General features: G+C 41.1%; 2 protein-coding genes and 1 pseudogene across 6 annotated transcripts; all 3 read left to right on the top strand.

Annotated features, from left to right (window-relative positions):
* Nucleotides 1–1,846: 1,846 nt before the first annotated feature.
* On the top strand, nt 1,847–68,432 carry TOPAZ1 (testis and ovary specific TOPAZ 1). The gene is made up of 21 exons (XM_090049059.1): nt 1,847–1,905; nt 3,358–3,443; nt 4,558–7,048; nt 12,224–12,291; nt 14,488–14,618; nt 15,927–15,985; nt 28,805–28,920; nt 31,578–31,663; nt 32,530–32,664; nt 39,792–39,855; nt 43,074–43,225; nt 43,448–43,540; nt 43,885–44,000; nt 46,868–46,934; nt 52,353–52,527; nt 54,828–54,928; nt 57,081–57,246; nt 58,133–58,297; nt 59,689–59,892; nt 61,161–61,344; nt 68,143–68,432. The coding sequence occupies exons 3-21, from the start codon at nt 4,572–4,574 to the stop codon at nt 68,354–68,356; spliced, it is 4,773 nt and encodes a 1,590-aa protein (XP_089905185.1). The 5' UTR covers nt 1,847–1,905; nt 3,358–3,443; nt 4,558–4,571; the 3' UTR covers nt 68,357–68,432.
* On the top strand, nt 18,116–18,245 carry LOC149864656 (U2 spliceosomal RNA; annotated as a pseudogene).
* Nucleotides 68,433–75,654: 7,222 nt separating the features above from the next.
* TCAIM (T cell activation inhibitor, mitochondrial) lies at nt 75,655–105,813 on the top strand. 5 transcript variants are annotated; one of them, XR_016442210.1, is made up of 12 exons: nt 75,757–75,898; nt 79,921–79,994; nt 84,690–84,825; nt 85,922–86,069; nt 88,280–88,532; nt 93,050–93,172; nt 96,067–96,164; nt 99,004–99,095; nt 100,613–100,845; nt 101,915–102,046; nt 102,585–102,696; nt 104,959–105,093. XR_016442210.1 is itself a non-coding variant. In XM_090046451.1 (11 exons), the coding sequence occupies exons 2-11, from the start codon at nt 79,966–79,968 to the stop codon at nt 105,182–105,184; spliced, it is 1,470 nt and encodes a 489-aa protein (XP_089902577.1). In that variant the 5' UTR covers nt 75,655–75,737; nt 79,921–79,965; the 3' UTR covers nt 105,185–105,813. The 5 variants fall into 5 exon arrangements, 4 of the variants coding, with proteins under 4 accessions (XP_089902577.1, XP_089902575.1, XP_089902578.1 ...); XM_090046451.1 differs by lacking the exons at nt 75,757–75,898; nt 102,585–102,696 and adding an exon at nt 75,655–75,737 and having other exon boundaries at nt 104,959–105,813; XM_090046449.1 differs by lacking the exon at nt 102,585–102,696 and having other exon boundaries at nt 104,959–105,813.
* Nucleotides 105,814–144,179: the final 38,366 nt, after the last annotated feature.

Here is a 144,179-nt window from a genome sequence, read left to right on the forward strand (position 1 = left end):
CAATCAGGCTAAAGAGCAATGACGTATTTAATATGTCTTCATTACAGATTTCTATCTCTACTACTTTTTGCTATTCCTCTCTTCCTGGGTTTTGTTATGTATTTTACAGGCCCCTGTTACACATCTGGTCCAGAAAAGATTGAGGCTTGCTTTCCAAACATATCAATAGTGAATGTTTTCACAAATATGAGGCTTGAAGAATGCTGCAAGTGTGGAACATTATATTGCTAACCCTGCTTATTGAATCCTAGTCCAAGTACTTGGAGCATCATAAACTCATTAAAAATAAATTGAGATAATTTATACTCCCTGTCTTGATAGGTTTTTATCAGCCTAGGGACTCTTTCTGCAGTATCTTTTACCTACATAAATGCATTCAACCAAGAAAGTCACAGCTAATTGAAGATTGTCCATAGTACAATTTGCTTTTCCACATTTGTGTTTTCCCTATTAATTGACTGCTTACGCTGAATATCCATTCAACATTTTCTCTGCCTTATTTGGATTATCTCCATTTCATAGGTGGAAAAGTCAGTCACAGCAAAATTAAGTGGTTTGGCTGAGGTCAAAAAATAAGTCAGTATTGGCTCCTTAAGATTTCAAGCTCATTGACACTCTTACATCCTTAGCATTATTTTTAGAAACTTATAAAAAAGGATTTACATGTAATTCACAGGTTCCAAGCTAGAGGACCTTAAACATGAATGCCATCACATAGTGCCCTAGATGTTAAGCAAGCCATTTCCCCTCTCAAAGATCCAAGAAGAGAGTGGGACCATTAAGCTTGCTCAGGTATGTGTAACCTTGGTGCTACTGCTATATTTTGCATTAAAATGTTAAGCCTTGTTACACTGATATTTTAATATTCATGGCATATTAGTAACGGTAAATTTCTTTAGTGTGTTTTTTTTAGAATGTTTTTCTGTACACTAGTTTTTGCAGGGTTGGTGCAATTCTAACACATTGGAGCATGCTCTTGCAACTCATCTTTTGTGTATGTTGCAGTTAACAGATGAGGGACCACTACATTTGAAAAGCAAAGGTGTCGCTGGCTACATTTCTTGCTGGATAACCACTTTCCACACCTTCAGTTTGCTAATTTCATCTGTTGAGGTTCCCAACAATATCCACACAACTTAGAGGAAAGAAACCAAATCCTTCCCTCATTTACTTCCCTCGATACCCCCTTTGAACCCAGATTGATTCCAGACAAAAATACAAATGCAAACTGAAGCACTGCATGCAATAAGGCATTTATGGCACATGGATGCCCCATTTCCTCAACCCAGGACTTTCCTCTGAGGAAAGCAATTTGAATTTCTAAAAAAAAAAGGGAAAAAAAGCACACAGCTTAGTGTTTTGCAACTTTTTGAACACTGGCTAAATGGTTCAACCATTACTGAAGCCACTAGTGGCTCGCTAGTGCTATAGGGCAGGGCCCAACTTCTTGCATGAAATTCCAATCCTCCCCCTAGCATGTGTCAGCTTGATTAAAAAATGCTCGCTTTGTGCGGGTGAGATAGTGCTGCTGCCCCCGGCCTTTATGCACTTGAACTCCTTGCTTCAAGCAAAGCAAAACGTGGGCAACACACCGCCCCCGAAAGAAGGCCGGAGCCTGTCAGGAGCCTAAAGTTTCGACTAGAAGACTTTGCCTAGCGTCCTCACAGCCTGGAGGAGCAGGTCTCGCTCAGGAAAAGCCGGCGGGAGACGCTCCGAAAGGAGAGCGGCCTAGCCTGAAACCCGCGCGCGCCGACCCAGGCGGCCATTTGACAACTCGGCCCCGTCCGCACCCCACCCTGCCCTGCGCCTGCGCAGTGGCTGCCGGCGGCCATGACCAGCCGCCCAGCTTGCCTGAGCGCGTGACAGGCCAGGCGCGAGGCGAGGCGCGACACGCAGGCGGGCGGGGTAGGCGCGAGGCCCCGTGGGGCTAGCCATGCCGCAGCTCCGGTCCGGCCGCGGATTGGCGGTCTCGCCCCCCGGGGGCGGCAGCCACAGGCTCCGGAGCAGACGGGGAAGGCGAGGCCGCGGGGCGGGGGACGCTGCCGGGGGCAGGGGAGAGGTGGCCGAGTTGCCCGCGGGTAAGGGCTGGGCGAGGGCGCCAGGGCGGAGGCGTCAGCTGCTTCCCTCGGTAGAGGCGCTGGCAGGTGGCCCCGGAGCAGTCCAGAGCACGGAGGCGGAAAGCGGAGACTCCTCGCGGGGCCTGGCGGAGCAAGTGGCAGGGGTGGAAGAGCAGGCAGGCAGCCTCCCGGTCAGCGGGGGCGCCGAGCGCAGGGTAGGAGGCAGGAGGGAAAAGGATGGAGACGCTTTGACTCTGGGGCAGCGAGTCCTGGCCTTTGAGGGAAAGCACAGGGGCCCGAATGAAAGAAGTGGAGGCGCCGTGGGGGACGTAGGGAAAAGCAGGCAGCGCTCATTTTCAGAGCAAGGAGTGCAGGTGCCGAAAGAGCCAGGGAGCCCAGTCCAAGAGGACAGACATGCGTTGGTGGAATTGGGGTCTGGGGGAGCAGCAGAGAGCCCTAGAAAGAGGGGCAGGTGCTCTTTGTCTGAGCCAGGACCCCAGGAGAAAGAACGATGTCCTGGGGAGAGGGGTGAAAGCTTTTTGGCAGAAGTAGGCTTGTCCGGGCCTCTAGATAAAGAAGGCAAAGAAGGCAATCTGGGAAAGCAAGACAGGCTGATTGTGGAACCAAAGTTACAGAAACCAAAGAAAAGGGGTAGGTATTCCTTAGGGATGTGGCAGCCACTAGGTGCTCAAGAACTAGCAAGCTCAAGAAAGAGAGAGAAGCATTCATTAGAATTGGAGTCCCAAAGCTTAGGCCTTCAAGGAGCAGTAAGTAACTTGGGGGAAGTGGGTGAGCACTTCTGCTCTGTTTTGAAGTTAGAGCTGCAGAGCATGGGCCTCCAGGAAAGTACAGAGAGCCCAAAGAGGAGGAGTAAGCACTCCATGGTAGTACCAACAATGATAGTCCCTTATGAGGGAGCTGGGAATACAATAAAGAGAGGCAAATTATCTGCCACAAACCTACAACCAATAAACTTAAGCCTTCAGGGAGGAGAGAGAACTGTAGGGAAAAGAGCCAGGAGCTCCTCTGTGAAATTGTGGCAATCAGGATCCCAGAATGAAGCAGAAATTTTAGAGAAAGCAAGTAAAAATTTCTCTGAGGGAGGAAGACTCTCAGAAAACAGGAAGAAGAGTTCCTCAACAGAAAAATGGGTAACTGAATATGTAGAGGAGAGGTTGATGCCAAGCAGGGTTTCTCTTACCGGGACTACTCAAGGGAACAGACAAGGGAAGCTGGATAAGCAACAGGCTTCAGGGCAAGAAGTTATTTCTGCACCCACAAATGATCTGTTCATTAACAGAGTAGAGGATGATGGTGAAAGACAGACAGATGGCAATGAAGAGACTGTGGTTTCATCTGAATTAAAATTAAAGATAAGGAAACCTAGTAAGAGAACTTATTCAGTATCCCTTGTGCATTGTCATTGTATTTGTTTGCATCTAAGACATATTACATTGGTCTAAATTTTCTGATCTTACTGCTTTTTTAGGTAACATTGAATGTACTATCTTAAAAGCAACAGAAACAAAATGCACTTGAATCTGTTGTTGGCATGTTAACGGGGCATTGTCTTGAATTGGTGAAATGAGGGACATTTTAAAAAAAATAAGCTAAGCATAAATAGTCCATAAAGATGCAAAATCTAATGTTTGTCTGAGAGAGGAACTAATTTTGCCTTTAAAAACCATTCATTAAGGAATTATTTTTCAGTGAAGGAGAACTTGGGTCAGGTCTTTGCCTATCAGTGCAAGGCTGCAATCTAGGAGCATTATTATTGCTTCTGATTTCTTTGTGGTAATACAGTAGTTTGTTAGAAACCCCTATATTTGAAGTCTTTTATATGGGTTACACAGTTATTAGGGTCGGGACAACTGAAAATTTGAACCTTATTTTGAAAACAAATATTACACAAGAAAGTTTTAGTTTTCTTGCAAGGTTTTATTGATTCATTTTGAAATTTTCACAGAAATATTTGGTTTAATCAATATGATAAATGATAATATATAGTGCATAAAATACAGTAATCTCATTGTAGAGAAGCCCTGATTTATTGCATTTTTTATACTCCTATAACAGATATAATATGTTGTTAAACAGTATTTGTTTTCTTGCATCCACTAGGAAGAGCAAAAGTTTTTACCTAAAATGTAAACATTTTTACATTTGCTTAAAAAATCTTGTCAGTTAGGTATGTTTGAGGCAACTGTCAGTGCATTCAAATGCTTTATCTTATGACACATTATTGCAGCTTTATTAAGATTTTTATAAAATGCATATAGTAAGCCTGTTAATATTGCTGGTTATTTTCTGTATGTGGGAACACTGGCAAAATGTTACATCATAACTACACTCTAGCTCTACACAAAGTTTTATTTGTTTGTGGGTGGCCTTGGAAGAATCATGTTTGCAATTTTTTTTTTGAACAAGACCATATATTTTTTTTTCTTAAATCAATTGTTGTATTGGTGTATAAAATTGACAATGATTATTTTTTAATTAGCAAAGAAAAAAGGAATGGACCTTAACGAAGTTCCAGATGCACAAGTTGAAAAGCAGCTAGAGACTGCTCAGAATACAGCAAAAGAATCCAGTGTAAGGACATCATCACTAGTAGCTTACTCTGAATCTTTTCAACTACCTCAGTCAGATGGGACTCAAAGCAAGAGAACAGCATCCCGTTGTGTAGCAAGCGGTTCTGCAGTAGATTGTAATAGAACAAAAAATAAAATCACCAAGATCAAGTGTTTACAGAGATTGACTGTACAAACAGCTGAAAATAAACTGACAAGCAAATCAATAGAATGTAAAGATGAGTGCAGAGAAGCCTTGAAACAACATAACAGTTTGCTGTCAATAGCAGAAAAGAATCCAGTTGTGGCACTACATGACTGCCGTTACCTTAATACTTTTGTAAAGTCTTCAGTTGATGGAAGCAACAACAGTTATAAAATTGATAGTGGATTCTTGCACGCACTACACGGTAAAACTGTTTGTCCTGGCAGTGTTACTGGACAGAGTGGTATGAATGCAGCGCAAGCTGAGAGATGGTGTGCACGGGGGATTATATCATTTGATGAAGAAGGAACATGCCAAAACAGAGAGAAGTGTTTTTCATGCTCTCTAAACAGAAATAAGTGCTTCAGGGAAAGCAAATGGAATATTGGTGAAAAGCCCAGGAAAAAGATGAAGCTTTTTGAGAGAACAGAAAAATTAGCAACCCAGAATGTTCTCCCAGGCAGGGTCAACAGTGAGTGTGAATTACATACAGAAAATAAAACTCTTGCAACGGTTTCTTTGGCAGTTTTAGGGGAATTAAATAGCAATAAAATTTGTTTATCATCTTCATGTGATCTAATATCAAATGCCCATGTGGAAAATAATACTAAAAAAGCACTAAATAGTCTGCCTAAACCAGTCAGTAGAAAAATGTGTGTGAAACCTGGTGCCATAGAAGATAGCTTTGAGAAGAATCTTCAGCTCCCTGAAGCTGCACAGAGAGAAAAGTCTTTCTTTAATGCAGAAAGTATGGCACCACAAGATCATTCTAACTTGAAAAGTCCTGGAGTGATTAGATTGGTCAGTGACATTTCTAATTGCTGCAGTGATTCAGGCAGTTGCCAGAAAAAATTGTTGAATGAAAAACTGTTTAAAAAACCTGAGAAATTGCAAGCATTCAGCTGTCAAAGAGCAATACCAATGACTGGCAAAAATGTTTGGCCTCGTGAATCATGTGCTAGGACTTCTGTATGGTTTCCTAAAAAAGATAAATCCATCATAGAAAAAAAAAATTCCTTAACTTCTTTCCAGGGCTGTTCACATCAAAACACCAAAACTTTGAGAGGTATGGATGTAACTGATAACTCCAAGCAATTAGATCTGCATATGTCCATGACAGAAATTAACAAACAAAATGCGTGTAAAATAACAGATTCTAATACAGAATGTTTAGCTTCTGTTGCAGTACTAGAATCATCTCTCTCAGATATTAATGGAGCTTTGAGGGTCACAAAAGATGAAAACCTGGAGTTGTCATTAGACAAAGGTAGAAGTTCCATGACTTTTAACTCTGGCAGTGTGCAGGAAGGCAAGATAACCTTAAATTTGTCAGGAAAACAAAAACAAGATAAAAATAAAGGTGCTTTAAAAGCAAAAAATGTAGCCATGACTTCCCAAGATAGTATGTGTGCTGATAATGTAGGCAAAATGATCTGTAACCCTGAGATGCCTGTTACAAAACAAACTCAGGAATTTCCAGGCTTAGTGAGAATGTTAAGCACAGGAAATCTGTCAAATTTCAAAATTCCTTTACTGAGAAATAAAACTGAATCCAGGAAAGTGGATTATATTAGATCGTTTGAAAGAGAAACATACAGTCCACTGGAACTTCTTGACAATTCTGCTGCTACACCAGTAAGGCAGAACAGGAGCAAGGAGAATTCCCCTCTAGTATATTCTGACTTTTTTCTGGCCACTGCAAAGGAAAAAGCTTACCAAATCACCAATAAAGACCTTGGAAATGATGATTCAGAAAGACTTTCAGATGAAAAAAAAAGACTTGCTGAACATGTTTCTGCATGTCCATGGGACTTTCCTGAGAGAGAGTTAATGTCACTTACTTCTGAGGATACTTTTGGTACTGAATTTAGAGAGAAAAGTAATGAGGCTGATCACTCCAGCAAAATAGTTAAACATTCTACTTCATCTGAAGTATTTGTCAATGATGAAAAAAAATTGAAAGAGAAGCCTACACAGAGTTCATCTACAAACTTTCCAGATGTTCTTAAAGCATATGAAGATGACATTCTTGTGATAGATGTAATTCAGGATGACCCTGACCTTTTTGGAACTACTAATGAAGGGGAGTTTGAACTGGACTGTGAAACTGAAAAGCATGGTAATACTCTCACCCCAGTGGAAAAGCAGAATTTTACTCCCAAATTCCATAATCTTCAAGAAAATAAGGACTCAAACAATTATCATGAGTATGCAAGGTCAGTCTTTTTTGTTTTCAATTTAAATTCTGTGTGTAAAATGAGTACTTTCAAACATCAACATAGTTTAGTCACAGTGTTTCAGGTTTCCTTAAAAACTGTTTTCATGACATTATATAAGGTGAAAGTGGGCTTTAGACATGGCAATGCTCAGAAGCCAAATACATCAGCATGTGGTTACTGCATGAGAAACAGAATGTAATGCTGATTTTAAAGAAAGGGTGCTTAAACTTTGTGTAGAAGGCAGATTGGGAGGTGGAGGCGTGGGCTGCTTATTGACCCCCAGGTTAGACCTTGCACACTGACAATTGGGGCCATGTCATCCAACCCCTCAAGTCAAAAAATTTAGCAGTGGGGGAGTAGTAGCGGCATTAATTGCAACGGGGCTCCCAGAGCAATTAACACTGCCATTGTTCTGTCTCCACATTTCTAGACTGTGCTTGGAGCACCACTGCTGTAAACAAAACTAGAACTGAGCTGGTCAAACAATTAGCTAGGCCAAGCAGGAACAACAAAAAAAGGCTGATCTTTACAAATAAGACATTAGAGTAATAGTAGTAATGATTAATATATGAATTGTCATGTATATGCATGCTACCAAGATAGCTTTTAGTTGTTAAATTATTCTGAAACAGTTCTCTTCATTGTTTTGTGTGCAAGTGACCTTGATTTCTCAAAATACTAAAGAATACATTTATCTTGCTCAACTGAATAATTTAAAAAACTAGAATTTGGCTATGTGTTTACTAGTTTGCTGCATGATTCTATTTTACACTAATATGTAGAATAGTCAACATTTTGTACTATTCTTGCATTGTTTTTGATCATTGTTCATAGTAAATTATGGCAGAGGAGAAATAATTAACAAACATCTATAAATGACTGCCAGCCATTTGTGTAGTATGATCTGTCCATATCAAAGCCTTTAGAGAATTTAAACTTCCACAAACTATTTATTTTTTTTTCTCTTTATTGTTGCAAGTCTTAATACAAAATGGTCACTTAAAAAACCAGCTTTGGATTGAAGTTGAGAGTCTAGGATGTACTTTAAAGATGGGAATGCCTCCCTGTGTTTTAATATTCTCTCTGTGCATATTCTTATGGAAATCGTCACTAAGATCCCTCCAATGTACACTTTGCAGGTATTCAAAATAGTGTTTGTATTCTCCATTGGGCTTTTTGAGCATGTCTGCTTCTTAGTGGGACTTCTTTATGTCCGTGGGGTTCGTGGTTTGGTAATATTTTGCCTGGAGAGGAATTATTCTCTCTCAAATATCTACTTGTGGCACCAAAATAAGGCTTAATTCACAGTGTCTTGTACATATCTGTGGTCTGCTTTCTCCATATATACTGAGGAATGATAATGTTGACATCAATGGGCCATTGCTTAATACAGTGATTAAATAAATTTCAGGGCCTCTGTTTTAGGCTCTTTAGACCCACGCAAAGACATCACTGCATCCGTTATATTTGACTCACATATTTGAGAATTTTTTTTAATAACCATGATGGCTGGAGACTGGTTTTTAAATTAATAAGACTCTAAAGGGTAGGGTAATAGTTCTAATGAAGTATTAGTACAGTCTGAGTAACTTCCACCTTTTCTGAGCCCTGACTCATTCTGTATTATATTCTATAATGTTCACCTGTGTTGCAAAACTTAATTTGTTCAGAAGAAAAGTTTGCAATTATAAATAGAAAAGAAAAATAGATTCTCAACATTAGAAAAACCTTCATTTTTTGAGAGGAAGTTTAAGAAATAATAGAAAAGTTCTGGAGATCTGAAACAAACATGTCATACATGGTCCCTTTACAGCTAAAAAATCTTTTAAATATTGACCTTGAATGTTGATGCAATACAGAGAGAGAGTTACTATAGTGACAAGCATTAATCGGCAGGACTGATAAAAACAATTGCAGTCACTTACAAAAGCAGGAGAAGATGGTTCTGCTGCTCAAGCCACCTGGACTAGAAAAACTGAGTTCAGGAATGGCCAGAAATACTGGGCTTTTTCTACCTTTGCCATATTTGCTTTCCTGTAAGACTTAACTGCAACTTAATTAGGATTCACAAAATCTCCATAAAGTGGATAAATAACAGGTCCATTTTATCGATACTGAAACTGAGGCTTAGAAGTAAAACTATTAAGTGATTAAATGTGAGATACTTGCATTTAGTTGAATTCAGACTTTTTTTCTTCCTGAGAAACTGAATTTATCAGTTTTCAATTAAATAAAAAGAAAATATAAGGTTCCCTAATTCCTTAGAAGCTTCCCATGGTTTGCCAGAGGTTATTTGTCTGCTTGTGATGTTCTTGCATTTTGTATTAGATGTGAAGTGTATATAGTGTGATTGACAACTGACAAAAACTTTTTCTTGTTAAAGAATGTTTCCTAAAAACAGAAGGCAAAGATATAGTTTTAGATGGATCTCTGACTATCAATATCCTGAATATATTTGTTCAATTAGCATTAAAAAGCTATATTGATACAATATGAGGTTTTGTTGGGGAGGGTCTGTGTTTTCATTTTCTTTTTCTTTTTTTTTCTTAATACTTGTTAGCTGGAAGCTGTGCCTTTTGTTTGTCCAAGCACATGTGATTGTCCTGGCTTTCAGGTTATATTCACATCTCAAGGAAATTAAAGTGAAATATTGTTGCATTGTGGCAGTCAAAAGGTGCTTTCCTGTATTTTACCTATTCTATTCTGGGCCATGCTTAAGGTTTTAATTTTTATTCTCTTGTTTAGTGTGTTTTGATAATTATGTCTATACTTGTGTTCTCACTGTAATTTATATTTAGAAAGCTATTTTTCACTTCTAATATGGAACATGAGAGTCAGAATTGAGATTGTAGTGATATTTAAATTTCTGATCGTTTATATTCTGTAAACTGTCCCTCTACCCCTTTCCAGCTGGAAGGGACCTCAGGAGCTCCTCTAATCCAGTCTCCTGCTAAAAGCAGGAACATCCCTATCCAAACCATCCCATACCAGCCTGTTTAACATATTCTAGAGCTCATAAAACAAAATAGTGGTAGTTTAGCATTTGGTGGCTGACATTGCAATTAGCTGTTGCTGTTAAGTGCTCGCTTTTAATGTCATTTAATATTTTTTTAATTATGATTTTCAAGCCAGGAGAGGACAGAGTTGTGAAGCATCTTCACTTAGAACATTAATTCTCCAAATTAGGAAATGTTTTACTGGGCACTTATGATTGTATTTTGGTGAAGTTCATTAGGGACTGCCTATTTTCTACCATTTTGTTGCTATAGAAAAAGAATTTCTTTGCTGCCAAAATCCTGAAGGGCTGTTGGCTTAGTGATATTTAAAAGTGATTTTAGAGCAAACCATTGATGTAGAGAAATGTGTTGTTACAATTGCTATCGTGTGCTAATTCATTTTCTCTTGGTTTCTTCAGAGAGAAATTATTGATACCATGTAATATAGTTGCTACAATCCAGTAGATCTGGTATCTTTGCACAGGGCTGCTTTAACCTACATGAATCTTTTTTTCCTTTTTTTGTGGCTATGAAGGTAAAAATCAAGGAAAGTGAACCCCGTAATTTTTCATTAGCTAACATAACATTAGCTGTTTGCACAATGTGTGTCAGATTGCTTCCAGCCACTGTCTTTTGCAGGGTCTCTGGGCTCCCCGTCCTTCTTCCAGCTTTCACTTCCTGCCCCAAGGCACAATGGTATTCTGCCTGTGGTGCTGGGGGAGCTCAAGGTGCCCACACAGTGTGGTGCAGTAGGAGAGCCTGTGCCCTGGGAGCTGAATGTGTCAGTGTGTCATGCAGCATAGAGTACCCATGTGGGTGGTATAGTTCACAGTACATGGCGCTCCTGTTAAGTGGGACATGCTCTATGTGGTTACTGCCATGCTGTATGTGATTATCATAGTTGTCCTAAATTTCAGGTTTCAAGGTTAGTAAAGATATGCTATTTCCAGTCCTCTATAAATGTGTTTATATATGGACCCATTTTTAAGGCTCAGTGCTATGAGTCAATTTCTCAGTTGAATGCAGTAATAAACCTAGTTTTCTGTGTAAATCTTTATATAATTTCCAAGATTTCTCTGGGACTTTGCAGTACACTTTTTAAAAAGTTTTTCATAACATACTTAGGACCATTTTTGGCCTAAAAATTGAAAAGTGTTTCAGTATCTCGAAATAAAATAATGCTTGATAATAGAGGTAGTGTATAACAGGGTGGCAGATTTTGGATATGTTTGTTTGTTTTACAGAGCAGTCATGCTTGCTTTGTAGCCTTTTTTGCATTTCACATAAACAATAGAGCAGTAATGTATAGGTGGGTAAGGGGTCCTTATATCAGAAATCTTCTATCGCCTTTTATCAGACAGCTCTTCAATGGTTTCTGTGAATTACAAACATCCCAGAGATTTTTAGCTTTCCATGAATTCTTGTCAAGCTGTTGAGAATTTATATCTGAACAAGTGTTTTTGCGTAAATCAAATTTCATATTTTGAGAAACCTTTTACTTCTTGCTAAACTTGCCCATTATTCCATTCCTTGTTTCCCACTCTGATTAGTAGCTCTTTGCTGATGTACCTAATGTTGCCTGGTATTCTGGGCAAATTCTTCTGTTGCCTTTTAAAGCTGCCTGCATCCTGAGCAGTTCCCCAGATAACACTTTTACTTGTTCATGGTTTCTAAAAAATAGAATTTTAACTGTAACACTTTTAAAGTAACTGAAATGATAACAATTAATGCAAACAGTAATTATTTACAGGACTTTGGAATGTATCTAGATGGAAGGTGCTATGTGAATGTAAAATTATTATTTTATTTAAAAATTGGTGTATTTGGGTTCACTAATTCAGTATGTCCAAATCTTGGTTATTTTTTTCTATCATTGTGAGCTAGTATGACATTTGATGTTGGTGATTCCCTCTTCCAGTATTTTAAGCTAAGATACGGTGAAGGGATGAATCAGAATTGGAGTACTGACAATATAAATGTCTTGGCTAGCAAAACTATTAAAGGACATATGTCTGGTAGTATATGGAATTTTCAAGAAGAGCCCAGTGAAAGATGAAAACAAGTATTTCGTTCATGGGTAAAAGCAATGAACAAATAAGTTTTAATTTCATGTAGCTAGAATGGATTACTTTGCATTTGTACTAGAATTCTTAAATCTGCTTTTTGTTTAAAACAGAGACAGTCCCATTCAAGAATCTGGAACATTGCAACCTATTGCAGATTCTTGTGATTCCTTGGTAACAGGTAAGAATGGAATTCTAGAATTCACAGATAAGGGAAGAGAGAGTAGCATATTTATTTTTCATCTGCCTTAAAGTCTCAGAGCAAATTACAATGAACAAGCAACCAGATTTCCTAAACAACACCTCAAAACTTGAACTCCTAATTCCCCCAGTTACACTTCTTTGCTTAAGCCCCCCCAAAAGCAAACACTCTAGCAGATCCCAGCTGTGCTTCCTAACATCCATTTTCATTTAGATATAGCATACTTCTTTCTCCTTCTCCCATACCCTGCCCACCCTTTTCCACTACCCAGTTTCACTCCCTGGGGAGATCCTTCCTCCAGTGTCCTTTCTAAGCCCGTCACTCCTCACCTGTGGACCCTCCCAAAATGCACGTACTGCATTTTCTCAAATATAAGACAAGGTTTTTTCCCCCCTGTTGGCATGGCGGAAAAAGTTACTGTCTCTTACATTCACATACAAGGGTACCTCATTAAAGTGCTTGTTGTATTTGGTATAGAGATACATACTAAAAGGACTCGCCATCTTGTAATAGTAACGTCGGTTTCTTTATCATCTTTGTATAGCAACCCAGCCAAAGGATATAAATCTTCTTACTAGCAGATAAACATAGGAGGAGACAAAACTATTCTGAAATTCCTTGAGAGACTGCGTGTTTGATCTCTCTTGGTTTGTTTCTTGTTTCCATCAGCAGGAAGAGTTAGAATAGCTGACCAGACTATACTTCTGTGAATTTCTTCCCTTCCTTTCGGTCAATTAATTTCCTTAAGGAAAACTGATTTAGCAGTGTGCTTTTGAATGTTTTTCTTCTAAGAGCACTCAATTAGCTTACTCATTCTGATCTGTGCCTTGCAGGAAATGTATAGTGGAAAATAACTAACAGTTTCTGGACTTCCAACCTGTTCAAGAGAAACTTGGAGCTGAACAAAAGCGTCTTGCCGACATCAGCTGAATAACACTTAGATTCATATTCAGTCCATGGTTTTCATTGGTTCCAAAAGCCATTGTTAACCCAGCAGTCTGATTTGTGTTGGTTTTTCTTATATTCTTGGACAGCCTTCTCTAAAATGGGGAATTTCTTCACCACTGATCTGTGCTGTTTTCAGTTATGTTGACACTATGACCTACATAGGGCAGGGATCTGCAACATACTACCCATGGAGCCATTTGATCCAGCCCACAGACATGAGGTGGGGGCAGTCGTTTCTGTGGCAGTCAATTTTCCATGGCACTGTGGGGAGAAGCAGTGGTAGTGGCAGTTTTCCTCATGCTGCCCTGGGGAAAAATGCTGGTGGTAGCTGGGTCTGACCTGAACTGGGTCATTCCGTCTCATGGCCAAAAAGGGTTACTGACTGCTGGTGTTGAGTGAAAGGAGGACTAGATGCTTTTGTGAGTGTTTGTGTATGCATAGGGCATTTGTAATACCTTTGTCTGTGCTTTCTGTTGTATACTATGATTATGGGTTCTTACCTGGGTGGCTCCAGAGAGTCCATAGGAAGGATGACTTACTGGGTGACAAACAACACAAAGCATTTTCTGTGATCTGAGGTGTTAGGTCTCTTTCTTTTTTTTGGTCTTTCAAGGAAGGACTTTTGAAGATGGTCATCATGCAGGTGTGGCTAATGTAGAGTTCAAAGTGCTTGGCTTGTTGGCCAAATTAGACTGTAAGGTCACTTGTTCATCCCTTCTGTCAGTTACAAAGAGAACTTCATTCCCCGAAGTATTAATATCTCATTAAGCCTGATGTTGTATTAAGAGAGCTTCAACCTATTCAGAACTGTGGTATACAAACTTTTACAATCTTGCATGCTACAACAAGTCAAACTCTTTCTCATGAATAGAGACTTTACTTTTAAATTTATAGTGAATGTTTTTGGCCCCATTTTAATAATGTAACTTTAACCTTACTGATTTCTGTTTGGAATATTGCTTTCATAAATCTACTGCCCTGCTCCACAGGGATTTTATAGCACATTGTGCATGGTTAGAATTTTAATTACATTCCCTATACAATATTTACTTTGTAGGAACTCTTCACACCTTCATGTTGTAATGATTTTATATTGTAAGTTTCAGTTACAACAATCCCTAGTGCTTGTTTAATTTTATTGCCATAAAAGTCCTTGTAATAGTGAGGAAAATGTTAGCTTCTTCATACTTTAGTGAGGGAGACTTTACCATGTTGGTTTTTTTTTAGCTAATGAAATTAATAAACATGATTCTTCAAGAGGAAGCAGCCCTTTGGGAGGTGTAACAGAGGAGTCTTCTGAGGATGGGCAACTTACTGAATCAGATGAACACACAAAGGGTTCCAATGTGGATGAGAAGGTATAAAAGCAAGTATATTCTACTCTGTCATTGTACAATAAATACACAGGCCAGATGAGAATTATATTTGACAATTGTTTTTCTGCTTTTGTTACTTGACGCTTGGATTTCAAAGCTTAACTCTAATTGGATATTACCATATCAATTCCTGTAATATTACTCTCTTTCCAGTACTATAAATTACGTTCTTCTAATAAATATTTACAAATACAAATAATTACGAAGTTATTTTTAATTACAAATACTGTTAAGGTTAGTCTGTATATACTGTACATAACAAAAACTGGAAACCCAAAGATATGAAAAGTTAAGGCACCAAAGGCCCTTTGCTGCTTCAGAAATGAATGCCGGGGAGGAGAGTTGTCTAAGACTAGTAATGAAAGACAAATGTCTGCTTTAAAGACTTCTGCACAGTTTCATGGGTTGGAAGAGGATATGTCTGGCTAGTTGGACAAGAGGGATGTAGCATAAGTCTATTCATTTCTGGCAGCTAAGAGACTTTTAAGCTAATCCCCTATCCAAAAATACCATTCTTACTTTCTTTTGACTAGAACTAGGATTTTAGGGCCTTGCTATACATTTTAGTTACCCTTTTTGATATGGGAAGGAGGTCACCCCTTCAATGAGAAGTTTGCTAAGAGGAGACACTCTTGTGTGTTCACTTTTCATTCAATGGCCCAGGAATCCAGAGGGGTAGAATAGATTGTAAAATTAATTTAGTTGAAATTTGGTAGATATTCAGTGTACATAATTAATGTGCAAGTACTGTGGTTCCTTGATAAGTTGGAGTTGGAAGCAGGGTAAACATAGCTTCACCTACAAAATATAGAGAATGGGATTACAGCTTCTAGTATCTGAACAGCATACACTTCCATTCTTGTTACTTTCTATGGGAAAGAGACAAACCACAAAGGAAAACCAGATGTACAAGGAAAATGGTAAAATGTGCCATGGATAATCTGAACAGTGTATTTTTCCTCTAACTTTTTAATACAGTAATCTTGTAATGCAATAGTTAAAAAGAAAAAAAAAAAAAGACAACTTTCCATAGTTAAAAGTTAGTTATTAGTACACAGTTTAAATAAATAGTAAAGTACCGCCTTTAAATAGTTAAGTAAAAACAGTAGATACTATAATGTAAGTTATATTTTTATAGTAAAAGCTGACAGCATGTGCTCTAACCATTTCACTTATTTTTTAAGTTTTTATGTGGATATAAAATGTATATAGCATTCCCAGTTCTCTAGGAATGTTTAATGAACAGTTGAGTAATTGACGTATATTCAAATTATAATTCTTATTTTACAGTACAGATTTTCAGGCAAATCTTCTGTAAAAGAAGAAAAAGACAGCATTTATGAGAAAAGGTATGTGTGGCAATATTCCTTTGCACAATTTCCACTAATTCTTATTAAAGAAGTAAAATGAAAGACATTTTTTATCCAAATTCATTAGCCTTCTTACTAATTTTTTTCCTGCTTGTAGTCATGATTGTGTTTTAAAAAAAAAAAAACAACTGGAACTATTTATTATGTTTACAGAGCTAAACATATTGGAGCTATATGGTTATACTGTTATATGCAGATAGACTAGTGTATGTAATTTTTGTCTGCTGGCAGTTGATTAGCTTAGTCTCATTTTAGACTGGTTTTTGATTTATCTATTCAAACATCTCAAAATGTGAGATGCATTCTAGCATACAAGGATCTTACATAAGGTGTCAGATGATTAAGGGGTATCCAGTATATTTATATTAGGTCTTCTGCAGAACTAATATTGTGAGCAAAATGAAAATCATCTACTAGTAAGTTAAATTATGATTATATTTTGTAGATTATAGGAGTCTAAAAACTATGCAAGTGTGTATAATAACTGAATTTACTGTAATATAAACAAGGAAGACTTAATTACCTCTCTCTTTCCTAACTGTACTTTTATTATGAAAACATATTTGCACTAGAACTCTTAAAGGTGTCCTGTAGTTTTAACATTAATATTAAAAAATGAGATGGGTCCAAGTGCTTTGTAAGAAAAGATTGCAAATTCAGGGGAAACAGAAAGGCAATATAAGAAATTCTCCAACTGAAGCTGGGGCTCTTTTTTCAAATCAAGTAGCAGTCTAATTTCTCCAAAAGCAGAAGCAGACTAAAAGCTACTTTTAGAACTTAAATGACATTATACAAATCACCAGAAGGTTCATAATCAGTTAACTACAGTTAGAATGAATACTAACAGCAGTTAGTGAAAGGGCTGGAGTGCAAATCTGAATGTTTCTACTGTGTCAGCAGTTCTGTTAGTACTAGGTGCTTTGGTGCTCTGTTTTTAATGCGAGTTAAAGTATAAATATTAGAATACTGTTGTTATTTGTATTGGTCTCATTCAGTGTTTTCCACAGAATTTTTTTTCTAATGTGCAAACAAATGTGTGTGTGTTACATTTACAGTATATTATGAGCAGGCTGCAATAAAAATTCCTTTGCCTAATGAATCAACTTCTACAGAATCTATTTTTTTTAAATTAAGTATCTAGCTTTTTGGCTTGCAGATGTGAATGAATGTTAAGCCATACAGTGATAGTTGCGTCTCTTACAGCTCAGTATTTTCACTGTTTTAGCCATGATCCTCAGAAATTCTTGTCCTAGGTGAAACAAAGCTTCTTACCTGTGTGTGTGCAACCTACCAAGGTAGCAATGAACATCAAGGTTTATAGGGCATAAGTTTGGCTCACAGAATGGCTTCTACCTTAAGAAATACCTTATTCAACATAAGTCAACTTGCTGGGCTGGTAATAAGTCTCTCTGCATCTGGAAATGGTAAATAAAATGCCCTCTGGGTTCTTGATGTCAAGGCATAAAATGTTAGACAGTGAATGACCTGTCACAAAGCTGGACAGGGTCCTTGCTATATGTCTTCTCACTTTTCATCTGCTCCCAGATGATGCAAAACATAGGAAATAGAGGCTGTTTCTCAGATCTGGTTAACCTAGCTTTGTCTTTTTGTGTGCCTCTCATAGAGGGGTTCTCCTATTGCAAAATCAGTCCTTTGCCTGGAACCAGACCCATTTTTAAAATGAATAGTTGGGTTAAATTTTTGCTGTTACGGGTCCTGAAAGAGAAGTCAATAGATGGAACTTATTCTGTCATTGCAAAATCCATAGTTTAACCAGTGAGGGATGGCTTTAGCATAGGTTTGTGTGTGTCCTACCGTGTTTCCCCGAAAATAAGACATACCCATAAAATAAGCCGTAGCAGGATTTCTACGTATTTGCGCAATATAAGCCATACCCCGAAAATAAGACATAGTGATAGGCGTGGCTAAGCGTACCGGCGCGAAGCAGTAAATAAGATGGGCAGCCCTTCTCATTTGCCCCATCGTGACAGCTGCTATCTCGGAGGTGACCGGAGAGGGAGAAATAGAAAGTGAAAGTAAAAGTCTCCTCAGTGAAGTGAGGAGCAGGAAGTTCTGCTTTAGGTATTGTGTGTCCTCAGGGGGAAGAATAAAGCTGTGGCTGCGGCTTTGGATTAACATCATACATAGTTTTGGTATTGGGTGGTGGAACCGGAGCATGCTCCATCCACTCCATGCATTGACCTGGTATTGCAGTGCTTCCAGGACCGGTGCAAAAAAACAGGAAAAAAAAAAAATGCTGTTTTAAAAATAAGACATCCCCCGAAAATAAGCCATAGTGTGTCTTCTTGAGGAAAAATAAATATAAGACAGTGTCTTATTTTCGGGGAAACACGGTAGTAAAAAAATCAAGTATCTGTAGTATAAGATTTTCAACATGTTCAAAGAAAAGGCATTTTGTATAACTCCAAACTTCAAACAATTGCTTTGGACATCAACCTTATTCAAACACTTCAAAGTGAGAGGACAATTTTGGAACCCGAGTTAGCTCATGAGAGTCCTATCCAGATAACAATTCATGTAGATTTCATATTGCTTATTCATTAGAACGGGCATCCTGAGGGGTTTACTATCTCTAAGATTGGGTGAGGTTTTCTATTTTAAGTTAAAACCTCTTTCTAATACCCCACGTTGTACTTTTCAGATGAGCAATCCCTGCAATTCTCATTGCTTACGTAAGGGCTGTCCAACTTTAAGGAGCAAGGCATCACATGCTCTGCAGGCTACATCAGCAAGCACTGCATGCCACACTGGTACATAGAATTATAGAAAATTAGGGTTGGAAATAACTCCAGGAGGTCATCTAATCCAACCCCCTGTTCAAAGCAGGACCACCTCCAATTGGATCATTCCAGAAAAGCTGTGTCCAGAAGGGCCTTAAAAACCTCCAAGGATGGAGATTCCACCACCTCTCTAGGTAATCTGTTCCAGTGCTTCACCACTCTCTCCTAGTGAGAGAGTTTTTCCTAATATCCAACCTAAGCCTCCTTTGCTGCAACTTGAGACCATTGTTCCTTGTTCTGCCATCTGTCAGCACTGAAAACAGTTTAGCTCCATTCTCTGTGAAGTCACCTTTCAGGTAGTTAAAGGCTGCTATCAGATCCCCACTCAGTCTTCTCTTCTGCACATTAATAAGACCAATTCCCTCAGCCTCTCCTCAGAAGTCATGTGCCCTAGGCCCCTAACCATTTTCATTGCTCTCCACTGGACGCTTTCCAACTTGCCCACATCCTTTCTGTGGTAGAGGGCCCAAAACTGAATTGGCTTCCAGTGCAGAACAGAATGGAATAATTGCTTCCCTCAGTCTGCTGGCTATGTTCCTACTAATACAGCCCAGTATAGCACTTGTTTTTTTTCTGCAGTAGAATATTGCTCCCCAGTCTGGAACAAAAGCCTACACACACAGATGTTGATACAAAATTAAACGCAGGTGTGTGGATTATATCACGAATGTTAATAAGTACACCTTTGCCATGGCTTCCAGTCCTAGCAAACATTACTTCCCCACAGCTCTGCTGCGGTGCTGCATGCATGAGGGAATACCATAAGGTGCAGCCTTCAGTAACCCAAAGTTCCCAATCAATGAGGACATCACTATGCCACCACTGGATAGGCTCAAATCTCTAAAACGCTTCTGGAAATATCATCGTAGACCTTCTTGGTGTAACAAGAGCATCAAAGAAAAATGGATGGAACCCAAGGATATGCCAGCCTGCCACAGAAATGCATCATCAGCAACCCTACAGTCCCCCAGCCAGGATTTGACCTACCAAGATAGATTTGGTCCCCACCGAATTCCAATCTAGACATTTCATGGAAAATGTGGACACCTACTCCATAAATAGAGAATCAAAGAGAGTCCAGATTGCGATTGTAGTGCAATTTTTCAAATGATGTAACACATTGTGAATGATTGTCTAATTAGATTATTTAATGGTGATTTAAAATCAATCCATGCAGCTACCCCAAAGCAGTCAAATGGCTATAAAATTTAGTTATTAATCTATGAATGTTGTAATTCTAAAATGTCATATGAAAGAGAAGGAGCCCAGTATGCTGTTAACCTTCTTGGCACAAGGGCACACTGTTGACTCATATTCAGTTCATTGTCTATTGTAACACCCAGGTCCTTTTCTGCAGAGCTGCTGCTTAGCCAGTTGGTCCCTAGCCTGTACTGGTGCATGGGATTCTTCCATCTTAAGTGCAGGACTTTGTATTTGTCCTTGTTGAACCTCGTGGGATTTCTTTTGGCCCAATTCTCCCATTTGTCAAGGTGTCTCTGAAATCACAGAGTGTCAGGGTGAATCCTAGCCCTACCCTCCAGCATATCTACTACTCCCTCCAACTTGGTGTCATCTGCAAACTTGCTTAGGGTGCAGTCTAGCCATCTTCTAGATCATTACTGAAGATAACGAACAAAACTGGCCCCAGGACCAACCCCTAGGGCACTTCACTTGATACCAGCTGCCAACTAGACCCGAGACCATTGATCACTACCAGCTGAGCCCAACAGTCCAGCCAGCTTTCTATCCACCTTACAGTCCATTCATCCAACCCTGTTTGTCAAATTGCTTGCAAGAATGCTGTTGGGACCATATCAAAAGTCTTGCTAAAGTCAAAGTATATCAGATTGATTACTGTCTCTGCATCCACAGAGCCAGTTTTCTCATCATAGAAGGCAGTCAGTTTTGTTAGGCATGACCTGCCCTTGGTGAATCCATGATAACTCTTCCTGATCACTTTCTTCTCCTCCAAGTGCTTAGAAATGGATTCCTTGAGGACCTGCTCCATGATGTTTCCAGGGACTGAGGTGAGGCTGACTGGTCTGTAGTTCCCTTCCTTAAAGTTTCTTCCTTCCCTTCCATAAAGATGGGCTCTATATTTGCCCTTTTCCAGTCATCTGGGACCTCCCCCAGTCACCACAAAAACCTTGGATGCAGGTGTCGTGGTAGACATGGTCTTTCTGGACTTTAGGAAGGCCTTCACTATCTCTCACCCCATTCTCATTAAAAAAAACTAGGAGACTTTTGTGTCGATACCTACGCAGTCAGATGGGTCACTAATTGGGTGGAGGGCCACACCCAGAGAGTGGTGGTGGATGGGTCTTATTTGACCACCTGGAAGGATGTGGGCAGTAGGGTTCCGCAGAGCTTGGTCCTCAGGCCCACGCTGTTCAACATCTTCATCAGTCACTTGGACAAGGGGGTAAAAAGCACCCTGTTCAAATTCACAGATGACACTAAGATGTTGGGGGAAGTGGGCACTCTAAAAGAGAGGAATAGGCTACAGTCGATTCTGGACAGGTTACAGGGGTGGGTAGATGAGAACAGGATGGGTTTCAGCACTGAGAAATGCGAGGTACTACACCTGTGGAGGAAGAAGCAGCAGCATACCTACAGGCTGGGGAACTCCTTTCTCGTCAGTGCAGAGGCAGAAAAGAATCTTGAAGTCATCATTGATGCCAAATGAACATGGGCTGTCAATGTGGGGATGCGGTCAGAAAGGCCCAGCCGTACCTTGTCATGCATCCACAGATGCATCTCAAGCAGGTCGGAGGAGGTGATCCTCCCCCTCTATGCAGCACTGGTCTAGTTCTGGGCACCGCACTTCAGGAGGGATGGGGACAACATGGAGAGGGTCCAGAGGAGGGCCACTTGCATGATCGAGGGCAGCAGGGCAGGCCCTACGAGGAGAGGCTATGGGACCTGAACCTGTTCAGCCTCCACAAGAGAAGGCTGAAGGGGGATCTAGTGGCCTGTTACAAACTGGTCAGAGGAGACCAGCAGGCATTAGGGGAGTCCCTGTTCTCCTGAGCACTACCAGGAGTGTATAGAAATAACGGTCACAAGCTGTCAGAGGATAGATTCAAACTAGATATCAGGAGGTGCTGCTTCACTGTCAGGGTGGCTAGGATCTGGAGCCAACTTCCAAGAGAAGTGGTGCAGGCTGTTGCCTGGGGGTCTTTAAAAGGAGGCTGGATGAACACCTGGCCAGGGTCATTTGGCCCCAGTATTCTTTCCTGCCATGGCAGGGGGTCAGACTTGATGATCTGCTCAGGTCCCTTCTGACCCTACCAACTATGAAACCGTGAGTTTTCAAAGTTAATGGCCAGCAGCTCTGTAATCACATTGGCCAACTCCCTTAGTATCCTTGGTTGCATTGCATCCAGCCCCATGGACTTGCACATGTCCAGCTCTTCTAAATAGTCCCTAACCTATTCTTTTAGCACTGAGGGCTGCTAACCTTCTCCTGAAACTGTGCTGCCTAGTGCAGCAGTTTGGGAACTGACCTTGTTTGTGAAGAACAAAGTGAGAAAAGCATTGAGTACTTCAGCCTTCTTCTCATCGTCTGTCACTAGGTTGCCTCCCCCATTCAGTAAGGGACCCACACTTTTTCCCTGACTCTCCTTTTGTTGCTAACTTGTAGAAACCCTTATTATTATCCTTCACATCTCATGCTAGCTGTAACTTTAGTTGCTCTTTGGCCTGCATGCCCGAGCAAAATTCTTACTTTCTTCCTTAGTCACCTATTCAGGCTTCCATTTCTTATAAACTTGTTTTTAAGCTCAGTGAAGAGTTCTCTGCTAAGCCTAGCTGGCTGCCTGCCATATTTCCTATTCTTTTTTTGCAGTGGGATGGTTTGTTCCTGTACCCTCAGTAAGGTTTCTTTTAAAATACAACCAGCTCTCCTGGACTCCTTTCCCCTTCAGACTTGCTTCCTAGTGGATCCTGCCTATCAGTTCCCTGAGGGGAGTCTGTCTGCTTTTCTGAAGTCCAGGGTCCATACTCCGCTGCTCGCCTTCTATCAGGAGCCTGAACTCTATCATCATGTGGTCACTGCTGCCCAACTTTCCTTCTGCTTTTACATCCCCACCAATTCTTCTGTGTTTGTGAGCAGCAGGTCAAGAAAAGCACGGCCCTTATTTGGTCTCCAGCACTTGCACTAGGAAGTTGTCTCCAATGCTCTCCAAAAGTTTACTGAATTTCCTGTTCACTGCTGTATTGCCAGATGTCAGGGTGATTTAAAATCCTTCATGAGAACCAGGGCCTGTGATCTGAAAATTTCTGCTACTTGTCTGAAGAAAGCATAATCTATCTCATCCTCCTGGTCTGGTGGTCTATAGCAGACACCCACCATGACATCACCTTTTTTGCTGCCTTTGAACTGCAACCCAGAGACTTTCAGCAGACCTGTCACCAGGTCACCAGTTTCATACTGGAGCTCTGAGCAATCGGACCGCTCTTCTGCATACAGTACAACTCCTCTTCTCCACTGCCTGTCCTTCCTGAAGTCTATATCCGTCCATGACCAGTATTCCAGTCATGCAAGCTATCCCACCAAGTCCCAGAGGTTTGGAAGAGGGCCAGTGTCATCCCAATCTTTAAGGAGGGAAGGAAGGAGGATCCAGGGAACTATAGACCGGTCAGCCTTACCTCTATCCCAGGGAAAATCCTAGAAAAAATTATCAAGGAACACATCTGTGGGAGCCTGCAGGCTAATGTGATGCAGAGGGACAACCAACATGGGTTTATAACGGGCAGGTCCTGCTTGACTAACCTAGTTTCTTTTTATGATAAGGCCACCAAATGTTCAGATGCAAGAGTCGAGGTAGATGTTATCTATCTGGACTTCAAGCAGGCCTTTGACACAGTATCCCATACCATCCTTATTAATAAACTGAGGAGATTTGCCGTGGATGATTATACAGTAGAATGGGTAGCAAAGTGGCTCAGGTCGCATTCTGGAGGGTAGTGGTGGATGGATCAGTGTCAACCTGGAAAGATGTGTGCAGTGGAGTCCCTCAGGGCTCAGTTCTGGGGCTGGTGCTGTTCAATATCTTCATCAGTGATGTGGACCAGGGGGGTGGGACGCACCCTGTCCAAATTCATGGATGACACTAAAATATGGGGTGAAGCTTCCATCTTGGAGAGGAGGAACCAGATTCAGGCTGACCTCGACAGGTTGGGGAAGTGGGCAGAGAACAACAGGATGCAATTCAATAAGAGCAAGTGCAAGGTGCTGCATCTAGGAAGGAAAAACTGCCATCATACCTATAGGCGGGGGGGGGTGACCTTTCTCAGCATCACTGAGATGAAAAGAGATCTTGGAGTCACTGTTGACTCCAGGATGAATGCGAGTCCTTAGCGTGATGAAGTAGTCAGCAGAACCAATCACACTTTGCCGTACATCTGTTAGTGCTTCACAAACAGGTCCAGGGAAGTGATTCTCCCTCTCTACGCAGCACTGGTCAGGCCGCAGCTGGAGTACGGTGTCTAGTTCTGGATGCCGCAGTTCAAGCAGGATGTGGACACCCTGGAGAGGGTCCAAAGAAGAGCCACTTGTCTGACTGGAGGCCTGTAGGGAAGGCCCTATAAGGAAAAGCTAAGGGACCTTAACTTTTTCAGCATCTCCAAGAGAAGGTTGAGAGGGGGCCTTGTGGCAGCGTACAAATTCATAAGGGGGGAACAACATGAAGTAGGCAATGATCTGTTTACCAGGGCACCCCCTAGAATAACGAGGAACAGTGGCTGTAAGCTGTTGGAGAGTAGGTTTAGGCTGGATAGTAGAAAAAAGTTCTTCACAGTCAGGGTTGCCAGAATCTGGAATGGGCTTTGAAGGGAGGTGGTACTCGTCCTTGGGAGTCTTCAAGAGGAGGCTGGACAGGCACCTGGCTGGGATCACATGACCCTTTTCTTGCCTGCCAGGGGCAGGGCATCAGACTGGATGGCCCACTGAGGTCCCTTCCGACCCTGGAATCTATGAAGCTATGAAAAAAGTCTCTGTTCTTCCAGTCATGTCATAGTCCCTTGACTGTGCAAGGACTTCCAGTTCTTCCTGCTCATTTCTCCAGCTCCGTGCATTTGGATACAGACATAAAGCTGGCAAGTCAGTCAGCAACACAGAAGTCCTTGACTTCAGAAAAGCCGACTTTGACAAGCTCAAGAGGCTAGTCGGTCAGGCCCTCAGGGACCATGACCCCAGGGAGATGGGAGTTCAAGAAGAGTGGTTGCTTCTCAAGGAAGTGATCCTCAGTGCACAAGCTAAATCTATTCCAACACGGAGGAAAGGCAGCAAGAAGGCACAGCAGCCCCCCTGGCTCTCCAGAGACCTAGCGGACCTACTGTGGCTAAAAAGGAAAGCCTACAAAGGATGGAGGACGGGATTCACCTCCAAGGAGGATTACTCCGCGCTACTGCAGGGACCAAACCAGGAAAGCCAAGGCTGCAACTGAACTCCAACTAGCTTCAGGCATCAAGGACAACAAAAAGTCCTTTTTCAGATATGTGGGGAGCCAGAGGAAAAGCAAGGGCAATGTTGGACCCCAGCTAAACCAGATGGGGCAACTGACAACTGACGCCCAGGAAAAAGCCAACCTATTAAATAGGTACTTTGCGTCAGTCTTTCAGCAGTCACACGGAATGCCCATGCCTGCTATGGGACAGGGAAATCTGGGTGAGGGGAATTCCCTACCCTCCATCAATGCTGACCTCGTGAAGGAACACCTTGAGAAGCTGGATACCTTCAAGTCAGCTGGCCCTGACAACCTGCACCCCAGGGTACTCAAGGAGCTGGCGAGCGTCATAGCCCAGCCCCTGGCATGGATCTTTGAAAACTCCTGGTGCTCTGGTGTAGTGCCCGAAGACTGGAAGAAGGCCAATGTGGTGCCGATCTTCAGGAAAGGGAGGAGAGTGGATCCGGCTAACTACAGGCCCATTAGCCTGACTTCTGTCCTGGGGAAGATCTTAGAAAAGTTTATTAAGGAGGCCATCCTTGAGGGACTGGCCCAGGCTAACATTCTAAGGGACAGCCAGCACGGGTTTGTTGCGGGTAGGTCTTGTTTGACCAATCTCATTTCCTTCTATGACCAGGTGACCTATCACCTGGACAAGGGAGAAGAGGTTGATGTCATATATCTTGACTTCAAAAAAGCTTTTGATCTGGTATCCCATGATCACCTCTTGGCCAAACTGGCCAGTTGTGGCCTTGGCTCCACCACGATCCGCTGGCTGGGAAATTGGCTTTGTGGTCGGACCCAGAGGGTTGTGATTGATGGCAGTCACTCATCATGGTGCCCTGTAACCAGTGGGGTCCCTCAAGGCTCTGTCCTGGGACCCATACTGTTCAACATCTTCATTAACGATGTGGACATTGGAGTCAGGAGTGGACTGGCCAAGTTCGCCGATGACGCAAAACTTTGGGGCAAAGCATCCACGCCAGAAGATAGGCGGGTGATCCAGGCTGACCTGGACAAGGTCAGCAAATGGGCAGACGAGAACCTGATGGTGTTTAACACCGAAAAATGCAAGGTTCTCCACCTTGGGAGGAAAAACCTGCAGCACCCTTATAGGCTCGGCAGTGCTACGTTGGTTAGCACTACAGAAGAAAGAGACTTGGGGGTCATCATTGACCACAAGATGAACATGAGCCTCCAATGCGATGCTGCGGCTAGTAAAGCGACCAAAATGCTGGCGTGCATCCATAGATGCTTCTCGAGCAAATCCCGGGAAGTCATTCTCCCCTTCTACTCGGCCTTGGTGAGGCCGCAGCTGGAGTACTGCGTCCAGTTTTGGGCTCCACAATTCAAAAAGGATGTGGAGAAGCTTGAGAGAGTCCAGAGGAGAGCCACGCACATGATCAGAGGTCAGGAAAACAGATCTTACGATGACAGGCTGAGAGCCACGGGACTCTTTAGCCTGGAAAAGCGCAGGCTCAGGGGTGATCTGATGGCCACCTATAAGTTTATCAGGGGTGACCACCAGGATCTGGGGGAACATCTGTTCACCAGAGCGCCCCAAGGGATGACGAGGTCGAACGGTCACAAACTCCTGCAAGACCGTTTCAGGCTGGACATAAGGAAGAATTTCTTTACTGTCCGAGCCCCCAAGGTCTGGAACAGTCTGCCAGCGGAGGTGGTTCAAGCACCTACATTGAACACCTTCAAGAGTAAATTGGATGCTTATCTTGCTGGGATCCTATGACCCCAGCTGACTTCCTGCCCTTTGGGCAGGGGGCTGGACTCGATGATCTCCCGAGGTCCCTTCCAGCCTAATGTCTATGAAATGAAATCTATGAAATCTGAGGTAACTAGCCAATTGCCCTACTGTCTTAAGAAAGAATAAGGAGGCCTTCCCTGTTGCCCCCTCCTCTTTGTGCTCCCTCCAGGTCTCCCACTATCCCACTTACCTCAGGGCTTTGGTCTCCATCTCTCAGCGAACCTAGTTTAAAGCCCTCTCACTAGGATAGTGAGCTTGTCTGCAAAGGTGTTCTTCTCTCTTCATCAGGTGGATCCTGTCTCTTCCTAGCAGTCCTTGGAACAACATCCCATGGTTTAAGAAGCTGCTGAATCTCTGCTGGCACTACCACCTGCACAGCCATGCATTGATCTGTAGGATGCATCTACACCTGCAAGGGCCCTTCACCTTGACCAGAAGGATCTAGGAGAATGCCACCTATGGCCCCATCCTCTTCACTCTTGCATCCAGAGCCTTGTAGTCACTGTTGATCTGCTCAGGGTCACCTCTCGTGTGGTATCATTGGTGTGTCCCCCTCCCCCCCCCAATGGATGAGCAGCATGGGGTAGTAGTCAGAGGGTTGGAGAAGTCTCAGTAATCCTTCCATGACATCTTGGATCCAGGCTCCAAGCAAGCAGCAGACCTCCCAGGACATCAGGTCAGGCCTCCATTCCCTGCAGAAGGCGAGTTACCAACTACCCCCATCTATTGCTTCTTCTTCATAGCAGTGATCTCAATCCTCCCCACCTTAGGGATTTCTGGTCTGGCCTCTTCTACAAATGGAATGCATTTCTTAGCTCCATAATTGTTCTTCAGGCAAACCACTGCAGGTTGGGATGATGACTTCCTTTAGCTGCCAGAGGTCACAATCTTCCAGCTTCCACCTTTCTGGGAGTCCATGCCCTCCTTCCTTTCCTAGAACTGCCTCTGGCAGTCCTTTCTTCCTTCATAGGTTTCCTCCGGCATGGAATCGGTCAAGTCCTCATGGCAGAGGATGCTTCGGACCCTTGCTGCTACCTCCTGTAGCTCTTCCCTTCTCCTTAAGGACACCAGCAAAAGGCACTGCTCACATCAGGCACTCCCCCCACCTGGCTGACACTGGAAGGAATTTCCTGTTGTACCACATGCAGCTGTATCACCTCACCCTTGGCTCCCCAGCTCTGGGCTTTCCTGGTACTTCAGGCTGCACCACCCACCATACCTTATGGGGAGGGGGCAGGAAACAACATTCGAAGGAGGCAAGGGAGCCCTAAGACCCCAGCTGCTGCTGCAGCCACAGTGATGGGAGAAGCAATGGTCAGTTGGGTGCTGCATGTTAACCCCTCATGGACTGCATGCAGGCCACTAGTTGGATAGCCCTGCATTAAGTAAATTCATAAGATACTAATTCTATAAACTCCTAAGGATTTTTTTTTGTGGCAGAGGTGATAAGGTATGTAGCAGTTTGTGGGGAAACTTCCCTATAAAGAGAAAAAAATAATTTGAACCTTCCATTCAGTTTAATGGTAGAATTTACAAGAGGCTTATATGTGCTGTGTTCATCCTGCTACTGAATTTGTCTCCTGTTTTCTCACCTGCTCACTTCTTTGATAGACATTATAAGGTTATCTTCCTCTAAAGAAAAGCTTTGGGGATTATTTGTCAGCCAGTGATACTTTTAAAGTGGTTATCTTAAATTTTTGTGCTACCTAATTTTTGTTCTAAGTGTTGGATACTTAGAAAATCACTTGTTACATTTTGCTTAAATTGTTTTTCTTTTAATACTTAGCAGTGATTCTGAGTGTGCAGAATTTGTGAGCCCTGATCTTTCACTAGGATTGCAGCTGCCTTGCCTGGAAGTAAAAGCCCATCATGGAAGTACAGTACACAAACCCGGGATGAATGGTATTGTCTGTATTTGTAAACAACTTATAATATAATTTTGATTTTGTTTAATGTACTTTAGAAATTAGTCCAAGCTCCCTAAAGATAGCTAGACTTTTACTTGTTTTGTTTTGTTCTGTTTTTTTGCACAAGTGAAACAGTTAAGCTCTCTTTTGAAGACTGTCTCTCTAGGTTCTCATTCTTGGTTGCATGCATTCAGGCGATTAGGTTGGAATCTTCTGGAAAAAACATACTTGTTCTAATTGCAGGTGTCTTTTCCAGAAACTAGAACATCGGGATTAATAATTTATAAACTAATCCAACCTCAGTCTCTCTCTGGCTGTGTGGGCATAGGATTCTGAGGTCTTTCTAAGGGCGGTGCTTGTATCACAATATTGGCCATTTTCTTAGAGTATTTGTACTGCACAGCATTATGATAACACCCATATTTATCGAAATAAATAGGTTTTCAGAACCTGTTATAGTGGTGTAATACCTGTGGAGCCATGAACTGTATTTACAGTTAAGGGCCTTTATTCATTAATATGTTGACTAAATCTCATTATTTTTAAAAAGATCTTGCATAGACTCGCTCCCCATACGATAACTATGACATTCCCCTAGAGCAGGGGGAGGCAAAGTCCAGCCTGTGGACGAGATTTGGCTTGCAGCAAACTCCATTTCCCAGCAGCCCCTGCCTGTGTCACTGGCTGGTTTCCATGGAGACCCTAGGAGGGGCAGGGTCATGATGGCATTTGGAGGCTGGGGTTTCCCTGAAGACTGACCCAAGCAGTGCTGGCAGGGTGCAAGGGTGGGTAGGGAGCTGCTCCGGAGGATTTTGTGGTGGTGCTAGCATGGTCTGGAGCCGGGACCTCCTGGGGTCTCCGTGGAAACTGACTGCGGTGACATGGGCAGGGGCTCATGGAAAATGCAGTCTGGCTGCTGGCTGGATCCATCATTTTGCCCACCACTACCCTAAAGCATATCCATAGTTTGATACAGAAGGCAAAAAAATACAGGGTATCTTTTGCAGATAAGTTGTCCTTTCAAATCTTAGTGCAGTATCTATTTAAGGAACCAGTAATTTTATAATTGTTTACTTAAATATATTTTGTAAATGTGGGTTATTTAAATTCTGCAGTTTGTTAATTGTGCACCTATCTGGTTTCAAGTTATGCTGCAAATTAAACATAATAATTGGCCCATTAGCTAGACTACTGGTTCATCAGTTCTGTAGCATCGTATCATTCACATTTTTAGGGGGAGAAGGCAACTAGAAAATAAGCCTACTATAACAAATGTTTCTTTCTAAATATGCATTAGTTGATTTAAAAAGCATGATGGTGTATATCCCTTGTAAAAATCTTGATTTTTATTTTTAAAGGGTTTGTTTTTTTTTAAACATTACTTCTAGTAAAAGCAGCTGCAAAAGCAGCCAAAACAGCAATAGCAGTGACTTCATAGGGGACTGCCCTTTCCCTGGTATTTCCTAGTTGAAAATCTGTGCACAGCATTAGCATTGTATAATGCTACTGCTCTCTCTTCCCACTCCTGCTCCCTGAATGTGGCTTTGTGGAGGGAAAACTGCAAAAAGGACCTAGCCTCTGATTTCAGCTAATAATTCAGCTGCTTTCCCAGATGCTCCTGTGGTCTTCTGGATGCTCAAAACTTCCAACAGTTTTAAATGTTCTTTACCTGTCTTCTGCTAATAGGCAGCTTGGTCCAACCTTCTCTTTTCCTTAATTTTTTAACCTCAGCTTCACTTCACATATGATCCTATTCTGCCCTCATCATGTCCTCCTGATTCCTTTTTCTTCACTTTTTTTCCATGTAATATATTCTCCCAAAATAATTAAACCAATTAGTTCTGTTTCAAACCACCAACTTCTTTTTCATTTGTGTGTTGTATTCCTTTCCCAGTCCTGGGTGCCTATACATGCTTTGATGCGTTCTAATTAGAACGCATTGGAGCAGACTCAGTCCCCTTGATTAAAGCCCCTGCAGGTTTAAAACTGGCCAGCGGGGTGCTTTAACTGACACTTGTCAAATGAGTTTTAGTTTAAGTGGCCTGTGGCCATTTTTAAATGTGCAGGGGCTTACTACACATGACACTGTGGTGTTTTAATTAGAGCAGCTGGTCTAATTAAAATGCCCACCCCCAAGCACGTGTACAGGTACCCCCTGTTTCCTATTTGGATTCAACAGTCTTTGTGACAAGGCCTACTGCTATTACAGGGTGCCTCAGTTGTCCTTTAGGCATTACCATGATAAACATAACTTCTGGGGCAGGGGGCAGCAATGTTGATTTGGAAATACAGAAGCTACTTACCAAGTGCTAGGGATTAAAGCTTCCAGTAGTTTCAGCTCATTTTTCTACCTTTATTTCTTTCTTACCTTAAAGAGAATAGACCTGTGCTAAAAAGGGGCAATTTGTAGCTTTTACACAGTTTAAAGGAGGCTAAGAATTACCTGTCTACAAGACATTATAATACTCATTAAACCACAGGTCCCTTAGATTATTATTTTTGGGTTGCACCTAATCAAGTATTCATTCTGCCTAGTATTATCTTTAAAACAATGCCCTGTTAGTTGCCCTGTTATTATTAAAAATAAAGATAATTAAGAGATTTTGTCCCATTTAATATACAGTTCATTTATGTTTATGTTCTCTATCATAGATTTCAGATATTCAGGCAAGTGCCCACTCTTGCCACATCCCAATTCTAACTGTTACGAACCATGGAAAATGGACAAAAGTGTACCAGTAAGTTGCTAAATACTTAAGGAATTATTATAATATAGAATTAATTGCATTTGTTTGAGCATTTTATCAATTCTTAATAAAAATATGTAGAGATTTTATTGGCCTATGTAACCCAAAGTTTTTACCACCCTAAAATGTTATGGTCTAATGCAGTGGTTTTCAAACTGTTCTACAGAATCCTATTTTTTGTGATAGGTCATCAAGGGTTTCACAAAATGATTAGGGCTAATGGTGGAGCAGCCCAGGTCTCCTGGCTCCAAGTCAGCTCTCACAGTCTACAAATCCAGAGATGGAGGTTCTCCGGCAAAAGAAGTGATATGAAAAGGTTCTGGTAGGAAGTTTGAAAACCACGGATCTAATGAATAAAACTTCTGAGGATGTTATCAGTGCTGAGAAGAAGGCTGTTCACAATGTACATATGATGGCTTTTGCTTTACTAGAAAAACAAAATCAAGCAATATGTTCTGCCAGCTTTTGAGAAGAAGCTAAACAGTCCATTTATATTGGTCACCAAACTGGAACTCAGAAAAGTTAAGTTCTGTTCCCAGCTTAGTAGCTTGCTGTTGGATCTTGGATGAGCCAGTTCAACTTTTGTATTCATTTAACCTACTCTTAAATTTTGGGCATATTTTTTGATTGTCAGTTCTTCAAGGCACGATTCTTACTCTGTGTTTTATACAATGCTTAGGACAATAAGCATTGATCTTTGTTTGATGCCTTAAAGGTTGAAAAGATCTTTCCATTGTCTTCTACTGGTCATGTACATTTTTATTTTAAAATATAGTTAGTATCTTATATCTTCTAATATAATATTAATATGCTTATCTTTTTTGCAAAAAAAAAAGAAATGACTATTTGACTTGCAGGTTTCCCACTCCATCCAGAAAATCCTGGAGATTGAATTGCCCCGTAAATATTGCAGATTTTATTTCAATACGCTGCGTGGCTGTGAGAGAGCAGAATGTTGGTTTTGGCATGTTCCTGAGCAAGGAGATGAAAAGGTAATGGGTTTGGGGTTTTTTTTGAAGGAGGCGAGATGATGATAAATATTTTCATTTATAAAAATCAGAAAATGTTTCTGTATTCAGTTTTGAGTTCAGGCTGAGTTATCTTTAGGGTAAATCTACACTGCATGAGCCATATATCCTAGCAAGCATGTCCTACTCACCTGCTTGCATGCTCCAAGCCTGGAAATACACAGGTGAAGAGTCACTGGGGACATTTCCTTTATTGGTTACACTTGTGATCCTGGTCTCCAGGATGCCTGAGAGCAGCTGTTGGGTCTCACGAAGCAGCCTTCCCAGTGTATTTTCAGTTTTGGACAGTGTGAATAGGAGTGGGTGGCTGGGGCATGCTCAAGAATATTTGCCAGGACATGCTTTTACCAACACTTTAGATGAAGCCCTCAGCTTCTAAGTGTATATATACAGTCTTCAGTCTCTAAAGAAGGAACCAAAAGAATATGCATAAGTGCCTTTTTAATTGCTTAGTAGATCATTGTACTGGAGAAGCTGTTGAAGTTGCACGGTTAGATTTTCAAATGGTGAGAAACTGGATATATGTGCCTGCTTTTAGAAATCTCAGGGACATTTGAACGTAAATATCTCCAAGGACCCAGATAAAAAAACATGAAAATGTGTATATATTTGAAAGGTTTACATCATGGCATTCTTTGAAAGGTAGATGTGACAATGGTTTAAAGATACTGTAATCCCTTCATGTAAAGGATTCATCTTCAATGAATAGACTGTCAGAATGGGATTGACTTTATATATGGAGCATCTTTGCAATGCTTTCATGAGCATTGGCAGTATCCAGCTAATTGACACAAGTCATGTTTTGGATTTTACTTTAAAGATGCACTAAAATAAGAACCAAATGTTAAAAATCCAGCCTCCATGAGCTATTGTGAGCTGCAGTGTTTCTTTTGAACTCATTGTTTTGCCTCCAAGGCCACAGTCTGCCACTTCGTAGCCTGGAAATACTTTAAGCCCTTTACTGAAAACTACATGTACAAATCACACCAGTGATCCAGTTACTCAATATCCTGTTTTTTCACAAGGACTACTAACAGAAACTTCTGGGGGGGATAGGTGGACTCAGACAGGATGTTCCTTCCTCATCTCTGTTAATTACTATATAGTTTACAGCCTGAAACAACAGTTTACATCTTAGAACATGCTTATGTAGTAGGATGATATTACCAGTGTCTCATCCTTTTATGAACATCCATTTGTTCTTGAATCAGTAACACAGTGAGTTCCACAAGTTACCATTTTTATTTTGAAAAAATGTTTTTAATTTGTTTCCTCTGAGTTTCATTGAATATATCTTGGTTGGGTAAACAGTTTATCCTCCGTGTTGTTCCTCATTTGTATACTTTGAGTATAACCATTCTTTTTTTTCTCTAAAGTTTTACTTTTTTCCGTTCTCACACAGATAGACAGATTTTTCCATGTCTCTAATAGCTTCTATCCCCAAATTATTTTTTTAAATTATTTTTTTATTTGGGATATTGTAACTAGAACTGAATAGAATATTCCTGGACAGAGTATATCACTAATTGATAAGAAGGCATTTCCAGTATCTTTTATTCTTTCTTTATACTTGCTAGTGTTTTACTTGGGTTTTTTGCCCAGTAATCAGCCAGAGCTATTTGTTGATATACTTTACCATAATAATATCCAGGTCGTTTATTGCAGTGTTCCTTTTATTTTGGAATCCAGAAACATGTACGACTGATTCAAACTCTTCCTTCCTTTATGTGTTACCTTGCATTTGTCAACATAGATTTTTTTAAGCCTGTTGTCATGCTACTCATAAACAGAGCTTTCTTAAAATAAAAAATCAGTAAGATTTCTCCCAGGACAAAGCCTTTTATTCTGGGATTTTACAAGCCTATTGCCCCACTTGAAGTACCTTTTGAAGAACTGAAATAACTTTGAATAGCCTGTGGAAAAAGTGTTAATTTGAGTTGACTGCCATTTAAGCTGCATATGTAAACAACTATCCCACACTTTTTTATGGGAGTCAAAACCTGGAACAGAGTCCTGGGATAAACTCGTCCTCTGTTTTCATTAGATGCCTATGGAGTTCTTAAGTCTTTTCTAGTGCTGACCACCTTAAATTTTGTCAGCCTCAAATTTTGTTAAACCATTGATCACCTTTTTCATCATCTAATAAATGTAAATGCCAAATATCATATATTGGCAATCCCACCATAACTTTTCTCTGAAAATCAAGCAGTTTTTCGTACTTTGGGGCAGAGATTCTTTAGCCAGTTTTCTTGCATGACAATTTAACTTCACAGAATTTAGCCTAATTCTCTTGGCTTACATAAAGTTCCTTATAAGAGGATATTAATAGAAGTCTACAGAAACTATATTGGCTTATTGACATGTCAGAAGAATTCTAGCAAATTAGAGCTGTGCAATTTTTTCTTCAAAGGACTTGCACTGTTTGCCATTCTCAGATATAGTATAGTTCAGCACTTCTCAGCCTAAAGATTAGGATTGCTAGAGGTTTGCAGTTGTAGCTGGATGAAAAAGGCTTCTGAACCTTTTTTTAGTTGCAACGTAGGTTCACAATACAGAAAAAAATTGAGATCCTCTAATCGTGGTGTTTTAAATTATGCATTTAAAAATTTTAGGAAAGCAGTACCCAGGATTCATCTTTCACACCTCATTTAAAGATAGATAAAATATTTTGCTGCCCTTACGTATATGGGATCATGGCTGATTTTAATCAAAGATTGCGTATTTTTATTAGCAATTTGGGCCGTACAGTCCTAGATTCTATCAGAAGTCTTTGACAAATACCAGATGGCTTATTTTAGTGCTTTCCCCTCTGATACATTAGTCTAACCTGGCTTCATTCTTTATTATATGAAAGAATAGGCCTGTGGTAGGTGTCACCCAGTTCTTTCTTTTGTTGATATGTAGAGGGAAGGTAAGTGATTTTTTTTGCAGATTTTTATCTTTAATCCCAAATAACATAATACACCCCACTAACTTCATCATAGATTTTCTGCTTTCAGCTGTTTGCTAGTCTCGAATTTGTCTTGTTCCTCTTAATTTTTATCTTAATATTTTAATTGCCGTAGACTTATTCCTTTCTGTTAGTTTCAGTTGAGAAGCCTCCTTCATTCAGAGACCAGGAAAGGGTTTTTAAACCAGACTCAACATCAACCCTTTTCTGCAACCAAAACAGCTGTTTTACTGGAGAGTGGAGTTGTTAGAGGAAGTACATTCACATTTGATTGTCAAGCCAGTAATCTCTGCAGTCTCCAAAAATGTTGGTCTTTTACAATATGAATAAGGTTTATGCCTCAGACCTTGAGAAGATGGACATAGAGGCTACTCTCCTCTTCTATCAACCACAAAGATACTCGAAGTCAGCTGCTAATCGCAAATATTTTAGTGCTGATTAAATTACCATCTGTCAACAAATCATTGTTACAACAGTCAGCATGTCCCAAAACAAACTAGAGTTTCTGGATCCTACCCATGCCTATCTCAAAATGTGGTATGTCTCATACGGTATACCAAATGCCCTCATGGAAATTATCACTATGTTAGTTAGCATTTTGGCCTTCTTCAGTTCTTCTGTAATCAAAATGTAGCAGCAGATCTATCTGATTGGTGTTTGTTATGCTAAACTGCGTAAACTGACAAATTTGAAGTCTTAAAGCATTTTTTTCATATGGAGCTTCAAAGAGGACAAACCTGCAATCTGTTCCTTGCAGTACATATCTATTCTTGACTAATTTGGTGCAAAAGAGAAAGCCTGTTGATAGAAGTAGTAAACCTGGCTGTTTGGAGAAGTATCAGCCAATTGGCCAAATTTCTTTCTAATCTAATAACTCACAGTAGTGAAGAACTTCTTAATTTTTGTTCCAGTTATTGTAAAAGGAAGAAAATAGTTGCTATTAAGCTTCATTGGGCATAGTAGATGTTATCACCTGACTAGCTGTTTTAACTGCTGAATTTTGTCCTAAACATCCACATCCTATTTGCATACTTAAACTAATTTGTGAAAAATCTATTAATACTTTCTAAGAGCAGGTATTCTTACAAATTAATTCATTTCATATCCCATCTGTTCTTTGTGGAAGCCTTTGTAATATATAACTTTGGCTTACATGCTTTTCAAGCTCCGGTATATTATAGCTCTATTTCTTTTTTATTGTCATATTATACCTGCACAGATATGGGTAATTTAACTAATAAAACATAAGTTGTTCATCAGAAGTATGATTATCGGTTCATTTGCTTTTTACTTAACTGATATCTTTTATGCTAGTTCCATCTGTTTATTTTGCCCAATACTTTTATTGAATATTTTACATTTATTATAAAAGGAATGTGTCTTGCAAAATTACTGCTACACTGGTGGTATTCTTTCCATCTAGTTGTGGTCATCTTTATTGATCCTATGAACTTTCAAGTGAAAATGCAGCAAATAAAGTAGAGAGGTCTTGGACTCAACACAATCTTAATTGCATCTTGATCCCAATTTTGGACCGCTAATGAAAATGACTTCTACTGTTGCTTATTTTTAGTCTTAGCAAATCTTAGTTTTACTCTCCCTGAATAATGATTGGTTGACCTTGGACATTTGCCATGTTAATCAGCTGTTCCCGTATGATAAATAATTATGTTTGCACCTTTCTCATAAAATTAGGTTTGGGGTTAGACAAATTATCTGCAGAGTCAACAGGGGAAACTTGATAAAGCAAGTGATTTACAAATATTATTTCAGTAGGCAAGATTAAGAAATGCTACTGTGTGGTGTTTCAGTAAAGTTTAACTTATTTCAGACTAGACCCATTTGGCAGTTGCTTAAACTGGCTGTTTCCACAAATTAAAGACTCCATTGGGGAAAAAAAGTCTTTAAAATTCGTTACATTTTCAGATACTAAAAATGTTATTGCTGTTTATAATTCAGTAAAATTGCATCATGAAGGTGAGTTTGGTCAAAATTCCCCATAGAATTTCAAGTTTTATATATCAGTTACTATCTAAATCTATTACAATTAGCTCCAAATTTAGACTTGCCCATTTTACATGGTCCATAGATTCAATTATACCCCTTGTAAATTGAAACAATTAAATCAACGAAAGTCTCATACAAGCTGGAAATGAAGCACACAATTAGGCTCTTTTATGCATGTAATATAGAGTTGTCTCTTGATTAAACCTTCTACAACTGGGTTTTCCAAGCAATTTCACTAATATTTGGAACTGTGAAAGCTCCAGATGCAGTCTTGGTATTTTGGGAGTTGATCCAAAGGAGGAGGAAAATAGATTCCAAAAGAAAGCAAACTAATTTACATACTTTAGACATGTGCTAAAATTTTGTTTTGGAAATGCCCTCCACCACCTGGGTTTTTTGATTAAATGAGCTAACCCATTGCCAAGTTGATGCTATTTGTTTCAGCAGTCAGAGATCCCATATAAACTTTTTACCAAAGGGACTTATTTTTGTACACTGTTCAACTAAAAGGTGGCCCATGAAATTATGAAAAATTAAATTATTCTTTTTTAAGGATTTTATTTATAACCCCAGTATTGAGATTCTAAAAGCTAAAATTATTTGGTCTTATCCCCAAACTTGCTGATCTGAACACTATTTTAGAGAGGAAAAATTTCCTCAAGGGAAAGGAAGGCATAGGTTTTGACATTGTATGTCTAAGTCATTTAAAAGGGTTGTTCTCAATTTAGACCTTTTAGGCCACTTTTACATGTGCAGTGGGGGTGGACAGGGCAGCATTTTAATTGCAGTGGTTCCAAGTGCTGTTAATTAAAGTGCTGCCGCATCTCATGTATCAGCATCCCCATGCTTTAAAATGATGGTGGGGGCACTTGAACTGAAGCTTGTTTGATAACCTTTAGATCAGGTGCCCCCACTGCCATTTTTAGATGTGGGAATACTGATATATGAGATGTAGGAGGCTGCTGGAGCACAGTAATTGCCATGCTTCAGCAGACTCAATTAATAGTCTGCTCTGACGCACTGGAATTCCAGCATGTTGGAGCAGCCTCCATGCTCGTGTGTAGACACTTTTAAATATCTTGTTTTCGTAAGTACCATGTAAGACTATTAATGAAGAATGCAGAGAAAATTATTTAATTTTTCCCCATTACTTATTTTGCATAGTTGATAGCATATGTATGTACATTTGGGTTGACTGTTCCCAAAATAATCATCTCTTTCCCACCCCTACCCCCCTTTCTTTCCAGTTGAAAATTTTTTTTAATAGAAGGGGGGGGGAATAGATAATTGCTTATACCCTATTCTTCCTGCCCCCACCACAAGTAATAAAGCAAATGTACCTGAAACTACTTTTAATACTTCAACTGGCAAGATTACAAGATTTAATCTCTTGGTTTTTGCCATCTTTGCAAAACGCAGTGTAGCATATATGCGCATTGCAAATATTATAGGTGTTTTGTGTTTTGCATGGCAGTTTAAATATTTGAGATCTTGATGAAATAGTTCTCAAACATCTTTTCTTCTGGGGGTGGGAAGCTTCCTGGAATTTAAATAAAGTAATTGGTCTGTGGTGAAATGGTTTGATAAGTTCAAGTGATTTTAGGAATTTTTCTTAAGTGCCCTACCTTATGTTACTTTATGGGAGAGCAAAACTTATTCATAGTTCTCAGTTTTATTTCTAGACAGCCTTCTGATTTACAATTTCTGTGCAGAATTTTTTATACTACATTTTCTTTTTTTTTATACTTACACATTCCTTTCTTTTTCACCTTTAAATGTACTTTCATAAAATTAATTACTATTTTCGTTTCCAAACTTTTCTCTTGTTTAGTACAAATATCTGTTCAGGGAATTTGGATAAAGGTCTGAGTTAACACATATGTATAATTATGATAACAGCAGTTCCATTGGAAAAAACAACCCATCTAAAGTATCTTAAAGTTAATAGCACTGGTTGTGCTCTGGCACTGCTTTTGTCTGCAGACCAGTTAGTTCATCCTGTCACCCTGCTTAATTTAAACAACCACAAGTATAACGCTTACTTGCAGTAAAAAGATTGTCCCATGTTCCTGTGTTAAAATACAGCCTAATCTGAACTAATAGATTTTGCATTTCTCATTTTTGTCTTTTCTAGATTTGCATGGCAGTACTTAGGACATATATAAATATTAATGAAACAAGTCTGCTACAACGTGCAGGTATGATATAACACAAAGAGCCATGAGTAGAGAAGGTATAATGCTACATAAAATAATAAATAGCAGGTTCAGTTCATATATGAAGTGTTCTATATCCATTTTTGTTCAAACTTCTTAAGTTTAGTAGTTTTGTTGTAGACTGATGATCACAGTAGATATAGTTTTAAATTTATTCTGGGGGAGAACTTTGATACACTGGATTTAAGGTTAGGTGAATGAATCAATAGATTAAATGTAAAAACGTTAGAGGGATGTTGTAACAATTCTGAAATCAAAGATTCAAAACCCAAGAAATTCATAATTAATGTAACAATTGCATTTCATATCTTAACATATTTGTATTTTTACCAAGGCACACAAAAAGTCCTTTACTTTGCCATGTAGTGATACCATGCAGACACGCAGCTATGACTTCGTTATTTGTGTTTCCAGATGCATTCAGTATAATTCATTTTCCCCTTCGTGGCATTGTTACTGGGACTTGAGAAAAGGATAAGAATAGTTAAAAGAACTTACTTGCAAGGAAGAACTATGGTATATCAGAGATTAGGCCTATTTCTGAAGTCTGATTCATATTGTATGTGTTTTGCACACACGGCTCATCTACATGTGCAATTAATGTAGCTGAATAAACTCTGGTGAAGTTTGTGCTGGAGTTTATTGCTTCTGGATGCTGCCCCAACTGGCAGGGGAATCTGGGTCAGCCTGCCAACCCAGGGCTGTTCTGATCAGGCTCAATATGGCTGGCTGGGGCATGAGGGTGCTTTAAATGCAGAGGTAGCCAGTAAGCAGCTCCCACACCGGAGCACTGTAACTGCCTCAGCCAATCCTGTTAGCATCTGCATGTACGTTGCAATGGAGTCTATTAGTTTACTCCATCGTAATACCACCACATGTGTAGATGGTGATATTTTAATGCAGAGCTGATAAGTCAGTTCTGCAGTAAGCCTTTTGTATAGGTGTGCCCACAGGGCCGCCTTATTTCTGTAGACCACTGTATAAGTATAGGGACCTGTTATGTGAGAATAGGCTCAAGGGGAAAGCACCGGGACCCAGAGAAAATAAATGTTTATAGCATAGAGTAATAGGCTTAAATTGCATTTATGATTATCGGTTTTAAAAGAGAACTAAAAGCAGTTTTGGGAACTATAATGTTTCAGCGTCTGCCATTTTTTAATTATACCATTGTCTTGTGTGTTAAAGCAGAGGGTTTCAACATTTTTTTAATAAGCGTACACTTGCGGGGGTGGGCAAGCAACATCTGCACGGCCCTGTCCTGTGAGCTAACAGTGTGGGGTTGCAGCGCTCTGTCCCCACCTGCCCCCATGTACCCCCTGGGACCTTTCACAGTTCCCCCAGGGGTACACATACCTGTGGTTGACAATCCCTGCATTAAAATATATTTGTTACCCAAAGTCCTACTCAGAAGGGAAGAATGACTCTACTGGGAAAGAATTTGGGGCAAAGCATCCACACCTGAAGACAGGAGGGCGATCCCTAGACAGGCTTAGCAAATGGGCGGATGAGAACCCAATGGTGTTTAACACTGAAAAATGCAAGATTCTTCACCTTGGGAGGAAAAACCTCCAGCATCCTTATAGGCTCGGCAGTGCTACGCTGGCTAGTACTACGGAAGAGACTTGCAGGTCATTATTGACTACAAGGTGAACATGAATCTGCAGTGCGATGCTGCAGCTAGTAAAGCGACCAAAACGCTGGCTTGCATCCAAAGATGCTTATCAAGCAAATCCCGGGTCATCATTCTCCCTTTGTACTAGGCCTTGGTGAGGCTGCAGCTGGAGTACTGCATCCAGTTTTGGGCCCCACAATTCAAAAAGGATGTGGAGAAGCTTGAGAGAGTCCAGAAAAGAGCCACGCTTATGATCAGAGGTCAGGAAAACAGACCTTACAACAACAGGCTGAGAGCTATGGGGCTCTTCAGCCTGGGAAAGTGCAGGCTAGGATGATCTGATGGCCACCTATAAGTTTATCGGGGTGACCACCAGTATCTTGTGGGACGTTTGTTCACCAGAGCCCCCCAAGGGATGACGAGGTCAAGTAATTATAAACTACTGCAAGACCATTTCAGGCTGGACATAAAGAAGAATTTCTTTAATGTCCAAGCTCCCTAAGGTCTGGAATAACCTGCTGTTGGAGGTGGTTCAAGCACCTACACTGAACGCCTTCAGAGTAAATTGGACACTTATCTTGCTGGGATCCTGTGACCCCAGCTGACTTCCTGCCCTTTGGGCAGGGGCCTGAACTCAATGATCTTCTAAGGTTCCTTCCAGCTCTAATGTCTATGAAATTGAAATGAACATTGTGTGTGTGTGTTCATTCATATATATAGAACTGACAGTTTTTTCTCTAATCTGTTATGTGGTAAAATGCTTGGTCGGGGGGTTCAAATAAAGCCCAATTTTTAGCATGATCGTTTAGAAAATATTGTATTGTTGGCTGGAATGCCTATACTTTAATTATCTATTAGGAAGAAAGGAAAAGTTCTACTGTTTGGGGCATTTTAAGTCTATATTGAACAAAGCGTAGCTCTGAGGAGCCCCTGCATCTTTAGAGGGTCTGGACTAAGTATAATACCTCTTTTTTCTGTTTCTGCCTCTTATGTGAAATTGTCGAGTGACTGTGGGGGTTTATAATAGAACATGGATAATTTTAAGCACTCTGACTGGTGGTATGGCTAGCATAAAATAGATGCGTTTAGCACACAGGTCACCGTGTGGCAGCCATCTCTGTTTTCCTGGGTCATGACTGTGTATTGTACATCTATAAGGTTATTTTGCAGGTCATTCCCAAGACAGGCCTGTCAGGCGGTGTGTTCTTGCTGGTCATCAACTGGCCAACCAACAGCAGTGTGGTTTGGAAGGGCAGTCAATGTGTGTAAATGAACGTGCTGCACCTGTTTTGATCTGGGTTAAAATCCAGGACAACTAACCCCATGTCAAATTACACATCTGTCTAGAGCCCAAGGAAAACTACTGCCAATGATTGAATGTGTAATATGTCTGGGGGATAATTCCAAAAATTAAATCAGTCTGGCTCCCATTAACACGGAACTTGTGACTAAATATTTTCTTTTAATTTTCTTTGTTTTCTTGTGTTCATATTAAGAAATAGCTACTGTAATTAAAACCTGCTTCGGGGAATAAGTTGTTTAAAAATAATAATAAGATGAACTGACTGCTCCAATTGATTCTTTCCAGTCCAGATATTTATGAATTACTACAGAGAAGTTATTCCTGGTGTGCATTTTGATTTACAAGTTCTGAATGACCTTCTGATTGCTTTGCTCAAGCACTGCTTGTTGAAGGAAGTATTTCCGCTGTTAAACATTGGTATAATGATTAAAAGGCTGGTGAGTGAAACTGAAACATTTTGAATGACTGATTCATGGGATGATAATTCTTCTATTACTAACCATTCACTGTAATTGCATTTCTGTTTTTATTTTTGATACCAAGTTCTTTAATGCAAAACCATAAGTAAAGCAGTCATAAACTACTCTTAAGAAAATGCTAAACTGTCTATTGGAAATTAATAATTCTGAATGGGATTTTTTTAAATATTTTTTGTTTAGCCACCTATTGATGTGATTCTGAAAGTGTTTGAACATGTGGCTTCCATGAATAATAGAGAGGCTGTGCCTAAATTAATAGATGCCTTTTGTAAGGTAGGCCTTTAACTATTCCATTATGTCCTTTTATCATAGAATCAGTGAGTCGGAAGGGACCTAGACAGATCATCTAGTCGCCCCCCCCCCCAAAAAAATTTTTAAATTGTGACTGATTTCAAAATTCAACTTAAAGTATTATAAAGATAGAATTGAAATAAGCAGTTGGTTATATTGTTGTAGCTGCTCTCTTTGTAGTTTTTCCATTCATCCCTTTTCTTTGAAGTCTTACTTTCCATTAAGTATTTTTCCCATAGTACATTACTACCTGTGCCAGTTATTGCTGGAAACCTTTTGAAAAAGCTAAATTTTATGCATATCTTCAATTTCTTTTGATACCACAGCTTTCTGATGCCGGAATGGGTTTTGAGTCTGAACATTTTAACTATATTGTTAAGTTCCTTCACCAATTGCAAGTTTCCAGTCAGGAAATAAATACTGTTTTGAACATAAAATCCAGGTGCGTATTTAACATAGGGAATTATTGAATAGCTAATATACAAAAGGTATTTAATAATTTTTTCATGCTTTCATTTATGTAAAGATTAGATTTCATTATTTTAGGATGCTGCTAACTGGAAAATTTAAATCATACTTTTGTACAAATAGATTTAAGCATAGGAACATAAACATAAGAACATAAGAAGTTCCATCCTATGTCAGACCAACAGTCCATCTAGCCCAGTATCCTGTCTCTGAGAGTGGCAGAAATGGATGTTTTAGAGCAGCGCTTCCCAACCTGGGTCGCAACTGCAAATGGATCACATCATCAGTGGATGGGGTTGCAATAAAAAGGGATCTGGGTTTTCCACTTGCTGTAGAAAAACATGGATTTTCTCCTTAAACAGAGAAAAGGCAGGTTTTCTCTGTTAAAGGAAAAAATAATGGATTTCTCTTTTAAAGGAGAAAAACATGGGAAAATGTGGAACTCCCCCAGCCTGCAAGGGGAAACTCAGTCTGCAAGGGGCTGCTTGGGTGCTGGAGGGAGCAGGGGTGGGCGGTCGGAGGCAGGAGGTGCCATGTGCATGTGTATCAGCCAAGCAGTAGTGGAGAGTGGGTCCCACAGCTTCTTTCAAGTAAGTGTGCGGAGGGGCACAGGCAACGTGTTGGGAAGAAGGGGGGGCACAGATGATGCAGGGGCAGGAGGGCACATGCCCCCCCAAGATTTCTGTGCCTACAGCAGGGCATGAGGCTGCAGCAGGGCTGGACCATCTCTAGGTGGCAGCAGCTGCCTCCATGGCCCCATGGGCGGCGGTGCAGAAGGGAGTGCTGTGCCACCATGGGTACCAAGTTGAGGCACAGCAGCAGCAGCGGTGCTGCCAACATGCTGCTGCCAGGTGGCCAGGGGTCCGTGGTGCTCCCTCCTGTGCTGTGGACCTGTGCCTGTCTGCTGGGCTGCAGAGTCCCCAGGGGGAGGGCAGGGAGCCCCAAAGTGAACAGCCCACATCCTTCCCCCTTGCCCCATGGGCTCTGCTCCAGGTGTACCATCCACAGAGGAGGGGAAGTGGGGTTGAAAAAGAGCTGGTTCTCCACTCCAGCCATAGCAGTTGCCACCACCTCCCGTAAGCAGCAGCCAGGGCTCAGGCGCTGCTTTGGGAGTGGGGGAGCTACAGGTAGGGAGTTGAGGGTCCATGCTGAGGAAATGGGGTCATGCTGAGGAAAAGTTTGGAAAGGACTGCTTTAGAAGGAGAGCGTTGAACCAGATATATAGAGAGTGATCTATCCCCTATTGTTACCCTCTCTGGCATCCACTGTTACTGGTTTAGAGATGCCAGAGGAAACGCTTGCAACTGTTCCGCTCGGGTATTAATAAATCTGCTATTACGAAATCTGTCATCTGTGAATTTGTCTTGTCCCTTTTTTAATCTGGTTATGCTGTCTGCCTCTACAGCCTTCTGTGGCAATGAATTCCACAAGTTAACTCTACACTGCATAAAAAATACTTTTTCTTTTAGTTTTAAACCCATTTCCTAATTTCATTGGGTGCCCCCTCATCTGAGTATTTTAGGACTTGGTGAAAAGCACTTCACTGTTTGCTGTGTCCACACCTTTCGTAATTTTATAGACCTCTCATATCCACCCTCAGCCTTCTTTACAAACTGAAGAGTCCTAGCCTTTTGGTCTCCTGGTTTGGCAATTGCTCCATCCCCTGATCATCTTGGTTGCATTCTGTCATTTCATGCCAACTGTATTGACAGGTGCTGTTAATTTTATTAGAAGTGATAACATCAAGAATAGAGGATCAAAAGATTTCGGTTTTTACTTCAGATATTAAGGTTTTTCCACAGCACTCGTGATCATAAAATTCAATTGGATATGATACTCCTATCAGTGCTACAGTTTTCTTCATGATTATGGACAAATCACTGAATTGCTGGGAGGCCTTGCACTGAGTTTTTTTCTTCTTCTTTTTGATCTTCAGGTCGTGTTATATACTTCTGTGCCTGCATCCCGACCTGTAAATTTAATCTACTCTATTTAGCTCACAGAAAGGTTGTGAAATAAATGTCACTTCTTGTGCACTTACTTTCAAGAAGTGAAAGTAAAGCACTTCTTGATTCTCAGATACCATATAAATTCAAAATACAGTTTTAACAATAAAATTGTAAAAATTTAATTCTACAGCTTTTCATATTATTTCTTTATAGAAGTATAGAGGTATCTTTCAACCAAGCAGTTCAGTGTTCTATCAGCACAATATATTTATAAAACCTACGTGAATTAATTAATGTCACTTTACAGATATGGGCAGGGATTCACAGAGAAGTGATGTGTGTAGTGTGTTGCATTGTCAGTGGCAGAGCCAGAATAAAACCATCACTGGATCACATTTTTTTTATCTAATTTGACAGAAATTTTTACTCCGGGAATGTAGTACAATATGATGCTCAGTTTACATTGTCTGTTTTATGTCTAAATGGTATTACATCTGAGATAATGAAAACTTTTCCTGCATGTTAGTTCATCTTTCTGTGGAAATAGATGAACTAACTTGCAGAAAAAGTTTTTATTATCTCAAATGTAATACTAAAATGAAATCTTTCTGTGGAAATAGTCAAATTAAATCTAACTACCAACTATCAAAAACTTATGTCTGAACATGCTTATTAAATTTCATGTTTTTGTGTTCTTTATGCTTGCTGTCTGTTGTATATTTCATAGACATAGTATACTAAAGCAAAAATGACAATTTTTAATCTATAGATGAGGAAATATTTTTGCTGTTTCCTAGTTGGGTTATGGGGTTTTAGAAAGGTAACTCTAGGAATGAAGAAACTGGCTAATTTCAATACAGATACTTTAATTAATAGTTTTCTCTTGTCGAAGGTTTCAAGCAAAACAGTTTAAAAAGAACTGGCTTTGTGACATAAATATGGCAATAGCTGAAATTCAGGTACAGTATGAACACCTAATTTTTTAAAAGAACTAGCTGCACGATGTTCAGTCCTTGATATCCAGTGAAAAGACTATATGTTATAACATGATGGGTCAGTAAGACTTTTCCATGGTTATTTGTAATTTGCCTTAAATTAATTTGGACCTCAAGGCATTTTTTTTTCCCCCTAACACTAAGTGGTGCCATTTACCTCTTTAAAACATTTTCTCATTTTCATGTGAACTGAAAAACTATCTGCTGATACTAGAATTCGGAGTCTTAGGTTTAGTAAAGCACTACAAGATCTTCATTACATAATTCAGTGAGCTACTGTCATAGTGCTACCATTGAAATAGGGATTGTTAAGGTGCCTATTAAATTTTATTTTGTGATTTGGTAAAATAGTGGTGTATTTCTGCTTTTGATCTGTGATGCTATACTGTTCCTTACCAGAAGTATAAAATAACTTTCACTTCCTATTGAAATGATTCGTATATAGAAGCAATTCCGGAAGGAAACTAATTGGAATGCTTACTAAAAATATTAATTAAAAATATATTATTTTTTCTTGATAAACATTTTTATTGTTATGGGTAATGCATATATATTTGCAGTAGCAGTAATAGTGCATGTTTTTAAAATATGTATATGTAATTTTTTGGCATAATTCACTTGTTTAATATTACTTCTGCATTTCTTTTCAGGTTTAAATAGAAGTTACTTATTGAATACTTATATGTACACTTATTATAGATGTAGATGTGATGTAATTGGGTTAACTGAAACTTGGTGGGGTAGTTGGTATGACTGGAATATTGTCATGGATGTGGGCATACCTTGTTCAGGAAGGACAAGCAAAGGAAAATGTGATGTTACTTCATGTATAAAAGTGACATGCACTTGTTCTGAGGTACTGCACAAAGTGTGAGCTAGACTTGCTGAAAGTCACTGGGTTAAGATTGAATATGAGAACAATAAAAACAATGTCATTGTGGATATCTGCTGTTGACCACCAAACCAGGAGAAGGAAGAGGGCAAGGCTTTTTTCAAACAGCATCTGAATAGTGTAACCTGGTGCTAATGGAGGTGGGGGCATTTTCATTTGCAGTGACATCTCTTCAGAAGGTAATGCAGCAGTGCAGAGGCAGTACAGCAAGTTTTTGAAGCATGTTATTTTTCAATAGAGATAGGGGCGTGTAAGAGAAATATGGAGTCCTAATACGTCCTGGTTGCGGGGAGCACTTCTCATTTTGGAAATAGAGGAGTTCTGTTTGGTTTCTAATCTGAATTAGAATAAGTTTTGAAATACATTTCTGAAGATCATGTTTTTCACACACATTTTATTGGAGTTTTCATTATTTTGGGGTGTGCAGTACAACTGTACCACAGTTCTCCCTCTGTCATAGGCTCTGTCATTCCCCTCCAGTCCACGTGCCTTGCTCCCACACAGTAGCAGTGGTGCCTGCCCGTCCACCTGCGTGACGCACCATGCTGCTCCATCTCCCTAGCTGGACTGTTACATGCTCCTGCCTGCAGGAATGTCTCTGACTTGGGGGCAGGAGGTGCCAAAACACAAGTTCACCCAGGCTCCCATTTTCCCTAAGGCTGGCTTTGTTGCCACACACTCATGCACAGTAGAGTCAGTAGAGAAAAAACAGATCATGTTAGTTGGATGATTTCAGGACTTCTGTTTCAATTTTCATTGACTGGGATGGCCTACAAAATCCAGGACTGTCCCCGCCAAACCAGGATGTATGGTCATCCTAACAAAAGACCATCCTGGCTAAGCAGCAGACTCTTCCAGGAGCTGAAATTTAAAAAGAATTGTACAAAAAATGGAAGCTTAATTTGATTACTAGGGATGAAGATAAAGTGTAGCATGGGCATGAAGTAAAAAAATCAAGCTGAGGCAAAAATTGAGCAAAGGAAGTAAAGGGCAGCAACAAAAGCATTCTACAAGCATATCAGAAGTAAGAGGAAGACCAAGGAAAGTGTAGGTCGCTTACTGACCACAGAGCTATCTGATACTGGATGATGCAGAAGATGCTGAAGTATTTAATGCAGGGGTTTCAAACTCATCCAGCCCCATGGGCCATATGAGTGGAATGTGGTGCAGCCCCTGGACCGGATCAGGTTTTAGTTGGTTCTAGATCCTTTGTAACAGCTCATTTATCTACCATTTTGGTCCTCTGCATCTTCTCAAGTGCATCTGGAGCATTCTTCTTTGGCAGTGTACTTTGGCTATATAAGCAGTGAAATGGTCTGAGCCACCTTATGGGTGTCTTCTAACCAACCTGGTTCAACTGTTTCTTATGTGCCACCCTCGCTAGGGGTAGGTCTACCAGCTTCATGAGATGGGTTACCAGGGAGCTCCACCTCAGAGGAGTTAGAACAGGCGGCTCAACTAATTTTGTTGGACATTCTGCACCACCCAAGCTCATCTAAGGTGTCACTGCCCATCACTGACGTAGTAAAAGATCCAGTCAAACTATTGCAGTAAAACCCAGAAGTGGTCCTACCTACTAATAAAAACATGGACAGGAAATATTGAGTTCCTTTGGAAGGAGTAGAGCTCTTATGTCCTGTCTTTTCCTCTTCAGTTGTTTTGACAGCTAACAAGAATGCAGTTATGCAAGTCCATCCACAAGGACAAGCAACCAGAGAGGGCTGGACCTTGTTGGAAAATGGTCCTATTTTTCCTTAAGTTTCTGCTCTGGACTTTTAGGGTTTTACCTCTGGTTCTGCACCTGCTGACAGCAATAGAATGCTTTGTACAAACCTTCATTTCACAGATTGTACCTGACTTTAAAAGATCCATCTTCATCCATAGGAGGAAGAACTGTACTAGTTCAACCAACATGGCAAAATGGGCATGACTTGTTTAGCGCAGTTGGTCAAGGGACATTTCTCTTGACCTGTTTTCTATTGTAGATGCACATTCCTGTTGGAAGTCAAACGTTGTCAGTTTTTGCAGTCTCTATCAGGATTTATCCAGCAGCTATCTTTACCCACCAAGCACCAGTAGAGGAGAGAGCCCATTTCTTCACCAACTGCCCTCAGATTCCTCAGAGGCTTGGCTGTAGCCCTTCTTCATGTAAGGGACCTTGTCATGCAATTCAACCTGAACTTGGTCTTGACATCCTCTTGGGGCAGCTGTTTGGGCCTTTGCCGTCTCCATGGACAGGTAGAACAATGAGGAGACCTCATTCTTAGGGATAAATATCTAAGCAAAAAGAATGGTTGAGTTATAAGATGTTAGGGTAGATCCTTTCCTTGGTATCTTCTGTCCGGATAAGGTAATCTTGAGGACACATCCAAAGTTGTCATACCTGGTCTCTGAATTCCACCCGAGCGCTCAGATTATTTTACTAGTGGTCTTCCCTAAGCCTCATTCTGTGGCAGCTAACCTTTACACTTTTTAAACATCAATAATTTTAATTTATTTTTTATTTAAACTGGATCAGACCTTTCTGAAAAATCCTTGCAGCTATTTATCACTATAGCTTATGTCTCCCTAAGTGACATCTGCAAGGCAGATACCTGGAGCTTGACAGCATATTTTTATTAAGTATTATGCAACCTGGGAAGCAACATATGGTAGAACAGTCCTTCAGTCACTGTTTGCATGGGGAACTCCAAGACCTCCCTCCATGTATGTATGGGCACATATGTGGGCAATTACTCAAAGAAGAAAAATTACAGTAATTGGAGTTTGCATATAACCCCTTTCCTCCTTATTGTTTTCTTGCACAACACATTTTAAGGGGAGATGAGTAGGAAGTACACCCTGCCCTTTATCCTTTTGGGTGTGAAATACTATGAACACTGCTAAAACAACAGATTGGTAGTCCAAGGCTTAGAGCATGATGCACTTCAACAGAGTGAATATGCATATGAGAAATTATTTTAAAGAATTCCAGTTATTGATAAGTAACAGTGTTCAATTTTTTAAAAGCTTGAAAATGGAATAGCAGTAATATGAAAGAGTGCAGTTGTACTTTCATGCAATTTTGGGTTGCTGTTGGAAAAAAGATGTTTAATATTTTTCCAATGTTATCTAATAAGTTAGACTCGTAATCAGATGTTGAGATACAGAAAACTAGCAGTCATTTTGTAGGGTACAGGAAAGGTCAAAATTTATGGTTTTTATATGGTTAGGTAAAAGATAATTTAATTAACTTTTATACGCAGTTGCAAGTTGTATGTTTTTGGAGAAGAGCAATATTAAACAAGTACAAAATGGAAGCTAATTTGGATAGAAACTGCAGAAAAAGATTTGAATGGGAACAGCAGGTTGAACAGCCCTTTTTAGTTTGACAGTAACAGAATACAACAATGGAATGGTACACACTGGAATTTGGAATTTTCACTGAAATGGCTGATACTTAAATGACAGAGTGAAGAAAACAGGATTGGAAGACAAGATAGTTAAACAGGAATTAATAGAATCTTAAAGGAAATTGTAATTATACATGTGAATTCTTGAAATAATGCGAAATGTAGAATGCTAAACGGATGTATTGTAAAAATTAATGTCTCAAGACAGAGGATCATTTATCTGTAGACCTTAAGACAGGATACTACATCTTAAATTCCCTCAGTGATGCATTTTAACTGATTAATGGCTCATCAATAAGGGTGTTTAGAAGTTCAGGTAGCTCACTGAAAATATTATAAAAAATAACATATATTTTACTAGCTGCATTTTGACTCCCTAGAAGTCATGACAGCTATACTTTCTAAGTTTTATAATGTTTCCTGTTCATTTTCATAAACTTCCCTTGCTCTTCAAACAGCTGTTTCTTAGTTTTCTTTGCATTAAACTGTGTTAGACAGTTGTGGCCTGTGTCTTAGTGCAGTATTCTCAATGCCTTTTGTTTTAGCACATCTTACTATTTGGGGGGTAGAGTAGTGTGTCTAAAAACAATTCCATTCATTTCACATCATTGAAGAGCATAAGAACATACTTCCCTTTAGTAGAAAGTGATTTTTTTTCTTAATTTCAGCATGATCCCAAAAATGTACTGATTAAAAAAAAAAAATCTGTGCAGTTTTTGTCTTTGGAAAGGTACAGAAGGCTAAGGTATATTTTCAATAAAGTTTAGACAAACTTGTGAAATTCCTGAAGTTGTTATCAAGATAGTGGTTTAAGAGTCCTCATTCAAGCTGAGCTACATCAGAAAATTGAAGGTTTTTTTGAGAGGCCAGAAATTTACTCATAGTGAAATGATTCCTGAATCACCTTAATCAAAAGTATCAAAAGTTAAAATAAATAAAAATTGCCCCTTATGAAAAAGGTATTTATCTTTGATGTTTATACTACACCTCCTGTAGAATACAAAACATTCAAAGGAAGGAATTATAATGCTGGGGGTGAGGGGGGCAGAAATGGTGATTTGAGTAAGCTTGTTTATGTTTATTCTGGCTTTTTAACAGCACTGTAAAGAAAAAAGTGACTGGTCCAGTTTGGGAACTTTATATATAAATGTTCGCATGGGATGTCAAAATTTTGGTGAACTTCAAAAATTAACTCTATGTATTGCTGAAATACTCACACGAGACTCCACAGGAGAGAGACCAGGAGTTCCTTTTTGTGAGTTTGCTGAAACAGGTAAAAGTAAAATCACAAGTATATTTTATGTATTGTTTGATATTTAACAAAGACCTGTTCAGCAGAGAGAACGAAAGAAAACTGTGGAATTATGTGCTGACTGTTCTCTTACCCTTTATTTCAGCATCTCTTGGTGCATGTACAGCTAACCAAACAAGCTCAGTAACAGCCAAACTCCCCGCACCACTGGAAAAACCAGGAAAAGGAAATCTTAATCAAGCTACCCCTTGAAAATCATTAGGTCTTGTAACATGACCTAAAAGTAGGATGGCTGTATGTCCTGGTTTGGCTGAGATAGTCCTGAATGTCATAGGCTGCCCTGGCCAGTTGGTGAGGATTGAAGTAAACATCCCAGACTGGCACCATCCTGCCTGCACATGCCCAGTTTGGCTCCTCCTAAGCAGGCTGGGCTGAGCACCACTCCTGCCTGGGGAAGGGATCAGCCAGGGCAGGGGTGAGGCTGGGGCCAGGGTTCAGTTACCTGTGTGGGGCAGGACAGCATGGAGGTCCACAATGAGGCTCCATCCCCCACATGCAGACACTAGAGTCAGCTGGGAGCAGCCTATGGGCTTTGCCAACCAGTGCTACATGACCACAGTGCCCTCCACCCTGCTGCCAGCAGCCTCATGCCTGGCCATTGCCAAGGCCCAGGTTGCATATGGCAGCCCCGGACAGCTGCCAGTAGCTAGATAGGGGCACTGGGTGGCTGCACAATGCAGGTTGGTAGAGCCCAGGGAGCACCACACAAAGGCTGCTCCCAGCCAGGTCCAGCCTCTGTGCATGAGGGAGGGACCCTGGCCACAAGCCTCTGTGCTGTCCCACCCTACTCTGCCGTCAGGGCTCCTGGGAGCCACAGAGTCAGGGCTGTGTGTGCACATCTATGTGGGGTAATGGGTGCGGAAGCAGGACGGGGAATGTATGTGCACCCTTTCCCACATCCTTAACTTCACTAAAACTATTATGTTTTTAGACAACTGTCTACGGTGATTCCATGGTCTCTTTCCCACATCATAACAGCTAGGTCAAAATCCAGACTTATGTATGTAGAATTAAGTTAACTTTTCCGTATGTGCATTACTATGCAGCTGTTGACAGTGAAGTTCCTCTGTTGTTTTTTTGCCCACTTAGCTTGGTTAGGTCTTTCTGCAGCTCCTCCCCATCAGTTTGATACATGACTACCCAGAATAATTTGGTATCATGTGCAGACTTTGAGATTTCACTATGCACCCCCAATGCTGAACAAAACTGTCCAGCACAGGTCTTTGCAGGACCCCACTTTTGACTTCCCTCCATCCTAAATAGAAACTAGTCCTACCCTTTGCATCCTATCTTTTAACCATCACTTAGTCCAGGAAAGGACCTTTCTTCTAATCCCATAGGAGCTCAGTTTATTAAAAAAGCCTTTGGGAGAGTCCTTGTTGAAAGCTTTTTGAAAATCCAAATATATTATGTCAGCTGGATCCACCATGTCTGTGTGCTTGTTAACACCCTCAAAGTTCACCTTCAGAATTCATTAAGACAAAAATGATTATCATCCTTGAAAAAATAACTTAGTTAAGGAAGCAATTCCCCACACCTGTACTAATGATAAATTTTGTCAATTGATACCTTGATTTCTGACACTGAAGATTTTGTTGTAATGATAACAAACATTCCAAATTATTTGGGAAAGCATTCCTTTTAAAACTCCAGATAACTTTTTACGGACATGAAAAACCACATCTAGAAGTTATCTAGTGGGATGGCGTGTTATCAGAGTTCATTTATGGATTCTGAATTTTCCAAATGGTTTAATTCTTTTAAGTGGTAAAGGCCTTTATAAGAGTCAGTTATTAAAAATACTTTCCAACTGTTAAATATTCTAGAACAATTTTTTGCCTACCATCATTCTTTTCAGAGCACTTCTTCCTGTTGGTGATTATGAAAAATGGGTTAGCTTATCAGACTGACACTGGGATATTGAGCCTCTTATGCTAGGATATTGGTACCGGTCTATTACAGGATTTTGTTAGCTGCAAAAACTCACCTAAAAATAACAGAAACATATGTAATCACCTATTTAGGCATCGTATTGTCATGTGTAACAAACTTTGAATAGCTATTAATAGATGAATTACCTTGTTTTTATATTCGTAACAAATTCTGGCATTTAATACCAATGCCAAATGTTCAACAAATGTTTTATGCACTTGAGAAATAGTCTCTTGCAGAAATTTTTTTTTTTTCAGATGTGAGCTTACGTTCTTAAAAATCGACAATCACCAGTCATTTTTTTGTTTGTTTTCTCCCCCCTCCCCCAGTTATCAAAAATCCACAACATAATGAAGGAGACAAAATTTTTCTGGGAAGAATTGGGATCAATGTTATGTATTCTTATCACAGAGTACTGCAGTGGTCAAAGGTATGCTGGATTATAATGGATGGGAAGAACATTCTGGTTTTATTTAAAATTTAAATACACATATTTCTCTAGCTGAAAAGGTTAACTTAAAAAGGACAGCCACTACATTTTATTTTTTATTATTCTGGCTAAGTTGACTTCAAGATCCAGTTTAAAAAATAATCTTAAAGTTGTCTGAAAAGGAATTCTAAAATTGGCATGATACGGTATTGTAACATTCAAATTCCATATTAAATATGTTCAGGTATAAAAATGTTAAACATCAATTTGGGATCCCAAAGTATAAAGCTGGGTTGTTTATTTGCCTATTATTCTCTGCAATAAAGAATCTGTAGTCTGAAGTGTTGACATGTTCAGTTAAAGGCACAAATGGGATCTGATACACTGGCCACATATTTAGTTTAAGGCACAATGGAGCCAGCCACAAAGTTATTGCACATATTTTGTGTAATAATTTTGTGGTTTACTGCTTTTTTCATCATACCATTCATTGCATGAACGTGTGACGTTGGGTTACTACCTGAGATCTGATTAACCAGTTAATCAAGTCAAGTTGGCTAATTTATGCCATACTTTTACAAACCTATAAAAACTTAGTTCTCTGATGGGTTTCACAGGAGTAGTTGATTCATCTTAACACAGCCATTCTGTTACTGATGCACTGAAAGAAACAAATTCCAGCTAATTCTTACAAATCCACATCAGTTATCTGGTGTTTACTGCTTTTTCTCTAGTTCATAGTTTAGTTTAGTAAAGCAAGCAAATGTAATTGAACATCTGCACAACTATAAGCTTAAAAAAAGTATTATTTTTGCATTATATATTTTCCCAGTGAAGTGGAAGGGTTTTTTTTTTTCCATTTCATCTTGAATAGTTCAATTAATCTGATATGTATATAGTCAGTTTCACATTGGTTCTTGGGCAATAGCACAAAGATTTGAGGTTTTAAAATGTAAGGAAATTACCTGAACTCATTTGCAAGTTTTTGAGTGCTGGTTAGAAAACGATTGTCTCAAAGCAAGATGATCTGCTTTGACTAGGTGATTCGATTTAAGTTTAGAAGGTCATCTCCTTTCATCCTTTTTTTCCTACAATTCAGAGCTTAAAGAAAATACTTTACTAACATTTTTAGTAAATTTTATTTTCAAAAATTTAAATTTAGGCTTCAACTTTTTGTCCCTTTCCAATTAGACTTCATATTAAACAAATATTAGAAGAATAACAGATTTTATCCTTTAGAGAAGTAACTTTGCCCTCAAATCCAAATATATATTATTTTTTTCTTACGTAGAATGGAAACTGCAGTTTAAAATGTCACATTGCTTGCCATGAAAAAGCCAGTGTTATACTAAAGGTCTGAACATACACTTAAGGTGGCTTCAAAAGGGAAGGCAGAGCTGTGTAGCTAACATGTTTAATCTTTAACTCTACTTCATAGGGGGTCAAAATTGGAGCAGTTTAGCTCACTTATATTGCTACAAGATGAGGGGGCGGTGCCAAGTGCCTAGGACAGAGTCCCAACATGCAGAAGGCAGTGCCAGGCTCCCTGGGACTCAGCCCTTGTGTACAGAGGGTGATGCCTCACCCTTAACACCCAATCCCAGTTTGTGGAGCAGGAAAGGGGCAGTGCCAGGCCCCAGGGCATGATCAGGCATGGCACTCAGCTGGTCTGTGGGACCAAAAGATTTGAGCACTGCTGTCGTAAGCAGTTTGAGCAAATGAAATAACAGCAAAGTTTTAACTTTTTATCTGGTTGGCATTCAATGTTTAATTCTGATACTAAAACCAAAAAAAAAAGCTCCAGAATGTATGCTGTAAAACACTATTACTATTAAACTTTGAAAAATACTGCACTTTAAAGTTTTAAAATACTTAACTTTATCTGAAAGCAAAGATTTCATTGTGCATTTTGTTGAACTTCACCAGTATTGAAAAAAAAAATGCTGTTTTAATTAAGTTGCAAGTAAAGGTACTAATGCTTATGTATTTAATAAAATGGTAATAGCTTCTCTTTAAGATAAACCTGGTTTTAGAATTTGAACAGTTGGCTAATATTGCTCTACTTTCCCTTTTTTTAGTAATACACATTTTCTCTATCCATTGCTATTTCTGGTTTTATATATGGCTTTTTTCTTCCCCTTATTTGCATTAGGGCAGGAAGGTTTTGGATAAACTACATGAGTTTCAGATATATTTCACGAGCTTAAAAGGACTTACTGGTCCTGAGAGGTTAGCGTCAAGATGCCAAATCGTTAATGTTGCTGCAGAAATATTTCTTAAAAGTGGAAGTCTAGATGGAGCCACATGGGTATTAAGAGGTAACCTAAGCTTTATTAAAAAATCAAGATTTGTTACTAAATAAACTTAAATATGCTGGTATAGATACCTTGGTATTTAAACTATCCCCTTTGTGAAATATTTTAGTTGGCATCTACATGATAGGTGAAAGTTAATACACTGAGTATGCCACAAGGAAATGTGGCCCACCTTAAATATTAACATTATTCCCTATCCATATAAGAAATATTATGCTAAATAGTCATTAAAGTAAAAAATATCACATTTGTTTGACTGAATTCATTCACAAGTTACCATTCGGGTTGTTTTTTTTAAAATATATCAGAATGCTCTGTAGTTTGGCTGCCCCCTGTCCTATGCACATTGACTGCTAGACTGTCACCACATTTAGTACCAACAGATTTTCAAGAGCTGGGTCAGTGCCATAGTGTATCCCTGAAGAGTCTGACTCAGAATGACAATTGTGTATATTGGGATATGAGGTTAAAGTTGGGATATTCTAATACATTTCATGTCTTCCATAAGACTGTCTACAATTGTTCTACTTGTACTACATTTACTGGCCTTGACCTGTAAAGAGAGAGAGATGTGGCAGGCACTGTAAAACAAAGAGGTGAACAGTAAAGTGATAGTGAGGATCGAGAATTAGTATTTTAGGTTATTGTTGATAGAAGAGTGTCATATGACCCTCTAGAGCGTTCCCGGTCATTATCATGTACCAACACATTAACACATTTTCCAAGATTTTTTTTGAGAAACAGATGTTCATGATTAGTTAAATAGCTCACTTTTCTGTGACGTTTTCACATTTGTCTTCCATATCAGTTTCCAATGTATTTTCATGGTCCCATATTTATTATTTTTAATTTTAGTTCAAAACAATAATAATTGGGTTTTTCATTCCAGATTCAGAATGGGTAATAGATACAGCAGTGTGGCCCTGTGATAGAATGGATGTCCTCAGTCGACACAACCTGCTGTGTGCCCTTGCATGTGAATATTTGACTAAAAGCCAGTATAGGCAAACATTTGAAATTTTGCAGAATCTACCAGGTTTCCAAACTTGCTCTGGTAAGTTAAGAAAGTTAAAATAAACATAGGTAAATTAAAAGACAGATTTGATACTAAATGCGCCTTCTATTTGACCTGTTCTTTGTAGCTCAGGTTCAGATTTATTGGAGTAGAATATTCTTCAGAGGAGACAAGTAATAGATAATCCAAATAATTGTACTTGGAGGCTTTTTTATTTTATTAAAAAGAATGTGTGCACAAATAACTCCAAATATGGTTTTGCATATTTTATCTCCCTTCTCCCAATTTTCAGCCGTTTCTCATTCTCTGAGAAATGAAAGAAATGACACCCTTTCCTGAATATCTTTTTAAGGACCTTAAGCAGTCTATGAAGAGAAATGGAGTTAAGGGCATTAAGAACTTGATTGATAGCAACCCCCCCATTTAATTACCACCACCTACTACTCCCAAGAAAGCCTATAGAAAATAAAAAACTGCTTCTCCTATTTCCTCTGTTCTATTGACTTCCTTTTGCTTTACCCGTGTGGGTAATGGAACTCCATTGCTCATCTCTTCCCTGCATTGCATTTAGAGAGGAAGTACATTTTCAGTTCTTCAGTTGTTAGAAAACCAGTCTTGTTACCTGGCTTTTCTAATAAGTACTTAGATGAGGGGTTGGAACCAATGTAAGCAGCCTAATTGTAACACTGGAGAGCCATGCTTCCTTTCACTCCCTTGCTCTGACCCAGTATATCTTGAATTCTCTTTTGCACAGCTTCAGCTGGAAGGGATGAGCATGGTCCTAGCCCAGAATAGTTTACAACCATAGGCTAATGCATTCTAATGGGAGATGAGAAATTGAGGCTTGAATGCCCTCAACTTGAGTGAATATGTGACTGTAGAGTTTGGTTCAGAACACAGGTTGGATAGTGAGTGCATATTTTATGTGGACTCAGAGATCAGGTTCCTCAAGTAGTAATCAGTAATGCCTAGTTTGAGTACCCTGAAAAGGGCTGTGTGAGGTGGGTGGTGAGCTTATTCAGTCCTGCAAAATGGTGCAGCTCTGGGCATGTGCAGAAGCCAAACTTTAGACATGGTGAAAACAAGCACAGATAGACTTTTAGGTTTGCAGTTTTAGAATTAAGAAGTGAATCTGGACCTTCAGCAGCATTTTTTAAAAAAAATTCAAACTGATACCTTCCCCATTGATACTACTTCTCAGTGTAAGTAGAACGTATGTTACCAGGGTCTGCGTGAAGAAATCTTGTCACAAGAAAGAAAAAATACCATTATCATAAGGTATTTCACTTTGATTTATAACCTTCTGTTGATGAAGCCAACTGTTCTGGTGTAAGATTGGACTGTAGTTTGTTTAAGTAATGAGAAGCCATCAATCAGTTAAGATTTCTTTTGACTGAATAAAGTAATTTGTATTCCTTGTGTCATTACAGATACTCTAGATGTCTCCCAATACAGCCTTCTTTTTAACAAACTTCTAGATGCCTGTATTGAGAGTAAAAGCCTGGGAGTATCTTCTTCTGTAATAGAGTTCATGTTTTCAAAGAATGTTCCTATTGATTTTACTTTACTGAGAGGATTAATTACAACATTGGGAAGGAGCTGTTTATGGCTTAAAGCCAGGACCTATTACAAAAGTAAGTTACCCTTGAATTGGTATTCATTGCTTATGTTCCTTGCATAAATTTTATTAATAAGCATATTATTATGGATAGAAATGGTTAAGCATAATACAGGAAATCAAATGCACTGTTTGTGATAAGTTTGTTAGAAAAACTTCTTTAATGAGTGTGGCTACTGACAACACAAACATTTAGCAGACTAAACTGAGGGTCATATTCAAGAACAGGCTCTTATGTGCCTTAAGGTGAGGTGGACTAGAGGACTAAAGAGTTCCGTAAGTTGAGGTCCAACCAGAAGAAGTAATTCAGCCTATCTCAAGGATGGCTTTTAAGTTGCAAGGGGTGAAGGGTGGTACTTTGATACTTTTAAATGCAGCAGTGCTCCCTCTACAAACTAAACAAAGGCCAGATAACACAAGTGTACAGACATTTCAGCTTTTTCTTTTAGAGGAAAAAATGATGGTTCCAGGAGAAAAATAACCCAACTCCAGCCAATTAAAAGTCACTCTTGAGAGAATACACATTTCTACAGTTTCCCACAGCTTAACTCCCCGCCAGGGATCAGGAAGAATGGAGCTGTGGGAAGGAATTTTCCACCACTAGAAATGAATGTTTGTTACATGGTTAATGTCTAGGCATAAACCTCCTTCACCACACCTCATCATTCCAGGTCTCAGTGCTGTGTGGTTCTCCGGATAACCTAGCTTGTCCGCCTTTATTTCTGGTTCTCCCAACTCTGACTGAAATGTAAACTTTAGCTCTGGCTCTCTAACCCTTCCCTCCCCCACAGTCCTTTACATTCTCATCACTTCTGAGAGGTACATATAGCAAGGTCCATTCAACTCCTTGGGATGAGAGAAAAACTCACAGGTAACTAACTGCAGGTTGGTTCCTGGAGGACAAGGGGTTAAAATGCTTAGTGCCTAGCTATAACAAAAAGGTTAGCTTTAATAGAAATGTTGGATCCATAGCATGATAGCAAATGCACAGTGTATGTATTTATAGATAAAAATAGTAGTGGCAGAATAAGTGTGGGGATACAGCTGCTATTGCAGTAAGAGCTGTGTATTAAACATTTGAATTGAAATCCCACTGTTAATAACTTTTCCAAAGCACTCAATTTTAAAGAAAGTAAGGGCTCCAGTGTTCCTCATAGTAGATGGCAAAATCTGTTCAAATGTGTTGCCTCTTCTTGCATCCCAGGCTATACATAAATGCATCAAATGGATAATAGTCTAGTGTTTAATAATGCTAACTTTTAAATTTTATACACGTACTTTCAGGTGCTTTATCATTGGGTTGCTATCCACCACTGGAAGGAAATTTGTATCGCAAACTTCTGCTGATTCCTTCTTACATGTCTGAAGTTGAGATGCTGTTGGCTATTGAAATATTCCTCGTTTCAAATGCTAGTAATATTCAGAGTCCAGGTGCTACTAGTCAGACACTTCAAATCATACTGAAAAGGTTTGTTGGACATTTTTAGCACATTTTATGTCTGATCAATGTGATATTTGAGTTTGAGGGAAAGGGAGGGGAAGTAAATTTGTTTGTTTTCCACTAACTCTTAATTAGGAAAAAGTAATTTTACAAAGTAGTTTCAAAGGTTTACTTTGGTTCTAAAAGGCAGTAAATAATACATTTGATAACTTCAGGAAACAAATCCACTAGCAATTGCCTGAAAAATACTCAGAAAACAAGAATATTTCAGATGATTTAGAATGTGCTTCTCAAGTTTTAGTTATAGAGTATAGTGTAATGCAGGGGTAGTTAACCCATGGCACATGTGGCATGGGAAGCTGCTGTGTGTGACACCTCAGCCCCAGGCACCTTCATTCTGGCACCTCGGAGTGAAGACTGTTAGGTACACCACTGCTGGGGAGCTGGGGTCAAAGGTACTTGGAAAGGGTAGAGGCATAACTTGTGGCATGACTGCCAAAAAGTTGGCCACCACCTTTTTGTTGTGTATGATAGTGTTACAGTGAGATGCCATTTGCCTTGGATGACCCTAAGGCTGTCAAATCACAAATTTTTCAGTGCATTGAAAAAATGTGCACTTTACTGGGATATATTTTCAGGCAGATATCCACATTAGGTTTTTGGTATGCATGGGAGAGATTTACTGCATCAGAGTCTGTGATCTGCTATGCCTTCACTCCGTATAGGAGGAAGGACAGATAAAATCAAAAGCACACTTGGTTCCCTCACCTTCAGCAGTCCACTTCTGCCTTCCCTTTGGAAGTAGCTGGGGTCAGCCTCTGCCCAAGATATCTGCAGATAAACCTGTGATGCCCTCTGCCTCCCCAACCTTAGCAAGCACTTTTGATATTGGGTTTAAGATGGCATTCCCAACAGAACTCTAAAAGAAGAAAACTCCCACACATTACCATCCATTATAAAAGATTTCTCTGGCTCAAAAGTATGCTTTCTGCTGCCAGTAGTACCAAAGGTTGCTGTACACTCCATATCAATGTTAATACCAGCAAGTGTGACAAAAACTGCCAGACTTAAATTAGAAAAATGAAAACAAGAAACATGCAGATCCCCAAAAGGACTCCTTGGAGAAAAAAGGGTCATTGTTCACTACCAGCCATGCATATCACATTTGAAGATTACTTATTAGTCTCATTAGCTATTTCAGCTTATCCATCTCCTTAACTTGGGGCCCCAGTACCAGCTGAATTGGATAATTCACCAGTGTGCATACTACCATGAATATCACAATCCTTCTTGTCTGTGGAACTTTCCTTGAGACTTTTGGCTATGCCTCTACCATTTTATTCTGCACAGCGCTATATTCAGCTGTCTTGACTCAGAATATCTTTGAGAAATGATAGGTCTCCTATTTTTGCTCAACCCTTATCTAGAAGGGTACTAGATATATTACAGTGCCTCTTGACAGATGCTACATCAGTCCCCACAGCCCAGGAATTGGTGAAAATGGCAAGATGCATCTTTCTGTACTTCTGTATTGGGTGGAGTGGCCATGAATGTAATAAACTTCCTGTTTCCCCACTCCCAATAAGGAAGGTAATATCATGGTTGCTCAGAGAGATTTATCCTGCTTCATTGCTATTGATGGTGAACTGTCAAGAAGCCCTACCTTAAATAAAAACAGAAAAACCCTACACTTTGGAACTTGAATGATCCTGGTTTGAACTCCTTGCTGAAGAAAGAAAGGGAAGCTGTAAAGCATTTAGTTGGAGGGTAGGAGGTTAGTGAGAAGTCTGTCCTAAGCAATATATGGGGTAATAATAAATTACTAGAAGTGTGGCTATTGGCACAGATAGTCTTGTCTCTGAGATGTAGCAGGAGCATGCACTATCCCAATCCAACCCTACATGCCCCTCCCAGAAACAGAAATGCAGGGTAGCTGGGCCTGTCTTGCACACTTTTGCACATGAATGGGGCTCATATCAGGGAGGACTGTGGCAGGCTGGGCATTTCTGCAGCCAGGAGCATTACTCTTGCTACAGCCCTTCCCAGTCTGGCTCCACATAAGGCCAAAGGCTTGTTTCACCTGGCTGCAGTGGTGGCAGCAGCAGTCCAGTTGAGAAACACTGAGGTAAGCTGACGTAGTACAACCGTGGTTATCAGTTGGGCTGCTGCCAACTTCAAAAAAGTTATGGAGGGTTGTTTTGAGTCTAGAAAGGTTGAGAACCTGCTCTAGAAGAAGAAAAATAGGTGATATCTAAGCAGTGGTCTTTCAGTTTCTCTTGTACATTTATGTTATCTACCCACCTGCCTTCCCTTCTGCTTTGGAGCTACTTTCTCTTATACTTCAGAAGTCCATGGATTAGGGATAAGAAACTGTAGGTAGTTATGGGCGTACATTCTGTTATATAGATGCAGCCAGTTATGATACTTTGACTGCAAACATATTGGTGTACCCCACAATGGATGCTGCTGTTCTGCACAGTAATTCCAGAGGTATCAAATCTATTAAGAAGCATGTTCAAAGGTAATTGTAACTAACTAGTAAGTATCCCCTCTGAAAGCAGGCATCTCTCTGCTGAAATCTGCATGATATTTTCATGTAATACTTCTCCAAAAAGCCTATTTCCTAAAATTCTGATACTCCATGAAACATTTTTGATGGTAAATTTACTTGTACCACAGTATTATGCTATTCTAATATTGACATATTCACTGTTTTCATGCCTAGTAAAATAAATAATTACTTCCTTGGTTTTCAGTGTGCTTGTATCTGCCTTGCTTGACTACTGTCTTACCCAACTGTTTGTTATTCAGTGGTTAGAAATGGATCTTCTCAGGTGAACCATTTTTCCTCTGATAGCAAGCCTGCTGTCTTTTCTAAAGCTTGCTTAAAACACTCCTCTTTCTCTGGTATTGCTAAAGTTTTGTCACTTAAGGTGCTGACAGATGTTCAGGCCCCTGCTGTAACTCCTAGTGCTTTACATAAAGTGCCATGAGTTGGAGTTCCCCCCTCCCACACCCACTCCTGGACACAACAGATGCTCACTTACTGTGTTTCGTAGTTTCTAGGGTCGGAAGGGACCTGAGCAGATCATTGAGTCCGACCCCCTGCCATGGCAGGAAAGAGTACTTCTAGCCTCCTCTTAAAGACCCCCAGGGTAGGAGCCAGCACCACTTCTCTTGGAAGTTGGTTCCAGATCCTAGCCGCGTTGACCGTGAAGTAGCGCTTCCTGATATCTAGCCTAAATCTACCCTCTGCCAGATTGTGATCGTTATTCCTGGTCACTCCTGGTAGTGCATGGGAGAACAGAGACTCCCCCAGTGCCTGTTAGTCCCTTCTAACTAGTTTGTAACAGGCCACTAGATCCCCCTCCCTCAGCTTTCTCTTGTGGAGGCTGAACAGGTTCAGGTCCCGTAGCCTCTCCTCATAGGGCCTGCCCTGCTGTCCCCTGATCATGTGAGTGGCCCTCCTCTGGACCCTCTCCATGTTGTCCACACCCCTCTTGAAGTGTGGCACCCAGAACTGGACGCCGTATTTCACCTGCGGCCTGACCAATGCCGCATAGAGGGGGGGAGTATCACTTCCTTGGACCTGCTTGAGATGCATCTGTGTGTGGATGCATGACAAGGTGTGGTTAGCCTTCCTGACTGCATCCCCACACTGCCGGCCCATGTTCATCCTGGCATCAGTGATGACTCCAAGATCCTTTTCTGCCTCTGCACTGCTGAGAAGGGAGTTCCCCAGCCTGTAGGTATGGTGCCGGTTGACAGGTGCATCACTTTGCACTTGTCAGTGTTGAATCTCATCCTATTCTCATCCGCCCACCCCGTAACCTGTCTAGGTCTGATTGCTCCCTTCTAGCGTGCCCGCATCTCCCCATGTTTTAGTGTCATCAGCAAATTTGAACAGGGTGCTATTTACCCCCTTGTTCAAGTCACTGATGAAGATGTTGAACAGTGCGAACCCGAGGACCGAGCCCTGGGGGCCCCACTGCCCACATTCCTCCAGGTCGAAAATGACCCATCCACCACCACTCTCTGGGTGCGGCCCTCCAGCCAATTGCTGACCCATTTGACTTGTGTGGGTGTTGACACCACAGTCCCCCAGTTTCTTAATGAGAATGGGGTGAGAAACAGTGTCGAAGGCCTTCTGAAAGTCCAGAAAAACAGTCCACTGCTACCCCTGCATCTAAGGATTTGGTGATCTGGTCAAAGAAGGCCACCAGGTTGGTCTGACGGGACCAGCCACTTATGAACCCGTGTTGATTGCCCCTAAGCATAATCTCCCCTGCTGGCTCCTTGTGGATATGCGGCAGAATAATTTTCTCAGAAAGCTTGCCTAGGATTGAGGTAAGACTAACTCGCCTATAGTTTCCCAGGTCCTCCTTCCTCCCCTTTTTGAAGCTGGGAACTACATTGGCCCTCTTCCGGTCCTCTGGCACCACACCAGAGCACCACAAGTGCTCATACAGCCATGCCAGGGGTCCCTCAATGACCTCAGCCAATTCCCTCAGTACTCTAGGGTGGAGATTGACATCCAGTCCCTCCAGAAGTTCCCTAACTAGTTCCTTACTAACTCCTGGCCTGGGTGCACCTCCCCTGGGGTCTAAGGGGGGCCCGAGGGGGGGGGTGTAACTGTTCTGGTCCCTGCTCAGGAAAATGGAGGCAAAGAAATCGTGAAATATGTTGGCTTTGTCATCTGGTGTGATGACCAAATTTCCTAGCGTGTCTTGCAGGGGCCCCACATTACCTGGAGCCTTCTTTTTGCTCCCTATGTATTTAAAAAAGGACTTCTTGTGGTCCTTGATCCGGGAAGCTAGTGTTGACCAGGGGAGATCAGCTTCACCTGCAGGTGAGCAACAAGCCAAAGAGGAGCTGCCCCTTTCCCTAGCCCTGCCCCACCCCTTCCCACTACAGGACAGTCAGTGGGGGGAGGAGGGGGAGCCAGGAGCAGTGAACTGCTGGCTGTGCTTTGCCCAACCTGAGCTGGGGGCAGGTGGATCGGATCCCCCTATCTTGCAGCCAGTCCCCAGCTGCCCTACTGGAAGCATAATACTCCTTTGGGACTGCCCAGGTTGGAAGAATGACACCCAGTCCTAAAGGACTGGGGGGTGGAGGGAAACCCCTTGTTTTACATTTGCATAGAAGAAAATTGCTTTAAACACATTACTATCTTTGAACTGCTGCTAAAGGGAGTAACATGCTCACAATAAAAAGTAGCCACCAGCTCCTGGCTCCTGACAAGACCAAGACAGGTGGATCTGACCTAAAAGCAGGTGTCTCTGCAGACTCCAAGTGACACGTGTTGCATTCCAGAAATCTTCAAGGAGGCTGGAGGGGAAGGACTGCATGCATGGCTGTGGCTGAGCTCCTTCACAAGCTGCCAGCTTGCCCAGCATGAGCTGGAGGGCAAGGGGTGGAGCAGAACTCCCACCCAGCCTGGTTCCCCCAGTTGTGAGGGTGGTGGAGCTCCTGGGCTGCATCAGCACAGCCCCAAACATGCAAAAAAATTAACCCTAGGGAACACAAGCTCCCTAAGGCACTGTAAAGCAGAGCGCCTTCATCTGTTACCTCGTTTAAGGAGGATTAATTTTGAACACAATCGGCCACTTTAGAAGCACCCTTCAGCTATGCATGCCTGTCACAGCTATAGAGCACTTACAGGGGAAGAAGGGGACAGCAATTTCAGTATGCACCTTACTCCATTAATCTGTGAAGGCATACTAAATCAAATTGCAGGTGATACTGGTTTCTAGGGATATACCTTTTAATAACATTACCTCTTTGGAGATGAGAGTATACCCTTTTTGACTGAGGTCAGGATTTCAAAAAATTGTTTTTATTTGCTGAAAATAATATCTCCAGTTCTAGGGTGGCTGTCATAGTTTCATAGTTAGTAGGGTCAGAAGGGACCTGAGCAGATCATCAAGTCTGACCCCCTGCCATGGCAGGAAAGAGTACTGGGGTCAAACAACCCCAGCAAGGTGTTTGTCTAGCCTTGTCTTAAAGACCTCCAGGGTAGGAGCCAGCACTAGTTTGCTTGGAAGTTTATACTCAGCTTATATTTTGAGATTTTTCTCTACAAACATAAGAATTGAATATTGATTCTTTTTTAAAAGTTCAGAAACTGGATTCTTGATTGTCCACCCAGTTTTGACTACTTATTTAAGTTTTATTCACATGTGCAAAATCAGATTCTTTAGGAGCAGCAGTATCCATTGTGCTCTTGTTGTAAAAAAAAAAAAAGCCAATAGTATACTACATTGTATTAACAGGAGTTAACAGAAGGACAAAGTAGTGCTATAGCCAAGAAGCCAAAGATGTAAATTGCCAGACTTGGCCAGGAACAAGAGGATTCAAACTCCTTCCTTGACTCATTGCTCCAAGTATTTTCCAAATTTTCCAGTACAAAAACAGTTCTTTGATCTGACAGAGGATCAGACTGCCTCTAGCACTATACCGGGACTCATGCTCAGTACTAAGACTGGCTTCTGCCACACTGCTATCACCACCAGCTTCACCCTTCTTAATTCTGGTAATGTCCTCAACACTGGCCATTTCTGGTACCAATTTATCAGGAGTCTGCCTTGCTAGAGTACCCAAGATGTGGCCTTCACTCCCCTGAACTGACACCACATAGACCCACAACTCTAAATTAACCAGCTACAGATTGTCTAGTAGTTTACGTTATGTATTTGGAGATGCAAATGCAAGGGTTCCTGTTTACTGATTGTTTGATAACTTAGTGTATCAGTAAGTAAACTATCACATGAATAAGATGGATCTTTTATATGCCATGACATTTGTACTCTGAAAACTCTCTTACAGATGTGAAGAACATAAGGTGCAGAGTAAAGATGATTATCGAACAGCAATGGACAGAGTAATTCTAGCTGCTCGTATATCTGATCCAAAGCTTTTTCTTAAGCACATGACTATGAACATTAATATGGAACAAGTTTACAGTTTGGAACATAATTCTGCTATAAAATGGCTGAAGGAAAACATGAAATGGGCTGGAAAAGTCTGGCTTTTTCAGTAGCTATTAGTTGGTAATGATTTTTTTGAACGGTTGAAGTAATCATTGTTGGAAAATAATAAAAATCAATAAAGACTGTTTCCACTGTGTTTATACCCTATGTCTTACTGATTCACAGCAACATTTGTAAGGTTTCAAATCGTAAGTTATTCTTGAAGTGATTACAGATTATTTTCATAGATGGAAACACAATAATAGAATAACTTTTTTCTAGAGGCAGGTATTATTGCAGGTTCTCACACTGGGGTCAGTTGAGACTCTAGTGATAACATTAAAAATACCAAAACTTTTGAAATATTTCTTCTATTAGAATAACAACCTTATTGTTATTTTGAGTGGCAGCCCATATACATGAGCACTGTTGATAGGTGTATGTTCAGTGCTTTCAGGCTGGATGTTTTATAGTCAGCAGGGTCTTAGTGTTGCACATGTCCACTTCACCTGTTTTTTGTGTTTTTTACTCCTCAGTTGGGAATCAATCTAGCTACTCCCCAGTTTCCTTATACAACCTGTATTATGTGCCAGAGTATCTTGCTTCCCTGAGCTATTAATGCTTGTTTGTATAAAGCTTATTTTAGTGCAGTGTTAGGCTCCTTTCAGTTCTTCCTGCATTAATTTTTTTCTTACATTTTCTGGTTTTATTTTTTTAATTTGTCAGACCCCATACCTCTCCACCCTGCTTTCTAAGGTGGTTGTAGCCCATCTGTGCATCCCAATTCAGACCCTAGTTTTCTCAGTCAAAAACTTTTGGAGATTATATTCCCAAATCAGTTCCTGTAGCTATTTCACCTTATATTGCTGACTGACTTGACAATGTACCTCTTTACACAAAACAGGAGGATAAATCCCTCAAAGTGCATAGAGCTCTTGAAAATAAAAGTTATAATCTGCTTTCTCAGCCAATATAAGATGTTTCATAAAACTTAAAGTTTCTGATGCAAATAGGTGTTTTCAGAGGTGATACGCAATGGATTCACTTCAGTACTATCTCCATCATTTTAACTTTCCTGGCACTGTGATCCTTGCACCATTGCTTAGCAGCACCATTGCCTTTAATAGATCACTGCCACCAACTATCTTGATTCTGATGTCCATCTAATCACAGATGACTATTTATTTGGCACAAGCTTAAGTTGTTCTACCCTTGGTTAATAATACCAGCAGCATATGCATCTGTTTCCCAGGTGGTGACAGCTTATCTGGATCTATTAACTGTATCTTATTACCACGGATCTCTCAAGAACATTTACCACTTGAGCCTTCAGCCTTGTTAGAACTTTAATTATTTTCAGCATGCTTTTTAAATTTATAGTACTGAAACGTTATAAAGTGTTTATGGAAGAAGCACCTTCTACATCAACCAGTTTAGTACTGCCTTTTCCTGAGGCCAAATTCTAAATCATACTCTTGAGTTTGAAGTCAATAAACAGTTTTCCAATAAGATTATGCAACGCCTTCCTCTATCCCTCCCATTTCCATGAAAGATTCCTGACTGTAAACCCACCATCAATATGACAGCAGTTCTTATAGGCACTCAGCTCACTGTACTACTACCAATGGCTGTAGAACTGTTTGGATTTGGGGAGATTGAATGACTACAGAAGATGCAACTGCCTGGCATATTCCTAACGAAAATTATGTCTGTACTACCCCAAATGCAAGAGCAGTCAAAAATATTCCTGATTTCTTCGTTAGGTCCATATGGTAGAACATTCCAACCCAGTCAGCATTTTGTCTTTGTCTAATACCACAGCATTATCTAGAGATAAAGTTATTTTAACTTCTGAAAAGAGTTTGTAAAGTCTTTCAGATCTAATGAGGACAGTACCACCTATTCTGGATATCTCTACTGAGAAGGAAGGAGAAAAACCACACATAACTGGACATTCTAAACATCCTGATGTTGGGCTGTTTTGCCAGTACAGTATATTACTAATTATTGGACCCCACCAAAGTTGTGATAAACACTTTAGCATCAAGTTGAAAATTTGCAGACAGCAGGTATTGGATAACAGGTGCCAGATCTGAACACCGTTTATCTGGTACTGAGATCTTTAATGGTCACAACTATTAATGAGAGTTCTTAACAAGGTCAACAGAGACCTGTTCCTAAAAAGAGAGAGTGCTGAACTGTGTCTATCTTTCCAGCAGGAAATTGTATTCAATATTAGTCTGCAAATGAGAATTTCAGACCAACAAACAGTGCTATCAGAATATGATTATGCAAACTTTTGAGTCTTCCTCACATTAGTTTTCTTTTTTTATTATTATGTTACTGATTTGGCATTGTATTCACAGATCTGTAAAACTGAAGTGTAATTATCCAGTTCTGCTGTAGAAGCAATCTTAGATACACCTGATTTAATTAAAGGTTCAGTTTATTTTCTATATAAGAATTAAATAGATCTTATCAGAGCTGCATGTCTGGGCAAAGAGCCAGAAAGCTCTGGAAAAACTGAACAAAAGCTGAAGATAGTGGGAGTAGAATTGTGTTGAATGGTCATAAAATTGATGTAGCATATGGGCATCAATACAAAACAAAAAGATTGCACCTGTCTTTCCCATAGTAACTTTGTTGCTGGATCTAGTCCCATGCTTAAATCATAAGGGGGGATCTCTAAGTGGGTGCCATTGGTGGAAGTTTTTAAATTAGTGCTTTTTTATCCCAGGTTACTTTTGATTGTAGGAGATTTGATTCTAGATCTCTCAATACAGCTAAATGCTCCCTTTTTAGCTTCTAGCTAGCCTTCAGTAAGAGAGTTTTGTGAATATGGGCCTCTGTATGGTCATAAATAACTGTTTATGGGAGATAAGTACCAAACCCTTGCTCGTTCACTCTCTCTGGGAATCTCTTAAATCTCTGCCAACTAACATTTCTTGAAAAAAGTTCAATGTTTATGGAGTATGAAATCATACCTAGAACCTCTTTTCAGTCGGGGGGGAAAAAAAAAGATTGTGGAAACATTACCACAATTTGTTATAAAAAATACAGAAGCAATTTTTTTCTTGTTTTTTTGTTTTCAAAAGAGACTGAAGGAAGCTGGGAAGTAGAGCTGTAATAGAGTAAATTTATAGTTCTTTGTGTATTGTGGATCTATAAAAGTGGTGTGCAAAAGAGCAGTGTTTTGATCTTTCTTGTTTTGGATTTGGGGCTGTTTATTGTATTTAACCTTATACAATAAAAATTATTTAAACGTGTGTTGTTTAATCTCGCTGCACAAATATTTTTATAGTTATCAGTGTTGTCATTGTTCTAATATAATAAAAGCCTTAGTCTGTCTGTGTGTGTAATGCTCCGTCCCAGCTGGGCATGGACTGCTGAGAGGGAGCACACAGACTAGCTGCAAGGGCCCTGAGCGTTACGTACAGAGGGAGTGAGGGAGCTGCTCCATGCCCCCCACCCCAAACAACAGCTGGCAGGGAGAGGGAGGCTGTGGGGAAGAGGGAGTTGCCGGTGGCAGCACTGCCATGCCCCCCCCCCCCAGTGTCACGGCTGTACCACCGCCCCCCTGCTGCCACTGCCCAGTCTCAACACCTGACAGGGGAAGGAGAGGCAGGGTGTCTGGCAGCCTCCACTGCAAACTCCCCTCTCCCCCTTGTTCCTGGGAGCGGCAGAGGGTGGGGTAAAGGCCAAGCTCCCCTCTCCCATCCTTGTTCCTGGGAGCCTGGGTGGAGTGGGGTTGGGGGGGACGGCCTACGGGGCTGGACCACGGGGAAGGGTGTATATGGGGCCAGAGCAGCGAAACTGCAGGGTGGTGGCACTCTGTTCCCTGCGCCACCCCTTTCCCCCCACCCCTGGTCATTCTTGATGGGTAATTTGTAGTATTAAAATATTTACTTACTGTAGATACTCATTTTTAAGAAGAGGTATCACTTTTGAGAGGTGGATAGAACAGATATGGGGACTTAACTACCCAAGAACTAGTTCACAAACAAAATTGGACATGCTGTAATGAGTGGAAAACACAGTATGGAAGAGAAAATAAAATAAATTTAACAATTACATCAGAATGGGCAAAATATGGCCTGCAGACTGGATCCAATCTGCCAGGCAATTTCACCTGGCGTGCTGGTGCCTCACTCCCATCCTTGGGCACAGAAGGGCCCCTGCCCAGCCATCATGTACAGCTGCTGCATGTGGCTGCTGCTGTTGCCACTGCTGCAGCCGCTGGGGGACCGGCTTGGCTTCCCCAGCCTCCAGTAGGTACTTTCCACCCCCTGCCACTTCTTAAGCCCTGCAGCAGGGACAGGAAGGGGGGACCTGCCTCTGGGATGCAGCATGGAGCTCAGAGCCTGTGTCCAGGGGGGTGATAGGAACACAAAGCTTGGGTAGGCAAGATGTGGGGTTTATGTGGTGGGAGGGTGTAGAGGACGCCTCCCTTGGTGCACAGTTCCCACTGCTGGCAGCAGCAACGGGGTGGGCAGGCCCTTGGGGTGCTCCTGGCCTGTGTAGGTTGTGGTACACAGCTCCAGCCAGTTTTGGGAGCTGCATGTGGTGGCAAAAAGTGGAGTCAGGCTGACCCATTTTTATTGTGTGGGGCTCCCCAGGGCGCATATGCAGCTCCCAGAACTTGCATGCTACCAGGGCGAAGCCCTGCACAATGGAACTAGCAGCCTGGGCCCACTCCCTCGGCCACGTGCTGCTGCTAGGACACTGCCAGGAAGCAGGGGGCAGGGCTCTCCACTTCCAGCGGAGTCCCAGCAGCTGTATGTTGCAGCACAGAGTGGGGAAGCCTGCTAGCTCCTTGCATGAGGAGCTAGTAATGTGCAAGTGCTGAGAGCTGCACATACATTGCAGGGAGCTGGCCTGGCTCCACTCCTTTGCAGCCATACACAGCTCATGGAGCCATGAGCACCCCGAGGGTTCGCTGCCTGCTGCTGCCCGTGGCGGGGGCTGTGTGCTATAGGGGGTGTATGTGGGGAGAGGGGGAGCACAACCTGCCCACCCTCCCTTCCTCAAACCCCACACCCTTCCCCCACACCCCCCACATATACACACAACCCCACCCCCTCACAAACCCCCTACCCAGACACCCCCCCCACACAGTTTACAAGAGGAAGATTTTATTCTGAGCTATTATGCAATTATCTCTATATACACTACATGAACAAATCATGACACAAATATTCTTTGAAATGAAATTAAAATGTTATAGTAGAATTTTGACTTTCAGTGTATGATTTGTTGGGTTTTTTTCTGGTTCCAAGATGGCAACCCCTCCTCCCGGTGTACTTCTGGTGGCAAAGGTCAGGGGTTAGAGGGCAGGACTTCCAGTCCCAAGATGGTACAGCCCTCAACAGCTCACCAAAACTCATTAAGCAGCCCTCCAGCCAAAATAATTGCCTGCCCCTGGGTTACGTAGTTATTCTGCGATGGCTAGTCCACCAGAATGAAACCAAATTTTAAAAAGGTTAAATTAATTGCAAAACAACTTCCATCCTATCCACAGTACATGGCTCTAGAGATCAGATCAGGGGAGGGCATGATAAGAATAGGAAGTGGCATAGAAAAAAGTTTGAAGACTGGAGGATTGCCTACCAACCAGGAGAGTGACTATTGCCACTGAATTGTGTATGCATTAACACTTAAGCTACTGCACTCATAGCTTCCAGTTCAAATTCTGAGAAGTACTGTAAAAGAGATATTTAAATATGTCTCAGAACCCAACAACAGAAATAATCATTAAATTATTCAAGTATCTAGGCATTTGTATCAAAAAGGGTGAAGCAGCAAAATATTTGCTGATAGATCCACAAGATGCCTTCTTGAACTAAAGTTCAAGAGACAGCAAGAAGTGGTTAACTCCATTTAAAGCTTCACTTGATGGCTCCTGCACCTTGTCACTCTTATTTCTAATCTGTTTGTGAATAATTTGAACTTGACTGCTGCTTTCACTTCTTATATTTCTTTTTAAAGGTAATGATTTCTCATTTTAGGATGTCCCTATTTTCTATGTATCCAGAGGCCAAGATCTAAACTCAGTGGGCAATTTTCCATAACCTTGTATCTCGTGTCTTAAACCTTTGTAAAGTGGCCGTAAAAAAGGCCAACACTCAGGTTTACAAGATAGAAGGCAGTATACATGCAATGATATAGCCAGCAGTGCTCAGTCTTTTGGGTCAGAAGAAAGCGTAGGGCTGGTCCACATGTGAGGATTGGATCCTGTACTCTAGGACCGGATCCTGTGGTTCCACACCTGGCCCAGGGGGCCAGGATTGGGTGCCGGTGCCCTGTGCTTGCCCCATCCACTGGGCCCAGGCACTCAGCCGCATGTGCTAAGATTGGGCCCTGGCGATCCGTGCCACCCCACCACGCTGGGCCTCGGTGTTTTCCCTATGCCAGCTCGTGTATGCACAGCCATCCCACGCACAGGCCTGGAAATGCGGCAGCAGGAGAGCAGTGCTGCTCTTCTGCCACCGCATTTTTGGCCTGGTGAGGCGCCCTGCAGATTGAACAATGCCAGGGGCCAGATCGGGCACTGAGTCCCCTCCCCAATACAGGTCCTAGTCGAGGTAGGAAAGCCAGCAGTCTTCATGGGGCCTTCAGCTGTGTTTGGCTTGTGCTGGCATCCAGAACGGCCTGGCCAAGCCGCCTGGTTTGCAAGCGCTCTGTTTCTGCACCGCCTCCTCGCTTCTCGGGTCCGGCTGGCACCTGCGAGCTGAGGCTTTGGGCTCAAAGGCAGCGTTGGGGGGCGGGGGCGCCTTTTTTTTTTTTTTCTGTTTTTTTGCACCGGTCCTGGAAGCACTGGAATACCAGGTCAATGCATGGAGTGGATGGAGCACGCTCCGGTTCCACCACCCAATACCAAAAAGAATCTGCTCAATATAGACCTCCTATGGAGAACATATCAGAGACAATTACCCTGGGGAGCTCGCCTACGTGGTCACGCTGCTTCCCCTGCCAGGTAAGTATGCTGGGGAAGCGGCGGCCCGTGATATTCACCCGCGTTTGGAGGCCAGAGAAGGCAGAGGCACTGCCTGGCGCCCCGCGAAGCACCCGGGGCCCCCGGTGCGTAGCAGCTCCCTCAAAACCGGCCCGCCCCGTCCAGCAGCCTTCTGCTGCCTCTACCTCCAATAGCAACTGCCGGGAGGAGCGGTGGTGCGCATGCGCAACCGCGCGCTTCCCCCCCCGCCCTAGCGAAGTAGTCTTATGCTGGCTCTGTGGAGGGACGAGGCGACGTCACGGAGGGAGGAGTATTCGGTTGCCACTGTCTCCACTATTAGCGGGTTGGAGGAGCCGCGCCTGCTTTTCTCCCCCCGCCCCACAATCCTTTCCACTTCGGGTACTCTGATGCCAGCTCGGGGGTGGGGGGGCGGTGACGTCACGGAAGGAGCGTTCGGCTGTCAGCTTCCAACAGCATGTGGCGGACGAGGCGGCTGGACAGTACGCATGCGCAGCTGCGCGCGATTTCTCCCCCCACACCCCTTCCCCTACTGCCTGTCGCCGCGGGCTGGGTGGGGACGGGGCGCGTGGGGGTGCTGCAGCCGTTGGCCCCGCCCCCTGCCGCGGGGCGGGGCGGGGGTCCCTGCGGAGTGGGCCCTCTGGTAAGAGCGGTGCGCGGGGGGGGGGCGGGGAGCGCTGCTGTGAGCGAGGTGTCGCTGGGCGGGGGAAGCCTCGTCTTCTGCGCCGCCGGGCAGGGGCTGGGGATCGGGATTGGGCTCCTCGGGCGTTGCTGCTGCGCGGGACGTAGGAGGCTCTGGCGCAGTGTCCCGCATAAGTGCGCACCTGGCTGCCTGCGCGGCGCCGCTATAGCTGCGTGGAGCGTTTCCCGGGGGCCGGTGGGGCCGGTCTCCCTTTACTACGTGCTTTGGCCGCACAATGTAGGGCTGGCCTGTTGGATGTGCCCTAAGCCCCTCCTGGAGGACTGAAAATCTCCCTTGATAAGGGAGGCCCTTGGGGACTCCCCAGCTGATTTTTGGGGGCAAATTAAAAAGGAAACAGGAAGGAGGGTGAGGTCCTGGGTTCCTGAGAGGGACCAAAAGAGGGCACGGAGCAGAGCAGACTGACAGCGACCGCTGCCTCCTGAAGGTGGGGAGGGAGCCTGTGGCTGCTGACCAACAGGTAAAACTGCCCAGAGATGTAAGCGGAGGAACAACAGGCAGACAGCCCCATGCTCGCCTGCGTTCCCCTGGCCAGAGCCTCTTTCCCAGCCTTGCAGCTGACCAGCATGGCCAGGGCTCGGAGGAAGCCGATCAGGAGGTCCTGCGGCTTGGAGGGGCCACAGCTGGGGAATAAATAACAAAAAGGTTATTTAGGGCAGCCAGGACCACAGCAGTAATGTGTATCGGGGGCCTCGGACAAAGTCGCCTTTGGAAAAGCTGCCGCGTTGATGTCTTCCTTGACTCACCAGGACTTGTTCCCTGCTGCAGTGTTAAAACATGCAAACATTTCCTTTTAACACAGATAGCGCTGGAGCAACATTGTAGAAATGACAGCAGAGGCAAGGCTTTCCTAGGGCACCGTCTTTTATTGGGCCATCTATGTAGTTGCGAGAGAGTTTAGACGAGCTTGAGAATGCAAGACATTTGTTCTCTTAGGTCTGATTGTGGTGAGCTAGGCTCAGCACCACGTGTGAAATACAAGAAAAATTGTGCTTGCCTTTAGTAAAACACACCTGTTCAGTAGGGTTCAGATTAAGTCAGTCCAGGTATGGGTATGCTTTTTCAATAAAGCATTTACTCTGTGTTTTGAAAACAGTAGTATGCTATGTTTGGCTCATGTTTGGACCTGAAGAAAAACAATCTTGCAACTGAAAGCTTGTCTTACTCTCTCTCAACTACAGAGGTGGTGCAATAAAAGAGCACCCTAAGAAATCACAGAATCAGAAAATGTGTGTTGGGAGGGACCTCAGGAGTTCACATCTACTCCAGCCCCCTGCTTAAAGGAGGACCAGCCCTAATGAGATCATCCCAGCCAAGGCTTTGTCTAGCTGGGTCTTAAAAACCTCCAAGGGTGGAGATTCCACCACCTCAGTAGCCTGTTCCACTACCCTCCAGCTTCACTACCCTCCAGGGGGAGAGTCCTTATTAATATCTAACCTAAACCTCCTTCGCTGCAACTTGAGACAGTTTCTCCTTCCCCTGTCATAATTTCTGGGCCATCCTCGCTACAACACTGCTCTTGCACTTCCTGCGTAAGAGGGAATTTTTGTATAGTTTAACATTTCCATTTTTTTTGCACATTCGTGGCGCACGTCATTTGTACTGAGATGGGCGTAACCTAGAATGTTCAGCTGTATGGTTCAGCAGGCTGCCCAGGGAGCTCACCAGCCCAGGCAAGTTCAGTTAAATGTGGGAAGCTGAGAACAGGAACACAGTGTTAGGAAGGCCTTATGTAATCTGATTTGCTACTCTGCTTGAAAAAGGCCCAGTTGTTTAAAAACTTCCATTAATAGTTTGTTTGTTTATTTTTACTTTACTGATTTTATTTATATGTCTTTTGGTCTCAGAAGTTGAAAACCAAGGCTTAGTAGCTACATGAAGCCAAATATTCACTTGGTTATTTAATAATAACATACACAATGATGTTTTGTTCTCCAAGGTCTTAATATCAGAAGTGGAACACAAGTAAAATTGTTTTTGGCTTCAATACAATACTTCTGTTAAGTAGGGTTCTGATGAAGTAATTCCAAATATGTTGTTCTTTTTCAATAATCCATTAAGTCTGTGTACAAAATAATAATCATAATAAAAATAAATATAAATGATATATTATCTTATAACATTTGTGTAAAGTGTCATTGTTGGTTATTAAGACTACTGGGGGGTTTCCACTGCCAACACAAATCCCTCTAAGTGTAATTTAACAACCAAATCAAACTGTGTATTACATAACTTCTTGAAAAGTTTCATTTAGTCTTACAGTTAAGAGGACTGCTAAGGCACAAAGAAAGAATGCGTCCTTTTGATAGTCAGTTAGCTAAAAAATAGGAACTGCAAAAGCAGTAATTTTATATTGGGACTGTTGTAGTCCCTGTGTCCTCTTAAGTCTGCTTTACTTGCCCTTTATAAAGTGTCTGTGATATAAAGGTTAAGAAAATCATTTATTTTTACTGACTTTTCATTTTGCCCAATATTTGAATGCTTGGTGACTGCCACAAAGGAAGGGCTAGGGATCCATCTAGTCTAGTGACCTTTCACTGACAGCAGCCAATGCCAGATATTTTGGAGTAGAGGTTTCAAATTCCTTGAGGGCTGGATCCATTCTGGGCACAAAGAAGACCCTGAGCATTCAGCAGCATCTCTGGTTGCAACCCTGAGCATGCAGCCTCAGCTTCAGCTCTGACTCAAAGCACATGGCCAGGGAGATAGGACTGTGGCAGTAGCAACAGATGACACAACAAAAGGGCAACTGGCCTGTGTCAGCCTTTGCTTACACTCCTGCTACCAGTTGCCTTGTCTACCAGAGCCTGGGGGCCTGAATTCTGCAACAGGCCACTGTTTCCTCTTCCTTCCTGCAGCCATGATTCCTAGTGGCGCACCAGTAGTCAGGCAGATCAGGTAAGAGGAGTTCTACAGGACATCTGTGTAATATTTCCTGTTTTAGAAGAAGGTAGAAGACCTACTGCAATAAATAGTTTTCAGAGAACTAAATCAGACGCTTCCTTCTAAAGCTCCGATAATTAAATGTTGGCTTCTTCCCTGATTTATGACTTGTTGATATTTCTTTTGAACTCTTGGGTTTGGTGTTTGTTTGTTTAGGGTTTTTTTCCTTTTTTGCAGTTGGTTGATTTATTTAGTAGTTACTGCGATAACTATGGGTATTCTTATCATCTGTGTACAAATGGCCGGCATCATTTTTTTTTTTGGTTCTCTTAAACTCCTGATTTCAATTATCCCTATGGCAAGGAGCTGCATTGTGCAAGTATTTTCTGATTCTAGTTTTGTGGGTGCTTTTAAAGAGACAAAATCAATTTGAAAACTTCATCTAAAATTTTTGATGCTACTCTTAACTCTAACATCTAGTATTACTATACCTGTTGGAAGTTTGTGTTGAACAACATTTTTGCTATATCTCTTTTTTATTTTCTGGATTTGTTAGTACTGAGTTTTTGTACAGTCAGTTTTATTCTTCACCTTGTACAGTCAGTTTTTGTCTTGCTGAAAGGACCACTATAAACATCAGGAGGAAAATTTGAAGAATAGGAATTTTCTTATGTATAAACTGGATTTATAGAGAGGATACATTATCAAATTTATTAACTACTAACTTCTAAAACTATTTGTATTTACAGGTTTTTTTTTATATGAAGCCATATCTTTTGTTGTGGATTTCTTGTTTATTTTTATTGTTAGTTAATCTTAAATTGAAAGCTAGTTTCTATAAGGACACAAAATCATCGTTTCCAAACATTTTGGAGTAATGGGTTGTTGTCATCCCTCAATTTCTTGGAGACTCCATCTGTCCTTATCGGACTTTTATTTAAAGAGAGATAATGGGTCTGGTGCAATCAGTGAATGGGTTACCAGGCCTTGCAGACCGCAATTAGGGAATCTCTTCCATAATGAATTAAAAAGGGAATAAATACATTGTCATTAAATATCATTCTTCTGTGTGTTTCTTTAAGTGAATCAGTGGATGTCTGAAAGTTGACTTGAGCATAAGCATTGAGATGTTTGGCCATTTGAGAACTGTGAGGAGGTAAGGTCATTTGCCAGATAAATCCAGTGTTAAAAAAAATGCCTGTTTGTGACTTGAATTTGTATAATGATGAGGATTGTTTTTGTATTTAATACTACCATTTATTTTTTTTGGCTCAGTAGGTTATATGACATTTCACACTATTATAATTGCAATTAAGGGTTCTAAACTTGCAATTGTGCAGTGGGTAAGAGAGTAGTCGGACACAAGGGAAACAAAACAAAGTTTTGACAATTTGTTTGTTGACACAATGGTTTGTTGTGCTAAAGAAAGCAGCATGCCTAAGCTAAAAGAAAATAATTAAATGTTACTGAATTAAAAGCCAGCACTTCAGAAAGAGCAAATATAGCAAGAATAAAGTGACCTGTTTTTAACAGTTTTCCAACCCACAAGAAAATGTTAAATTTCATAGTAGTAGTACACCCCTTCTTTCAGGAATCAATAAACTAGTCTGTCCTTCAACCCTATTGCGTAATATCTTGTCATAGAGATTGCATTTCATAATATCTTTCACAATGCTCAGACTGTCCTTCACTGAGCAGTAATGACCTTGTTTTGGTTATGAATCCCCATCTCCTTATCTTCCTTGATCTGAGTCCAATTCCTGGAACAAACAATTTCTCCTTGAACAAGACACCTTCTTAAAATTTTTCTTTCCTAAATTCATTACAGTTCTGTCTTTATTTTGTTCCTTTGTTCCAGTCTCAGGTCTGTCTTTTACTTTTATGTATGTTTATCCTTCAGTCATGCCAGCTAATTTTGGCCTGTGAGTGTTCTCTTTTTGATCTAGTTCAGAATAGATTTTTGGCTAGAATCCCGAGCCTGCATCTTGCAATCATGAGATTATTACTTAGATAGAAAACAAAACAACTGAAGATGGCCCTGTAATTCATGTTTACTCATTAAGGTAGTGGACAGAAGTTATTACCATGTTCCAAAGTAGGCAGTCAGCTTTATTGGAAAAACTTGCATATTTCCCAGAAATAAGTGTGATAGATGAGAACAGGGAGCAGTAAAGAGCATTTTACATAAGCCCCTTGCTGCACTCACCAGTTAGGAAGGAGTATAATGCTGATGTGGAATTTCATTGTAGGTTATCTTTTAAGGTCTCATAGGTTTCCAGCTGGTGGGTGTCTGATTAAATGTGATTTCTGGTTACTGGAAGCAAAACGTTTTCTCTCCTTTTGGCTTCCACCTGCTTTCTTTCAGCAAAGGAAGTGTGTAGCAGGAAAGAGTTATTATTTTTCAGTTTTTAGAGTCTTAGTACTTTGTGTCCCTATGACTGAGTTCTGATACAGAAATAAAGCATATATTAAAGACTCCACCATATTCCAGTCTGATTCCCTTCTTTGTTTCCTCCAAGCAAATGGAATTAGCTTCAGTATTTTGCCTCATGGATAACTCCAGAGCCTTCCTGTAGTTCAGAGATAATACTAGCAACAAGAGTTATAGCATGAAATCAATTCAGTCCTTCACCCTTTCCTTACTGTGATGTCCTGGGTAGTAGCAATTAAGCTGACCAGACTTGATAGTTTTGGTCTACTGCTTCACAAAACAAGAACATGCATAAGAGGTGATAAAGATATCTGTCAATACAAAACAACGTTTCTTTGATCTGGACTTGGTTCCCATTTTTACTGTTGGTTTTTAAAACCAGAAGGACCTGGAGTTTAGTCATTTCTTATAAATGAGAGGTATACATTCCTCAAAGAAGTTGATGGCATAGGTTATAACAGACGTCATCTCTGGAGCAGGATCAGCTGTGTACAGATGTATCCTGGCATAGCTCATCTGCTTTACTGGGCTCCCCAGATGTTGCCTGTTGTCCCACAGGATGGGCCCCCTGCTCCTCCTGGGACTTCAGGGGTCTGATCCTGTGGGATGACTTCAAATGGAGGAACCCCAGCAGAGGATTCCCCAGGCATTCCTATCCCATTGTCATGCCCCATCTTGGGGTGCACCTCTGCAGATTCCTACAGGGTAATCTCTAGGGCACAGCGGATTGGGCCCCTGAAGGGCCAGGAGCCACCTGCCCAGCGCAGCTGGAGCATGTAAGCAGCTCTGGGTTGCTCATATTCTTCTGCTGTAAGGCGAACAGAGGTCTGCAGCAAAAATGTTTACCCCTTGTCATGGCCACAATTTTGGATATTTGTGGTCTGACAAAGAGCATGGATGTGTTTGCTTGGACTTTGTGCCATTATAAAAAATTTTATGGTGGCAAAAAAGTGTCTTCTGTTTGTAGCATAACCCACCTTCCTTTGTCAAGGAAAGCTTTCTGCTTGTCGTGGGCAAACGGATTTTTTTTTCAAGCCCTGCTAATTCATTTTTGTTTTAGTAAAGGATGGGTGAATGTCAGCCTCAGTTGCTGTTACATTTCTAACTAAAGGAATAGAAATACAGACAAGAAGATAAGGTAAGGGTCATTATCTCAACCTAAGAACTTTTAACCCTCGTTTTTAAGTTGTTGAAAATAAAATTAAAAGTTCATATTAAGCTCTGAGATGGGACAATACAATCAGAATTTTAATACTGCTGGATAGAAGTTCAATTACATGACTGAATCTGCCAAATGGTGCAGTGTTTGGAGGTTCTAACTATTATGAGTATATGAACAATATATTTTTAATCTGACACTTCTTTTTGCAAAATCATTAAGGAAAAAAAAAAGATATGTTTCCTGAATACTGAACCGAGTAGCTAACTCTATATTGTGCTGTTTTTTTCCCCTTATTTAATTTTTGATAATATGCACATTTGCAGATGTCTCAGCTTGTAAAAGAGTTTGTGGGGAATTGTATTTCTGATTTATGGTTGGCTTTACTAGCCCTTTCCCCTTTTATACAAATTTGAATTAACTGAGATTTACCACAGTATTCATTTGCAAAGGCATTTTGCATGTGCAGTAAATGTTGATTGATCTTCCTTTTACTTGCCTTGCAAAATTGTCATGAAAATTTAACAACCCAGGCCAAAAATAATCTGTTAGGCTACTTCTGCCATTGTAGTAATGGCAGACAAAAAAATTAATGTGCTATCTATTCCTCAGTAAAATTCTTCACCCAAAGAAGTCGCCTGAATATAATTTTATCATGGTATCTTCTTAATTAGTTTTTATATAATCATCATTTTTATGTGAAGTATGCAACTTTGTTCTTATTCTTTATGTATTTACATGTCTTAGTTCAGTTAGCTTCTGGCTATTCTGTAACTGTGTCCGATATTTTGAAGTGCAGTTTAATGAGAGTATATATAAAGTTAAAACAATATGGTACTGCTTTACAAACCTGTACTCTGCTGCTTAGGCTTAAACCAGTTGTGAATGTTGATCAAAGAGACAGTGATTTGCAGTGCTAAATTAATTAGAACATTATAAAATCAATTCAAAAGAAGAAATCATATTACAAAATTATCACTTACTCCACAACTTTGTGTTTATGTCTACTAGTCTTGATACTTTATACACTAACTCGGATAGCAAACTTTGAACCATGGTTAGAAAACTTAGTGATTCTTAATCCAGAATGTGCTTTTTCCTCCTGTGTCTCTTTTCTGTTATGCAAATGTGCTTTCTCCCAGTTCCCAAATGTTGCCAGAACTTGTCCCTACTTCTACTCCCCTTCCTGACAGTCTTCTGGAGAGATCAGTGTGATATGGTCTTATGACTTTTTTGGTTCGGAAACTAAACATTGTTACATGCTGTTGCAACTAGTTTCTTTTTACATCAGTTAAAAATTATGATTCTGATATTTCAGCTCTAACTCTCTCCATTCTTCCTTCCATTGGCCTACTTCTTGCCCTCTTAGTCTTGAAAATTCCCCTTTACCTTTACCTAATTGAAGTTTGTTCCTTCACACTGGTGTTTAATTGAGCTAGGATTTCTTCATCCAAAAGCTCCCTCCACTCATATCTGACTTTAAACAATCCACCTATTACCAAAAGCAGGTCCCAATTAACATTTCCTTTCTTCCACTGCTTTCTTTCATCCTTCCTTTCCTCAATTTCAGATAACTTTTTTCTTTAATCTTTTACTCTGGTCTGTCTGCTTACATCATTTTTATCTTTAGGAAATACTCTAATTTCCAAAGCACACTAATGGTTTGCTTAGGTTTAAAAAACAGGCATGGGCATGTGGCTCTTGGAAGCAAACATGGGTGGTTTGTCTTAGCTGAAGTATGATTTTTTTTTTTTTTAAACCAGAAATAATGCTTTTTTTGTTCTTCATCCATGAATATCAAAGTGCTTTACAAGTACCATGTTTTCTGGCTGGAGATTTGAAACTGTTGATGGATATTGCCTTTCAGAAAGAACAGTTCAAACACCAGAGGCAGATATGTCCAATTTAATTCAGTTGCTAATATTTAATCACAGGAATTTGTGGGAACTTTACGTCTGAGCATATTTTAAGAAGAGAGAGAGAGAGAGACTGTTATCCCACTGTTTAAATGGTTCTAATCAGAGCCATTAGTAGCCAGCATCTCTGAAACACTATAACCTCATTCTGTTTAAATGGGATTTTGCAGATCCCAGGGGTTGAAAATCCAGTGTTCAGGCTTCTGCTGCATCTTTTTAATGTGATATAGATTTTATATTGAGAGTGTTTACACCATTCTAGTTATATTTCTTTTATGTAATGTATATCACAGCTTTGTCATTTGGTGGATTACTTAATGCATAAAACTTCTGTTACTTTGTTAGGTTGTGTCTGGAGAAAATATTGCTGCAGTGGATTCTTCAAGCAAGAGCTTTGTCAGGGGCTGATGCCATCAATGCTCTCAGACCTTTCTATTTTGCTGTGCATCCAGATTTCTTTGGCCAGCATCCTAGAGAGAGGGTAAAAATGTTAATTTTTTAGAAGTGTTTTTTCTTATATGGTTTATATGGTCATATTGTAGTTCTTACACTGTCAGGAATAACATTTTAATGTGATTGATGCTGGAAAGCAGAAAAGTAATAATTATATTAAAATAGCATACTTCAGATTCTTCTTTCTTCAGTCACTTATTCGATTTAATTTATACACAGTTTATCCTGAAACTCTCTAATCGGCCCTGTGTTATGCATCACTTCCTTTAACAATCAGGAGTCTTGCATTAATTTTAAATTTTGTGTTCCTGCTATTTTTGACAGGCTTCCAGATTGGCATCACTGGACAGATAATGACTTTTTTTACACTTTTGATCAATCTCTGTTCTTTAGCAGCTGTTTTGGAAGCTAAAGTGTGTAATGCAAAGCATTGTTGCATACTTTATCACATACATCATTTTCACTATTTATTCAATGAAGACAATTGGTGAATTTGTGGTAGGCAACAATAGTGTGTGTGTGTGTGTGTGTGTGTGTGTATAATTCCCTATCAGAAATGCATTGTGTTTTGTTGCCATGGAAATGTTTCTTTTTTGATTATATTGAAATACCAACATTTTTCATAATTATAGCATGTTGTTCTGATTAAAAGTCAACCCTGCTTTTGGAGGTTGAAGTTTGAGGAAAACAGGCTTTTTCCCTGGCTTTAAGTAGGTAACTACAAGTAAAGACCTAGAACTGCTACTGCTCTTGTGAGATTCCCCTACTCCCCCCCACAGAAGAATCAAATAACCAAGGAAAGGAACCAAGGGGTTAAATGCACTAAAAATAATAAAATAAAAACCACGCTGAAAGAAATTCTGACTTGGTATGTTTATTGCATGCACAAGAATAGTGCAAGTACAAAAGTAAAAAATTTCAAGGATATTATTACAGGTCAACCCCACGTATAGGTTGAGAGAATTTTTTATGATTCTTTTGGAAGAATTAGAAAGGTGAGCTTATCGTCAGAAACTTTTGTGAAACTAATACTCTGCATATTTGTTTTAAAAGGAAGTTAATATGAAATAAGCCAACAAAAATCAGTATTTACAATGGTTCTTGACTTTTTTCCTTTGTTACAGGAAATCAATGAAAACTCTCTGAAGAGGCTAAATGGTTATTTAGAGAATATACAGAAACCAGGATATAAACCTTTTACACCAACTCGTCTCACATTTTATGTGAGAGAGCACAATTCTTCTAGTGTCCAAGAATCCCTCAGTCCTTCAGGTGACTCTTTTTTTTTTTTGGTAACTTTTCTTGCTAAATGGCCTGAATCTAAGATGATTTTGAATTTAAGGTGATTTCCCCAATGATAAGATTCTACACATGAAAAATTATAAATTTGTTATAATTTTCTGTCTGGAATCTAATTATTGGAGGGCCATATTAAAATCACCCCCTCTCTCTTCTCTTCCCTCCCCCCCGCCTTGCTATGGAAAAGCAGTTAAAGGGAGCAAGTGGCAGGGAAAGCTATTGAAGGGGTGAGGGAAATTCATCTTGGAATCAAGTAAATATGATAAATGCTGAAAGACCTTCCTGCAGCTATGTGCTGTAACATTTTTCGCACTTTTACAGAGCTGTCTCTAATAAACTCTGTCCATTGTCATTGGCATTGGATGAGGCCTTAGAAGGCACCCCAAGTTACTGCACATTTTTTGTGAGTGAGAAAATTGGGTTAAATGCAACTAGGAGTAGGTTTCCAGTAATCTTAAAACAAAGTCAAAATGCACCTTGGAATATTTGCTCAGTCACAATGTTTTTAATTCCAGTCTGCATCTCTGTAACTGAGCAATAGTTCAGTAATTTCCTTGTTATGTGTTCAAGGTATACTATATAGAATAGACGCATGTTATAGGACAACTAATTGTCCTAGGGCAGCAGCAGAACATTTTTAAGTAGAAGTTGCAGCATGCCCGAAGCATTAATAGATTGAGAAGATGATTCATTGTCAATTTTGTGGACTATTTATAAATGTAATATTTTTTCTTTTTTACATTTTTTATCTCTAATAAAATGTTAAACTGTATTTGTTATGTATTTTACTTCATGTTATGCTTCTTACTAGTTAAAAAAAATTCTTGCATGAATAAAATTTACAAGACACAAAACTCATTAATCTGCTGAAAAAGAATAGTGGTTTTCTTGGATCAGTTATTTCTAAGAATACTAGAGTTCTGTTGCATTAGTAGTGTAGTAGGGTGACTGTGAACTGGGATGCCTGTAGTATTTCTTCCGATTCTGCCATTGACTTGTTTCATGACCTCAGACAAGTCATGGAGGCTCTGTCTGTACACAGGAAATTTACTGATGTCAGCACCCTCAAGCCTGTGGAAGTGGTGCGGCCATCTCCACACAGCTTTTGGGGTAGACTATTCAACACTACTTAGTGATGGTGCCAGATTGTTTATGCCAAAGCTAATTAAACTGACCATGCAAATGAGACCACACTGCTTCTAGTTTAGGAGGCAGCCTGTCCAGAGCAGTGCAATGTGTTTTGAGAGCACTTCTATGCAGTCTGGTAAGTTTGTAGTACGGAGGTAGCTTTAGCCTCCCCACATACATGGGAACAATTATGAAGTGTCTAAGAAATTATACTCTTAAGAGTGCAGAGTGCTCTTAGCCTCTATGATTCATTCTGTGCAAAATGCTGTTTGGTACAGAAGGTCTTTCAGACAAAACTGTCACAAGGCAACAAGTGTTTTATGGCTTTTCTTTTTTGTAGCAATTTTAGATAAAGCACAGTTAAGCCAAGTAGTTTTCAACTCAGTTGTAAAGATTAAAGCAGAGCATCAAAGTTATAGCCAGCAGAGCCCCATCATCCAGCCCCTACTGCTGCTTCTGGGGCACACAGCATGCATCACCAGACTGGCCCCACACACAGGGCCCCAAATATGTACTGCATGCAGTGCCTGCTCCAGCCACTCTACGAGCCAGGCTGCATAAGGTGCCTGCTTCACCCAGTCTAAGACAAGTGCTTCATACAGTACCTGCTCAGGCTGGTCCAGGACCCTCGCTGCACATGGCAGCTACCCTGGCTGGTCTGTCCTGGACTAGCTGGAGTAGGCACCTGTATGCATTGTGCATCCTGGCTATGCACCATGTGTTCTAGAGCAGGTGCCACAGGCCCTTGTATTCCAACATGATGGGGGTGGTCTGTGGAGCCAGCTCCATGGAATTCATCGAGCCCATAGACCAGCCCTGTACCACTCATCTAGCCAGTGGGACCAGATGAGTTTGACATTCTTAAGTTAAACTATATTCCGGTGTCTTCTCTCATAAAAGCAGTTTAGTCTGCTATACTTGTGTAATAAACTTTATACGTAATTTTACTGTGAAATGTATCATACATGTGTGGTTTGCTTTAGTTTTGTAAGATAAGAATGAAAGCTTTATATGCAATTAAGTTCTCTAATTGTTTTGGGGATTACATTTCATAGGATTTCGAGCAGTCAGTTTTACTTTGCACACCAAGGACCTGCTAAGCACAGTATTAGATATTCTCAACTCCTGCAGCTTATCTACTGAACATGTTCAGAGTCTGAATGCTAGTGTGGACTCTCAACCCCACAAGGAAACAAAAGGGACGTTCTACAGACCAATCAAATGGGACAAGACTTATTATTCATTTACTGGATTCAAGGATCCTGAGGAAGAATTAGAGCAAGCCCAGAAAATGGAAGCTACCCTAATGTATGTAAAGATTTTTATTTATTTAATTAACATTTATCATGGTAAAATGTCAGAAAAACAGAGATGTAAAAATTCCTGATAAATTGTTCTATATTTTATCATCCGTAGTATGGTTCTGTATGGTACATCAGTATGCTGTATTTTCTTGCATACATTATCACCCTGAAATAAGATGCACATCTTATTTTTGAAAGGCAGAATGAGCAAAAGGTCTTTACTTGTGTCAAGTAACAGAGTACCAGCAGCTAAGAAACTAAGCCTGCTCATTGTTTTGCTCTCTGTGGATTGCTTTCTTACTTCACTTTTGCTTTCACTCAGCCAAAGATTATGCAGCAGAAACTGATGTTTCTGTATTTCCTTGCATATAATGCACACTTCAATTTCCAGCAGCTGTTTTTTTGGGGGGGAAACAGTATATGTAAGAAAATATGGTAATAAAAAGGCACTCAAATGAGCTACTGAAATACCAAGGTGCCAGTAGGTAAAGAAACAGGGAATAGTGAGAGGTCATAGTTGGCTGGCTTGTTTGCTATGGAATACCACTACTAATTCAACAGGGGAAGCAAAAGTTTTCAATTGTTGTAATTCACTTATGTACATTTTGGATCATGCAATTATAAATTTGAATCTATACAATCCAAACTGTCAATTTTTCACTATAGTGTAGGGCCCATAAAAAAACTCATTTCCAGGATGTGTGCATTTATAAGATGTGTAAGAGTAAAAAAATAAAGGGAGGTGGGGGTAGAATGTAATAAACGTATATGAAAGGCATTCTTTGTCTTGTTTTTTCAACAAGTACTGAAAACAGGTTAGTCCTCTTAAATGTCTTATAAATGCACACACCCTTTTTTGAGTGTGGTGATCCTGAGGTTTTTAAATCACTAGAATTCAAATACATAGATCATTATACATTTGCAATTTTAGTCCTTTGATATAACCACGTGAAGTGTGTCCTACTTGTGTTCAGTGCAGAACTAATTAGATTGTAAGATCTGGGGCAGAGAACACCTTTCATTCTACAGTAATGTGGCCCGCATACAGCAATAGTTTGCTACTGAAGGCATAACTGAACATTGTATTCTGTATGGAACTGTACACTATTTTTACAAATGAGTTTGTTTTTGACCATGTTATCATGGTTATTTTCAATATTGAGTATTGAATATTTGAATATTCACTATTCTTCAAATAATTTGACCATTCTTATTTTGATATATTTCCTTTATGTTACCATTTATCTTGTAAAAATAAGAACCAGTAGTCATTTGGTTGTTTATAATGAAGATTTGGATCACTAATTTAAATATTGTGAAAAATAATCTATTAACTACACAACAAGGTTTTTCCTCCCCAGTCAACATGCTGGAAAAAAGCCTCTGGTCTTACCTTTGCATACAAGGAAACCACTTTAAATACATTGTCTATCTTTGATCCGCAGCTAAAAGCGGCGTGTGCTCAGTAGTATAAACTGACTAGAGTACATGACCTATAGGCAAACGTGCTGATGGAAGCCTACTAGAAGGATAGTTTAGTCCAGCCCCTCTGAATAAAGATATATAGTAGTGTCCATTGAGTGTAGTTACTCTCAGTGCTGACTCTCTTTTTCAAGTCATGGTGAGTTACCCCCTTGCATACATTTTAACTTCATTTCCACTTCCATAGCTGAGCACAGTGCCTTTATTGCCCACTTCCAATCATTCCTGTTTCTTCAGCAGCCTTGAGTGTCTGGCAAACAGGATCAAAAACAGTTCACCTAGAATTCCTCTATGATCCCCTCTCTCAGCCTGTTGTACATAATTAGTGTGGCCCCACGTTCCATGAGATGAAGGTGGATCAGGTTGACCTGTGCCTCACCTGCGCTGAGCTACCCACCTCACTGGTCCCAGCCACCTTCCAGGTGCCTCCCTGGGGGTGCCTCACATCTGGCCAACCCCCTTCCTGGAGCACACCTACTAGCCTAGGGGTAACACTGCCATCACCCAGGGTCTGGGCTGATCCTGGCTCTGTGCCTCCTGGGAAACACAGGCCTAGTAGCCCTTGAGGGTACTTGACCCACTTCAAGAACTTGGAGCGCTTCCGTCAGTCTGAAGCACAAATAGTGATCTCCCTTAGTCAGCCAAACTAAGGGGACCCCAAGACATAATCTAGCTCCTCTCCCATTAAGTCTCCCATGCTAGATACAAAGGAGAACTTTATTGTCTACAAAAGGAGTAGGTTTGGAATAGAGTACAGGGTAGAGCAATATCAGAGAAATCCCATAGAACAAACAGGGTGGCTGTGGGAATCCTTTGGTCACGAATCTGAGTTACTGAAAGCCATATATCTTGTTAGATCCCAGGTAGCTTACTAACAAGTATCATCCAGAGGCAGTTGGAGATTTCCTCTGGAGGCAGGCAGTTCACTGATCATGAGTTTCAAGAGAGCAAGTTTTAGATGGTCCAGCTTTTCTCTCTCTGAGTTTTCATCATAGCTACTGCCCTTCCTCCTGGGCAGTCCTTAAATTATATAGACCTTATGATTTACCTGGTCCAATGGAGGCCAGCACCTGTTGGCTGTCAGCCAACCAATTTGAAATGCATCACTGGTCGCCAGGTAGACCAGCAGATTCTCTAGCCCCCTCCCAGTCAGGTTGGCATTGCTTAGAACGAGTCCCTCACCCAGGTATGTGATGCCAGTCATATAAGCAGAGGGAACAGGTTTCCCCCCTCCCTCAGGAATATATCCAGCTCAGGGTCGCATGAAGAGATGGGGCAGAGGAGTGACCATGGTAACTAAATTGTGAGGTAGCAGAGTTTTGGAGAGAGACAAGGATGATATTCTGCCATAGTTTGTTCTGTATAAAGTAGGTACCGAAGTGCTGCTTAAAAGTGTGTTTATGGACTACCTGTGCTAAAATCTGCAGCAGTTGCAAAAAAAGGTAGAATGCATTAATTCTGGATGGACTAAATCTATGGGTAGGTACTATACACAAATTGCTACAGCTACGTTTATTTCAAGGTCAGTTTTTTTCAAATTTACCCCTCACTTCCACGCACTCAGGGAAAGCTGGGTCTGATGGGAAGGGAAGGGCTGGGCCTGCAGGTGAATGAATTTGGGGGCAGAAGGAAAAGGGGCCACTTGACACCCCAAATTTAATTTACTTGCTGTAGCAGTGGAAGGGGGACAAATTCAAGGCAGACCTCCAATAATTAGATTCTACACCTGGCAAATTATATCAATTTTTTCCATATATAGAATCTAATTATTGTGGGGTCATCTTCTAAATGGGATAGTCTTATTTAAGTAAATATCACTCAGAAATACTTGGTTGAATGGTTCTGTGAAAATATCTCATAACTATAGATTGAGGGTTTTGTTTAGGTTTTTTTTTTTTTTTAAGTGCTAACCAATATTACATGCGCTGCTTGTTTCTTATGTGGTGCATAGCATGGCAGGAAGCATGATTGTAGGGAACCTGTATCAGATCCTATTGCGTCTTTACTTTTAACGTGTCAGGAACAGAGAGAAATTTAGGTACGTTAGTCACTTTCCTGTCACTTGATTTGGAATTTCACTGAGCTTTGTTGATTCACCTCAGTGGAAGTCAGTCTTCAATGGTCTTAAGACTTACTGAAAAGAGTGTCTCTTCACTACATGTTAGCCTTGGGGCAGCAATAGAATGCCTTCTGACATATTTTTTCTGGATATTGTCGACTGTGGCTTGTATTCGCTCTGCTTTTTCTCATTTTAGCCTGGGTCCCTGCAGCTTTTAAAAATAGCCTATGACCACATTCACCATTTTGCACAGATAAGTACAAGTGCTGTGGCCTCAATGAAGTCAAAGATTTGAATGTTGGGAGATGATCAGAAGTCATTGTGAACCCCTAGGCTCCAGAATGAGTTCTTCCTTGTAAGTTCTGGAGAATCTAGCCACAAAAGTCATGTAAGGTTTCAGTTTCCAGTAAGCCAGATTTGATACCCTCTGTTATGCCTCAAGACTCAGTTGGTATTGCCTCCAGTGGTGTAGGTCTGGTGGGTTAGGACCCCTTGCTTACTTTCCAACTCATGAAAGCAGGCAGCTGGATACCTTGTATAAGGGTTGCTGTATTATTTTGAAACTTGGTGATCAGCAAATACGAGTGAAGTTTGTTGAAACTGACTCATGGTCCAGTGAATCTTCACTTTATCATAATGCTCAAAGTCATACTGCCCCAGTACATCATATAGACTTTGACTGCCATCAAGAGACACAAAAAAAATTAAAACAGTCTTTTATCCATGAGATCTTTTAGATTCTGCTTTTAAAAAGCTTACAAACCTAGAGCTTTGGAGACTTCGTTTGTTCAGGGATCTGTAGCTACCTATTTATACCACAGCATAAATGTAACATTAAAAATAGCCTGTTTTTAAATAAATCTCACCTTCCCTCGTACCTTGAAATAGCTTTTACTGTTAACAATAATGTTTGCAACTTATTGTGCAACCTACATGAGAAAAATGGCATTGTACATCTGAATATTGTTCTCATTTTCCAGTTCCTGGCTAGAGAATAATGAAGAAAGTGCAGTAAAGAAGCTGAAGAATAGCTTGCCACGTAGAAAAGAACTAGAGCGTTTAAAAAGTGAACTCTGTCATCAGCTGCAGCTCTCTGATATCAGGTAATGCAATACAGGATACCTAAATTCATGCGGTCCAAACAAGCGTTTTTTGCAGTTTGGTAAAACCACATGATTACATTAAAAAAGTAGTACCGTGAACTTATTCCATCATAATATCTTTGTTATGTGTGCTTAAAAAAGTGGTATTTCTCTATTTTTTTCTAGAACAGTTCTAAAGGATTTAAAAATTGCATTTACGTTTTACTCTATTAGTCGTAGTCTTACAAGGCAGGACTGGGTATTGCTTAAAATAAGCAGATGCTTAGCTACTTTGCTGGCTAAGTTCACTTTCCTGACTTGAGGCTTATTCTTGTTTAGTTAATTAGCCTGGCAGTAAACACCTACAGCTTCTCTCTCAATTCTGTATCTTGTGCAACTTTTGACTTACTGACACCCTGTGAAGATATTTAAAAGTGGCCTTACCATCCAAAATAAGGGAAACAGGGTAACATAAAGCACAGAATAGAGCCTGTCTTAAAGTTGCTAAAATACTCTCTCTGATCTTTTTACTCCAAAATTATTTCTCAGAAAATACAACTCGTTTAAAACTGGAGGACAAAAATGTAGCTCTTCGGGATATAATGTTTTAAAATTTGTTCTTAATGCAGTTATACAGTTTGTTTAGAATATTTCTTGAGTTAAATCTTTGTAGAGCCTTCTTGAACATTGACTTTAGATATGACCAAAAACAAGCTAATTATATATAATACAGCTTATTAAAAATGTTCATATTTAGGAACCAAAACAAGCTAATTACATATGTAATTTATATTTTTATATATAAAATAATTTTCTTCCACAATTTATCAAAATATTGTAATTCTACACTGGCACATTTTAACCTTAAAATAACTTAGAAAGAAATAAAATTCAGTTTAGATATCTCTCTTACTGGCAGTGTAATTATATTTGAAAGAGAAACTGCTATATGTGTCTGTTCAGGTCAATGCTAGAATGTGCATAGTGTTAAAAGTAAGTAGAGACCAAGAATCTTGTAGTGTTTGAGAATGTGAAAGAACCCCGAGTTCTGCAGTTCTAAGGGCCAAAGCAGCCTTGATGTATAACGTCAGACAGATTTAAGACACGTCTGTATTCTGCTAGATAACGCTATAAGCATCTTGGCATGGCACTCCTTGTGTCCTTGATACCAAGGCTAGGTACAGACAGTCAAAAAGCCTGAAACTGAATCGATTCAGTCTTTGCAGGTTAGTCTAAGCTGCGCAGATTGAGCCAATTAGCAAATAGACATACATTCACTTTTGATTCAGGAAATGCAGCCACATGCCTGCAGTGGCTCAAGCCAAACATCAGGGGGCACTAGAGCATGCCTGCCAGCTACTGCCAAAGCGGAGGGAAGACAGAAGCCCTCCAAGGCTCTCACCCCATCCCTGCTGGAGCAGGTGGGCTGTAACCAGGCACCAGCCCAGAGCTAGCATGCTGGTGTGCGGGGGTTTAAAACCCTTCCCTGGCCACCACGGAAGGGGGAAGCAGGACGCAGTGCCTGCCAGGCTTCTGCCCCTCCCCTGCCACCCCATTCAAGAAGGGAGCAGTTGCTGCCAGGCTAAGGAGTGGGGTAGGGGGAAAAAGTAGTGGTATTGAATTCATAAAAGCTTGAACAAGAATAGTCCTTTCTCTGAAGCAAGCATCTATTGAACACAGCACTTTCTAACCTCAAACATACAACAGAACAACCAAAAACCTTCACCTGTTCTAAAATACAACTCAGTAAAACACAGAGAGCAGTCACAACTTGGTCTAACTTAAAATGGAATGTAATAAACCAAAAAGACAAGAAAGACTTACATAAGTCTTGCATAAACCTGAGGGCAGAGTGTCTCCTTACAGCCAGGGATTTCTTGCTTGGGTATTCCAGTCTCCCACCTTTTACAGGTGCTGCTTTATAATGTAAATGTAGTTCTCTGATTTCTTTGGTCACACTAGCTCAAGCTGTCTGGGACCCTCTCCTGTTCCTCATCTCCAGCACATACATGTGATGATTGTGCCAGGTCTTTGCCAACACCTCCCACCTCTAAGTCTGGTCCTGCAGGGCTTGGAGCCACCGCTGAGCTGAGAAAAAGGGGATTAAAGTCCTCCCAGACCCCAGCCTAGGTTTGCCTGGGACGTGGGAGAATTCCCTATCTAGCAGTTGGGCCAAATATTGGACTATGCACTGAGTATTTCAGTAAAGGGTCAAAGAAGGAAGTAGTCCTTCCCCTTGTGGAACAGAGTAACAGTAATGTGTAAGTGTGCCTATTTCAACTGTACAGTGAGAGTAGCCCTGTTGATGGGACCACCTGTAAATTAAATTATCTTTGCAGAATAAAAACTAGTGTTCCAGCAGCTGTCACAATCCTAATCTTACTTTCAACTGAGAAACCAGTAATTTTATAGATAACTAACTTGTATTTAGTACCCTTTTGCTCAGAGAGAAAATGCTCATTGCTTCTCAGAATGTTTTTTTTCTATCCATTACTTTTTATGTTTAATTGTTATATTTGGAGAGGTGTAGGGTTTTTGTACTTGCTTTTTCTTATTTCATCTCTATTGCAGAGTTGGCACCTGCTTCAAGAGAATCTGTAAAAAAGTTAGCCAAATGGTTTATGTACAGTGTTTAATAGCATATTACTCAGACTACTTTACACATTCCCCACAGGGATGTTTGCTACTTATTGCTCTTGAAGAAGGGTGAATTTAATATAAAATTATAGAAAAATATATCTGTCTGAAAGGGACCTTCAGGTCATCTAGTCCAACCCCCTGTCTAAGTATCCCAACTTTATGATTATTATCTGCATTTTTTGTGCCCAAATATGCCAAGAACGTAAATAATAAATAAATGAAATCTCTTTATAATACTGAGATTGAAATAATGTTTTCAATTTTATTTTGTTTAGATGGCAGAGAAGTTGGGATATTGCTCATCGTTGTAGCCAGCTGCACAGTTTAAGTCGTTTAGCTCACCAGAGACCAGAAGTTCTAATGAATGTTAAAGGTATGTTTCTTGTTACTTTTCTCTTTCGTATATCAGTGCAATAATACAACCATGAATCTTAGACTTTACACTTGTGACACACTAAAAAAAGGGCCAGAGCTACTCGAAATTATCAGTGATACACTGCAATTTTAAAAGTAGTTACTTTAAATACTCCTCCTGTTTAAATGACATTAGAATCAATTGATGTCTTACTTTTCAAATAACTTCAAGAGTTACTGGATAGACGGATGGAAGCATTAAACTTGCTTGTGTCAACTTTGGAGAGCAAATTCCACACTACCATACTCTAAAAAATATGACAAATTCCACATATATAGTTTCATAGTTTCTAGGGTCGGAAGGGACCTGAGTAGATCATCTAGTCTGATCCCCACCTTGGCAGGAAAGAGTACTGAGGTCAAACGACCCCAACAAAGTGTAGATCTAGCCTCCTCTTCAAGACCCCCAGGGTAGGAGAGCACCACTTCGCTTGGAAGTTGGTTCCAGATCCTAGCCGCCCTGAACGTGAAGTAGCGCCTCCTGATATCTAGCCTAAATCTACCCTCTGCCAGCTTGTGACTGTTATTCCTGGTAGTGCTCGGGGAACAGGGACTTCCCCAGTGCCTGCTGGTCACCCTGACTAGTTTGTAACAGGCCACTAGATCCCCCCTCAGCCTTCTCTTGTGGAGGCTGAACAGGTTCAGGTCCCGTAGCCTGTCCTCGTAGGTCCTGCCCTGCTGCCCCCGATCATGCAAGTGGCCCTCTTCTGGACCCTCTCCATGTTGTCCACATCCCTCTTGAAGTGAAGTGCCCAGAACTGGACGCAGTACTCCAGCTACAGCCTAACCAGTGCCACATAGAGAGGGGGAGTATCATCTCCTTGGACCTGCTTGACATGCATCTGTGGATGCATGAGAAGGTGCAGTTGGCCTTCCTGACTGCATCCCCACACTGCCAGCCCATGTTCATCTTGGAGTCATTGACTCCAAGATCCTTTTCTGCCTCTGTACTGACAAGAAGGGAGTTCCCCAACCTGTAGTTATGGTGCCAGTTGTTCCTCCCCAGGTGCATCACTTTGCACTTGTCAGTGTTGAATCCCATCCTATTTTCATCTGCCCACCCCTGTAACCTGTTTAGGTCCAACTGCAGCCTATTCCTCCCTTCTAGCATGCCCACATCCCCCCCACATCTGAATGGCATTAGCAAATTTGAACAAGGTGCTTTTACCCCCTTGTTCGAGTCACTGATGAAGGTGTTGAACAGTGCGGGCCCGAGCCCTGCGGGACCCCACTGCCCACATCCCTCCAGGTCGAAAATGACCCATCCACTACCACTCTCTGGGTGTGGCCCTCCAGCTAGTTGGCGACCCAATTGACTGTGTAGGTGTTGACACCACAGCCCCCCAGTTTCTTAATGAGAATGGGGTGAGAGACGGTGTCGAAGGCCTTCTGAAAGTCCAGGAAGATCATGTCCACTGCTACCCTTGCATCTAAGGATTTGACCCCTGCATCTAAGGATTTGCCTAAACTGGACAAAAGTACTTTTACCAGAACCAGAGTTCCTAGCACAAGAACTCTAGAAAAATCCCAATTTTTCCTTGAGATAAGGAGACAAAAGGCATGGACTTACTGTAGTTGAAAAAAAATCTATTATGGTTTTGTCTGGCTGCTCTACCCCATGGTAAGCAGAAGTAAATCTTCAGTAATTTGCTGTTTTATTCAAGTTAAATGAATCATGGTAGTTTTAAGGTATAATCAGATGTAACAAAACATTTCAAAAGCCTTTGAAATGTTCCAGAAGTGGATAATACCTACTTAAAATAACTCATTTAAAGATTTAATTTTTCCATACTTGTGTATAGAGAGGGAGGCATAGTGAGTGAACAATCAGCTTTCTATGTGGCAGTCTAGTAAGAATAGAAATTAGACTCCCTTTCCCCACCCTGCTTACCTCCTCTCCTGCTGTCTAATTTCCTCTCCCCTCTTCCACCCATGAAGGGTAGTGGAAAGCAAAGTGCGTTCTTTGTAGCCTCCTCTAGTGCTTACTGGTTGGCACTAGAGCAGCATTTCTGAACCTGTGGGTTGTGATCCAAAAGTGGGTCGCAAAAATATGTGAAGGGGGTCACGAACAAACTTTAAGAATGGATTAAAAACTGATTCTCCTTTAAAGGAGAAAATCATGGAAATGATGGCTTTTCCTTTGCAGACAGTTCCAGTATTTGGCGATCAGGTGTACGCACCTTTGTATCAGTCAGTTCTTAACACAATCTTGATTATTTCTTTCCCATGTTTAGATTGAAGTATCTAAGGGGGTAATTTTATTATTATCCTCCAGCATTTGGTCCTTTGCTTTTGAAAGAACAAAGAAGGCTCTAATTTTAGGGTGTTTCTATTTATTAATGTATCATGCAGAGCCTTGTGGGGAGTGGTGGTGAGCATGATGGTTTGGGCAAGATTAACCATTTATTATTTGCATGAAATAAAGTTACTCTAAGCTACTAATCCTCTCTCAGTGTACATTATCTTCTATGTGCATTGTTTAAAAGTGATATTGTCCAAAAAAGTATAAAATAAAATTCTGTATAGCTAAATTGCAAATCTACCTAAAGCATAGGGAGAGTGAGAGAGTAAATCATAAATTATGTTTTTTACTGGGGACAAAAATCCTTGAGTTTGAGCTTTCAGAATGATCTGGTCTTTACATGGTGAGAGTTAACGTGCAAATTATTACTCATTTTTGGTTATCCTGAAAAGATTTTTTTGTTCGGAAATGCAGGAATCTAATTAAGGCTTGAATGGTTGAAGTGCAGTAAAAAATAGTTGTGGAAAGTAACTAAAAAACTTTTTCATCATTTTAGGATACACAGTTATATTTACAGATTGTTCAGGTCTGAGTGCAACAGGCCACATAATGCTTGGGACCATGGATGTTCATCACCACTGGACCAAAGTAAGAACATTTCACAGTAAAGAATAATCATTTTGTATTTATGTCACCCTGTATACATGAATTTGTTTTCATCTTTGTGTAACCAAAAAATTAAATAACTGCTGAGTGATGATGCAAATGTAGTTGAAATATTCAGCCTGATCTTATGTATTGCATTCTAACATAATCTATTTTTGTAGGTGTTCATAATAACCATGATCTTTATTGCCAGGTTTTTTTCAGTTTCCAGAAGTAAATCAACTGTGTTCCATATCAAAGACAAACAGATTGGTTATTTCACCATCTGGAACGTAATATGAACTAGTGCTCTTTTAATGATTAGTCACAGAACTTGGCTCGTGGAATAGGAGTACATGTTTGGTGGAAGAAATGCATAGAAAATGGAGACAATAGGATACCATGTAAAAAAAAATCTGCAATATTATTTGATTAAGTGTTCTAGTTTTCATAGAACAAAGATCACATTTTTTAGTTCTGATGACCAAGAAAATTCCTTTGGTACTTCTCTCTAAAATATGCGTGAACTGAAACAATGGATTTTGTACTGTACTAAGAGTCTGCTCCTTTTGCATTCATGAAGCTCTGAACAGTAGTCTGAAACTATTTTGGAATTTTTGTAGAACAATGGTCTTCCACCTTTATTGATCCATAGGCAACAATGCTAAGCAAATGACGCATCAGGTTTTGCTGCTGTTCAACTTAAGCTTTAGCTTTCTTATTTTCCTTTGTTCCCAAGTACCATTGGAGGATTTTGTAGGCAACATTTCCCACAAACAATTGGTTTGTTGAAGATCACCGATCTAGACTGTATCAGCAATATTTTCGGTGCTCTGTTGTCTAATGTATATATACCTCTCATCTCTGCCTGAATAGATGCAGTTTTGTAATAGGTAGGTGTGTAGCAAATTATGATCATTGCTACTGACTAGCTATAGACTTGTTGCCTTGTCATCTACAAGCTGTAGTAGACCTGATTTCTGCCCATGTCTTCTGATACAACTTTTTTATTTATTTTTATTCTTATGAGATGCTGCTGGAGGATTTTATTTTTTGTTTTATGTTTTCAGCACCCCTGACAAACATAGCCAGCACCATGGTCTGATGCAGTTGCATCAGCAAAGAATACTAACTATATCTTCACTAGGAAAGCCTGCCACAATAGCTACATCAGCAAACCCTTGTATGTATAGACATGGCCTCAAATTATAACTGCTTTGAGATAGGAACTCTCACACATGGACAGAGCTCCTCACACTGAGGCCCAATCTTCGTTGTAGCCTTTTGGTGTTACTGCAAGATAAATATTTAAATATATTCTAAGGTTTTGCTGCAAATAGTCATTAGCTTTTGGTATTTTGTGGATTTTTTTTCATTTGGGTTCCATGTTTGCACTGTTAATTTTTGTTGTTCCTTTAGAGTTTTATTCTTTGGTGAATCAAATCAGTACTTCAGTGTTTTAAAGGAAATTGTATTGTTTTATATGTAATATAAGAAATATTTGTATTCTGTATATACAGATTTTTGAGATATTGCCAAACTATAATAAACTTCAAAAAAAGCTGCTCCTTCTGGAGGACCGGATAAGCCATCTACTAGGAGGCATACAAATAACATACATCGAAGAACTTCAGCCACTTTTGACTCTTGAAGAATATTACACTATTCTTGATGCTTTCTATACTAGGTTACTTAATAGTAGACTACTTTTTCACCCTCGTAGTCTACGGGGCTTGAAAATGATTCTAGAAAGGTAAGCATCTGTGGGATAAGTAGACATCACCCTTTTATTCATTTTATTCCTTGTGCTAATTATTGCTTTAAGAAATAACCAATTATAGTATAAAGTCTCATTTATTGCTTTTTTATTTCTAATGCATTTCACATTTTTCATGTTCTGTTGGGAAATCTTAACTGTCTACAACAAGAAATAAATGTTGCGTGGCTTGTCAACAGTATGTATACAGTAACCATAATTCTGATGATGGTAATGAAATCACGGTTATCTGTTTCTAAATGTTTTAAATAACTTTGCTTGAGTGGTTAGTGATGTGGAAGAAAATTGTGCCCTTTTGATAGGAGGACACTTGTGTCTTTCTAAACTCATCTTTACTGTACTTAACTTAGTTAAATAGGTTGTTTGTTCGTTCTCTTGGGCACACAGTCAGCTTTATACATGGGTAGAAGCATGCAGTCTAGTAAAGACAGAAATCTTACACAAGGCATCTGTATTTTATGATATGTTTATATGACCAATGTAATGTGATGCTTATAAGAGAGCAGTGGGCTAGAACTCATTTAAAAGCCAGCTTTTCATTCCTGTATATAGCAAACTGATATAGCAGACCAGGGTACATTAATATGCAAGATCATTACACAGATTTAGACACAGGATTCCAGAAATACAGTTAGTGTTTGAAAAGGCAGTGCTGAAAGTAGGATTTTAATATCTTAATGTTATTAATCTAATTTAGAAAATCATCTGAAATCTATATCTTTGTTTAAATAGCTGAGAAACTACCTTGAAAAACAGCTGGTTTTGTGAATTAATAATTTATCTTGAGTCTGCAGAAAGGGATTAAATTGCATCTTTTTAGTTGTCTTTGCAGATTCATTCTCCTGTAATCTGAAATTAAAACACTTATAGTGAAATAATATTTCATCCTTATTCATTAAACCTTTAACAAATAATTATTTTCAGCTCATTTATTCAGAATTCTAACCTTTAAATTGCCTTATCCTCTGTTATAAAATTATAAATATTTTAGTAAAAGGGTAAGTAACAAGATGCATCTGTGTTAACTTTTTATGTTTTATTATAGTGATAGGTATGCCCCAAGTTTGCATGAACTTGGACATTTTAGCATCCCAGCAGTTTGTGATCCAGCAACCCTTCAATGGTTTATTATTACCAAAGCACAACAAGCAAGAGAGAATCTGAGAAAAAAAGAAGAGTAAGTATTCTTGTCACATTACAGCAGTAGCTACATTGCATCTTTTTTTTTCCTTTAGGTTTTTAAGAGTGATTTTGCTGCAGCTTCAACGATTGCCAAAATGAAGCATATTTGGAGATATTTTCTAATACAAGTATTTTTTTAACTTTTTTTTTATTTGGGCGACTATAGAAACAAAACTCCAGCACAGGAGCAATATACAAGAATTGAATGAGACTGATATTATTGCATCTTTACAAAGTTTACAAGATATAAATTAGAACCTCTACTTTCAAGATCATAATTACATATGTAAATATAGCATTAAGTAAGCTTCATTAATATTTAAAGAAGCTAGCTATAACCTCTGGCTTTGTCCTCTGTGTAGGTCAGGAATAACATCCATATTTCTAAGTCTCTATCTATCTTGTCTCTTTTCTAATAGTCTAATTCAGGGTTGTCCAATTCATGGTTGATCAATACATAATCTAGCAACTAAAAACAAGAAGAAAACAGGAAGCAAAAACCCTTTTTTTTTCTCTTTTTTTTTTGCACAAAGTAAACTTCGGTTACAATCATGACATATGGAAAAAGGAGCCTCTTTCTCCACAGCCTCTCCAGCATTCTGCATCCTCATCAGAAAATGTGCATTGGATCCTAGTTGGAGACGGGTACTGTCTGTGGAGTATTGTATACAATTTGTCTCAAACCCATGGAAAATAAATAACCCTGTTCGTATATTTATCACCATTGTACATACCGGTATTTTAAATGTTACCTTTGATACTGTTTATTAAAAAACCTATAGGTCGTCAATATGGATTAAACCAGCCGTCAGTAACCTTGTGCAGCTTGGGTCAGAGGTGGGTAGGTAGGTGGGCACTAGGACAAGGCCGCTGTTACCACTGCTTCTCCCTACAGTGGCATGGCGAGAGCTCCCTGTTGCTGAAGGCCACTACCACTAAACACCATCGAAGCCCCACATCTGTGAACCAAGATCAGAAAGTCCTTGGCCTGTATTCATCCTACAGGATGTAGGTTGCCAAACCCTGGCTTAGACAGAAATTTGTTTTAAAATAGCTGAAATTCATTCCCTCTTACTTATCTGGCAAGATCTGAATTAAAAATTGTGATCTTTCCCCAGAAATGTTTGGGAAGCAAAGTAAGAAATGCAGCTCTGCACTCTTCATATTTAATTGGGGAAAAAATCAGGACCCAGTTCTTCAGTTCGCTTCCTAACATTTAAAATTCACCTTACTTCATAGTTACCTTTGATACTGTTTATTAAAAAACCTATAGGTCATCAATATGGATTAAACCAGCAGTCAGTAGCCTTGTGCAGCTTGGGTCAGAGGTGGGTAGGTAGGTGGGCACTAGGACAAAGCCGCTGTTACCACTGCTTCTCCCCACAGTGGCATGGGGAAAGCTCCCTATTGCTGAAGGCCACTACCACTAAACACCACCGAAGCCCCTGAAGTCATAGGACTACAGACTAAAACATCCCTTGTTGCCTGTTCAGAGTTCCAGTTGGCTTCAAACGTTTGCAATTGAGGAACTTGTTGGGGGATCACAGTTTAAATCTGTAGAGGTACCATACATCTGTTTGGTATATACATCCATACATCTGGATTTTGGGGGTTCTTTTAAAAAAAAGCATTTCTGTTGTCCTTTAACATTGTGGGCATTTTGGTATATTCTCCAAAGTAGTAGTAGAGAAAGGGGTATTGTGTATCAACTTTATGGAACATATAAAATGCTTAGAAGTACAGGTTTGGAACGAGTCGCTTTTGTTCATTGCTGATGCATTCACATGTACAGTATAACTTCAGTCAAGAGGGTGATCAAAAAATAAAAGTTCAATTTTTCTGTGGTCTTTTAAAAGATATATCTACGTACCTTCTCTTCTCGGAGAACCTGGATTTTTGTCATTTTTGCTTTTTGTATTCCATTTTGTCCAAGGTAAATGGAAAATAATACTCTCTGAGTTTAGTCCTGAGTTTAGGATTCTGTGTTCCTCTTGAAAGAGGTAGAATATTACTATCACCTAAAATACTGCAGGTGGCTACACTTTTTTTGTTTGATATCAAATATTTTAGATCACCTCCAGGATACTGAATAATGGCTTTGATAAGAGGATAAAGGGGAATTTATTCCCAATAGCTAAGCTTTTAAGTTCTGTTTAATGTCAAGCATTTTGATCCTTAAGATACCAGGAAAATGAAGCCCCCCTCCCCACTCCACTCACACACTTGCCCCTTCCTCTTCCCACCAGCCCCCCCCAGGTGCCTGCTCCACAACTACTGCCGTCCATACCATTTACCTTAACCTTGCAACTCTGGCTCCAGTAGGAGCCCTACTCTGGCCTAGTCCAGGGAGCACTTGAGTATGTGCTGCCTTTAGCCCCAGTCTGGCCAGGCAGCAGCTGTTGCAGTGGTGGCAGCTTCAGCCCTAGCTCCAGAGCTGGAGCCAAAGCTGCTCACCACCGACTCCTTCCCCTCCCCCCCCCTCCAACTTCCACTTGAATCTAAGATAGAGGGACTTTTCCCCATGGGGGGCACACCTTGTCTTAGATTCAAGTAAAGATGGTAAGTTACAAATATTGTAAATATATACGTTACCAATATACAATATCCTGAATATAGATTAAATCATTTAATCTGCATTGTTTCCAAAATGTGTCCTCCATTTGTAGGTATGTAACTTCATTTTTGCACAGAGTTCATATAATAGTGCAAACAAATGTTAAAATATACATGTACAAAAGTCTTTTCAGTATATCTAAACATGAAAATCTTGAAATCTTTAAGCATTTTTGTATATACATATGTATAGTACTTGTATCTTTCAAAAAAGATTTTTAAAAGAGGCTAAGCGCTAATTTAATCATTCTGTTTTATCATTATTTCTTACTGTCTGCTTTTTTATTATATCAGGCTGATGACAATGGAAAAGGAGCTAATTAGTACTTCCACTGAAAAATTTTCCCTGAAACAGCTGTATAAGGAGCCCAGTGTTTCCAGTGCACAGATGATAAATTGTTGTAAGCGACTGCTAGAAGAATCAGTACCATATCTACAAGGCATGCACCTCTGTGTTTCACACTTTTACTCTGTGCTGCAGGATGGAGATCTTTGTATCCCTTGGAACTGGAAAAGCTGAGGACTTGTCTGTTAATGATACGAATTTGTTTATTTTCTGTAAGAAGCTATAAATGCAAATTAGATTATTTTTAGTGTAAATTGTTTAAATCTGTATTTTGATATCAGTATTCAACCCAAGACTTTCTTTAACTGCTGCTCAGAAAATAGGACTAGAGTCCTAGACTGTTGCTGAATAATGTCCAGTATCTCCAGGCCTTGTACAGTTTCTATACTTATCTGCAAATCCCAGCATGGAGTAAGGGTCATTAAAAGGATATTTTTTTATAGTAGTTTAAGCAAAACTTTTGAATTAAATCTGAAGGTTGCAAAAGGTTGCAAAAATGTGTGTGGATTTTTTTTTAATATATATGTATGTGGCTGTCCTAGGGTGTATATTCCTAGATATGGAAGAGATTGTATGTACCTCTAAAAATAGGTACTAGGTATTATCTATAGCAGAAATTACTGAACTGAAAAACTGAAGTACTAAACTGGGGATAGCAAAAGCTGTGGAATTAATAGTTCTCAGTTATTTCATATATCATTAGTTATCTGGTGCCAATATTAAAGTTTCATATTGCAGTACAAAAACAAAAGGGAAAATCATTTAGTATATTTTACTTTTCAAATAAAATCTATACTCTGGTTTTTGTTTTTCAGGTGTTTATTTTAAATATCAATCTAATAGTAACTCTTAAGAACATCTACTTACACTTCAAAAATATTTTGAGATATATTTGCAAAGCGATTGTCACCGTACATTATTCTTATCTTCTTACTTGCTTGAGTAGCCTACCTGCAGTCTAGGGAAGGAAGACATTTATGTTAGGATTATTTATAAATAAAGTAAGTACTCAAGAAGGTAAGAGATTCAGAAGACATTCCAAAGGGTTAGACACACAGGCCTTGGTAACTTGAATAACATGAGATAAGATTTGAGAGCTGATTTCCTGAGAGAACATTAGCAACGCTAGAAAGTTCTTGTTTCATTGTAACGCACACTAAAATGCAGTGGATTGAGTTCCACCTTTTTTGCAAAATCAACAAAAAAGAAATGGGCAGTTGACATGTTTAGACTTAATCTTTGAAAACAGTCAAAATAGTGTAAGCAATAGAAAAGGAATTATATGATTTCTACATATGTATTGTTTGTTACAGGCAGAGATGTTTTTAAGGTTGTCTGGCTCTACCAATTTTTAATGTTGCCAAAATTAAATTGTGTTTGGACTAACATTTTCCATGCTAATTGTCTAAATTCACCTGCAGACTAATCTTTTTATTAACATTGCAGCCTGAAAGGTTCTTCTATTTTGGGAACGAGGTTAAGGAAAAATCTATTTGTTGCTCATTTAAAATAAATTTTAAATAATATTAAATAAACGCTCTTAAGACTCTTTGAAATACTTTAGGTACACTAAGAATGTTAGCATTTGAAATGGAGGTTGTTCTTTGTGCTTCAGATACCTTTTTGCCATCCTTGTGGAAAACAGCCAGATCTCATGTGACCACAACAGGAAGTGAAGGGAGAGGAACTGGGATTGGCTGGCCGAGAAGACTGACAGGAAGGGCAAGCCTGGAAGTGAACCAGAAGCTGTTTGTGTGGGGTGAAACCTAGTCAGCTTGGGAAATGAGAAACTGGTGGAAGCTGGGACCAGGTGGGAAGTGGCATTGGAGAAGTTGGGAAAGTAGTGAGATCTGATGATGGAAGTCTGGGGAGAACTGAAGCTGGCTGAGCAAAAAGGGTAGGACAAGGAGACGAGGGCAGATTGTCTCCCAGTCCAGACACTTCCCTGGCTCATTAGGATAAGGATGGAGGCAGATCAGATGAGAAGCTGGGGGTAAGAACCTGGGCCTGAATGGACAAAGAGTAAGGGGCTGGATGCTGGGAGAGGGAAAGGTTCTGGGCATTGATGGAGATGAGGCTCAGTGCTTAAATCTGAGGGGAAGGCTGGGACTGGCTATGCAGGTAGTATGGGGCAGGACTCAGATGAGGATTGTTTGGAAGGGATGGGGCCCAATAAGTTTAATTTTGGAAGGAACAGACAGAAGTCTATGCCCATCAGGAACATACTTAACTTCAGACTAGAATCAATCCCAGGATTCCCGAGTCTTTGTTCCACTGCAAAATCCACTGGCGGAGTATATGTCTCATCCTCTAATGTTAACACGCAAGAGCTGAAAATCAGTTATTACTGTTGGTTACTCTGTTAGATGAAGTGGCAGAGGTCTGTGCAATGACTCAAAAGATTCCAGCTGTGTTGGTGACCTGTGCTGGTGGGTGTCAAACCAAAGGAATTTTCACTTGGTTCACTTTTTAAAACAAAAAAAATGTAGGCAATTTCAAAAATAACGTTGAAAGAATGCTACGATTGCCTGGGCGACTTTAGTTTAGCCCCATAATAGGCACTCTCATAATAGAAAGGCACAAACCGACCTCTATCACTGCAAACTTCAGTCAATGACTTTGCAGCCTTTATGTTCTTTTAACATCATTTTTTTTGTGTAGGATAAACAGGACATCTCAATAAACAGGATATCCAGGGGTCAAAAAAAAAAAAACACAGGAAATAAACTGGAGCAATGCACACTCAGCATGTGCTGCTGAAAGAGGAGCTGGCCCACCTAGAAGTGCTCTCCACTGTCAGCCAGGCTCTGCATGGCACAGTTACTACAGCTGCAGCCCCTGCAGGACCCCAGGTAAGACTGCTGGGGCCAACACAGTGCTGGCCTTAGTCTCCCCTATCCCACCCAAGGTAACTTGCCATGCACCGAAGTGTGCAATGCATGGGCATTTCTCAGGGGCAAGAAGCGGTGGCACAAGGTGTTTCACCACTCCTTGTCCCCAGGAAACCAAACATCCACACACATCTGGAAGCGCCCATGGAGTTTTAGGTTGGATATTAGGGAAAACTTTCTCACTAAGAGGGTGGTGAAGCACTGGAACAGGTTACCTTAGAGAGGTGGTAGAATCTCCATTCTTAGAGGTTTTTAAGGCCTGGCTTGACAAAGCCATGGCTGAAATAATCTAGTTGGGGATGGTCCTGCTTTGAGCACGGGGGATTGGACTAAATGACCTGCTTAGGTCCCTTCCAATACTAATTTTTTATGACTGAATGATTAAAAGCATACAGATTTTCTAGGGATCATTTTGCCTGACAACTATTATACAAACACTAGTGCATTGAGTTTTCCTGTTGTTTTCAGGATCAAAATTCACTGTCACAAATATATTGGGATCATATTTTACTTCATATATTTTGAATATTTTAGCTAAATGTATGCTAATGTTTCACTGTATTTAGTGGGAATGGTGAGCACTTGGCTTCATATGAGAATGACCTTCAATACCCATGTTACTGGAGATATTTTAATAGTATTAAATTCCTGCTTGTTCCTATAGTCAGTTACTTTAAAATAAGCTTAGTAAGAGGTTTTGGGAAGTGTTTGCTTTCAACAATAAACTTTAACGTTTAACAAGGTTAGGTTGGTGATTTACTATTTTTAATCATTGATTAATGTTTGGCTGAGACTTGAGAATTTTCCCTCCCCTATTCAAGAATTTTAAATAGTTTAAATAATTTGAAGGAAAGGTAGGTAACAGTTCTGAACTCTCAATCATTAATTCAAGATTGAAATGGGAGGTGGACCATGCATTACAGATTATTAAGCCAAGATACTTGGACCATGTTGTTCTGGCTTCAGGAAGCAGTTTGGATTTTTCCAAAACTGCAGAAAGAAAACTTTAAAGAACAGAAGAAACTGTGATTAAAACAAAAAAGGGGCATCAGCTTGTAAAAAGTAACTTATTATTCTGATGCTGTGCACAACTGTGGCCTTTTGAGAGACGTGCTATGGCTAACACCAACATATAAATGTTGATAATTATATGTATAGCCTTTTAAAGAATTTGAAGCCATTGTTCTCCTGCTGTGAAATGCTAAGAAATTTTCCATTGTTTAAAATGTTCTCTTTCTTTCCACTTATCCCCCTCCCTCCCTGTTTTGACAGCTCAACACACTATATTCTTTGTGTGAAATGGTTGCCCATGTTATCTATTTCCGGCTTTCAGCTTCTGTGCTACAACCTGAGTTTGTATCCATTTATGTTGTATAAGGTACTCAGTGCATCAGTTTTGAGTCTTAGTAGGGTAGAACAGGAAAAAAGGTAGAAGAAAGTCTCTAATAGAGTAGTTGCTGTTACGTTAATTCACACATAGTATTACAGTAATGCTGTAGCTGTAAGGGTCTAGAAATAATGGATGAAACAGGGATTTCTTAGCGTGATATCTTTTATTGAATTAACTATACTGTTGAGCTAGAGTTAGACAAACTTTCAAATGCAACACATTCTTCATCAGGTCTGGGTAGTAAGAGCCAATGTAGCATAGGAGAGAAAAAAGTTATAAGATGGAGAAAGAGAAATTCCCAGGGGTAGCGGACAATTAGCAGAAGAAAAGAAACTAATTGCTGGGAGCTCAAGGACTAGCAAAAGGGAGGAGTGTTCTGTCATATTTCATGTGCAGCGAGATTTTGGGGATCGGGTCAATGTTCCCTCTAAGGTGTAGCGATCTGTGAGTGTGCCACTTGGGTCCATGAGCTTCAGTCCCACCTCCCCCTTTCGCTAAGCCTGGAGCTGGACTACGCTAAGCCTAATAGACTAGAATCCTCATGTAATGGATCCTCATGCAATGGATTTTGCAGTAATCCTCCAAGCACAAGACTGGGGGCTGGGGAGCAGAGCAGTTCCCCAGAGCCGGTAATGGGGAGTCCCCATTCATGATGCAGAAATCTTGTCATGTTTGGATAAGGTACTTTGAGTAAATGTGATATAATTTACCCAAAGCACCTTGTCTGCCTATGTCTGTAAACCAACACAGTTGTAACCAGCACCCCCAAACTACACCGTGCTTAGGAACGATTCCTTGCGCCTGCTCCTTTTCCTCTGATGCAAACCCAGGTTCTGCACCACCCTGCTGTGCCCCGCTCATCTTTCCCTGCTGCAGGCAACCGAAGTGAACCCAACTGTAAACACTGTTGCTGGGACAGCAACATGCTGTCTGAAGAGGAGTGAAGTGGTAGGATGCGCTCTTGGCTGCCTCGAGCCACTGCTGCCTACAGCATTTAATCTGAGAGCTGGAGAAGCCAAGCTCCGCATATGTCCCTGCTCTGGGAGCAAGGAGGCACATGGACTCAGGGCTAGGGAGTGTAGCAGTTCCCCAGAGGCATTGGAGCCCGTCCCACCCCCACCTTGCCTCTGGGAGTGAGGAGGCACATGGCCTTGGTCCTGGGGAGCAGAGCAGTTCCCTGGTGCCGGTGGAGCCCATGCAGCCCCCACCCCACCCCCAGGCCCCCCCCTTGCTTTGCCTTGCCGCAGCCCAGCTCTTCTCCGGGTGGGTGCGCAGCATTAATAAGTTTGTGCGCGGCTGCACACACATGTTGCTTGGCGAGAACCTTGGATCGGGTAGGCTATCGTGAGCCGTAATGGCAGTATCACTGTTAAGTCCTTGATTCTTTGTGTCCAGCCAGCTTATGAAAGTTTGTTCCTAAGTTTGGCTTTTAAAGGCATTGGGTACATTTCCTGTGAGCTCGAGGATAACTAGGTCAGAGGAAGTGATTGTTCTGTGCTAAATGTACTCCAAATGGTGTAGATGTATCTGTTCTGTGTATTGTTTCTGTGAGAGTTCCTTCTGGTGTGTAGTTGCTGCGTAGTTTCATCCACATTGTTGCCATGAAGGCAGTTGATGCATTGCATCAGAAAGACCACATTTTTGGGAAAGGCGTATGTAAGAAAGATGGATGCTGATGGTGTTATGCAAGTGTTGTTTGTAGCAGCAGTGGGTATGTGTTGACAGGTTAAGCATTTGTTGCCAAGGCAAGACCATATCCCATTTGATTCGGATTCACATTCAATCCGAATCGGGGACAGTGATTCGATTTGTTGATTCAGATCACTGTCCCAATTCGATTTGGCTGAATGCAAATCTGAAGATTCACTGCTGATTCAGGGAATTGGTGATTTAGCCATAAACACAGCTTTAAATGTTTTTTCTACATACCTTGAGGTACCAGTTGCAGCTTGCTGTGCAGAATGCTGTGATGGTGGGGCAGATAAAGCATCCCACAAGAGCACGGGGGGCCCCCCCACATGCTCGGTGGTGGACCCACCCTGCACCCTTGCAGCTTGGTGATCGGCCATGGGGGAAGGAGGCACCAGTTGCCAAGTCGGGGGTGGGGAGGGGGTCTGGTCCACCTCTGGGTCTGCCACCAAGCACGCTGGGGACCTCCCTACACACTTCTGTGAAACACTCCATCCGCCCCACCATCTCCGCATTCACGAGTTGCCTGGTACCTTGAGGTATGTAGAAAAAAACATTTAAACCTTTTTCTATGTCCCCATTATAGTCTATGACTGAATCTCTCCGGATCAGTGCCAAATCTTCCAGAGCCCATTTGGCCGAATCAGTTCAGGACAGTGATCTGAATCGAATCACTGTCCTCCAAATGCAAATCAAATACTTCCCTATTTGTACAGGTCTAACGGACACCTCATGCGTGTTGCTAGTGGGAAGAGAAAAATGAGGGACTTTGTTTCAAAAAAACAAAAACACGCTGTCAGTACCATCAGCTGCCATAAGACAATAAAACTTTCTAATGCTTGCATATAGCCTTAGACTGGGATGAAAATACAATCTACTTTTTGTCAAAGATTTGGTCCAAAGCCTAAAGTTGAGTCAGCTTGATTTTGGAGAATATATGATAGTATAGAAGGTAAATTAGTAAAAAGGCCTTGCAACTTTTAAGATTCTCTGGGCAAAAATAAAGGTCACCAGAAATGAGACTTCAGGAAGAAATGGCACAGCAGAATTTTGTACGTTCAAAGGGGCTCTTCCATTACTTTGCACAACACCAAATTCAAATTACAGGGTGCCTCTGTGGGAAGATACAGATTTGAGGGTTTAAAAAAATGTTTAACTAGGAGTTAGAAAAACATACTAGGAAGAAATAGCAGTAAAAGCGCAGCACTTATCAGTAGCCAAGAAGAGTTTTTACGCTATATTAGAGACCATGAGATATCAGAGCTGAAGCAGCAGTACGAACCATGTTATTTTCTATTTCAGTATTCCAGTTGGTTAGACCAAGGGTGTCAAACTCATCTAGCCCTGTGGGCTGGATGAATGGCACAGGGCTAATCTGCAGGCTAGATTGGGCCTACAGACTAACCCTGCGTGTTAGATATAGCATGTCCCCAAGTGGGCACTGCATGCATTTCAGAATGGCTAGTCCAGCACCACACTGCATGCAGCACCTGGCCCATGACCATGCTGCACATGGCACCCAGGATCACACTACACATGGTACTCCTGCTTCTGCAGCTGGAGCAGGAGCCATATGCACTGTGTTGGCTGAACTGCCCCTGCTGCAACTGTGCCATCTAGGCTGGCTGCTCTTAGATTGTTCTGTCTGCTCTGGGACTGCTTTGCCCACTACAGAACCACAGCATGCATACCAGCCACTCCAGGACCTGCGCTGAATCCAGCCTGAAGATCATGTGCGGTCCTGGAACAGCTCATGCAGTACAGTATACAGGGCCATCCAGGGGCTGGATGATAGGGTTCAAAAGGCTGGATGCAGCCTGCAGGCCATATCTTTGACATCCCCGGGTTAGAACAAATGCTAAGGATTTGCTTACTAGGACTGACTTCTTCTCAGACAAGCATATAATGCATCAACCTATAAATTCAGTAAACATGCTAGCAAGGGAAGCAGCTTATGGTCTCTGTCCTGTTTTGTTCTGCAAGATCTGGACTCTGTAGCATGTCTAAACTGGCACAACAGATTTCCCTAGCTCTGTTGTGTTGAATTTTGTATTGTTTGGGGCGTAAGAATAATCATAAAGCTCTTAACATTTACAAATAAATTTGCATTGTTTTCATGTGACACAAAAAGAGGGATACCTTCCTGGGTATTTCATCTGCTAGGCAGAGAGTAACTAAGGCTCCCTTGGGAAGATGTGATGTTTATGTAGCCCTTCTGCTGGGCACCAGTCAGCAGCAACAAAGGCCGAGTTCACTTTTGGGGTCTAAATATACTTTACTTTGGCTTGAGCCCCCACCTAGGCCACCTGGGAAACACTAAATAAATTAATAGGGTGTCCTGCATAAACAAAAACCCCTCTGCACAAGCAGTGTAAACACAAAGGATACATTTATTACAGAAAACAAAGAAAACACTAAATACAATTTAAAACACTACCAACTGTAAGGCATAGTTCATATATTGCACCCTCTTGAGGAGGCTTCACCCATGCCCAGGCAGTCTTGGACTTGGAGCTCACCCAAAAGGCAGTTCCAGAGGCTTGCACCCCTCTACCTGCCTTTTAGCAATGGGCTGGAGAGGGGGCTTCACTGGAGAGTCCTTTGAGCTGCTCCTTGGGTTCGCTGGGCTGTAGGAAGCTGCTAGAGAGTGTGGGTCCCTCTGTGTTGCAAGAGACCCCTTGTTGCTCCCTGTGATGCTGTAGGGCAATCCCCACTTCCATGTGGTAGCCTTGAGAAGTTAACTGCATCTTTCATTCATATGCTGCACCCCAACAGTCCTAGTCCCAATCCCAGCTCTGCTGGGCAGAAACTGCAAAAAGAAAACTTTGAAGGAAAAGTCAGGCCTACCTCACTCGGCCTGAACTGGGTAGCAAAAGTTGGCTGCGCCTATACTGCACTAAGGTCTGAACATAAAGCTGGGGTTTAACCATGCAGCTAGGCTGCAATGCCATAGCTTTAGAAACAGCAGAAAAAAAGGCTCAGGCCTATGGCTGCAGCTTTGGCATCTAGTCTCAGCCATACCCCATGCTGAGACGATACAATGACAAAACAGTGGAGGCCAAGGCTCGGTAGCCAGCAACTACCAGGACCCATTCCTGGACAGTTTGTTTCAGGGATTAATATCTCTGTGGCGTTAACCCACTTAAAAAAAGAAACAAAGGAAGAAATGGGAGTCTCAAACTCCAAAATAGACTTTCTCTCTTTCTACCTGAGGCTTTCCCTTTAAACAGTGTTTGTTTGCCTCTCCAGTGAAGAGCGGGGAGACCCCTCCATGGGGAGCAAGTTCTTCCGGCTCCCAAGGTACCTGTGCAGTTTTCTTCAGCCCCAGGAGAAAGAGAGAGATGCTCAGTGCCTGGTTCTTGTATACCTGGTATGACATCACCCAAACCTTGTCCAATCAGGGAGGGCCACATTTCAGTGTTTCTCCCAGCCAATCTGCCTGAAGCATTCTCTGCTTCCTCTGGCCTACGAGGCGAGGGGGTTTTACATATTTCCTCCAGATACAGGCCCCAGCTTGTCATATGCTGAGCATATGGCCAGAACAACAGGGGCTATCTTGCCCATATAAAAACATACACACACAAAAACCACAATACACAACCTAGTGCGTGTGGGGGTTACATTTATATCTTTGGTCTATGCAATTGTTGTTGGGACATTCCCTGATATATTTGCTATAACTCAGAAAGTTTCTGTAACAGTAGGATTAGGGCAGAAATTGCAAAAAGGGAAATGCCTATGTGTGTGTCTCTTGGTGCGGTTAAGAAATTTATTGTCAAATGTACAGCAGCCAAAAGTAAAAGTAAAAAATAGGATTTGGGGTTTCTGCTTTTTTTTTTTTTTTTTTTTTTGGCCTTGCTCAACTATGTGTTTGGCATGTGGCTATGTGGATGAGGACAAATCTTTGGACTGGAACAGGTTCCAGCCTAGACTCCTAAAGGAAACCATAGCTTTTTTGGAACCCGCTACTCCTTCCTGCTCCTCCTCTTCCTCGTCCCTACCCTTCTTGGCTCTAGGGACCCCCAAGGTTCTTGGACACTCTGGATCTGGCCACATTCCTTTGTCTTATAAGGGCATATATTCCTTTGCTGGTAATTCATATGAGGAGATCTTGGGTCTTGTTCAGTATTACACAGCCATATCCAAGAGACATGTAGCTGGTCTGCCTTCCATCATCCCAACTGCATGCCTAGACTACTGACATGATTGTTATTCCAACACACTTATGATACTTGGTTCTTCACAGACATTTCACAATTTATTACTAGAGCTTTTCTTTTTAATTTTTTTCCTTTACTGCCTCCCAAATTTGTCTCTATATTTAAAGTTACCTTTCTCCTTTATTAATAAGTGTCTACATCTCACTTCTGTATGATAAATAGAATTTTACAAGGTTTCATATAGCTGAATCTGGGTCATTCTCCACAGTTATTTGCAGAGAAACTTTAGCTCCAGAGGAGAGTAAAAGAAATTTGCCCTCTGCACTTTTGCTTATCAAATTATGGTTAATCACTGATATTAGTAAACTGCTAACCTAGCATATTTTAAATAGCTACCTCAAGAAAGACAGGGAAACTAAAAACAGGAATCACTGAGAAGAAAATGGAGGTGATTCTATATTTGACAAGTCCCTGCATTCTTCCCATTCTCTCTTGTCCCTTTGCTATGTTCCCTTGAACTTGGATTGAATTTCAACTTTTTGGTCTTCAATGGATGTGGAAAGATCCTCAGTATCATGAGCTGATAAATTCTAGAGCAACAAGGAGTGCTTGTTCACAATAAATTTGAAAGTGGTATTTTTAAAAGTAGTTAAATTGATTTTATTCAGCTCCTACTGAAGTTATAATATACATTGACATATATAGAACTAGAGTTAGTTAAACTAACACAGTGAGTGTTACATTAATGTGCCATAGGTTCTGCATGTTAAGTTTAGTACCTGTAGTAACAGATACTAACTGAATATGCAGTAACTGGCACTACTGCACAGTAACACCAGCGCATGCCATTTGAGTGATGCTGATGTACAAAAGGCTAATTCTGCTGTGCAATAGTGCAGTAGCATAGCTTTTACTGTGACATGCTAACGCACAGTTGAATTAGTCCACTGCTCATTTAGCATCTCATGTAGACGCGCCCAGTTTGGAAAAATCCATGTTCACAGCATGCATGGGAGATGTGTAACAAAATGCTTCCCAGAAGTTTTTCAACATAGAGCATTTATGAAAGTTTATTAAAATTTTTATGTTGTGCCATTTAAAGCAGAGGAGGCATGTTTTTTAAAAAATCACTTCTCTGCTCATTCTTTGAGCAGGAATCTTTCTGGGTGCGGTAATCTTTGAATGCTAAGTTGTTTAGAACCTTACTTATAATCGCTTCTCGGCCTCTTGAAGGCTCAGGTCAAGTGTAGAAATACCTGTGTTTTTCAGTTTTAATGGCCTGGTTAAGAGAAGAGCTCTTTAAAAAAAATCCTACATAATAAAATAGCTGCATGACAGCTATCACTACAAAAATTTTATATGATATTTTCATTAGCAATAGTTTCCTGATTCTGAAAGAACCGTTACAAAATAAAAATCTAAGCACAGAAACCCCAAACCAAAATCATATGAGCATCCTCAGAAATAAGCATCCTCAAATTATCTTGTACTCAGCAGCACATTATACAGAGAACTCTCTTGACTTCTTTCCATGATTATTAAAAAAGTCTATACATTGAAAGATAATGTGAAATATCTAAATTTTCCTTCCAAAGAGGTGGTATGTTATATTACTACAAATCAGTTCCTTTCTTTTAAAGTTTGGTGTTCTACAGCTTGCTATAGTTTTAATATGGTTTACTTAGGCCTAGTACTTAATAGTATGCAATGGTCTGTGCTATATACTTAAGTACTAGGATTATACAACAAGAATTACTTAATAATTGGGGGGCTTTCTGTTTTGTTTTGTTTTGTTAATTTTCAAAGAGTTTTGCAAACAAACCTGTCCTCACAGCATATTGGTGAGGTACATTTTATAATATTTCTCATTTACAAAGGTGTCTGAACAGAGATGTTATCTGACTTTTCCAGTATCACAGAGTGAGAGAATAGGTGAACTCAAATTAGAGATCAGGAGTTACTAGCTACCAATTTAGCTCTCAAATCTAGACCAGGTCCCTCTTTCTGACTTCAGACATCTCATTTCCCAGACTGAAGGATTTCTATGTCCCTATATGAACCTTTAAAGGACTCTTTAAACAATGCTTTCAAGTTGCAGCCAAAACTTTCTTGATGAGAAAGCCAAGTTAGAACTGGTTCTAAAACTCTTATAATTTCCTATGAAGTCTAGTCCAGTGGCTCTCAACTTTTTTAGGTACAAGGCACCTGTTGGCAAATGACAGCTCTTCATTTTCACTCCATTTCTGACTACAGAAAAATAATAGAGCAATTTTTCTGTTGCAAAGAACTAAGAAAGATCACAACAGGTCAGCATGTTTTTAACACTATGAATTCCTGTTTGAAATCTCTGGATTTGTCTGCTGAATCATGTTTGCACACCTAACAGTGCTAACATTGCATGGTACCATACCTCACCTCTGATACTGTACGACACCTCTGAAATGATCTAAAGGCATGCCAGGGTACAATGGCACCCTTATTGAAAATCACTGGTCCAGTAACTCTTCTTTTTTAAGGCTCTGCATCCATGGATGTATGCCAGAGAAAATCTAAATACTCTCTCACAATTTATGCACATTGTGATGTTAGGCAAAATCACTTAACTTCTGTGCCTTGTGGAATTTGTCCAAGTATATTTAGAATTATGGGTGGCTGTAAATTAGATTATAGAATTTAATTAGGGTGCAGAAGGAGGCTTACAAAAAAATTGTTCTTTGTAGTCTCAGTGATGAAGCTGATTCCTCTGTGTGGTAGAGGCAACACAATGAAGAGAGACTTACCAAAAGAAGGAGAGGAGCGGAGTCAATGGGACACCACTGAAGACCAGACATGCGGCTGGAACGGGGCTGTGGTGAAAAAAAACACTGTGCTGAAGACAGGAGAAAAAAAGTTACAATGGGTCAGGAGAGCTCCAGAGCCGGCACTGGCACTGGCATGGACCCACTTTACGGCAGTGTGCTGGTGCCAATTCACTGGCCATCCCCCTGGAGGGGGCATAAAAACCCCGCCAGACCAAGAACAGAGAGGACCAGAAGTGAATCATCCAGTGGTCCCAGAGTGTCCCGGAGCTGTTTTGCAGCCCCACTGAGGGAAGGTGGTGGCAGCCTCATGAGGGACAGAAATAAGCTAAGCCCAGGAGGGCCCAGCTACTTACCTGAAACAGAGCAGTGGATCCCAGACACAGCTGGCCAAGAATGGGACAACAGCGAACCTGAGGAGAGAAAGAGAGACGGATCCATGGACTGTGGTGGATGCAAGCCAGAGAGAGACAAGAGCACCCTTGGAAACAAGGTAACCCAGGGCTGGTAAAAATTGCAGGCCAGTTACCATACGGCCAAATCTGGATGACACACTATCCGCACTGGTCTTTTCTAATTTGAAAGGGCAAAGCAAAACCTTTACTGTGACAAGCCCTAGTTGCGGTCTAGAATTAACATCCATGGTTGATGTATGGTGGGGTGTAGGGGAAGCAGAGCCCCAAAACAGGGTGCCAGACAAAAAGATTGAAGAAGGGAACCAGGAAAGGCAGGATGTAAAACCATCCTCCCAATAACAAGCTCATTCCAACAAGATGCGGCAGATCAGAATCCCTGGGGACCATCCAAGACATTTAACCTAACAACAAGCTGTCAACCACTAAGGAGACAGCAGCACCCGAAAAACCTGTAAGAGCAAAATGTGCTAGTGAGCGGTATGGGAGGTTATACTCAGTGTTCAGATTCTTGCTACAGGTGAAATATTTGTACTCGGAACAATTAATAAAAGTTTGTGTCCAGTTGTTAATAGTTGTAAATTGGCCAGGATTCTCCTTTCATATATTGTTTTATATAAATTTATTTTACATACAGAATAAAATTTCATTTCCCTTGAATAACAATCATTCAAAATGTTCTTCTCATCATTACTATTGGACAATTATTTTACTTGCATCCTTGATGACTGTGTAACAGATCAATAATGCTGAAGAAATGCTGCATGCACACACTGTTTGGTTAAAAGACATTACAGTTTTCCCAACTTCTAAAATTCATATGATATCTTAAACTAAAACAGCTGTGTATGGTCACTTTCCTGGGAATTTTCAGTATTAGTTTTAAAATTATGTGTGGATGCATGGCATGCATCTTTAAATCCAGAGGTCTGAGCACTTAAAACATGTCAGGCAAAACAGAATAATTACAAGTTTATCTTGTATTTCCCTTTTGCTTTATTTTTCATTATAATCATTCTAGTACCCAGGTCATGACCTTGGGATTGTCTTCTTTTTTAAATGACAAGCATATCTAGAGTCAATTTTTTTCACATAACTTTAATCATAGCCTGCATTATTAAAAATTAATTTAATGGCCCTTTCAGACCCAACTATGAAGGTAGGAAACAAGCATCTCGGTTATATAGTCTTCAATTATTCATTAAGGACTATGGGGATTTCTTGGAATGTATAACTGCTTTTTGCTTTTCTAGAAATACTAATGCCAGCAACAGGGATATGCTACTTAGTTTAACAAAAATGGACATCATTTCCCTGTTGGGTTTCTGCTTGAATTGTATAATATTTTGTTGCATTTAATAGTATTTCTCATAAATTCTACTTGGGATAGAAAAAATGGAGGAATGAAGAAAGGTGTTGTTTAATTTTGAATAAACTTTTTGCCAATAGGAATTTTAATGCATCTTCTTGTTCGCTTTATGTGTAATAAAAATAATTTTACACCTAAATTACTTGCAAGTGAATGTTGTGAATCATTTCTGTCAGACACAGTTCTCTAGGTCTTTGCAATCCCAGTCAAGTGCTTGGCATACTTGATGGCTTACTTTTTAATTTTTTTATAAATCAAAGTAACTTTCTTAAATAATCTTCTTTAACTGTGGTTATTGCTTCTGCATAACGTTTTTAAAGAGTCTCATTCTGCCTCATATGCACCATATTTACACTAGTATGACTCTAGGCTTATCTACATGGGTAAATATAATTAGCTATGCAAGTATATTCAAATCAGTTATAACCCCACATCTGGACACTTATTTCAATAAAAAGGTGTGAACATATAATAATATAAGAGTATTTACTGAAAGGTAAAAAGGGGCTAGGGTTGTCCAGCACATCAGCTGCTCTTTGATAATTGCCTGTGTACATGCTGATACCTCAGGGTAAATGGAAACTAAAATTCAGTGGCTGAGGCATTAATGAAAGAGAAATAAGTGAAAAAAGTTCAAGTATCTAGGGTCAACTGTTTAGCAAAATGGAGAGTTAAACAAAGAGTTGAAGCATCAACTAACAGCAGGGTGGACAAACTGGAAATTGGTGACAGCAGTGTTATGCAACAGGAGAGTATCAGTGAAGCAGAAGGGGAAAGTCTACAAGATATGTGTGTCCAGTGCTATTGTATGGTGCAGAAACATGGCCCCTGAAGAAAACTCAGGAAAGAAGACTGAATGTGATAGAGATGAGAATGCTCCAATGGATATGTAGAGTTATGAAGATGGATAAAGTGAAAAATATTTACATCAAATGATTGGTGAAGGTAGTAGAAGCATCTTAGAAAGTACGAGAGAGAAGACTGGCATGTATGGGATGGCTCAAAGGAGTCTGAAAGAATACATAGGTATTATAGGACACCTTTTTTGTCTCTAGTGATCCTGCAAGTCATTGTCCCCCTGGACACACCTGCCATGGGAGAAAAAAAGAAATATACCAAGGGAACAAATGACTCAAGTAGGTACCTAGTGTGCTGATCTCCATTGCAGGGCTCCACCACCCCTCATACTCTGTCCCATGCCCAACCTAGCTCAGAGCCTGGAGCTCTTACTCTTCTGGTGATAGTAAACTCCACATCCTGCTTATCTCTGCCGCAGGTCTGCTCTACCATCAGCTTTAACTTCTCTCAACCCCTCCACGAGGACAGTCCTTCTCCTCTTTTTGGGGTTATTTGTAACTGTGCCCTCTGGCAGTCCTTAAAGGGGATCTGATCCCCAATAATCAGTATCCCCCTCTCTCCTGTAGCCCTTTGTGACAGGGTGAAGGAGGGATACTTTACATCTTCCTCCCTCTCTCTTTCTAAGGTTGCCCCATTCCCAGTGACTGACCACATCCGTCACCTCAGTACCTTGCGGCCACATTCTCTCAGCTGCCGTGTATCTCAGTCCTCTTTAATCTTCTTTACCTACACCTCCACATAGACTCATCACAACCTGCTTGGTTGCTCCACTCTCCCTTCTCTGGGGACAGCTGCATCCAATGGTGTTCCTTCTTTTGTAGGTCATTCTTGCCAGCTCAACCAATCAGTGCCATCTCTCAAGCAGATGACTCAGGACAGCTTTGAATCAGCCCACCACAAGATGACATCATCAGACCTTGCCACAGGCTGCACATCCATCTCGAGTAAGTTTCCCACTGGAAGTTCTTCCCTAAAACAGGGGCCAACGCCAGTCCCCTGTTACAGCAGGAAAATAAATTACCAGAATGGCACTACCAGGGAGAAAGGGGAGAGTAAAACCAAAGATGAGGCGGAGAGATATAGTGAAGAGGGACATGAGAGAGAAGGAGTTGGAAGAAGAAGATATGTATGACTGAAGCTAGTGGAGAGCCACGATCAATGACCCCATTTAGATGGGACAAGGACAAGGAAGAGGAGGGGAAGGGAGACTAACCCACAGTGACTTACCACAAGGTAAGAATATGCACGTGGGCAGTAATCCTGGAGCAACTGACCTGTGATACAGTGCTGCCCCTTTTAACCTTGCCATAAGTTGTTCATATGTCCATGCCTTGAGAGTTGTCGTTATTGGTTTTTGTTTTTTCACTATAATCTCCTTCCAGAACAGATTAAGCAGAAGAAAGACACCTTTATATCAGAATAAGAGTGTCCAGATAGGGAATTATATCAGTATAATTATATCACTTTAAATCATACCTTAGTACACATTAGTATAACTTTCCTTTCCTGAGGGTCTCAGTTGTCTTCTTTGGAGTAACTCCTGATTTACAACAGTGTAACTAAGCAGAAGCAAGGTCAGACTGTCACAGTTTAAGCACTCAATTAGGGATGGGAAAAGGTGCTAGCAAGATCTGGCCTTAAGGAAAATGGTGCCCTGGGTGAACTTGTATTGTGGTGCCCACTCCACTCCCTCTGCCCACCCCATGTAGTGGCACTGCTGCAGGCAGAGGCAGGTGAGTGCAGGGCACAGTCCAGCAGGGAGGCAGAGCCACTCGCACACTGCCTGGCTCAGCTCCTCCTGAGCAGCAGCTGGGGGTGGAAGTAGGCAGGCTGGGCTGGGCATTGCTCCTCCTGCCTCAGGCATGGATCAGCAAGGGCAGGGTGGGGGGAGAGTGCTGTTGTAAGAGCGTGTGTGTGTGTGTGTGTGGCACCCCCTTGACTATACCACCCTCAATGGTCACCTATGTCATCTACCCCTAAGGCCGGCTCCAGGTGGTAGAGTATAGCTCTTTGGAATCCATGGAAGATATTTTATAGTGCCCTATATCTAACAGCTTGCACTCAACATTTGGCATCTGCTCTGAAGTACTGAGCAAGTCAATTGGACAATATTTTTAGGTTTTTTTCCTAAAGCGTCTGATTATCTAGGAGTATGCTATGGGCAGAAAATTAAGAACAAGAGGAGGGTAATGAATGAACTAATGTTTTGAATTCAGATAGATGAATGAACGTTCGGTGTTATACTACTGGTATACTATACTATTGTTAATTTAGCTTTTAACAGTTTAATGCAATATTTGTCCCTTCTCATTAACATAAAGCTGCAAGTATGTTGCATAACACAAGTTACAGAGAAGAAGTGGGAACTGTGTTTCATTGTAATCTTCAGGTGTTAAAAGAGATCCTTCCACTTCTACTGTAATTTTTCCTAATAAAGTGGAAACAGGAATTGCTGTAAGAAGAGATCATATATAGATGGCTGCCACACTGAGTAGATCTATCTACATGCTGCTTTTTTAGAGATAAAGCTTGCTACAACTTTGCAGACCCCAAAAGGTATGAAAGCTGGTCCCTCTATAAGCATGGTTGACCTTTGTTGTCCACATCTAAAGCAAGGAGTGAAACCCATTCTTGTACTGTAGCCAGAAAATGATGCATTTCCCATCTCTCCTAGTAAACTTTGCTCAGTACAGAAGGATACACCCCCACAAACGCTCCATATATGTGTCTGAGAGAATTCCCAGTGCAAGGAAGTGTTCTAAGGTGAGACTACATCAGAGCAAAGGAAGACGATATTGTGGACCACATCAGTTTCCCCTAACATAAACTTCATGAAGACTTCTGCCAGCTCCATGCATATTAGTATCTCATTAAGATAAGTTCTTGCAACTGTCTCATTTTATACTTTGGTGTCCAATGTCAGTAGAACAGGGAATGTAGATGGCTCAGGAATGACTGGTGTCAAATGTCTGTTAAAATTTCTGCTGTTTGGGTATCTTCAGAGAAATAGTGTAAGTCATGCCCTTAGCAGGAAGGAGGATGTCCAAGGCACTGTCTTGTAGGAAAACTCATTGTTCCTGGTAGCAGTACTCTTCAAGTATCCTGCAGTGCTGCAGGCAGGCTGTCTCATAACCTGAAGCAGTGTAGCAGTTGCTACTAATTGGGCACTAATTAGCATAGGGTTTGCTAACTGGTTTTATCACACAGCAGTTGTAGTAGTTATCCTACCCAAGCACCTCTTCCATTCAGGAGGCAGCTTGCCTGGAGCAGTGCAGAATGCTTGGGGGCGCTGCTGTTGAAATTGAGGAGTTTACTAAACACACCTGACCAATGTGGCCTAAGAGTTGGGTCTTAGTGACTGAGACTCAAACAGCAGGCTCAGCTTTCAGCAAAGAATTGACTCACTGGTTTGCTGTAGCCAAAACTTGGATACAAGTTTCCATTTGTGGGGGTTTAAAGAAAGTTCTAGAGGGAAACAATTTGGCTTTATTTTGACCAGATCCACTTCTGAGATAAATTGAGTCCCCATCAACTGAATGTATTGTGAGCATTTCAAATGCAACCTTGAAAATAAGCATCCTGTCTCCTGTTCAGGGACACTAAAGATCTTGTGATATTCTTCATTAGAGTCCCTGAGGTCTGTGGACAATTCATTGATGGCTGTCCTTGACTGCATCTCAGGGCTGCGTGATCCTTTGGTACCTAGAACTGTATGTGGATATTGTTGGCAGTCAGAGCATGACTTGTTTATTTTAACAGGGGGTTGTGGTTGTTGTTTCACTGATTGATTTAGTTATTTTAAATAAGCCTAATAAGGTCCCCAGCATTTTGATGTAAATAACTTTCTCCATAGCAAATACCTGCTTCTTAGATCTTCACCTTTGGTTCTGCTTGCTTGTCAAAGCCCAGTGGGATACGTCTTGTGATTTTAACTGGAGTCTTTCAAATTATTACTGATTTTACAATGCACTAAATGTGAACTGGGTTTTGAAAATGTAACAAGTTTTGGTAAGCTAGAAGATATCATATCAAAGGCTTAATGCTGCGAACTTCAACTAAAAGCAAGTCCACTATGTTTGGAAAGGTTTGTTGCCACTTCGCCCTGTTCTTTCTCTACTGGAAATTTCATAAATATACAGTTCTGCTGCAGCATTACCATTAGAAATAGTACAAGAAAGCACTTTACTTTCATAGTCCCAGCAAGATTATGCATTCACAAAAGAAAAACTCAGTACGTTCAGTTCAGTATATTAGAAGTGTAGCAATCTGCCTTTGATGTCTGCTTTGGATATTTGTTTGCTGATTAGTGGATAGCTAACACATCCAAAACCAGATTAACTAAAGCCCTATTGATGCTTGCCAATGCCTGCTTCTTTCCCAGTAGCATACACATGATGTGCAAGGTGATTGACTAGTGACACTTTATTGTAGGCCTGAGGGGAGTAGATCAACTGCTGTCTTCATTAGAGAGAAAACAGATTCAACAAATCAATAGAAACCTACACAATCTCTTTTGGCCTCAAGCATCTGTAATGTATTAGGCCACTAGAGGGTAGCATGGAGGGGGACATGTTTAACATTTTATTTATTTATGTAGAAATTTTTGTCAGTGTCCATTTCCTCAGCATCAGGGGATCAATAAACATTTAACAAGGTAACCAAATACGAGCCTTTTCAGTCTCAGGGAGCAGAATCAGGTAGCAAAATAGCAAAAATCTGATCTTTATTGAACTGATCTTTATTGGTTCATCAAAAGTTATCATCATATAAGCAAATTGTGTCTTTTGTCCAAAGGTAAACCAATCCAGCTCTGGGCAGGAGTGGATCCCCGAGACATTCTCTGTAAAGAGAACACACTGCAGTTAGTTCATTTTAAATCCTGAGAAATGATAGTGAGGATAACGCAATGAATTGTAACTCTGATGAAGGAGCATTGGTGATTTCTTGAACAACTGGGTTCCAGACATTTGGTGCTGAATATATTGAAGTGCATCTACAATGAGTAACAAACAAAAGGAAATATTTCCCAACAAAAGGAAATAACTGTATTATTCTCTGTGCCCATGATATCCAGTTATGGGGGCATGTAAAACTGGATATAAAGGCCATTAAAACACGGGGAAAACTCTGATGGTTAAAGAAATAGCACATAAGGGGATAAATACTTGGTATGATTTCTTTTGACCCCAAAATCTCAACAGGATTCACAAAGGTAATATTTCCACTGTGCAGATGAGAAAACTGAGGCACAGAAAAGCTAACTTTCAAGTCATATAGTACATCAGCAATACAGATGGGTATAATCTCAGCTCTTCTGCCTCCTAATGAGATAGCAAAAATTTTTTTTTTATGATACCTTTTTTTGGACCAACTGTATAGGGAAGAATGTTAGACAAAGTGCCATTCTTCAGGGCTTTGTGCGTGAAGCTTGTCTAACATCTCTCCCAACTATGCAGTTAGTCCAATAAAAAAGATATCACCCAAAAACTCTTGCTTCTTGAATATTTCTTGGATCATCATGGCTACAACAACACTCCTAACCAGGAGGCACTATTTCCTTTTACTTGGGACTTATTCTCACCCAGTAAGTACAGGCAGGAGTTTAAGGAATGGGAGAGTTCTCACATGCATGAACCATTTTGATGGGAACTTTTCCCAGTCTGTAATTTGCATGTTGTGCCGTTTGCACACTGCATGCCTTTGTGCATTGCCTGTACAATCCTTTGCTTCCTTAAATGGTTTGTGTTTTCTTATTTCCACGGCAGGGAAAGAGATTGATGGTTTTCAGTTCCTTCAAGTTCTCTCCTTGCCCAGCTTACATGAGGTTACTTTCCCCCTCCACATCAGCCAGATGCTTCTACCTTCTCTGTGGGAAGTTCTCACACTTCTGTTTGCATCCCTTGGAGTCCCTCCCATGGATTTCTGCCACCTCTGGGGAAAACATGGTTCCTGTGTAGGAAAGGAAAATTAGGGGGTTGCCAGCTGTTCCTGAGCCACCATGCAGCAGAGTGAGGACAGGGAACCTGACAGTGACATGTCTGACAGTATACAATAGGGAGCAGATGTTACCAGGGATCTGTTTACAGAAACCTCCGGAGATATCTGAAAGAAAGGAGAGTTTTCTCTGTCACTGAAGCTGTGTGTTTGTGGATCCATTTTGGACACACCAAAATGTGAGAGATGTGACTCTGAGGTGTTGGTTCAGGGGTTAAATGCACTGCCTGGGTGCTAAAGGACAGTGGTGTTGTGGATAAAAATGCACCTGAATAAAATAATTTATGATCAATGCCTTTTACTGAAGGTTTGAGCTGCAGGTATATTTTATTCTCTCAGCCCATTTGAATATATTATTGGTAAGGATTCTAGGTCAAAATCAGCTCAGTAGGAGCAAATGTATCCCCGCTAAAATCCTTGGAGCGGTTCTGCGTGCCAGGACTAACCTTAGCCCGTTCTCTACTTGATGCCAAAAGAAGAGCAGCAGAATCCAACATAAGCAAATATATTTTAATTAGAAGCCAGCTCTAACAAGGGGGAAATTGTCACTGCTGGGACCTCCCTTATGCTTGGGCTCCAGTTCCATTTTTCAATGACTTTTGGCTGACATTGTCTGAGGAAATTAATTAGTAATGAAGAAGTTGGTATTTCCTGAGAGACTTTTTGCTTATGCCCGAAGTACTGAACCTAGACTTTTAATCCTAGCATAAAACTTCTTGAGATGGAAAATTCTATGCAGTGTTAAAGCACAAGCTGCATGAATTGCTCCTGATGTTCATCAAAGCACTGAACAACCTGTACGGGGAGTGTGAGAACGCATACACCAGGAAATCTGTCATGTGTCTTCCTGTGCTCATTACCTGCTAACATTCTCCACCCCGATGAGGCTAGTGGGTCATGCTATTACCCTATTCAGTATCCCACCCTCTCCCCAGCAGATGGCTCCAGAATCCTTAGCATACATGAAAAAGAAGTAATAATTTGAGGTGGAGGTGGGGGAGGGATGTTAACTGCAAAAGGGTCATGGGCTGAATGGGAGCAAAGGCAGCAGCTGGGCACTCGTACATCTGGCTGCTAATGAAAGTGTGGTGTAAAAGGGCAGCAATGACTGAGACACTGGCTCCTCTGTCCCCCTGGAAGTTCAATGCCATGCGTGAAGCAGGGCTGTCTTATCTAAAGCATTCTATATAAATCCTTGTCTAACCTATTGCTAAAACTGTACAGCCAATTCTGTCATACACCCATAAAGCATAGCACCCTAACCTGCCACAGGTAAGACAGGGGGACAATAGTGACCAGTCTGCTGCTGCTGCAAGGGTTGTTAAAATACACTCACGAGATTCAGGAAAGAGGGCCAGGCCCCCCTGCGACCACGGGGAGATCCAGGGTTTACTCAAGGGGATGTGGCACACTCCCCCTCAGACCATTGGACCCTAGAGAGCTGGACAGGGAGCAGGTGTTCAAAGTGAGGTAGGAGACACCACTCCTCCACTGACACCACTACTGGTGTGATGGAGTGGTGACACCCCCATTCCACTGCTTGCCACTGCTGTCTGGGAGCTGAACTGGGAGCAGGGGGGAAGGCCCAGAGCTGCTCCTGCCCTGCTCTAGCCAGGGGCTGTAGAGAGTGGTTGTGTGGAGTGCTTGGTTCTGCCAAGGACAGCAGCAGCCTTCTCTCCTCCCCCATGAAGGTGTCTCCTGCTGGCTGGAAACAGGTTTTGGAAGGAGGAACTTGTGCACCCCTGGCACTGTCCCCAGCTGAGCTTGGCACCCTGCATAGCCACAGCCCACGGCTGGAACAGGGAGGAGCAGCCCTGGGCCTCTGCCTGCACCTGGATTAGCTGAGGACAGCAACGGAAGCAGTGGAAGGGGACGTCACCATTACACATCCTCTGGATTTGTCCCTGCCTACTACAGAGAAACACAAACCTCCCCCCTCCGCCCCCATCCCTACAGTCCATATAAATCTGACCATGGGGTAAAATTCCCTTTTGTTGCCAGATATGGCAATCAATCTGACCCCGATCAAAGGGGCAAGACCCTCTAGCTAGGAACCTCTGGGTTTTAGTCCCAGAAGGAACATTGCCTCCCTTCCCCCATTAAAAAACCCAGCCTTTGCTGCAGCCAACATCCAATATCTCTGAGGAAAGTAGGGGGAAAAACTCTGATATGTGTAGCAACAGTAAGGGGGGGAATTCCTTCCTATCCCCACGTGGCAACCAACAGAGCCCAACAGCATGGGAAATACTCATAGCAGAACATGGGTATAGCTATGCTTAGATCATCTGCCCAACCTCATCCTGAACTCCTCTAGTGATGGAGGCTCCATAACTTCTTTACACCATCTATTCCACTGCCTCACTTTTCTAACAGTGAAGAAGTTTCTCCTGATATCCAATGTGGTCTTACTTTGCTACAATTTCAAGCCATTGGTTCATGTCCTATTCTCTGCAGCAAGAATGAAAAGATGTTCTCCCTCTTATTTATGGCAGCCCTTCAAGTATTTGAAGATGGCTATATCATGCCCCTCTTAAGCACCTTTTCTGCAAGCTGAATTTATCCATTTCCTTCAACCTCTCCTCATACAGCTTACCTTCCAATCTTTTATCATTTTTGTTGCCTGCTTCTGGACCCTTTCTGACTTCTCCATGTCTTGTAAAAATGTGAAGCCCAAAACTCCACACAATACTCAAGATGAAGCCTGACCAGTGCCAAGTAAAGAGGTAGTATCACCTCCCATATCTTGCACCTATGCTCCTATTGATATATCTGAAAGCTACATTTTCTTTTTGTGCAGCTGTGTCATACTGCAGGCTCATATTGAGTCTGTGATCTACCAAGACTCCCAGGTCCTTTTCCATCCAGCCAGATGTCACTCATTTTGTATTTTTATTTTTGATTATTCCTCCCAAGGTATAACATCTTGCATTTGTCAGCATGAAACTTCATCATGTTAGCTTCAGGTCAGCTTAACAATCTGTCAAGATCCTTCTGAGTAGTGCTTCTGTCCTCCAGCGTGCAGTCCTTCCCAGCTTCGTCTGCAGATTTGCTCAAAAAGCTCTCTGTTTCAGCATCCAAATCATTAATAAATACATTGAACAACACAGGGCCCAGGACAGACCCTTATGGGGCTTCAGCTAGGAACCTCCTGCCATTCCAACCTGGTTTTGTTAATAATTACCCTTTGCTTGTAGCTATTAAGCCAGTTTGTTATGCACCTTACAGTAGTTTTGTCTAGCCCACCTTTATCCAATTAGTTTATGAGAATGTCATGTGGGACTTCATCAAAAGCCTTGCTGAAGTCCTTTGATTTCGGGCAGCCCAAATTGAGTACAACCTGGTGTTAGTTATTTGAAGCAGGTGAGTGGTAACAGGACCCTGCCACGAGTGAGCGTTTGGGTTCTTGCTGCATTTGTCATGCTTGCGTCTTCTAAGCTCCTTACATGTGAAACATGCTGGCATACATGAGAAGGGATGGTCCTGCCACAACGGTGCCATCCTCCAGGGGAAAGATGAAATTCATTCTTTGTATTCATGCCACAGGTTTTCTTAACCTTGTGTAGGGTTATGTGCTTTTGGTAACGGATGACATAAGAAATTGACCAGCATACTAAATAAGCAAGGTTAACAGCTCCTCCTCTCCTTCTTGGCTTGCATTTTTGGACACATCTCCTTGGCCAGTGCAGTGAAAGCTTCCCCTCCTGTTTCAAACTACTTGAGCAACTGAAAATCAGTAATGTTTAGAATAAGCAGAAAATTGCTTGTGTGGCTTTGTTTATGGAGCTTTGCTTTACCTGTCGGCAAGCTAAAATGTGAACAAGCTAAAATGTCTCAAACCAAGGCAAAGCACTGGGATCATTTTGTAAAGGCTTAGGATGTGAGCAAGAACTTTTTCAATAGTTTCGATGCATAACAAGATGGAGCACCTGGATATTGAAGTGAGGGATGCAGTTTTATAGCAATGAGGGTAAACAAACATTGGAAAAGCTTACCAAGAAAGGTAAGCTGTTACAATGTTTGGGTTTGGTGAAACTCTTGGGTCCACCATTGCTTGGTGGCATTAGACAGCTTTCTAAAAGAGATGCTGTAATCCAGGTTCTGGATAGTAATCTAGAGTTTGGAGGAAGGTTAATTGAGCTGATGGTTAGTGGTTCTCCCTGTTGGCCTTGGACTCTGTAAGTTTACCAGTCCTTCCATTCATCTGAGTATGGCCTTCATGGTCATCCTTCATGACCATGGAAAAAACAACACTGCCTACCTTGCCCCCACCACAGTCATAACATGAGCTGCTCTGAACTGAAACAGTAACTTTTATCAAAACTTATGCTTCAGAGATTGACCTGGTTACATCAAGAGTCAGGAAGGATTTTTTTCCCTTACTGTTCAATTAGTGATATGTTGTGAAGATCCAGAAATTGGCCACAGCTGCAGACAAGACACTAGTTGATAGAGTGGACTGGAAGTCTGTGCCTTGCTGGTGTGTCTTGATTACCAGTACATGCCCGGGGTCAAATAGACCAGAAAGATTCTCCCTAGTCAGATTGGTAGGGACCTTGGGAGTTTTCCATCTATCTCTGCTGCTTCGTATGTGTTTTGCTGTTTGGGATCAACTGGGCATCTCTCATCCAATCCATTCCCCTGACATAGCAAGTGTGACAGGCATCTGTGTGGTACACATCAGTATAGTGTCCTGAGGAATGAAATATTTTAATCTAAGATCTTTCTGCTCCATATAGAGGTATCTGAATGAAATGTAATGGCCTGTGATACTCAGGAGGTCAGACTGAATGATCTCACGTTTCCTTCCTTTAAAACTCTATTAAATTATGGGAATGGGAAACCTCTGAATGCTTGTTAAAGCACAATGTCTTGACATCCAGAGTCCATACAAGTCTGCAACTGAGTCTCTGTGACCAAATAAATCAGTGGTCTGCTCCACTATGGCGAATTTATAAAATCTAGGACTTAAAAGCAAAGTGACTTCTGTGAAATTGGAAAAGAGAAGTCATTTCCATTTTATCCTTGAATTAAGATGCGTGTCACAGGGGGTGCATCTACATGTGCCCCCCATGGTGCAGTTGTTACTGCGCCATAATTTAGTACTTGATTTAGGAATGACGGTTATTTTTAGCAGCTACATTGCCATATCAACATGCTCTAGCAAGGCAGCTTGTCACTACAGTGACATAGTGTCAGCATCTTCGTTTGTGCCCACTGACACTACATCACCGTACTGATGCACTATGATAATTAACTCATCACTACAGCGATGTAGCATCATGTGTAGACAAACCCAGGGTGCATCTACATGAGACACTGCAGAGCTGCCTAATTAGACACTGACCTTACTAGCTGGGGCACAAGGGTGTTTCAACACAAAGCTGCCTGCTGGCTAGCCCCACAGTGGAGTCCCTTGTGTCCCAGCCAGCCCCTCCACAGCACTTTGAGCTGGGTTGGAGCAGCTCTAGCTGGCAGGGGCTGCTCTGGCCCAGCTCAATGTGCTGTGGTCCCAGGTGCATGTTCAAATGATGCACCCAGGAGCAATAAACTCTGGTGCAATATGCACCAGGGTTTATTGCCTCAAATTAATTGCACATGTAGATGTGCCCGCTGTATACAAAACCCTACAAAGTGCTGAGGGTGCCTGTACATGAGTGTAAGGGCTGCTCCAATGCACTGTAATTATGGTGCATTGGAGCAGACTTCATTAATCAAGTCTCCTGGAGCATGGTAATTACTGCACTCCAGCAGCCTCCTGCATCTCGTGTATCAGCATCCCTGTGCTTAAAAATGGTAGCAAGGGCACTTGAACTAAAGGTCATCAAACAAGCTTTAGTTTCAGCATCCCGCCACCATTTTTAACCACAGGGATGCTGATACATGAGACACTGCAGCACTTTAATTAGAGTGGGTCTCAGCCATTCTAATTAAAATGCCGCTCCCACCACACTCACGGAGCACATGTAAAAGCATAGACAACGCATGCCTCCTGATGATGGGGGGCACGGCGATCACCCGCTAGTGGCGACAGGCATTGGCAGTAAGGGCGGCCTGAGCAGGGACTGTCCACAGGCAGCTCTTGGCAGTGTTGGTGGCAGGGTGAGGGGCCCCCCACCTGTCGCCTAAGCTGAGAATCCATGCACCGCCTACACATTGCCTGTCTGCAAAAGTGCTCTAAGTTCTCTCCATTCCCATTGACGCCAATGGCATCTCAGGGTACTCAGCAGTACTGTTACCAGCAATACTGCATCTTGAACACCCCCTGATCTCTGACCTGTTTTCTGAAGTGGAATGATATGACTCTTCCATGCTCAGGATAGCCTCTGTCAAACCAAGGTTTATCTCAGCAGGACTGATTTACATCCAGACCCTACAGTTCTGTTCCCTCTGGAGCAAAGGCAGAAGTATAATCACTGACTAGACGGCTTCCTTAAAACAACAGAGTATTTATTTTCAGAGAAAAACATCTTGAAAGCAGTAGAACAGCATATGCAGCTTTTCTCCATGGCAGGGGTGTCAAACTCACCTGACACTGCAGGCCAGATGAGTGGCCTGGGACCTGCAGTGCCCACTCTAACTGGTCATGGACCAGCTGAAGCATGTGACATGGGTGCAGGGTTTGACATGTGGGAGTGATCCCAGATGGGGCCAAAACTGGGGGACAAATGATGTGATTCTGTGGGCTGGATCTAACCTGTGGGGCGTATGTTTGACATTCATACTCTAAGGCTTAGCATTCCCCAGCTGTGGAAGGCCATTTTTTAGTCTCCCGATGCAGAGCCTCCCTTTCTGTCAGCCTGATCCTTCTAGGCAGCTTTTTACAAGTCTTCCTCTGAAAAGGGCGTTTTAACTCTTTAATGTTCTTCAATCTTCAGGCTCCTGACTTTAGTCATGCAGCCTGTTGGAAACAAAATCCTAAAGCAAAAGCTTGCTCCATTGTCTTTCAAATGTATGCTTTGACTGCCCAGATAAGAAAACTTTTGTATCCACATTGGATTTGAGCATTATAGGCATAGAATGAATTTTTCATCTACTTCTCTTTACCTGCCAGGTCACAGAGCAGCATTTATAACTTTATTACATATCAGTTCCATATCTGTTATACTTAGCACCACACAGGATCAGTTGTTTTGGTCCAGATCCAAAAAGGTGTTAAATCAGTAAGAATATAGATACCTAAATAGGAGTGAGTCACCTAATACATTTTTTGGGTGAGCAACATGTTACATACAGGTCTAGGGATAACTGTACTAGTCCTGTAAAGACGCATCAAAGGCTCCATTACCCTGTAAAATGATTCACACACTAATTTTTATGAAGCACTCAGAATGAGATTTACCTTTGTTACAATCCTGCATATACCCTAGCTGTCCAGATTTTCTTTTTTTATTTAAATACAGAATATAAAATACCAATTCTTTTTTGTTTAACTATCTTCCATCTTTGCTGCTGGACCCAATTGGAAATTAATCTCTAATTCTTTTTAACAAATGAAAACACATTTTAAATCTGGGGTTTTGTCCTAGTGGACAGGCAGTGCGGTGAAAGATATTTCACTGGGGAATTTCTGACACACGTTAGCCATAGATTTCTGGTATTTATAATAGAGAGAAGGGAAGACAGAAGCTCAAGGGAAAACAAAAATCTAGGTCTGCCTCAGGTTATTATAAACTGAGAATGGATAGGCATTCTCAATTGCCTGTTGCTAAGCAGCCGACAGAATTGGTTGCCCACAGTCTTTTTAAAAAGCAAAATAGAAGTATGGTGGGGGGTGTACATGTCTTAGGAGTATATGAGATAATGTGTAAATATTACATTAGAATGCAGAGTCCCTTACAGGGGTGACATGAAGATAAAGTTGTTTAATGGTTGCAAGGTACTCATGCATTAATGATGGGAATGGTGCAAGTGCCTAGGTACACAAAGTAGCCATTTCAGTTTTACAAATAAGTATTTCCTTGTCCAGCAGCATGTTTGTATCAAGAAGGTAAAATAAACCTCTCTTTTTTCTGAAGATTCATTTTAGGGTTTGATCTTGCAGTCCTCGTTTATTTGTTGAGTAGTTTTACTCACACTAGTAAGGAGTGTATAAGATGCCTGCCCCATGGGATTCTTCCACAAGAAATTGACACCATCCAGTGCTTACATTTGAAAGAATGTCACAATTCTGTGGTTTACTTTTTATTATTTTGTAGAAGCATTAATTGTAGATACCCCAAAATACTGGAGAAACTGTATATATAATTCCTACCTTTCTCTCTCCCATCTTGCACTCTTTGTAGTATAAAAGCAACCTGTGAGTTTGTTGTTTGTAGAGTAAATATTTAGGACACGTTCAGCTAAAAATGGTAGGGTTTTGTTGCATTTGAGTGTGGGTTGGTTTTTTAGGTTAAAATGAAATGTTTAAATAGAACAGATTTTGTTTGCTTTAAAAAGATCTCTGTAAAGTCAGATGTTGGAGTTAGATAGCAACTCTTCAATATGATGAAGAATGCCCTCTGGTTGTTAAGCCTCTCTTTCACCATTGTAAATTGAAATAAGGGAATTCTCCATATATATTTTGGAACAATCAAATTGTTACATTTGTATTTTACTCTGTTATGACCTAGAGTTACCCATTTTCTTTGTCAGCTTATTTGTATTGTCATTTGCGTGGTATTTATTAGGCCTGTGCAAAGCGGCAAGCATTCGCTTCAGATTTGGCCAATTCAGAGGACAGTGATTCAATTCAGAGATTCAAATCACTGTCCCAATTCAATTTGGCTGAATCAGATCTGAAAGATTTGGCACCGCTTCGGAGATCGGGCCATAGACTAAACTGGCAAATCACACCGCTGCCTCCAGCTGGTAAGTCTGTTGGGGTTGGGGGATAGAGGGATTGGGGCTGGGGCTGGGGCTGGGGCTGGGGCTGGGACAAGCTGCCCAGCTGGGGTGCAGGGCATGTTACTTGGGGAGGGGCACAGGGGGGCACGGGATGCAAGCGCAACAGCACTTGGAGCAGGGCTCTGCCCTGCTGCTGCTTGCCCAGCTGGCGCAGGCAGCCAGGTGCTGCTACCGCTTGCCATCCAGCGTGAGAGGGCAGGCGCTGACTCCACTTGCCAGCCAGCACAGGGGGGTGCAGGATGTGGGCGTGGAAGCACTGGGTGCAGGGGCTATGCCCTGCTGCCACTTGCCCCCTTCTGCCCATAGCAAGCCATGGCTGAATCCCGTTCCCACCCGCCCTGGCGGGGCAAGCAGCAGCAGGCCATAGCCTCCACTCCCAGCGCTGCCACACCCACATCCTGAGTCCCATGCCTCCTGCACCAGCTGGACAGCTTGTCCCAGCCCAAAACTACAGGAATTTCTGGTCAAATCCATTCTCTCCCCTACCTTTGGTCTAAATTGGCCTATAAACTGCTTCAGTTTGGAAGCTAGCCGTGTATGAGCCTAACTAATAAGCCACATTTCAGCAAGAACCAACTACAATAAATGCTCTTTCACCAAAAAAAAAAAAGAAGAGGAAGACAACAGGATGGCTGGAATCTAGGAGGCTCAAAGTGCCCTAGTACAAACCCTTCCTTTTGTGTGATCAGAACAGACAGTCCCTGTCCTTCTGATCACTCGAATCTGCCTATAGGAGTACAAGTCTTTATTATTACAGCTGGGATACTCAAAATATTTCTAAAATCTTGGATTCTGCACATGACAGAGGTGTTAAGGATATTACTTTCCAAATTAAACTGTCCCAATAAAAGTCTTAAGTTTGAAGAAACAACTACCTTCAATCATAAACAATTTGTATGTCAGGAATTTCAGCAATACTTTATTTATCAACACACAGAATCAGGCAAACAGCAAATAATCAAAGGCAACATGTGACCAAAAGGTCATTATCAGTCCAGGAGCTTTCTGACTTCAATTATTTTGGCAGACAATTAATCCCAAGTCTGTCACAACAGTCTTCCTCAGTAATGCAGCTACTCATGAATAACATCAAAAACAATGCGACTGTTGCTTCAGCAGTGAATTGTATAGCACCTTTAATAAAGCAAACTGATATCTCTTAAGAGATGGATGCAGAAGTGTTCAGCTTTGCACACAAACATGAGAGAAAGCAAACAGGAGAGCAAAATTAGCGTGCCAGGGTCAGTTAGTCCCCTTCCCACTCCTCCCCCAGCCATGTGCCTAAAAATAGAGATAATCAGATTTCAAAGAAGAAAAGAAATGAAAAGGTCAAGTGTCATGACCTTAGACATATTCTGAAGCTGCTTTTCTCTCCAGCTTGGCTTTCCTGAGCTGGGCCTCAAACAGCCATTTCCGTTTTAGAAGTGGATCTACAGAGTGCTTTTCGTACTGATCATGATCATCGATTGTCTCCTACTGTTTTTTTCTCTGTTCTGACTTCCTGCCTGCTGCTACTGGCTCCTTCCTTATTTTTAAAAAAAACAAACACAAAAACTGAGTTCTACAGGGTTCCTTATGTATGGTCCAAAGCACTGTGCAAGTCAGTCCACTTACAGAACTCTTGCAGACTAAGCACACAGTTACATGTGGATGAGGCCTTTTCTGACAAGGCTGCTGTTACTAAGGATGATGTGGCATTTCCATTTTAAAGCTTTACATCCATTTATAACCTTCACATAATTTTTTTTTGGGAGATGCCATTTCTCCTGTTTGGTCTTGTCTAAGAGGAATTTTTTAAGCTAGATAAAATTCCTTTTAGTGCACAGTGGGCACGTCTACATGAGATGCTTAATGCACAGTAGCCTCATAACACTGCACAGTAGTCTGCCAGGCAAAAACTGTGCTACTAGACTACTAATCTATTAGTATTAGGCTGCTGCGCAGTAAGCATCACTAAAAAGCCATGTACTGCTGCTACTTTGCAGTAATTATAGTTTCTGTGCATTTAGTTAGTACTTCATTAAGCAAGTACTAAATTAAATGTGCAGTAACTTCTGTGCATTAATGAACATGTAGACCAGGGGCAGGCAGAATATGGCCTGCAGGCTGGATCCAGCTCACCAAGCCATTCTACCTGGCCTGCATGGCCCCTAAAAAATTTAGTAAATTAAGTTATCTGCCCTGGCTGGCTGTCAAAGATGACAGGAGCTAGAGGCAGTAGGACCCAGGGAGAGCCAATGGAGGGACTAAGCTGCCACAGCAGCAAGGCCCTCTCAGCCCTGCCCCAACCGCAGCCCTCCCACCCAAGGGAAGATCCTGGATGCACAAGCTAAGTGTATTCCATCTCGGAGGAAAGGCAGCAAAAGGGCACAGCATCCCCCTTGACTCTGCAGGGAACTAGTATACCTCCTGCATCTAAAAAGAAAGACCTACAGAGGATGGAGGACTGGATCCACCTCCAAGGAGGAATATTCTGCACTGGTCTGGACTTGCAGGGAGGGAACCAGGAAAGCCAAGGCTGTGAGTGAACTCCAACTAGATACAAGTATCAAAGACAATAAAAAGTCCTTTTTTAGATGTGTGGGGAGCCAGAGGAAAAGCAAGGGCAACATCGGATCCCTGCTAAACCAGATCGGACAATTGACAACCAATGCCCAGGAAAAAGCCAACTTGCTAAATGGGTACTTTGCATCAGTTTTTCAACAGTCCCAAGGGGTGCCCCTGCCCATTACAGGATAGGAACACCTGGATGAGGGTGATCCCTTACCCTCCATCAATGCTGACCTTGTGAAGGAACATCCTGAGAGGCTGAACACCTTCAAGTCAGCCAGCTCTGACAGTTTACACCTCAAGGTACTCAAGGAGCTGGCAAGCACCATAGCACAGCCCCTGGCACAGATCTGCAAAATCTCCTGGTGCTCTGCTGAAGTGCCCAAAGACTGGAAGAAGGCCAGTGTGGTGCCGATCTTCAGGAAAGGGAGGAAAGTGGATCCGGCAAACTACAGGCCCATCAGCCTGACCTCTATCCTGGGGAAGGTCTTAGAAAAGTTTATCACAGAGACCATTCTTAACAGACTGGCTGATGGCATCATCCTGAGGGATAGCCAGCATGGGTTTGTTGCAGGTAGGTCTTGCTCGACCAATCTTATTGCCTTTTATGACCAGGTGACCTATCACCTGGACAAGGGAGAAAAGATTGATGTCATATATCTTAACTTTAAAAAAGCCTTCAGTCTGGTATCCCCTGATCACCTCCTAGCAAAACTGGCCAACTGTGACCTCAGCTTCACCATGATCCGCTGGCTGGGGAATTGGCTCTGTGGTTGGACCCAGAGGGTGGTGGTTGATGGAAGTCAATCGTCATGGCGCACTGTGGCCAGTGGGGTCCCTCAAGGCTCTGTCCTTGGGCCAACACTATTCAACATCTTCATTAATGATGTGGACATTAGTATCAAAAGTGGACTGGCCAAATTCGCCAACAACACCAAACTCTGGGATAAAGCGTCCACACCTGAGGACAGGAGGGTGATCCAGGCTGACCTTCACAGGGTCAGGAAATGGGCAGACAAGAACCTGATGGAGTTTAACACTGAAAAATGCACCTTGGGAAGAAAAACCTGCAGCATACTTACAGTCTTGGCAGTGCTACGCTGGATAGCACTACAGATAAAAAGGACTTGGGGGTCATGATTTACCACAAGACGAACATGAGCCTTCAATGTGATGCTGCAGCTAGTAAATCGAGCAAAATGCTGCCTTGCATCCATAGATGCTTCTCAAGCAAATCCCGGCACGTCATTTTCCCATTGTACTTGGCCCTGGTGAGGCCGCAACTGGAGTACTTCATCCAGTTTTGGGCTCCACAATTCAAAAAGGATGTAGAGAAGCTTGAGAGAGTCCAGAGAAGAGCCACGCGCATGATCAGAGGTCAGGAAAACAGACCTTATGACAAGAGGCTGAGAGCTATGGGACTCTTCAGCCTGGAAAAGCACAGACTCAGACGTGATCTGGTGGCCACCTGTCAGGGGTGTTCACCAGGATCTGGGGGAATGTCTGTTCACCAGAGTGCCCCAGGGAGTGACCAGGTCAAACAATCATAAACTCCTTCATGACCATTTAAGGCTGGACATAAGGAAGAACTTCTTTACTGTCCAAGCCCCCAAGGTCTGGAATAGACTGCGGCTGGATGTGGTTCAAGCACCTACTTTGAATGCCTTCAAGAGAAAATTGGATGTTTATCTTGCTGGGATCCTATGATCCCAGCTGCCTTACTGCCCCTGGGGCAGGGGGCTGGACTCGATGATCTTCCGAGGTCCCTTCCAGCCCTAATGTCTATGAAATCTATAAGTGGGGGTGAGGTAAAAGGCAGGGAAGGACTGTGGGTGATTTCCCCAGTCCTCAGGGCCCGGTTGGGCAAGCTCCTGCTAAGTCCTTTGGTTCCCATGCAGCTGGGAACTACATGGTGCCGGAGTGCCACCATGGTGGGGCAGAACAGCGGGGAAAGTGGCAGCAGGTTGGGGGAGAGTGGGAGCGCAGTGACAGCTGGGAGGGAGTGCACCTGCACCTGCTCACTCCCATTCATTCCCACCTGTAGCTGCCATTTCCCCACTTCCCTGCTTGCCCCCACCTGCCTGCTGGCCACTCCAGCAACACGTGGCTCCTGGCTGCATCTCCGGACCATGGGAGCAAAGGGCCTGTGCCAGTTCCCTGGGGCCAGGAGCAGGAGGGGTGTGGGTGAGTGTGTGTGTGCATCCATACAATAAGGGAGGGGAAGAGAGAGACAAAGGGAGCAATGAGGGATGGACAGAGAGAGAGAGTGTGTGTGTGTGTGTGTGTGTGTGTGTGTGTGTACATGCATGCCATGAGGGAGGGAGAGAGAATGTCTGTGTCTGTGTGTGTGCGTTTTTGTAGGGCAAGTCCCACATGCACCCCAGTATACTCATGCACCCACACCCACCCTCACACTATCATACACACAGACCCCCACACCCCCTCACACACCCCAGCCACCCTCCACCCACACACAGCCCCCTCACAAACCCTATACCCACATACACACCACATAGCCACATACACCCACATGCTCCCTCACCCTGCACCCACGGACCCCCACAAGTCTATACCCCACCTCCATGCCCCCCCAATATATACAAGAGTAAGACTTAATTTTAAGCTATTGTACAATCACCTCTATGTGCACTACACAAACGCATGTAAATCAGGACAATTTTTTTCAGTTCAAATTAATGAATATTGTAGATGTTTGATTTTTAGAATATAAGTTGGTATTTTTCTAGTTCCAAGATGACAAAACCCCTTGCTGAAAGGAGTACTTCTGGGGGTAAAGGGAGGGACTTCTGGTGGCAAGGGTTAGGGGGCAGGACTTCTGGTCACAAGATGGCAACCAGGGGGTGGGGCATCTGTCAAGGGGTGGGGCTACCCATGGAGTCCTTGACGGCTTGCCAAAACCCAGTAAGTGGCTCTCCAGCCAAAATAATTGCCTGCCCCTGATGTAGATGCACCCAGTTAGAATTAAGTGGTAAAGAGTGTTTTTCTTTAAGGACATCTCATGCATTAGATCCCTGCTTCTGGATCTTGCTCCCTCAGTTTCAGATGGCTGTTTTGGCCAGTGCAGATATACTCCTCCCTCCTATTCTGTTTATTTCACAGTATGCAAATTGGATCATTTCATGCTGTATGCAAGAGACCCAAAAGTAATAAGTCTAGAGTATATGGTGTGTTTTTTATTTTATTTACAAGCTAGTGAGAAATATTTCCACTATTTTTTCTTTTTTTGCTCAGATAACTTTAAAAAAACTCAGCAACCCTGAAACATTTACATGTTGCTTCAGGCAGTCTTAAATAGGGAGTCAGTCATGATTTGCTTTCTATTCTCTTTGGTAAGCAATTTATTTATTCCACAAATGTAGTGGTTAAAGACGGCATATTTAAATACTGATTAGTTTTTGTTCTACCATAATTACAAATGTACCCTCCATGTTTGCCATATACAGAATCTTGTGATGATTTTTTAAATCATCTTAATGTAAGAAGAAACGTAGCATCTGGTATTATAGCATGGAAATACAAGAATATATTAAAAATTCTACAGATAATCAGGCATGTTGTGCAAATATAAATGCACCAGAAAAGAGGAGTGCTTAGCAAATAAAGCAAATGTAATGATAAGGCAGGAAACTGGTACTCCACTGTGACACATACAGAATATAGTGCTTGAAGGCTGTGGAGTGTCTGATATACATTGGTTTTGCTCCATAGACTTCATTAAAGCTGTGCTGATTTATACTATCTGTGGATTTGGACCTAAATGTTTGTTTTGGAAGTAAGGACTGTCTTTTTGCTTTGTATTTTCACAGAATATTTGCTCTGTGTTCTAGCATAGAGGAGTCCCCATCCAAGACTGAGGCTCATAGGCACTTCCATAATTAACATGCTAATAATATACTCACCCAGCAGCAATGAGTAAAAGGTCCAAACCCTCTCAGATTGATGAAGGAGAGGCCTTTTAGTACTAGGAGATCTAAGATGGGATTCCACCAAAGTTCTGACATGCTCTGTGATGTAAATTATCTAGTAACATAATTCCAAAAGCAAATGATTCAGCAAATTAGTTGGGGGAAAGATGTGATACTCCATTATAATAAAATTCCTTTCCATGTGACAAACAAGGCTTGGAAGAGAAGCTTTTTCATAGATTTGCATTTTACAGTTCATGTAATAAAAAAACCCAGAAAGAGAGAGAAAGGAGAAAGTTCAGTCTATAGCTTTGTTTTTAAGAAAGCGATTGCATATTCTGCTCTTCTCCCTATGCACTGTCTCCATGTAACACTTTTCTCCCTGGTTTTTCACCTTCCATCCTATAACTCCTGCAACATCTGGTGTGTTTGTTAAAGCCACAGCTCCTGGAGTCAAACAAGTATGTGAGAATCTCATTTCATGTTTCTAACCTTCAGGGTTGCAGAGAAAAACCTGAATATGTGACCCCACCTTAGAAACCAGAAACCGAAAACAAGATATTAATTTATTTTGAAATTGTTTTTAAAAAATCAATTAGGGCTCATGGCAGAGGTGAGATCTTTTATTAGACCAACAAGATTTTTGCAAAAAAAAAAAAATCTTTAATTGTAAGCTTTTGGGTACGAACACCCTACATAAGGCATTGGAGAAAAGATTGTAAAAAGTTCTCCTGGCTAGAAATGAGATGCTACTCCTGCCTTAGTTCAGGGTAATTTGCATCATAACAGAGCCTCACAAGAGAGCTGAGAGACTCCTTACCAGCTAAGAACTGTCTGCCCAAAGAAGCTTTCCATATATTGACTCCTCTGTGAATCCTATGAAATATGATTTCTACCCAGGAGAACTTTTACAATCTTTTCTCCAATGCCTGATGAAGGATGTTTGTGCCCAAAAGCTTGCAATTAAAGAATTTTTTTTGCAAAAATCTTGTTAGTCTAATAAAAGATATCACCTCTACCATAAGCCCTGGTTGCTTTTTCCTCTAGACCAATATGGCCAGATCCTGGATACCTTAAAAAAATCATGATTTTTGAGACTCAACTTGCAATTTCTGAATGCCTGGATTTCATAGTGTGGTTACTCCCTGTCTTCAGTGTGTCGCTGTGTCTCACCTTTTCATCCAATTCCTCTGTTCTTATCCTAGTTGGTTTCAGTTTCTATGCTGATTACCCTTTTGACTCTTGCTTTTCTTAGGAGTGAGCAAAATGAGGCCCATGGGCTGGATGTGGCCTGCCAGGCCATTCTATCAGGCCCATGGGGCCCCTAAAAAAATTAGAAAATTAATATATATCTGCCCCTGGCTGCCTGGCAGCCCTCAATGGCTTGCCAAAACTCAGTAAGTGGTCCTCTCCCCAAAGTAATTGCCTGGCCCTGCACTAGCCTCTCCTGTGACCTACCCAGGCTTGAATGACTTTTCAGAAATTACAGTAAAATATACTGAAAAGAGACTTTTCCATATCAGTCCACTCACTCCTAGTAAAAAAAAAATCATGTAATAGAGCGTTGTAATGGAGCAAAGTCTGAGACATGGGATTTATTACTTTGGTCCTAGTCCTGTGAATTCTTCAGTAGCTGAATTAACTTGAGTGTGCACTGGATGAATGCCAACCACTGTCTTATTTTTCCTTCCCATCGCTCCCCTTGTCCAGGTAGCTCATAGAACTACAGACTCATAGAAATCTAAGCCTGGAAGGGACATCAGAATGTCAGCTCTAGTCCAACCTTCTGCCCAAGTTTTGACCCCATCTAAACCCTCCCTGTCTAAACCATTCCAGCCAAGTGTTTGTCTAACCTACAGTTCAAAGCTTCCAAGGATGAAGGTTCCACATCCTATCTAGGTAACTATTCCAGTGCTTAACCATTCACCTGGTAAGAAAGTTCATCCTAATACCCAACCTAAATGTCTCCTGTGGCAGTTTTAAAATAATCTTTCAACTCCTGTCTTTCTCATGGAGGCTTCTATTCTGTTTTTCCAAACACAAAGAGTGAGTCCTATTGTTATATATTTTTTTTTAAATTCAGATAAAGGAAAGCTACCAAGAGAGGAGTAATATAAAGTCTCTGTGACTGACAGTGTAAGACTGGTGACCTGAGTATAGGCTTAACCTTTAAAAAGAAACACCTAGACTAAGTACAGATATCAAAAAGCCTCAGGTTGAATCAATTCAATCTTTGCAGGTTAATCTA

This window comes from Crocodylus siamensis, chromosome 5 (assembly GCF_052110815.1).
Source record: "Crocodylus siamensis isolate JL-2025a chromosome 5, ASM5211081v1, whole genome shotgun sequence".
Lineage (NCBI taxonomy): Eukaryota > Metazoa > Chordata > Crocodylia > Crocodylidae > Crocodylus > Crocodylus siamensis.

Excerpts from the sequence above, each read along its gene's own strand:
- TCAIM (XM_090046451.1), top strand. The coding sequence starts at position 79,966 with ATGTTTGGCCATTTGAGAACTGTGAGGAG. Across the intron at positions 93,173-96,066 it reads CTGCAGCTCTCTGATATCAG|ATGGCAGAGAAGTTGGGATA; the intron begins GTAATGCAATAC and ends TATTTTGTTTAG. Across the intron at positions 100,846-101,914 it reads TTGAAAATGATTCTAGAAAG|TGATAGGTATGCCCCAAGTT; the intron begins GTAAGCATCTGT and ends GTTTTATTATAG.
- TOPAZ1 (XM_090049059.1), top strand. The coding sequence starts at position 4,572 with ATGGACCTTAACGAAGTTCCAGATGCACAAGTTGAAAAGCAGCTAGAG. Across the intron at positions 14,619-15,926 it reads GTTCCAATGTGGATGAGAAG|TACAGATTTTCAGGCAAATC; the intron begins GTATAAAAGCAA and ends CTTATTTTACAG. Across the intron at positions 15,986-28,804 it reads GACAGCATTTATGAGAAAAG|CAGTGATTCTGAGTGTGCAG; the intron begins GTATGTGTGGCA and ends TTTAATACTTAG.